Source organism: Mytilus californianus, unplaced genomic scaffold (assembly GCF_021869535.1).
Source record: "Mytilus californianus isolate M0D057914Y unplaced genomic scaffold, xbMytCali1.0.p SCAF_9, whole genome shotgun sequence".
In the NCBI taxonomy this organism is placed as follows: domain Eukaryota; kingdom Metazoa; phylum Mollusca; class Bivalvia; order Mytilida; family Mytilidae; genus Mytilus; species Mytilus californianus.
Genome location: NW_026262745.1, coordinates 35,417,353 through 35,537,848, shown reverse-complemented (window position 1 = coordinate 35,537,848; position 120,496 = coordinate 35,417,353). Strand labels below are relative to the sequence as shown.

The 120,496-nt window shown below is 32.8% G+C and overlaps 4 protein-coding genes and 1 long non-coding RNA gene across 16 annotated transcripts; 3 read left to right on the top strand and 2 right to left on the bottom strand.

Moving 5' to 3' along the window:
• Window positions 1-7,022: 7,022 nt before the first annotated feature.
• On the bottom strand, window positions 7,023-57,873 carry LOC127715626 (nuclear factor related to kappa-B-binding protein-like). Of its 3 annotated transcripts, none has more exons than XM_052221728.1 (25): window positions 57,759-57,873; window positions 38,812-38,971; window positions 37,017-37,094; window positions 34,880-34,935; window positions 34,411-34,478; window positions 33,126-33,253; window positions 30,696-30,817; window positions 30,206-30,273; window positions 29,686-29,811; window positions 27,730-27,860; window positions 26,961-27,051; window positions 25,797-26,004; window positions 25,159-25,261; window positions 22,686-22,812; window positions 17,983-18,169; window positions 17,347-17,407; window positions 15,949-16,123; window positions 15,197-15,303; window positions 14,474-14,597; window positions 14,007-14,089; window positions 12,719-13,160; window positions 10,529-11,005; window positions 9,732-9,920; window positions 8,825-9,088; window positions 7,023-7,528 (listed from the first exon to the last, which is right to left on the bottom strand). In XM_052221728.1, the coding sequence occupies exons 2-25, from the start codon at window positions 38,962-38,964 to the stop codon at window positions 7,086-7,088; spliced, it is 4,011 nt and encodes a 1,336-aa protein (XP_052077688.1). In that variant the 5' UTR covers window positions 38,965-38,971; window positions 57,759-57,873; the 3' UTR covers window positions 7,023-7,085. The 3 variants fall into 3 exon arrangements, with proteins under 3 accessions (XP_052077688.1, XP_052077689.1, XP_052077690.1); XM_052221729.1 differs by having other exon boundaries at window positions 57,763-57,873; XM_052221730.1 differs by lacking the exon at window positions 8,825-9,088.
• On the top strand, window positions 21,079-44,922 carry LOC127715695 (uncharacterized). The gene is made up of 3 exons (XR_007988550.1): window positions 21,079-21,150; window positions 31,154-31,249; window positions 43,859-44,922. It is a non-coding gene; the product is annotated as an uncharacterized LOC127715695 (long non-coding RNA).
• Window positions 57,874-58,058: 185 nt separating the features above from the next.
• On the top strand, window positions 58,059-81,269 carry LOC127715672 (eukaryotic translation initiation factor 3 subunit F-like). Its single transcript, XM_052221836.1, has 8 exons — window positions 58,059-58,173; window positions 67,870-67,940; window positions 68,574-68,653; window positions 68,955-69,092; window positions 74,628-74,719; window positions 77,894-78,030; window positions 80,079-80,192; window positions 81,088-81,269. Exons 1-8 carry the CDS (start codon window positions 58,065-58,067, stop codon window positions 81,163-81,165), a joined length of 819 nt encoding a protein of 272 aa, XP_052077796.1. The 5' UTR covers window positions 58,059-58,064; the 3' UTR covers window positions 81,166-81,269.
• Window positions 81,270-90,726: 9,457 nt separating this feature from the next.
• LOC127715673 (histone deacetylase complex subunit SAP30L-like) lies at window positions 90,727-101,942 on the bottom strand. 6 transcript variants are annotated; one of them, XM_052221837.1, is made up of 7 exons: window positions 101,798-101,942; window positions 100,453-100,622; window positions 98,029-98,096; window positions 96,802-96,985; window positions 95,335-95,457; window positions 94,764-94,862; window positions 90,727-91,600 (listed from the first exon to the last, which is right to left on the bottom strand). In XM_052221837.1, exons 2-7 carry the CDS (start codon window positions 100,594-100,596, stop codon window positions 91,478-91,480), a joined length of 741 nt encoding a protein of 246 aa, XP_052077797.1. In that variant the 5' UTR covers window positions 100,597-100,622; window positions 101,798-101,942; the 3' UTR covers window positions 90,727-91,477. The 6 variants fall into 6 exon arrangements, with proteins under 6 accessions (XP_052077797.1, XP_052077800.1, XP_052077798.1 ...); XM_052221840.1 differs by having other exon boundaries at window positions 96,802-96,955; XM_052221838.1 differs by having other exon boundaries at window positions 101,810-101,942.
• A 305-nt stretch (window positions 101,943-102,247) lies between these two features.
• Window positions 102,248-119,310, top strand: LOC127715678 (high mobility group protein B2-like). Of its 5 annotated transcripts, none has more exons than XM_052221849.1 (5): window positions 102,248-102,367; window positions 114,440-114,614; window positions 115,166-115,320; window positions 117,646-117,814; window positions 118,711-119,310. In XM_052221849.1, exons 2-5 carry the CDS (start codon window positions 114,468-114,470, stop codon window positions 118,852-118,854), a joined length of 615 nt encoding a protein of 204 aa, XP_052077809.1. In that variant the 5' UTR covers window positions 102,248-102,367; window positions 114,440-114,467; the 3' UTR covers window positions 118,855-119,310. The 5 variants fall into 5 exon arrangements, with proteins under 5 accessions (XP_052077809.1, XP_052077807.1, XP_052077811.1 ...); XM_052221847.1 differs by lacking the exons at window positions 114,440-114,614; window positions 115,166-115,320; window positions 117,646-117,814; window positions 118,711-119,310 and adding exons at window positions 106,241-106,415; window positions 106,661-106,815; window positions 107,351-107,519; window positions 108,361-108,936 and having other exon boundaries at window positions 102,278-102,367; XM_052221851.1 differs by lacking the exons at window positions 114,440-114,614; window positions 115,166-115,320 and adding exons at window positions 106,241-106,415; window positions 106,661-106,815 and having other exon boundaries at window positions 102,282-102,367.
• Window positions 119,311-120,496: the final 1,186 nt, after the last annotated feature.

Below are 120,496 nucleotides of genomic sequence, written 5' to 3'. Positions count from 1 at the left end.
CTGATACCAAATACAAAGAATGAAAGAAGATGTGGGATGTACATTAATGAGACATCATGAAGGCAATATACATTCTTCAACAAGAGACAGGTGTCTATACAATATGGCAAGCTGTAAATGGTCTGAATTCTATTAAAGTTTTGATTAAATTAAACATAAACAATCAAATATCTGCCATCAACAACCAATTATCAAAACAACAAAAACATTGATACACAACAACTACTGACAAAATTCCATACTCTGAACACGCATATATGTGGTGGGGTTAAACTAGCCTTTATAGGTCTCCACCCTCCACCTTTTTTTAAGTTTTAACAACCTTATAATGAACTTTATACTTACATGTACCTGAAAATACTAATTTTGGTTGGCTTTTGTTATAGGGTTTTTCTGTCTCATCAATGTTTACCTATATCTAATCTAATTATACTGGGGGCTATATTGCATTTACCGTGTAAGCCCATTCCTCCAACAAATATTTGTGTCACACTTTTCTCTGGAATTACAACTTCATATTTGTTCAGCGGCTCGACAGTAATGAGTTGTAAAGTGTATGCACTTTTTGGGATCTGTAAAATACCTACATCCAGTTCCAGATACTTTAAAAATTTCAATGTGTTAGATGAACTTGAAATTTTCTTCACACATTTTTTCCAGTACTAGTGAACTGAATGAGTTTATATTCGGTCATCAGCTTGACCATGATGAGTTATACAGTGTGAGGTCTTTTGCTTTTATCTGAGTGCAGCTGTCTGTGGGACCCCTCCTTCCTTACTTGTACATACAAAATTGCTAGAAAATATGTTTTACTGAAGATCATGTATTCCTTAGTGGCATTTGTAACAAATATCAGCATCTTTAATATATGACCCTACCTGATTAATGATGGAAGACTGAAATTCCCAACAAGTTCAACTGAAATAACTCTTTTCCAATATAAATTTAAAATCAACCAGGCCTCATCATTCAAATGATTGTCCCATATTAATGTTAATTCATCAAATGCCTATGTAAAATTCAATTGAGTTTGGTTTTAGATGACAATCATTTGATGTTAAAGGAAGACAGATGATACATTCTGTACATTTTACAAAAACTAAGATTTCAAAATTAATTTGTGTAAATTAACCTCTGATGCCTTTGGCTATTCTTTTAATGTAATGTAAAAAAAACTAGAGGCTCTAAAGAGCCTGTGTCGCTCACCTTGGTCTATGTGCATATTTAACAAAGGACACTCTCCAACATTGTAGATTAGAATAGAATTCATGTCAAAAATCTGTTTAGTTGATCTTAGATTGCTGATCGTTTAGTTTCTCTCCATCTTCTTTAGTTTTTGCTCAAAACCCAAAAGAGGGGAAAAAATCCTCATATGGACAATCACTCTTATAAAGAGTGACAGTCTAATAACTATATCAGCAAAATTTTACTTGTTAGTAGATCTTGCCTTGCTGATCATTTTTGTGATTTAAAGTGTCTATTTATCTATTATAATTTTTATCATATAAGGCGAAACGCAAAAAAATGATAACAATCGTCATTAAAGGGCAATAAGGAGTTGTCAAACGATTTCCTTCATATTGTCTAAATTGTACATCTTGTCTTGCTGATCATTTTTGCTTATTTAAGCTTCTATCTATCTATTATAATTTTTAAGATACAAGGCAAAATCGCAAAAAATTGGTAAAAATCTTTTTCAAAGGGCAATAACTCTGATAAGAAGTCGACTGACTATTTCGAACATGCAGAATTATTTGTAGAACTTGTTTTGCTGATCATTTTTGCAATTTAAAGTTTCTCCCTTTCTATTATAGTTTTCAAGATAATAGGCAATAAACAGCTGCGCCATGAGCCCATGATACGCCTGTCGCGTTTTCAAAGAATAAAGTTCAATAACTTCTCAATGTCATATCAGAAATTTATGAAAAACTAAAGGGAGTTTATCTTAATAGATATAAACCAGTCACCAAAGTTTCATGAAAACTGCTCAAAGCACTTCAAAGATATTGTATGAAAACTGGAAAATCAGTCCTTCTTAGCTCACCTGGCCCACATATACATGGCATGAATGTTCCTTATGAGATGCTGACCAAGTGTTGTTACTTTGCAGTCGGTCGATCATCAAAGATGGCCGCCAGCGGGGGACTTAGTTTAACATAGGCCTTATGGGAAATACATACAAATGTCTTCTTTTAGAGAACCACTGAATGGAATGAAACCAAACATGGCATGAATGTTCCTTATGAGATTCTGACCAAGTGTTGTTACTTTGTAGCCGGTCCATCATCCAAGATGGCCGCCAGCGGGGGACTTAGTTTAACATAGGACCCTATGGGAAATACATACAAATGTCTTCTTTTAGAGAACCACGGAATGGAATGAAACCAAACATGGCATGAATGTTCCTTATGAGGTGCTGACCAAGTGTTGTTACTTTGCAGTCGGTCCATCATCCAAGATGGCCGACAGCAGGGGACTTAGTTTAACAAACGACCTATGGGAAATACATACAAATGTCTTCTTTTAGAGAACCACTGAATGGAATGAAACCAAACATGGCATGAATCTTCCTTATGAGGTGCTGACCAAGTGTTGTTACTTTGTAGCCGATCCATCATCCAAGATGGCCGACAGCGGGGGACTTAGTTTAACATAGGACCCTATGGGAAATACATACAATTGTCTTCTTTTAGAGAACCACTGAATGGAATTGAACCAAACATGGCATGAATGTTCCTTATGAGTTGCTGACCAAGTGTTGTTACTTTGCAGTCGATCCATCATCCAAGATGGCTGCTAGGGGGGGGGGGGGGCTTAGTTTAACATAGGACCCTATGGGAAATACATACAAATGTCTTCTTTTAGAGTACCACTGAATGGAATGAAACCAAACATGGCATGAATGTTCCTTATGAAGTGCTGACCAAGTGTTGCTACTTTGTTGCCGATTTACTGTTCAAGATGGCCACCAGGATATTTTATTAAATAACGGGACCAAAATTTATCAAAATTTGGCCTCAATCATTATTTGGGTATCTGTTGATTTTTATCTATCTTTACATGATTTCTAAAACCAAAGTAGAGTCAGGTGAGCAACACAGGCTCTTGAGAGCCTCTAGTTTATGAATAAAATCCCATAACTCGCAAACGTAAAATATAAAATTTATAAAAATCGAAAGGGAGCTTACATCAATAGATATAAACAATTCACCAAAGTTTCATGGAAACTGCTGAAAGCATTTTTGAGTTATTGTCCGAAAACTGGAAAATCCCCCTTTTTTTAATGAATAAAACCCCCATAACTCCGAACAGTAAAATCGAAAATTTTATAAAAATTGAAATGGAGCTCATGTCAATAGATATAAACAATTCACCAAAGTCTCTTGCAAATTGGTGAAAGTGTTTTTGAGTTATTGTCCGAAAAATGGAAAATTTTCGAGTTATTGTCCGACATGATGACTACAGACAGACAGACAGACGGACAGGCAACGGTATACCATAATACGTCCCATAAATGAACATATAATAAATGAAAAAAATGGTAAAATTTGTCATTTAAGGGCAATAACTCCTATAACTAGAGGCTCTCAAGAGCCTGTGTCGCTCACCTGACTCTACTTTGGTTTTAGAAATCATGTAAAGATAGATAAAAATCATAACAGATACCCAAATAATGATTGAGGCCAAATTTGGTTTAATATTGGTCCCCTTTATTAAATAAAATATCCTGGTGGCCATCTTGAACAGTTAATGGGCAATAAAGAAGCATCTATTGGTCAGCACCTCATAAGGAACATTCATGCCATGTTTGGTTTCATTCCATTCAGTGGTACTCTAAAAGAAGACATTTGTATGTATTTCCCATAGGGTCCTATGTTAAACTAAGTCCCCCCTGGTGGCCATCTTGGATGATGTATCCGCTGCAATGTAACAACACTTGGTCAGCACCTCATATGGAACATTCATGCCATGTTTGGTTTCATTCCATTCAGTGGTTCTCTAAAAGAAGACATTTGTATGTAATTCCCATAAGGTCCTATGTTAAACTAAGTCCCCACCCCCCTGGCGGCCATCTTGGATGATGGACCCACTGTCAAGTAACACCATTTGGTCAGCACCTCATAAGGAACATTCATGCCATGTTTGGTTCCATTCCATTCACTGGCTCTCTAAAAGAAGATATTTGTATGTATTTCCCATAGGGTCCTATGTTAAACTAAGTCCCCCGCTGGCGGTCATCTTGGATGATGGATCAACTGCAAAATAACAACACTTGGTCAACACCTCATAAGGAACATTCATGCCATGTTTGGTTTCATTCCATTCAGTGGTTCTCTAAAAGAAGATATTTGTATGTAATTCCCTTAGGGTACTATGTTAAACTAAGTCCCCCCCTGGCGACCATCTTTGATGATGGACCGACTGCAAAGTAACAACACTTGGTCAGCACCTCATAAGGAACATTCATGCCATGTTTGGTTCCATTCCATTCAGTGGTTCTCTAAAAGAAGACATTTGTATGTATTTCCCATAGGGTCCTATGTTAAACTAAGTCCCCCGCTGGCGGCCATCTTGGATGATGGATCGGCTACAAAGTAACAACACTTGGTCAGTACCTCATAAGGAACATTCATGCCATGTTTGGTTTCATTCCATTCACTGGTTCTCTAAAAGAAGACATTTGTATGTATTTCCCATAGGGTCCTATGTTAAACTAAGTCACCCGCTGGCGGCCATCTTGGATAATGGATCGACTGCAAAGTAACAACACTTGGTCAGCATCTCATAAGGAACATTCATGCCATGTTTGGTTTCATTCCATTCACTGGTTCTCTAAAAGAAGACATTTGTATGTATTTCCCATAGGGCCCTATGTTAAACTAAGTCCCCTGCTGGCGGCCATCTTGGATGATGGATCGGCTACAAAGTAACAACACTTGGTCAGCACCTCATAAGGAACATTCATGCAATGTTTGGTTTCATTCCATTCAGTGGTTCTCTAGAAGAAGTTCAAAATGTAAAAAGTTAACGACGACGACGGACGACCATGCACTTCGGGCCAGGTGAGCTAAAAAGTCATCCAACAGTTTTGACGTATATAAACAATTGCTAGAGCTCAATATTCTGAACATTTTTGCCATGTCAGATTTTCTCTTTTTATAATGGTTTTTTTCAAAATAATAGACAAAACTTGAATTTTACCCCATGTTCTATTTTTGGCCATGTCGGTCATCTTGGTTGGCACGACGGGTCATCGGACACATTTTTTAAACTAGATACCTTACTGATGATTGTGGTCAAGTTTGGATAAATTTGGCCCAGTAGTTTCAGAGGAGAAGAAAAGTAAAAGTTAACGACGGACGATGGACGCCAAGTGATGAGAAAAGCTCATTTGGCCCTTTGGGCCAGGTGAGCTAAAAAGGAGAAGTGGTATGATTGCCAATGGGACAACTATCCACAAAAGTCTGAATAACATAGATGCAAGAATCTATTGGTAATTGAATGTCCTGCAACAATAAGCAAAATCCATACCATATATGTTGCACTTTGTAAATACAGCTGTTTCACAAACTATGCTTCTTTTGGGGAGAAATTTAATATTCATAGATATTTTGTTTTGTTTACCTGCTGGTTCCCAGATATGATCTCTATACTTCATCTCGTAGAGACACAACTTGGGAATGTAACCAGTATAAATACACATGGATAGCGGCCAAATTTAATTCTGAGGAAGACCCAAAGTGAAGGGAGGGGTAATACAGAATTTAATTATAAGTTTAAACTCTCAGAAGTTTGAGGCATATAAATGTTGAAAATATGCTGCACAGCCCTATGTTTTGACCTTTGAAAAAAATAGTAATGCATATAAACTTTCCATTCTAAGATATAATTTTTTATGAAACTTCATAGTAAAAAGTGGCAGTTTTAGTCGTAAAAGGAGTTCCTATGGAAAATTGCATTGTCTATATTTACAGAAGCGCAACCTATGGTTAGCAATAAAATGTGAAAAATTCAAACGAGAAAGCCAATTGCCCGATTGATGATAAATCAATTAAGGAAAAACAAATATGACAGACAGCAACCAAGGACAACCATATAAGTACAGGCTCCTGACTTGTGAAAGGTACATAAAGAATGTGGCAAGGTTTAACATGTACATTATAGTTAAAAGCACAAACATTTATCCACTGATGACAATCTCAAATTTTAACTCCTACTACTTTTAACTAAGTGTTCCTGATGAAGGAAGGCAATAGAAACCATACATTGATTCTTAACAGACAACCATAATTTGCTTATTTAAGTTTGAAGCAATCCTGAAATGATTCTTTTGTTTTTCTGTACAGTGTCTTTTGGGCATTGCACAAAATCCTTCCTTCCTGTACTGTTTATGAAATTGCTGTATGAAATCTTCTATAAGTAAAGCAACCAATAACAATTGTAGGATAGCATGATTTCTTATCAGTAAGTTAAGTACCAAGTACTTCGAGGTTGCTTTCAGTAACTCATTCTTTATAAGTACAGTATAATTTGCTATTTATTGCGTGTTTTTATTATCGATTATGAAGTTATGTTTTTAGTAAGGGTTCTTTTCTTCTACTGAATTTTCTTGTATGTTCTTTTATGTACTTGGTAAGTTTTATTAATCTACAGATTATGAATAAAAGATATCTAAAAAAAAAAGTTTATCTGCATTAAGTTTTCATTTCCTTCTCACCAGTCAAGAACCTCCTCAGTATTTGCTGTATGTCATGTCTAATCGAATTTTGTTATTTGGAGAATTTGGTGGTGATGATAGATCTTTTGATTGTTTCTGTTAAAATTATTCACAACTTATATTTACCCTAGACGATTTAGAACTTGCCATATTATACATCAGTCTATTGTTGTCCTCTACATGTCTTTTGGTGAATTTTGCCGTTTTTGTGTGTGTGTATGTTTCTGCCTCATGACATATAACCCACATCTACATTCAATTATATAATGTTTTGGTTGGGTGACATTAAGGAAATAAGTCCATCTATATATCTATTTCTTTTTTTTCCAAAAAACATAACAAATATTTTAATCAGTATCACAAAATATCATGAGTTTCCTTCTTTGTTATCACTGGTTGTTGACGCTATCACATGATCACCATCACCTGGATGTGTGGTTGCTATGGAGACATTTCCTGTTGAGATAAATTTATTGACAGTCTGAATCATGCCAACATTTTGATTTGATTGTCCAGCTGCAGCACCTACAGTTGCTAACCGCATACCGGCAGGTGGTGTTATAATTCTTGCATAAACAGGTGTAGTTTTATTTTTAGCACCAGCTTTCCCCTGAACAGAGGCAGTGTTATGAACAATTTGTCCAGTGGAAACTATATTTGCTCCAGATTGTTGAAGATTAGGCTGAGATATAAGTAATGTAGCTTGTCCTGGTTTTAATCCAGCTTGTTGTCCCAGCATTGTACGAACAACTTGAATATTTTGTCCTGGTTTAGCTCCTGCAGCTGTCATAAAAATTGGTGCTGCTCCACCTATAACAATAAAAATAATACTAAACTCAAGAATATGAAAATAACAGGAAATGGCTTGTACTTTTACTATTCAGATTCTTTTATCAAACCAGGTATCCCGATCTGAATTCCGAGGAGCAATTTATGAAAACAGTCAAAATCAATAAACCATGATTGAAGGTGAAGTGCCTAATAATCTATGTGAGAACTGTCAATGCTAATACAATTGGATACCAAATACAATTGACCTAAACAAAAGCTTTAACATAAAGTGAGGTCAAATAATCTATATGGAAATCAGATGTGCCCAACAGCATACCAAATACAATTGACTTATAATATTAAAGTGGTTCCCCTTAAACTGACTTTAACACAAATTTATAACATGTCAACAATGCAAAAGTTTCGAAGTCAATGAACCATGACTGAGGGGGTGGGGCCATGTAATCTCCATGGAAATGAGACAGGATTTTAGTAATAAAACTACTTACCAAATATCATTGACTCACCCTAAATGGTTTATCTTAAACTGACCTAACACCAAACCTTAGCATGAAAACTAACCAAAAGTTAGTCAATTATAAAGCATGAATGAGGGCTGGGTCAAATAATCTCCATGGAAATGACATGTGCAATATTAATTCTAATACAACTCAATATCAAATATCATTGACCTACCACCAGTGGTTCCCCTTAAACTGACTTAATCACGAACTAATACATTGTTGGCACCACTGCCACCTGAAACAGCAAGCCTTTGACTCACGTTCACAATTTGGGTCAGAATGGACAAAACTATAATTTTAAACATAATAATACAATTAAATCAGTAAGCAAATTCACATTCATCATGTGAACTGAATTGTGTTTATGAAGTCTATTACAAATTAATTTGATATTCAAAAAATATAAAAACGTGACATTTTCAGTTCCTTATTGTACATAGGATGTTTAACGGGCAACACTACTACAAGAGTGATAATACATATACCACTAAGGGAGCAACCATTTAACTTCAAGGGGGGGTTATGGTTTTTTGTCCGAGTCAGAAAATATTTTTCGCACAAAAGCACGAAAATTTGTTTTCAGTTTTTCGACGCAATCAATCAAATTACTTTTTTCAAAATTTAACACTATAAGGTATGGGGAAAATCTGGATTCAGAATATTTTTTTTTGTCATCTGCTTAACCACAATATTTTTTTTCCATCAACTTGGGGATCAGAATATTTTTTTAGGAAAAAACCATAACCCCCCCACCCCCTTGAAGTTAAATGGTCATTCCCTAATACTAAATTAAATGTACAGCCATAATTACCATGCTGACTTATTTGAGATTGAGATGCAGCTGTTCCTGAGGGTACCAGAAATTGTGTTGGCAGTAAACCAGACTGTCCAGCAGTAACTACCTTAGTCTGGGGTATAGTTCCCTGTCTGAGAGCCAGGTTACCAGGAGTTAATTGAGTTACCATAATTCCAGTCTGAGAAGGAGTCACAACCTTTGGTTGACTGACAGAAGAGGAAACAACTGTTGTTATAACAGTTGCCAGTGGACTACCTGTTCTGTTGGCTTCGGACTGCCCTGTAAATTGTTATAATTTTGTTTACCTTATTTCTTTTAACAATCTAGTGATCTTACAAAAAATGAATACTGATACACATTGGAATTAATGCTCATTTATAACCTACACTGTCTTGATAATCTGGGTCGTAATTAAATGAATTAAACAGGTTAGGACCCAATTGTTTAAATTTTAAGTCACTAAATCATTTTTTAGTCAACAAAATTAACCACTGAATAAAGATAATAATTTGACACTAGACTTAAGTGGTCGAATGGTCTAGGTAGATAGATGTTAAGCTCTATCAAGTGATTTACTGCCATTTGACACCTTTAATGATTAATAATGTGGTTAAAAAAAAAATTTAAATTATCAATTGGCCATTTCAGAATCTAAAGGACTATGGGTAATTTTATTGTTGGTACCCCAAAATGAAAATAACGTTACGTCATTGGTTAAATTTCCATTGTTAAGTACATTTTTAACCAATCACAGCATTTTGGTGTTCACTTTTGAAAATATTACCCAGAATGCATTAGATTCTGAAACAGCAAATTCTTGACCTTTATTTTTATTATAGTTTCAGATATAAAGGTATTAAACAGATAACCATGAAAAAATGCATTGAAGATAATTTGAACATTAAATAAAGGTGTTATTTACCTGATACAGGGGTTTTATTCTGTGCCAGGGTCATGACCCCTGTTCCTCCAGCCTGAGGTATTATGCTTATAGTGGGAAGAGCTCCCTGTATGAGCCCCATTTGTTGCTGACCTTTCCCTGCGATATGTACAATTTGACCTCTTGGTTTACCTGTCAAATGGATTGGTTTTCCAGCCATTACGTTACCACCTAATTAATTAAGAAAAAAAAACTTTCAATGTTGCTTGCTTTTTTTTTAATATATCTAATATAGTCGTTACTACACGACAGTTAATTGATAAACACAAATACCAGATTCTAATTAATAACTATTACGAAAATCTATTGTTTAATTTGTCTACAAAAAAAAAATCTTTCATCTGTATTTATTTTTCTCGATCAAATTTTTATAAGTGTTGTATACAAACTGGTAGGGCTATTTTAGAAATGACCAAACCAGTGGGGGTCATTAGGTACTTTACACAAATATCATTAGCATTTTTTTTGTTTGTTGTATTTTCTTTCAAAGAGGTATTATAACATATGGAACAATCTAACATTTTTAATAGAAAACAAAGGACATGAGGTATCCATCCATTATGCATGGTGGTGTCAAGGGAAGAATCTGCAAAGTGGGTCTTTCAACCAACCGGTGTTTTAATTTCTGAATAACTCCTCCTACTAGCACAAAATCCTAATAGTTCCAGAAATATTTTTTGTGTTAATTTCTTAATAAACTTTTTCATTACATCAGACATTAAATGATTGGACAGTGCAAAGCCTATATAAACTTTGGATAATATTCTGATACTACTAACCTTGTATTTTTAGTGTAGCATTGGTTAAAGATCCTTGATTAGGGTTCTGGGCTCTTTGAGCAGCTAAGAGATTACTGACATTGACCATCTGGTTCCCTCCTATTTGTTGTACTAGTCTGGCCACTAGAGGGGCACCTGCTCCCGATGACTGGATCAATGATGATAATGAAGTTGCTGTCACTACACCAGACTGTGGAGTGTGTAATCGTGTTGGGACAGGTGATCCCGGAGTAGGGGTACCAGCAGGAGATTGTTGAGGAACAGGAGAACCAGAGGAGGCTTGTCGCTGTATTAACTGTGGCCTTATAGCTGATGCTAAACTTTGTGTTATGGCTTGAGATACTGGAGATGAGGCATCAGCAACAGAAGCCTGCAAACTTTGGAGTATGCTGAGTGGCAATTGTTTGAGAAGATTCTCTCCTTTGAGTTGTGAAACACTTGTTGGCTGGGGACTTGTCATATCATTACCAGATTTTGCTGAAAAGAAGAATCAGGTTAGTACCACAAAGGAGAAGTAATGATAAAAGAGAAAGTATGATAAGATCACTATATAGCCCATTTGAATTCGAAAATCAAAAACAATTATAAATCTATCAAATCACATACTACACAAATGCTTCAGATGTTCACAAGACATTAGTTTGTCAAATATCAGTATTCCTAGCTTTGAACAGTGTCTTTCATATTTGCTGTAGAGCTTTAAACTTCTTGCATTTGATGAAAACTGCCAAAATAGTCCACTTTGAGATCTTTCCAACAATATTTATAGATGAGCTGAAACCTTTGCCAAAGAAGATATTTTGCTACAAGATGCCTTATATAAAGATGTTAATATGCATCTCAAAACTTCTTTTTCAGTACTGCCTATGTCAATTCAAAATGTTAGTGATGTCACAGTGACATCACAACTGAAATTTCTGTTCTAGTAACATAACAGCCAAAATTTCTGTTCTAAAAATGTAAAAATTTATATCATCCATTCCAAACTAAAAGACAAATTGAAAGAGTTGGTCCTGCTGTGTTTCATAAAAAAGAACGGCCTACGTTGAAACATGTTTCTTGTCTTGGGGAGGGATAAATCATACTTTGTAAAAAATCACTCTGATTCAAACAAAATATTCTCTGAAACTGACATTATCAAGATGCTTGATTTCTTGATTGACAACATATTTATTACATTTGGAGAACATGTTTTCAACAAACAATAGGCATTCCCATGGGGAACCATCTGTGCACCTCTTCTTGTCGACTTGTTCCTTTATTCATATGAGACTGACTTCGTACAGGAACTTTTTAGAAAGAAAGAAAAGAAGTTAGCAGTATCCTTTAATTTCAGTTTCCACTTTTTCGATGATGTTCTCTCACTAAATAATAAAAAATTTGGTGACTATGTTGAACACATCTATCCTATCGAACTTGAGATAAAAGGATACAACAGATACAGTTAAGTCTGCCTCATATCTTGAAAATGATGGTCGGTTGGAAACAAAACTCTACGACAAAAGAGATGATTTCAGCTTCCCAATTGTGAACTTTCCATTTCTATGTAGCAACATTCCAGCAGCTCCTGCATACAGAGAATATATCTCCCAGTTGATACCATATTCCAGGGCTTGTATTCCCTATCATGATTTCCTTGATAGAGGGTTGCTGCTCACAAGGAGGCTATCAAACCAAGAGTTCCAAGTGGTGAAGTTGAAATCGTCCCTGTGTAAATTTTACACACGCCATCATGAGTTGGTTAACCGTTATGGAATATCCGTTTCACAGATGACAACAGATATGTTCCAATTGTTGTAACTACAATCCCATCCCCTTTTCCCAAATGTGACCTACCTAATAAGAATTATCACCGGGTTTGTACTAACATGAGCAATACGAAGGGTGCCACATGTGGAGCAGGATCTGCTTACCCTTCCGGAGCACCTGAGAACAACCCCAGTTTTTGGTTGGGTTCGTGTTGCTCAGTCTTTGGTTTTCTGTTTTGTGTATTGTTGTTTATCGGTTTGTCTTTTTCTTTTTTAGCCATTGCGTTGTCAGTTTATTTTCGACTTATGAGTTTGAATGTCCCTTTGGTATCCTTTGCTTCTCTTTCATTTATTTGTACAACTAACCTTTCAAATTGATAAAATAATACTAAAAAATACAGATCAATGTTATACAGCTGAACATTATAATGAGATTACTCACCTAATTTGGCAGCGTTACTTGCTTGTTGAGCTGCAGCCACTTGTTGTAGCTTCTGTTGAAGTTGTTTCTGTTGTTGAAGTTGTTGTAACTGATACTGTTGAAGCTGGAACCGTATCGTAGCTCCAGTTGGAGAGGACATTATATTAGCACTTGTCACTTGATTAGCTCTAGTAGAAGCCACGGTTGTTATTGGTAAGGTTACATTCACTGAACTCTGGGTGGCATTGGCAGCAGTGGCATTCTTTAGGGCAGCTGCCACTGTTCTGGCTCCAACATTTGATGTCCTGGGACTCTGGTTAAGTAATGGGTTACTGATTTTTGGACTTTGAACAGCTGAAGACATGGGTTGTGGAGAACTTAGGGACTCTGGGTTATTATTTACACTAGTTTTTAGACTTGTTGCAGTCGATGCATTCTGTTGTGATGCAGTGTCTTTTAATTTCTGAAAAGAAATCATCATTAAACATTATCACTATTTTATCAAATTTTGCTTATTTTTGGTGATATTTTTTCATTTCACGTGAGGTGGGTTTTTTCTCAGTCGAGTAGAAAAGTGTATGAAATCATGAGCCTACGTCATTGACTTTGCCTAGGAAAACAGTGATGAACAGATTATCAACTGGTCTTTCAAACTTAATGATGTTTCTCGGCTACATCTCATCTCGGGGCTGTCAAGATTTTCTTTTCATTCATTTTAATAAATATTTCAATACTAACTAAAATATATGAAAAATAGTTGAAAAATATAAACTATGCAAGGGAATTATAATAATATTTTTTATAAATATGCAGTGTAACTGAATGTTTATGATGTGTGAAAACTATTTTTATACCGTCAGCTATCTTAGATTTGTGTTATGAAATTCTGCAACCAAAATTCACAGTATGTTGTGCTTGGTTATTGAAGTGTTTACAGAATTGTGAAGAGACTGTTCAAATTACATCTATTTAAGGCTAACATGCATACTTTTTCATAAGATTTATATTAGAGATGTAAGTTATGGCTTTTACAGGAAGAAATACCCAGGGGGTCAGAACTCCACTCAATTTTTTAAATGTTGGTGGAGGTCAATTTTATCATTTCATTATTTTTTTAGGTTAAAATAAAAAAATATTTTAAAAAAGTAGTAGTACCCACAATAAAAATGGAGTTCCAACCCATGTCCAGGTATTTTTTTACTTGGATAGCCCTTAGTATAATGTCCTGTATCTACATAATTGCTTTAAAGACTTTATTAACTGGTCAACCAAGGTTACAAATGTTATGCTAGTTATTTAAAAAACTTACAGCTTTGCTAGATTTGGGTTTACTGGTTTGTGCTAGAGATTTCTTTGCCTTTTGTGCAGCACCATGTGCCTGATGGATTCGTTCTGAAAATGGAAATGAAATTAAAACAGTGTTTGATGATTTATTGATGTTGTTAAGATAATCCTTAATTTTACATTCCTTTGCTATAAGCCAAAATAACCAAAGTATATATGCTAATAATAAATATTCATTGTTGTGTGAACTTTTCTATCATGAGAACTTTCAACATCTATCTACCTGCAGTATGGAAAAATGTTAATTTTTATGAGAACTTTTAACATCTATCGACCTGCAGTATGGAAAAATGTTAATGTTTATGCTCTGCATTCAAGATACACTGATATTTTTCACATGCATAACAATAAATAATTATACTAATAAAAAAAAAATTAAATTCAAAACTGGACGTAATTGATTAAAATAAAAAAAAAAAAATGAAAGCTTACCAAATTCATTTTCTGTTCTGTTTCTATGGAGATAGATCCACAATTTTCTATTGACATCATATTTAACACAAGGGTCTTTTTCTGAATGCAGTCTGTCAAGAGCACCACTAACTACCACATTTAACTGAAACATTCATCTTAAATTACATATACAATTACTATACATTAGTCTTAAAATATAAAATGTATGTGTACAAGGTTTAGAAAGACACAATGGGAGGCTTTGCTGAACATTTCTATCTTGTTTACAGCTGAGTACATTCTCTTTATACTGTAACTCTTACAACTGTTCCAAATAAAATAATTTGGGTAAGAACCATACATTTTGAATTTGAAGCGGACGACGTAGAAACATCAGAGAACCTGAATTCTTGACATCATAATTAAACGCTCCTGAAACACATTGTAAATGTCATAAACAAGGTGATATACCGTCAGTGCATATCAAAAAGGACTATACGGTCATTGCAATTTGACAGTCCAAAAAGCACAATTTCAGTATAAAAATATGAATTGATAGTTACAAAAGGAAATATATCTGTTTAATTTATTATTATAGTGATGTCTTAAACCATAATTTTATTTTTCTAGATTGGCTTTCCTTGTAACAAGTTTTGAATTCTACTTCACATGGATAATATCTTTTGTCTTTATTTCTTATGGTTTATTGATTTTAATTCTCTGTGCAACACTTTGTCTATTACTGATATGTAATATTAATACCTGTGCATCAGTTACACCTGGAGCTAAGTACTGAGAATCTTTTAATAATTCACAAATATCTCCTCGTGTACCTTCTCCATTGGGAAGTCTAGCAGAGGCATCTCTTACTGAAAAATAATAGAAAAATCTAATTTATATTTTCATTTGATTTTTTTTATTGTAAACATTGTTTGTTATATCTGATTGATACAAGTTCAAATGCTACAAATCAAAGTGAAAAATATTTTTTATGCATCACAGTTGTCAGGAAGACCCAGGCCAAAAATAAAATTAAAATTGTTAGATGTTGCCTACCTACCCACCTGAAAAGCAGCCTAACAGAAAAATTTTATAACACAAATCGTTTCAAACTTTTATTAAATAAAAGTTTGTTCATGCTCTAACGTTGTTTTCTTGTCTAAAACATGTAACTTATGTTGTTGGCCAAAATTTAAAAAAAATCCCTACCTACCTACCCAACCCTACAAGACATGTGTATGCAACATCAAATTAAGGGTGGCCCCAGTCACCAAGAGGGGGAATTTATGCAATATTTCAAAGTGTTTCATTAAAAACTTCTCTGAATGGAAGAATGTTACACATATCAATGATGATTGACTGTTGTACTTATAACCACCTCAGCCCAAAAGTCTATAGTGCAGCCAGCCTACACATATCTTAGAATTTATAGAAATTAATTTACACTGGACGAACATTTCACACATTTATTATAGACTTACAATTTTGTTAGAGCTACCAATCAATTCACTTACCTAGAGTTAAAATAGTAACAAATGCAGGCCTAGAGGACACCAATAATGCATGCTCCCTGGCTTTGTTTAAAGCACTTTCTTTAGTATAAACACCTTTAACTGGACCAACAACGGATTCATATCCATGCAATTTATATGTGAAAGACTTATGGGGATTTTCAAATCTCCGTCGCTCCTAGAATATAAATTTGAGTTTATCATATATATGCTATCAACAAATAGATCTATAATTAGCAATATGCTCAACTATCAAAGTTTTTAGTTCCTAAATCAGTCAAGTTTTCTTTCATCTGACGTAACTTATATACAAGAGCTATCTGGTTGTTTTTAGTACTTGCACAACATCATCTGAATGTTTGATTTTAACCAGGTCATGTATTGTTGAAATGTTTCATTTTTCAGTACTTGCTCAAAAATATCTGAATGTTTGATTTTAACCAGGTCATGAATTGTTAAAATGTTTCATTAAAGTTTACCCAAAATATTTTTTTCATCAATATATCCTTAAACAAGCAACTGTGAACATGCTAAAGATTGCTTTAAGTAAATGTAAGTATTTTTTCAAAATGTATTAACCATCATTGTTTTTTATGTGAATCTGTATAAGAAATATAAAGTACACATGAGAGCGCTAGCAATGCAATTTTCCATATAATTAGTATTTCCAAGGGGTATAACTCTCTTAAAAGTTGTTGATTGGCACTGATTTTCGAACTTGTCCTAAATAATGCTGATATAAACCTACGATATAAGTTTTATAAAAATCTGGCAAGAACTGTACACATAAGAGCGCTAACAAGAATGAACAGACAGACGGATGCTTGGTATTTCTAACTCACCCGCAACACGTCAAGTGGGGAACAATTAGTCACATGACTTTTCTAGATTGACTTTCATGATGCATATATAAATAAAAGAGATGACCTTGAGTACTTACCAATATTTGAACCACAACAAATGTATACATCTGTACAAAGTATGTAGTCTTATCTGTGGTCATTGCTAATCTCTTGTTGTAAACTGTTATTTTTATCTCATATGGTTATTACTTAGTTTATTTGCAATATGTCTAGTATAGGTCAATTGAGAACTTATATAACATGTGTTGTTTGGTTGCTTATCAAATGACATTTACCTCAAATCTTAAATCAAATTAAACCGGATACATTTTAGGCATGACAAGAAGGACAGATCCACACAACAGTATGAACTTAACCTAGTAGAAAACATTCAAGTTATATTATAACTTTACATTCGGTTCTGTACTTTAAACTAATTATTAATTTGTTGACCTTTCTTTTCTTCTTTAAAAAAGTGTCTTTTTCGGTGTGATACTATTTTCACTGAAAATACATGATTTTCAGAAACACAAAATCTATCTTTTTAATTGACTCATACTTGTTCCCTAAAAAATCCTTTTTCTTCTTCAGTAGTGGCCCGCACCACAAATGTTGTCTTTCTACAATAAAAAAAAGACATTCCTAATTAGAACTTTAAAGAATGCTAGAAGCAGGCATAAAACCTGATGTTCAGTGGTTGTCGTTTGTTGATGTGGTTCATAAGTGTTTCTTTTTCTTATATAGATCAGACCGTTGGTTTTCCTGTTTGAATGGTATTATACTAGTCATTTTTGGGGCCCTTTATAGCTTGCTGTTCGGTGTGAGCCAATGTTCCGTGTTGAAGGCCATACTTTGACCTATAATGGTTTACTTTTACAAATTGTGACTTGGATGGAGAGTTGTCTCATTAGCACTCATACCACATCTTCCTATATCTATAACTTTGTTCGTTTGTCTATGACTGGCATTGTACTTTACTGTTGATTAAAATCTAAAGGTTTTCTCAATTTTGATTCACGATACTAAATGCAGTGCATGCAACAAGTTTTTTTTTGTAAGGAGATCCATCTCCTAGATTGCAAAACTTAATCTCAATCTAGGACACCATGGCCGGCGATAAAATCCTTAAATCACTTAAATTACTAGGTTGATCTGGACAGGACAGATTCATTCCTAATACCAATACAATACTTACGATCTAGGAGGTGGGGGAGATCCATCTCTTCCATCTTCCTCTGTCCCGGTTAGTTTTTTATTGGTCATCCAATGTTTAAAAAATTGGGCCAATTTATCGTCAGAATCTCTACCTGCACCTATCCATGTCCATTGTTGGGCTCTTTCTTTATAATCCAAAAATGGCACAAAATTATCAGGAACTGCACCTACAATAATCGAAATTCAGAAATTGATATAACATTTGTAACCTCTTCAGTGGTTTGCCAACCATTTGTACACTTTACAGTCAATCAAATTTTCTAAAACAGCTGCCCCTTAAAATCTTGGTCAATTTCCTGCAGCAAAACAAACAACACCAAAATTTGCATGGTCAGGATTTTCAGTAAGATATTTACACATGCTTGTTTTACTTCATTTAGTTTAGTAATTTTTTGAAGATGTTTGAGAGAAAGCAGACAAAAACCTGACAAAAGACATGATAGATAAACAAATTATTCCACTACATTATACCAATTATCATCCAAAATTACTTGTTGGGAATCTGATTTCAGGCTGGTACGTAAAATGATATGTCATAACTTCTTTCATTGTAACAAATGAAAAACTGCATTTCATTTGAAACTAACATTTAAACTTGTTTCCTTTTTTATATGAATTCAAAGCATTTATTGCACATTCTATACTACATCAAACTGATGTTCTGACATTGGTATGCTCCCAATCCTAATGAAATGAAGTGGAGAACATACTAAACAGTTCAAGGTCAAAAGCTGTGTCTGATATTGGTATCAGTCTCACTCACATACACACTGTGTCAGACATCATTGAAATATCAATCCAATTTTTGCATGAACTGAACTTGATACAGCTGTGTTAATTAGAGCCTGGGGATATGCATAACGTTTACATCTAGTTATTTCAACCAGGTTAAATATGAATATCAATACTCAAAATATGTATGACATACGATTTCAACATATTTTATGATAATTCTAACTTTACCTGCAACTTTTCCAGCTACAACATGAGTGTTGCAGTCCTGCCAACTTTTAAAAATCCCCATGGGGGATTCAGTGCGCGACCAGATTTTTTAAGGGTTACAATTTTTGTGGCGTTTCTGTGTGCACTGTTTTTTACTCTTGAAATAGTCTCATATATTTTCTTTTTTTTCTTTTGGTATACTGATGATGAGCTAATAGCTTTGATTTCTTTTATTTGCCTTATTCTTGTACTTACTAATTGGCAAAATAATTTAATAGAGAAAAATCCTAAAAAAAATAAAGGATACAAAATGAAGACCCCCCCCCCCCCCCCCCACACTCCTTTTCCCCCTCCGAAGACCTTCTTATCTTTGCACCATGACTGAAAAGACCTTAACCTAAATGTCCTCAGGGAAGAAGGGTGAACACAGATCTTCAGTTAGTCTATCAGCAGAGCTCCAGATAAGAATTCACAAATTGGGGTGTTTACCCACCATTTTCTTAATTAATTGGGTGATAAAGTTTTTTAATTGCATTATCAATTTCAATTCACCCCTCAAGTTGATATCAAATTGGGTTTTTCACCACCAAGCTCATTATTGTATTGGGTTTTTTCATCAACACAATATTGAATATTTAAGCAATATCAACCTCAGATGTTTTTCATTCTTAAATACATGTGTATGTTCCTTTCTTTGTATATGTGCTATAGATGTTTCATTAGGTTTATTCACTGACGAGCGATTGTAGGTTTAATTTGTGTCCTGTTTCAAACGTCTGCCAGTTTTGTATTTTGTCACAACTTATATAAACTGTAAAAAACGGATATGTGTATTCACAGACACTCGTCTCAGATTCCCCCCCCCCCCCCCCCCTATATACCTTTATATAAAAAATTCTGAGACGAATGCATGTGTGTGTACTCACTCATTAAATGTAAAATGGAAGAAATATATGATATAAACTGTATACTTGAATGTTTTTGTTTAATTTAATTTATATAAATCTGGGTCAAGCTGTCCCTCATTAGAACTTTTGGTTTCCGATGTTTTCCAACTACAATATTGGCCTTTCACTTTTTCCAACTGATTTTGTTTTTGACGAAACCCCGTGTTAATTAGCAATGTTCTCGATAAGGTACACATAAACACCCGTGCGTTCTATGGAGGCTTCCTAATAACAATGGCTGAGTCTTGTTATCATCATAAATTTCACTTAGCTATTCAAAAGAAGCTGAAAACATGCTTCTATTTAATATTTCTACCGGACTTTCACTTTTGTTTTAATTCAATGTATGTTATGATAAATCCCGAGCAATTCAAAAAAAATATGATAACATGACACACACTAATTGGATAAACTCCGAGAAGATCGAAATGTTTTCAAAACCACGTGTACCTTTTGAGCAACGGAAAATTTAAACAGGGACCCATTTCAGCTTCTTGATGCAGAGATCTATTTTAAGAACGAAAGGAAATTTCCAATTATTATAAAAATAGATTTACACGACGACTGTAAACAGATAAGGGTAAATAACGCAAACGGTAGCCAAAAAAAGGGTTGAGAACTCATGGTTTTGGCATATAATTGGGTTTTCCTTTGAATCAATTGGGTTATTGAACCCTGCAATGGTCAATTGCATTGGGTTTTTTATAATTTGTATTGCGTGATCACGCAAATACGCAGCTTATCTGGAGCTCTGCTATCAGTAATGAGAAAATGGATAAAATTGGAGTTATCTTTCTTTGTATTCAGAGGTGCTCCTATCCGAGAAGGCTTATACACAGTAAAAGTGAATACAATATGGCGTTGATTTTAAATCAGAACTGGACAGAAACACGTCTGATTTCAACACTTTTAACAGATTTCAAGATAAACGATGTTCTCTAATGAGTTCATTTCAGTAAATTACGATTTTGTAATGAAACTACGGTACATGTTACAAATTGTGATCGTATGATAAATTGATTAAAATTGAAATGCCAACTATGACCGATTGTATTTACAAATTAATTAATTTTGAGGATCGTTATGACCCATCAGATAAGCAGGTTACCTGTAACAACAAATTTTGACACCTGTTGTGACTGTTGATTAGCTTGGGGTCTTAAACTTGTCATAAATATGTTGCCAGGTATAATTATAGATTTATAGAAATTGATTAGAATAAAATGCTCCGCTGGGCGCAGCTTGATACGACCGCAGAGGTCGAACCCTGAACAGTTGGGGCAGGTATGGACACAACATTCAAGCTTGATACAGCACTGAATTTGGATTGTGATTAAAAATTTGACACAGCATAGGTTTCTGACACAGAATGAATGTGGTCTAAGAACTTAATTTTTTTTAATTTACCTATTCAAACCATATCATTATTATTTGCTTTTATATATAAATCAGAAATAACCAATTTAAAATGGAAAATTTTAAAGAAAAAAAAGGAAAAAAAGGGGAAAAAAATCCCTCCCCCAAATTTTTTGAACCCCCTTATGATTCATCACACAAAAACTCAATACCAGCCTTCCCTTTGTGGTATGGTACCTTGCAGTACAATTTCAGAGAGATCCATACACTTGAACACAAGTTATTGTCTGGAAACTAGAAAAATGCTTGTTTTTAGGCCCCTTTTTGACCCCAAATTCCTAAACATTTAGGGCAATTACCCCCAAACTCAAACTCAGCTTTCCCTTTGAGATATGGAACCTTGTAGTACAATTTCATAAAGATCCATACACTTAAACACAAGTTATTGTCATGAAACTAGAAAAATGCTTGTTTTTTTTCCCTTTTTGGCCCCTAATTCCTAAAATTTTGAGGCAATTACCCCCAAAATCAATCCCAGCCTTCCCTTTGTGGTATGGTACCTTGCAGTACAATTTCAGAGAGATCCATACACTTGAACACAAGTTATTGTCTGGAAACTAGAAAAATGCTTATTTTTGGCCCCTTTTTCCTAAACATTTTGGGCAATTACCCCCAAACTCAATTCCAGCTTTCCCTTTGTGATATGTAACCTTGTAGTACAATTTCAGAAAGATCCATACACTTACACACAAGTTATAATCATGAAACTAGAAAAAAAAAACAAAAATGCTTGTTTTTTGCCCCTTTTTTGGCCTCTAATTCCTAAACGGTTTGAGGCAATTACCCCAAAAAACAATCCCAGCATTTCCTTTGTGATATGGAACTTTGTGGTATAATGTCAGAGAGATCCATACACTAACACACAAGTTATGTCTGGAAGTTACAAAAATGCTTATTTTTGGCCCCTAATTCCTTAACTGTTGGTACCATAACCCCCAAAATCAATCCCAACCTTCCTTTTGTGGTATTGAACCTTAAGGTAAAATTAAAGTTAGAGTGCGAAAACCAACGTGTCTTCAGACGATGACGACGATGACAACAACACCAACGTCATACCAATATACGAAAAACTTCAAAATCGGTAACCAATAATTTTTCTGGTAGATTTTGTGAAAATTAGGATTTTGACTTGTTTTAAGATCCCAAAATCGGGATTTGGGTTGAGACATGAAAATCGGGATGATACCGCCAAAATCGGGTTAGTTGGCAGGTCTGGTGTTGAAGTGAAGGATAAACTGCATTGATACACACTAAATCTTTTTTTTTTAAAGGGCTTAAAATGACAGCTAATTTGAACTTTTCCTACAAATTATCCTGCTAGGAACTTCAAGTTCAGGGCTAAGAACTTAAGGTTTAAGTGAGATAATTTTCAGTTTACCTATAAGTTCTCCAGCTAAGAACTTGAGTGCTGAAGTGACAGTATCGACCCAGTTTGTCTCCAATTTTGTCCAGGTCATTGAACTCCAACTGGGTGATTCTTGTAATTCTCGTACTTTTTCTTCTATCTGTTAAAAGAAAAGTCATTATATATATTCTGATTAGGAAATTACCACCTTCTGGTGAATATTTAAATAGAATTCCCTTATTTTTTCCGTTTCAAAAGTAATTTAGCATTTGCCTTTACAGCTTTTCTATAAAAGCATGCATAGCAAACCTTTGATCGACTTGTTTGCTATGTTTGCTTGGATGTTTGTAAACAAAAGGGTAGGCGGAGTTTCAGTCTGTTTAATATATATACTGGTATTTGATTGGACAAAAAAAATCGACATACAATGTGAAACTTAACATTTAAATGAAGTTAATGTTTATTGTCCAATCAAATTCCAGTATATAGTAAACAGACTGAAATAGACTACCTACCTGTTGTTAACAAACATCCAAACAAACATAGCCAGCAAGTTGATCAAAGGTTTGCTTTGCATGCTTTTATAGAAAAGCTGTAATGGGACTTTTTAGCTGACTGCAAAACAGATTTCTCAGGATGAAAATGCATTTCATCAGTATGGGACCTGATATAATAAGAATGAATCTAGTATATAGAACACCATACAGTTGCCGTACTAATTTAGTACAGGATACTTTATTAATCGAGAAGGGTAGGAAGGGACACATATGAAAATTGCTAAATTTGACACTAAAAGACCCATAACTCTGGAATAACATATCTTAATAAACTGCTTCGCTGAGTGCAGCTGGATACCCCCGCAGAGGTCCAACCCTGAACAGTTGGGGCAAAAATGGACACAATATTCAAGCTTGATACAGGTCTGAATTTGGATTGTAATTAAATATTTGACATATTATAGGTTTCTGAATAAATGTAGTCAAAGAACTTGAAATTGGTTATATGAATTGAATTTATATTCAATTAAAGATTTCTTGCTGTTGTGCAATACACTGTGCTGTTGTGCAATGCTTAGTAAATCTGTTGTCAGACTATAAACAAATAAAATCTAATAACTCGGAAACCTAAATTCGAAAATTTATAAAAATCAAAAGGGAGCTTACAAAAATAGATATAAACAATTTACCAAAGTTTCATAAAAAATGCTGAAAGCATTTTTGAGTTATTGTCCGAAAACTGGAAAATCCCTCTTTTTGTAATGAATAAAACCCCATAAATCAGAAATGTATAGTCTAAAATTTATAAAAATCAAAAGGGAGCTCATGTCGATAGGAATAAACAATTCATCAAAGTTTCTTGCAAATTGGTGAAATCGTTATTGAGTTATTGTCCGAAAACTGGAAAATCCCCCTTTTTTAATGAATAAAACCCCAAAACTCGGAAACAGAAAATACGAAATTTATAAAAAATAAAAGGGAGCTCAGGTCAATAGATATAAACAATTCACAAAAGTTTCATGCAAATTGGTGAAATTATTTTTGAGTTATTGCCTGAAAACTGGAAAATCCCCCCTTTTTTAATGAATAAAACCCCAATACTCGGAAACCATAAATCCGAAATTTATAAAAAACGCAAGGGAGCTCATGTCAATAGATATAAACAATTCACAAAAGTTTCATTCAAATTGGTGAAACAGTTTTTGAGTTATTGTCCGAAAACTGGAAAATCCCCCCTTTTTTAATGAATAAAACCCCAAAACTCGGAAACATTAAATCCGAAATTTATAAAAAATGAAAGGGAGCTCATGTCAATAAATATAGACAATTCACCAAAGTTTCATGCATATTGGTTAAAGTGTTTTTGAATTAATGTCTGACATGTTGACGACGGACGGACGGACGGTCAACGGTATACCATAATACGTCCCGTAAACAGGCGTATAAACATTAAAATTGAAATGAGCTTTCTTTCACAACTCCTAACAAAAATATAGTGTGAAGTAAATTGATCCAATTATACATGAGCTAGTGCACCACATGTGAAAAATTGCTTTAAATCTGATAGTTTAAGACGCATAACTATGGAATGACAAATTTTCAAAATCAAAATTTATAACCAGCTCAAATAAAGTGTAATTTTCAAGTCAATCTATCTGAGTGTACCCATTTTGGTGTGCAATCTGAAAAATCTGCTTATCTTACGGTTAAAGTTCTGTAACTCTTGAATGACTAACAGAAAATTAAACAGAAGCTTTCTTCCACCTATTCAAATATTCCATACAAGTGTCCTGAAAGTATTCTATGGCTTTTGTACGATGAGTGGACTGACAGACAGATGGACAGACATGACAACATATAATATACCATAATAAGTCCTATCTAGTATTAATGACAGGTATATAATTAAGAAACATTGTTTATCAATAAACAGAATGTACATATAAATGTGAAGAGATTGGGTATCATCAATAAGACAGCAACTAAAAAGTTTATGCCTATCTATTTACCTTGGCAGTGCTTCCTTTACCATCTGAGAAGTCTATCAACAAATCTCTGACCAAACTGAAGAAGTTATTCTGTTTTGCAATTATTGTGTTAGATCTATAGGATCTGAAAAAATATATAGTACCAATTTAATGAATATGTATGACAGCTATTACAATACATTTTATCAACAAAATATTTCTTAAACAAACAAAAAATCTTTCACACTTGAATATTTTCAATATCTGTAGGTTCACAATATTATTTTCCCTTAAACATAAGTCACAGAATTAGAATTGTCTCTTTATGTAAGATATTTATTAATTTAGCTGGTTTTTCAATGATAAATTTGAGAGTGATAGGATTTTATTTTTTTAATATATATTTATTCATGTACTAAAATGAATCCTTTAGAACACTGTTGGCTGTTCCATTAAAACATACATGAAACCCAGAGAAGAAATTAAACTATGGGTGGGTGTCTTATACATTTTTGTATTATGAAAATGTAAGTCAATTTCAATAATAGCCTCACTTGGTGTTTACCCTATTTTTAAAGAGCCTTCCCTGGTTACTATATGCTTTAATGCAACAGCACTGATCACATATAACTGTACATTGTGTATAACTTATAGCAATGAAAAATACTTTTAAAACTTACTCTGGAAGAGAATATTCTGACATGTTATCAATTTCTGTTTTGAAGAAGGTATCTCCTATTCCACTTCCCTCCTCGTCAGTGTAATTTGATCTACTTGGAGTGGATTGTTCTGATCTTATATCTTTTTCTTTTTTCAATTTCTTCTCTGCTCTTTCCTTCATTCTTAATTTCTTCCGTTTACTTAACGACATACTGGAATTTGTAGAAGCTACAAATATACAACAGCACATCAAACTATAGTACATCTTTCAGCAAAGTAAAAAACTGATTGTATTAGAATAACTTCTTTTGAGTGAGTCAATAATCAGTATCGTATACTTATCCAAAATTAGAACTTCAAGAGACATTTTACTTTCTCATAACCCTAACAACTCATGTAAAGAGGTCTTTTGTCACGGAGATTTGATTTCACAATTTCAAAAGCCAAACCAGTTTTGCAAAGTTTTATTAAGATTTTAATCTTGTTCCTGACTCTTATCTTCCTTGAAGATAAAATTTACAGGAGCAAGTATTTTTTGTTAATGTAGTTACAAAATTCAGGTATATTAAGGAGTACGTTCGGTAAGGGCGTATTTAGCCCCGATTTATAAGTTCAATGTTTCAAGATAAAAAATGTTTTATGTTGATGAAAATACATGTGAGAAAGTTTAATAGAACTATTTTTGTCAATGGTTTTTTTTAAAGAGTTGATTTTTACATCCCAAATAAGTCAGAAATAGAGATTTTTTGCGAAATTTGACAGAATTGTCCTGATTTCAACCAAATTGAGGCCTAGGAAACATAGAGCGCAGGCGTCAACAAACTAAATATTCAAGTCAGATATGAAAAATGCCATAACAAACATTATGTTAAAAGATCTTTTTTGTTGACACATGCGCTCTATTTTTCCTGTCCAAAAAATCAATGAAAATTAACCTGATTTCATTGAATTTTCGTGGAAAATCAAAATGAGTGCTATTTGCTACATCATGAATAGAATGCAAAAGTATGTAAATTTTTAACAAAAAGACCTATTTCCTATTTCTAGTCTTTATATTAGAAAAGATTCATTGTGATATTGGTCAATACATCTTACTTTAAAATTTTAACTAGAAATAGGGGCCATTTTAGGGCCTTATCGAACCTAGTCCTTTCAAACTTTACAGTATTTTCATCAGAACTTACCTGGTTGTATTTTAGGACTTTTCTTGTGAGCCTGACATCTGGACATGATTTCCTCTAGAGTAATGTTCTGTATGTCCAATTCAGGACATTCCTACAAGTTTGAAAAAATCATAATATGCGCTTTTCTCACTCACTTATCAAACATCTGTTACTGAGACTTTGACTGGGTTAAATATTCACTAAAGATTCCACATCTTACTATTTTTTATAATATGTTGTCTTGTACATCTATAACTTGAATAAATTCCACAAAGGACTAGAAACATTATAAAAGCTTTAAAGGTTACCACTGACAAGGATTAGGTTCCAACAATATACAGAAATAGCAGCATAAATCAATTTCACCCTTGCTTTCCCAGAAATTATTGTTAAAATCTTTTTTTGGATCACAAATAAAATTTAATCAAAAGCAATCATTTGAAAGATCAGCCTTGGAGAAAAACGGAATGTCCAATAAAAAATTGTAAGGTATAAATAAATGCCATTGATTATCCTTGTACTTTTACACTTATTTCTAAAACAGTCTTTATAAAAAACAGAAGTTTTACAATTTTAAATTGTATCGTCTAAAAACCTAAGCTTGATTACTTTAATTCAAATGGCATACAAAAGGCTTACTCCATCCATGTGTTATTACAGCACATTAATTTAAGTATCAATTCCAATCTAGGAATTTTCAAAAGTATCTTTTCAGCATGAATTTGATTCAAGATATAAATCATACTGCCCTCTAATCACAGTTCTCCATTTATAATACCCCAATGCTCACCATTATATCACATTCCTTGTGCTTTCTTCTGTGATTTTTAAGAAGTTGTGAGTAGTCTTCTTCAGTAACATCTATAGGACTGATAGGCCTTTGGTACTTTGCATTGGACGGACCTTTGTGTTCTTCATCACCTACAATTAAAGTTAAATTATATTTCACATATTATTATTCATTTCAAAGTGAATAAATTGCTTCGCCGAGCGCAGCTGTATACGACCGCAGAGGTCCAACCCTGAACAGTTGGGGCAAAAATGGACACAATATTTGTGCTTGATACAGGTCTGAATTTGGATTGAAATTAAATGTTTGACACATTATAGGTTTCTGACACAGAATAACTGTAGTCAAAGAACTTAGAATTAGTTATATGATTTGAATTTATATTCAATTTTTTGCTTTTGTGCAATTCACTATGCTGTTGCGAATTGCCCCCCCCCCCCCCCCCCCAAAAAAAAATGTACGCCCCTTTTTTTCTTTCTTTTGTGCAATACACTATGCTGTTGCAAATTGACCCCCCCCCCCCCAAAAAAAAAAAAGATTTCACCCCCTTTTTTTTTGGCAAAATTTTTTTTTTCACCCCACCCCTTTTTTTTTGCAAAAACAAAAATAATATTTGAAGAAATTTTCTTTTTAATTTCTGAAATCTGTAATGAGAAAAAAAAATTGTTCTCCCCCTCCCCAATTTTTTTTCACCTCCCCTTTTTCCAAAAAAAAAATCTTTCCCTCAAGACATGGTCATTATCTCAATTCAAATTTCCAATGGAGTTTGCAACCATAATTACCCATTTAAATACATCATCACAAAAGTCTTAAAATAGAAAATCACATATATAATCAGATCTAAAAATGATATATCTTTAATCAGCATTTTTATTAGTAACTTCTAAAAATAAATTGACAGCTAATCACCTCAAGACAATACAAAATTTCTTTATACATAATTTTAAAGCAGTGTAAGGGAGGTAATCCAAATTAAACATTGTACTTAAAAGTGATTGTCCATTAACAAGGAAACCCTTGTTTTTCCCCCTTTTTTGCCCCTAATTCCTAAACGGGTTGAACCATAACCCCCCAAAGCCAATCCTAACCATCCCTTTGTGGTATGGAAACTTGTTGTACAATTTCAGAGAGATCCATACACCGTTCCACAAGTTATTGTCTGAAAACTAGATAAATGCTTATTTGGGCCCCTTTTTTGGCCCCTAATTCCTATACTGTTAGGACCATAACCCCTAAAATCAATCCCAACCTTCCTTTTGTGAATATAAACCTTGTGTTTAAATTTCACAGATTTCTATTTACTAATACTAAAGTTATTGTCCGGAACCAAGTGTCTTCGGACGACGACGATGACGATTTTCAACTTGGATCTGTAGTGTCTTTTTTGTATATCTTAGATCTATAGTCTTTTTCTGTATGACAAAATTAATGAAGAAGAAACAAATTAAATTTGATATTAGTCATTTTACAGAGAATTATTCCATGAGTAATTGACAATACTACCCCATTATTATCCCTAAAATTTTAAGTTCAGTGTCAACTACCTAACCCATTTCATGTCTCTTCACAGTTTAATGAATTCCAATTCAGTTTAATACAAATCCATATCCAATAAAGGGTATGATCTCGCATATACATAACACTAGTCACAGTTGTTCTAGACCTCTTTTGCACCCATTTTTCCCTTCCAGAACACTTGTCAGATCTCCTTTTTGCAGTGCAGGATTGACATATAAGGTGGCCACAACTCAATCTAGTTTTTTTGGACACTTCTATCACACAAACACACAAGCACATTTCTTTTTCCCATACTCCCCTCCTAGCATAATACTTGTCATAACACTTTTCAGTAAAGACTTGCCATTCTATTTCACCACCACACTCCATATAATTGTTCTGGACACTCACATCTAACACACACACCCATATCTTTCTTTCTCCATTTACAACACTTACTTGTCAGATCACCATTCAGTGAGGGTTTGACATCATATGTGGCTACCACACTTGGTATGGTTGGTTCTGGAGAGGGAATTGGACACAAGGATTTAAACAACTGCTTCTTACTTTTCTGTGCAGGATCTGTAAATAAGTATACAAGTTTCATTTTTAAAGTTTGACTTTAGAAGTAGCCAACAGGTAATACCGTATAAAATGAATAATATCTGTAAATCATCACTTTACATTAATATCTAAAAATTAGCTCAATATCTGCAGCACTATCAAAAAAAATCTGGACATGTACAATTTTCGTAAAAAAAGGGCAGCAGTTTCTACAAAAAGTCATCATCATTCACTTATGTACTAAAAATCAGATCATTATCTGCTGGCAACTGTTTGATGAGAGAATGACTGTTTGACATACATGAGTTACACGATATATAAGTGATCAGGACAAAAAATCCTCCTTACAAAGACATTGTAAAATAACTATCATATATTTTGTTCGTAGAATAAAGACAAGAGAAATACAAACTTGTATATTCTTCTTCCTCTGATGACGTATCTTCTACACCACATTCCTGTCTCACTTCTTTTAGCAATCTAAAATTCAGTAAGAATTGTCAATTACAACATTTCTGTATATGCGGCAGACTTTTTTTAATAAGTAGAAGCAAGAAATCAGGGATTGAAAAATGCACTAGCCTTTCTCCCAGCCTGGTCAACCGAGATGAAGCCAAGGTTGACAATGTTTTTTGAGGGGTAACAATCTGCTCTATCACCCTTACAGTTATGTCTTATCTAATTATACTGAATGTTACGCTTGTCTTTTAAATTCTAAATTGCTAGTATTAAATGATGGTGTCATGTACATAACAATCATCCTTATTAAACAAAGAGCACAAATGATCTCTGTGAAGGATAATAGAATATAAGCAATGGTATAGAGTAGAATGTCTTCCTCGTATTAAAAAATCTCAATCTGGAATTCTTACGTGAAGTTTAATAATATATATTAAAATTACCTGTAGAATTTCTTTCTAGATCTGTGTTCTATAGTTTTCTCCTTAGGATCAGGCTGTGGTGGTTTGTGATCAAACTTTAATCGTTCATCTTGTGGCAGGTTTTTCATCTGACTCAAGACTTTCTATAGTGTAAAAGTAATATATATCAAATCTGAGTACATGAATTACAATCAAAGCTCCTCTTTTCTTTTTTGTGCCATACTGACAAAAATCTAATAGTAAAGATGAACTGGATCAATCTTCAAAAAGTTTTCACCTATAATTTTCAACAATATTTTATTGTAACTTTGCAAACAGGAACAAATTGACCAGACAGTATAAAACTGAAAAAAAAAAAATCTTTTAGGAATTTGTCTTTGCTCATAACTTTTTTATACATGGGTTATACATTGTGAAGACTTATAAAAACAAAACTTAATAAAATGCTCTGCAGGGCGCAGCCTGGTACGAACGCAGAGGTCGAACCCTGAACAGTTTGGGCAAGTATGGACACAACATTCAAGCTTGATACAGCTCTGAATTTGGATTGTGATTAAATATTTGACACAGCATAGGTTTCTCACACAGAATGAATGTGGTCTAAGAACCTAAAAATTTTAAATTGGATGTTCACCTATTATGGTCCAATATCCAAAATCTAAATACATGGTTAGATTCAGCATATCAAAGAACCCCAAGAATTCAATTTTTGATGAAATCAAACAAAGTTTAATTTTGGACCCTTTTGACCTCAATGTGGACAAAGTTGATAACAGGGCCCAAAAATCAAAAATCTAAATACATGGTTAAATTCAGCATATCAAAGAACCCCATATATTCAATTTTTGTTGAAATCAAACAAAGTTTAATTTTGGACCCCGATTTGGACCAACTTGAAAACTGGGCCCATAATCAAAAATCTAAATACATGTTTAGATTCAGCATATCAAAGAACCCTAAGAATTCAATTTTTTTTTAAATCAAACTAAGTTTAATTTTGGACCCTTTGGACCTTATTGTAGACCAATTTGAAAACGGAACCAAAAATTAAGAATCTAAATACACGATTAGATTCGGCATATCATAGAACCCCAATAATTCAATTTTTGATGAAATCAAACAAAGTTTAATTTTGGACCCTTTGGACCTCAATGTGGACCAATTTAAAAATGGGGCCAAAATCCAAAAACTTAATACACGGTTAGATTCAGCATATTAAAGAACCCCAAGAATTCAAGAATAAAACCCCATTGAAATTGGTCAAGAAATAAGCAAATTATACGAAGTATCTTCTTTCGCACAATACTGTGCAATTGAATATTTCTTGCTATTGCGCAATACTGTGCAATTGACAATTTCTTGCTATTGCGCAATATTGTGCTATTGGATATTTCTTGCTATTGCGCAATACTGTGCAATTGAAGATTTCTTGCTATTGTGCAATACTGTGCAATTGAAAATTTCTTGCTATTGCACAATACTTATTATATAATAATTTACACATTCTGTTTGGTGTGTATCTCCTACCATATCATTATTATTTGCTTTTAAATATAAATCAGAAATAACCAACTTAAAATGGAAAATTTTAAAAGAAAAAAAAAAGGAAAAAAAAAAATCCCCCCCCCAATTTTTTGAACCCCCTTATGATTCATCACCCCCAAACTCAATCCCAGCCTTCCCTTTGTGGTATGGTACCTTGCAGTACAATTTCAGAGAGATCCATACACTTGAACACAAGTTATTGTCTTGAAACTAGAAAAATGCTTATTTTTGGCCCCTTTTTGGCCCTCAATTCCTAAACGTTTCAGCAATTACCCCCAAACTCAATTCCAGCTTTCCCTTTGTGATATGAAACCTTGTAGTACAATTTCAAAAATATCCAAACACTTACACACAAGTAATTGTCATGAAACTAGAAAAATGCTTGTTTTTTGCCCCTTTTTTGGCTCCTAATTCCTAAAATTTTGAGGCAATTACCCCCAAAATTAATTCCAGCCTTCTCTTTGTGATATGGAACCTTGTGGTACAATGTCAGAGAGATCCATACACTTACACACAAGTTATTGTCTGGAAGTTACAAAAATGCTTATTTTTGGCCCCTTTTTCCTTAACTTCTGGGTTCCATAATCAATCCCAACCTTCCTTTTGTGGTATTGAACCTTATGGTAAAATTTCATAGAGATCCATTCACTTAAACTAAAGTTAGAGTGTGAAAACTAATGTGTCTTTGGACGACGACGACGCCGGACGACGACGCAAACGTCATACCAATATTTTGCGGTCGTATAAAAAATTGCTGCAGTAATTTAATGAAATTGACATGTTTCAGTGACTAGAATTTTTTTATATATTGTTTGCAACAAAATGGATAGATTAGTGAGGTTTAAGTACTTTTATTATAAAAGATGGACATGTGTTATGTATTTTTTCCAGTTGTTTTCCACCCACCTGTCTTGATAACAATATATCTCTCAACAAATCACCATAATATTTCTGTTGTCTGAACTCATATTCACGATATTTCACATTTTTTATCATTCCACTGTATCTCGCTATGTCTGGAGAAAAGAAGCCACCTGTCAAAAGAAAAGGTTCCAAGTAGATTTCTTTACTGCTGGAAATAAATAGTGTTTGACTTCTGTGTAAAACAGACTTGAAAATTTCATCTAAGATTATGAAAGATTTAAATTTCAACACCAAAATTAAATCTGACATTATATTTTAATTTCAAATTCCTTATAAATAACTAGGTATTTTCTGTTTAAAAGAAGTAAATTAAATGCCATTAGTCGTCATGACTGCAATGTAAAAACAACAAAAATATTAACCAAATTAAATTTATTTTAAATACCATTTAAAGTTTTTAATTTCAAGACCAAAATTAAATATGCCATTTTATTTTACTTTCAAATTCCTTATAAATAACAAGAGGCTCTCAAGAGCCTGAATCGCTCATCTGTATTTCAGAGGAGAAGATTTTTCAATGTTAGCAAACTTGATGAACAAATTGTGTAAAATTGTCTTTAAAGGGCAATAACTCCTTAAGGGGTCAATTGACAATTATGGTCATATAAACTTTTTTGTAGATCTTATTTTGCTGAACATTATTGCTGCTTACAGTTTATATATATCTATAATAATATTCAAAATAATAACAAAAAACTGCAAAATTTTGTTTAAACTACCAATTCGGTGGCAGCAACCCAACAACGGGTTGTTCGATTCGTCTGAAAATTTCAGGGCCAATAGATCCTGACCAATTAAAAAATTTTACCCCATATGTCACATTTGCTCTTAAAGATTTAGTTTTTGAGATATAAGCCAAAAACTGCATTTGACCCTTATGTTCTATTTTTAGCCATGGCGGCCATGTTTGTCGATGGATACAAACTTCGGATACAATTTATAAACAAGATACCCTAAGGAACAGTTAGTTAAAGTTTGAAGGTAATTGGCCCAGTAGTTTCAGAGGAGAAGATTTTTGAAATAGTTTACGACGACAGATGACGACGACCGACGCCAAGTGATGGCATAAGCTCACATGAGGCTCTTCGGGCCCGGTGAGCTAACTAGGTATTTTTTGTTTAAAAGAAGTAAAATAAATGCCATTAGTTGTCATGACTACAATGTAAAAACAACAAAAATATTAACCGAATCAAAATTATTTCAAATACCTTTAATGTATTAACAGTATAAAGTTTTGTCTGCAGAGAATCAGACACGTGTAGTTTACCTTTTAATTTTGTGTGGAATTGTTGTACAGGATTTCCAAACTTCATGTTCTCTCCACTGAATAGTTTTCTGAAATAATGATATCATATTAGACAACAATCATATTTTCAGTTACAAAAAATATTTCAGAGATCCTATTGCTAAGCTACACAATTTAAAAGTTGTGACTTCATTTAATACTTGCAAAAGATAGATGTTTTACCTCCTCTATCAATGAACAGACCTCCACAAAAGTGATCATAGGATAAAGTATGGATGTATTGCAAGTTTGTAACAGAAATTAAATGTAAAGAAAGTGCCATACAACCAAATCAAACAAACATGCTGGCCATACTGGTAACTACTTCACATCTACAACTAACCAGCAGACAACTGAATGAATAAATAAACACATTCTTATAAGTTTTATATCTAATAAATAGCTACTGCAGAGTTAACCTGAGTTCAAACTCTATAATTCAAACACTTACTTTACTGTTAATTCTTTTTCTTCTTTGTCTTTTTCAGGAAAGGATGGGAGAAATTTCTGAAATAACATATTCAAAAATTATATGTTAAGGAAATTAAAGTTAGACCAAGTTGGTGTGTAATTTACATACATACATGTATTTCAATATCTATAACCTGGTACTATTATTGTAATTTTGCGCTTTTCTCAGTTACATACATACGTGGTAATTTGCTCAAAAATTTCTTTTAATCAAATTTTGCTAGCTTATTCAAACAAAACAGACCACTGAACTTGTTTTGGGAGATGGTACTTTTAAATACTGAAATCTGTTGATGGGGCACTTATGGTTAAATAGTCTAAGAAGTTAGTCGACATATTCCTTGTAGTATCATTGCTATCATTACTTAAGCAGGACTTCCATCTCCAATAAAAAATTGCAAGGCGCTTTCAGTATTCTGGTATGAGATGTTTTTATCAGTTACTTTCAAAATGTTGGTTGTTTATCCTGGACAGATCCAGTAAAACTAACTAGCAATAATATTGTGTGAAGGCACAGAAAGAGTCTTTTATTCCAACAATTTTTTTTTTATTTACACTAGAGGAAAAGCTGTTCTGAGTCAGCAAGAGTGGTTAAATTATAGCTCTTATCTGTACTTGAGAAATTTCAAGAACTTTTCCCTGATTAAGAATAATGGATTTTCACTCATTTTTTTTAAAGGCAGTTACAAATATGTATTGTCAATGTTTAAAACAAAATACTCTCCGCCTGGAGCAGCTAGATACCACAGAGGTTGAACTTTTAACAGTTGGGGCAAGTAAGTATGGACACAATATCCAAGCTTGATACAGCTCTGAATTTGGATAGTGATTAAATATTTGATACATTATAGATTTCTGACAGAAATAAATGTGGTCAGATAACTTAAAAATTTGAAATGGGACATTTAATCTCCTAAATGGTCCAATATCCAAAATCTAATTCCATGGTTATATTCAGCATATAAAAAAAATCCATGAATTCAAACAAAGTTTAATTTTGGACCCTTTGGACCTTAATATGGACTAATTTGAAAACAGGGTCCAAAATTAAAAATTTGAATGCACAGTTAGATTCAGCATGTCATAGAACCACCAGAATTCAGTTTTTGATGAAATCAAACAAAGTCTAATTTTGGACCCTTTGGACCTCAATGTAGACCTATTTAAAAATGTCCAAATATCCAACATAGTAATGCATGGTAAAAACCTCAAACAATTCAAGACTTTAAATTAATCCTCATTGAAATTGGTTAAAAGATTTTTATTTATTTTCAATTGAAGATTTCTTGCTGTTGTGCAATACTTAGTACATCTGTTTACAATCTAAATATAATAATTTACACACCCTGTTTGGTGTGTATCTCCTGCCATATCAGTATTTGTTGTTTCTTTATATAGATCAGAAATAATTTATGTTAGAACCAGCTTAGCCAGTATTAGAAAAGTCTTGCTTTTGGCCCCTATTTGGCCTCTAGTTTCTTAACGATTAAAGCCACAACCCACAAAATCGACCCCAACCTTCAGTGTGTGGTACGGAACCAATGGTACAATTTCATAGAGATCCAATGACTAATACTTAAGTATTTGTCAGGAAACCAGAAAAACCTTGTCCCCCTAATTCCTAATTCCTGAACGGTTTGGGCCATATCCCCCAAATCAATCCATACCTTCCCATTGTGGTATGAAACTTGTGGTACAATTTCATAGAGATCCAAACACTTATACACAAGTTATTGTCCAAATTCCTAAACGGTTTGAGCCATAACCCCCCAAAGCAAATTCCAACCATCCCTTTGTGGTATGGAAACTTGTGGTATAATTTCAGAGAGATCCATACACCATTCCACAAGTTAATTGTCTGGAAACTAGAAAATGCTTATTTTTGGCCCTTTTTTGGCCCCTAATTCTTTAACTGTTGGCACCATAACCCCCAAAATCAATACCAACCTTCCTTTGGTGCTACTGAACCTTTGTGTTTAATTTAATAGAGATCCATTCATTTATACTAAAGTTATTGTCCGGAAACCAAATGTCTTCGGACGAGGACGACACGATTGCAATATACGAACGCAAATTTTTTTGCGGTCGTATAAAAAAACTCAGAATTAAATACTCACCATTAGATATTCTCTTTGTGCTGGATTCAGTGCATGCTTCCATGTATCAACACTCATTACCTCATCAAATATGCGCTTCTGAAATTTATAAGTCCACCATTGAAATATAATTCTTTCATGTATGAAACAAGTCTCTATTAAATGGTCATTTGGATTACATTTCTGTTACTGATCTTGAAAAGACCCAGAATTTTTTTCTCATAAATATGTAAACTAAGTTAGTAAGTTAAGCAATGTATACCAGTAGACCATAAAATTATTCAGAAAGTTAAAATTAGATCAGATCATCAAATGTCTGCAGATCTTCATTTAAATCTTATTTAGCCTGTAAGGATTAATAGTCTAATTGTAATAGGGAGAAAGCATTCAAATATGGATTAGGCTTCCCATAATTCATCAAAGAGCTGTCAGACATTTTGTCAGACAGATGGCAATGATTCATCTGGCTCAAGGGTCTAGAAACTGTCATATTTGCCAGTCATGACCTAAACTGAAAGGTTATTGACCGAAATGGGGATTTAGGTCAATTCTTTTTTAATACAGAAATAATTTCTGTCATTTAATTGAGATCTGGTTTCTTATTCACCATTTTGCACTTGTTTTTGTTTTGTAATCCTTTTCAATAAAACTGCCACTCCAGTATAGTATGATAATCCTGAAGGCCTCCTATTAACCATATTAATGTTTCCAGGAAATATTCTTCATTATTGAATTATATTTTCAGCAAAGACAATGGTCAATTCTGATTTAATAAAGAGCTGCGCCATGAGCGCATGATACACCCGTTGCTTTTTCAACGAATAAATTTCCATTACTCTTCAATGTCAGAAATTGATAAAAAAAAACTAAAGGGAGCTTATTTTATTAGATATAAACCAGTCACCAAAGTTTCATGTAAACTGCTCAAAGCATTTTTGAGTTATTGTCCAAAAACTGGAAAATCCCCCCTTTTTTATAAATAAAATCCCATAACTCAGAAACGTAAAATCTAAAATTTATAAAAATCCAAAGGGAGCTTATGCCAATAGATAGAAACAATTTTTCATGAAAATTGGTTAAATTGTTTTTGAGTTATTTGGCTGACATGTTGAAGACGGACGGACATGCGGACGGACAACGGTATACCATGATACATCCCGTAAACGAGCTTTTATATGCTGTATCCTATTATAAGCCCATGCTTGTTAGTAATAAACACATAATTGTTACCTTCTCAAAGAAAAGACTAGAACTTTATGAGTATAATATTTCAGATGTAATCACAATTATTGTGAGAGGAAAAATTATTTCTAAACATGTTTTAACATGATTTTGGCTGCAAAAGATCACACTTTTTTGTTAACTGGAAATTTTGACCAGTGAGTTGCCAATACATGTATTTGTCTACTCGACAGCATTGTCAGACTATTCTGTCGGTCCGCCACATTTAGGGAAGCCTGAAGGACTTCGGTCTGTATTGGTCCTGTTGATGTTTTAAGTGTTGGGATAGTTGTACACCATTGATGCCGATCACAAAGTACTTGATAGTAAATGTAAAATTTAGCCTTCTACCTAAAATTTAGAGGACTAATGAGAGTAATCATATTTTCTTACTAAATTGATGTGCAATAACCAATGTAAACTCAAAGTAAACTAATTTCTTAATGTTTTAAAGAATGGTGAATGCATTCAATACTAGAATCAAACTTTTTATATGAACTTAAATTTTATAAATTTTACAATTTGTAGTCAATTATAAGAGAATAAAATACATCATGTACATAAAAGTACAATAATATCAAAATTAAGTAAGCACCTGTTCAGTTAAAGCTTCAGGTAACATGATTTCTTGCTTTCCAACTAAACATTGTTCCAATTTCTTGCCACCAAGCTTTGGAGCAGCACATCCCCAGCGGCTGTCCTCCTCTTCCTCTCCAGAGGGATCCCACATGCCCTCATCTGAAGACATTGTTTATCTGAAAAACAAATATGATAAATAAACATCTACTAGTTTGATACAGTATCAGGGTTTCAAAAATCTTTGAGACTTTGGCAATCTCTATGGGTATACCTGTTGCTTGCAAAAACACACTATAACAATTAAAGTGACATAATTAATAATTAATTTAAAACAAGTCTAATAATCAAATGCCCATCATCATGCTCTTCCAATCAATTACTAATAAGATTCCTACACAGTAGCTAAATGTACAAGGCCAATATGTAAATGAGAAACTGAATTCATTAATTGTGAGTCACAATGAAACATTGTAGAATGATAGTTAAAATAAATATGGTAAAACATGTTAGCAAACAATCATGCCAAGTATTAGAGTTCTCTGTCCAACATTCTCAGAGGAATTGTGTTCACAAAGTGTTATTGTGGTACAATAGTAACAAAAAATATCAACGTCCCATAACTCCTGCCAAAATGGTCAAATGAAAATGACAATTTGATATGGTAATCAACAAATGATGGCAAACAAAACTACCAAGTATAAGAGCTTCCTTATATTCTTGTTGATGGTCGCAGAGGAGTTGTGATCAAAAGATCAATGATCAAAGTCCCATAACTCCTGTAAAAGCTATCAAATCAAAATGGCTGTATCATTTGGTCAGCTACATATGATGCACTGATGGCAAATAATAGAACCAAGTATGAGAGCTTTCTGCCAAATGGTCTCTGAGGAGATGCTTTCACAAGGTGTTATTGTCACAATACTAAAAATAAATGTGGATAGTGTCCACAAGTGTACACAGATGATGCCCCCGCTTGCATATCATATAGTTATAAATGGACATAACTGAAGAACGGTAAAAGTGACGCTACCCAAATTTGAACTTGATCTGAGTTTTGTGGTAATAAACATTGTGTGTAAGTCTCATAACATTTGGTTGAGGCTAACTTAAGTAGAGAACAGAAACTAATAAAATGCTCCGCTGGGGCACAGCTTGATACGACCGCAGAGGTCGAACCCTGAACAGTTGGGGCAAGTATGGACACAACATTCAAGCTTGATACAGCTCTGAATTTGGATTGTGATTAAATATTTGACACAGCATAGGTTTCTGACACAGAATGAATGTGGTCTAAGAACTTAAAAATTTTAAATTGGACATTCACCTATTATGGTCCAATATCCAAAATCTAAATACATGGTTAGATTCAGCATATCAAAGAACCCCAAGAATTCAATTTTTGATGAAATCAAACAAAGTTTAATTTTGGACCCTTTTGACCTCAATGTGGACAAAGTTGATAACAGGGCCCAAAAATCAAAAATCTAAATACATGGTTAGATTCAGCATATCAAAGAACCCCATATATTCAATTTTTGTTGAAATCAAACAAAGTTTAATTTTGGACCCAGATTTGGACCAACTTGAAAACTGGGCCCATAATCAAAAATCTAAATACATGTTTAGATTCAGCATATCAAAGAACCCTAAAAATTAAATTTTTGTTAAAATCAAACTAAGTTTAATTTTGGACCCTTTGGACCATAATGTAGACCAATTTGAAAACGGAACCAAAAATTAAGAATCTAAATACACGGTTAGATTCGGCATATCAAAGAACCCCAATAATTCAATTTTTGATGAAATCAAACAAAATTAAATTTTGGACCCTTTGGACCTCAATGTGGACCAATTTAAAAACGGGGCCCAAAATCCAAAAACTTAATACACGGTTAGATTCAGCATATTAAAGAACCCCAAGAATTCAAGAATAAAACCCCATTGAAATTGATCAAGAAATAAGCAATTTATACGAAGTATCTTCTTTTGCACATTACTGTGCAATTGAATATTTCTTGCTATTGCGCAATACTGTGCAATTGACAATTTCTTGCTATTGCGCAATATTGTGCTATTGGATATTTCTTGCTATTGCGCAATACTGTGCAATTGAAGATTTCTTGCTATTGCGCAATACTGTGCAATTGAAGATTTCTTGCTATTGTGCAATACTGTGCAATTGAAAATTTCTTGCTATTGCACAATACTTATTAGATAATAATTTACACATCCTGTTTGGTGTGTATCTCCTACCATATCATTATTATTTGCTTTTAAATATTAATCAGAAATAACCAACTTAAAATGGAAAATTTTAAAAGAAAAAAAAAAGGAAAAAAAGAAAAAAAAAGAAAAAAAAAAAATCCCCCCCCAAATTTTTTGAACCCCTTATGATTCATCACCCCCAAACTCAATCCCAGCCTTCCCTTTGTGGTATGGTACCTTGCAGTACAATTTCAGAGAGATCCATACACTTGAACACAAGTTATTGTCTGGAAACTAGAAAAATGCTTATTTTTGGCCCCTTTTTGGCCCCCAATTCCTAAATGTTTCGGGCAATTACCCCCAAACTCAATTCCAGCTTTCCCTTTGTGATATGGAACCTTGTAGTACAATTTCAGAAATATCCAAACACTTACACACAAGTTATTGTCATGAAACTAGAAAAATGCTTGTTTTTTGCCCCTTTTTTGGCCCCTAATTCCTAAAATTTTGAGGCAATTACCCCCAAAATCAATTACAGCCTTTCCTTTGTGATATGGAACCTTGTGGTACAATGTCAGAGAGATCCATACACTTACACACAAGTTATTGTCTGGAAGTTACAAAAATGCTCATTTTTGGCCCCTTTTTGGCCCCTAATTCCTTAACTGTTGGTACCATAACCCCCAAAATCAATCCCAACCTTCCTTTCGTGGTATTGAACCTTATGGTAAAATTTCATGGAGATCCATTCACTTAAACTAAAGTTAGAGTGCGAAAACCAATGTGTCTTCGGACGACGCCGGACGACGACGACGACGACGACGACGACGACGACGCCGGACGACGACGACGCCAACGTCATACCAATATACGACCAAAAAATTTTTAATTTTTGCGGTCGTATAAAAATTCAGCAATTTTTTTATTTGTAAACACGCATAACTCTAGAACGGTTGTGTATAAGTTTTATAACATTTGGTTGAGACAAACTAAAAAATTCAGCAATTTTTATGTTTACAAAGGGACATAACTCAAGAATGGTAAAAGTGTCGCCACCAAATTTCGTACTTAATCTGTATTATGTAGTACAGTCGACTCCACTTAATTGCATACCGCTTAATAGCATAATTCGGTTAATTGCATAGTTTTCTCCTGCACAAAACCATTCCCCATTCATCTAATGGTAAATTGTCCGGTTATATGCATAGCTCCACAAGTGGCCTTTCGGTTTATTGCATAGAAAATATTTGCCATCTAGATATGCTTAGTTAAAACTGACGAGATTTTTTACCGGAAACGGCAATTTGGTGAATATATTTTTCTTGAATGCATCATCATTTTCGTTATTATTTCATATTTACTTTTGTGTTATTTAAATAAAGTTTTAAAACAGTTTCTTTCGTGTTTTTATGATGGAATTTGATTTAAAAATAAACCTCGATGTCTACACAGGTAAAGTTTCCCATGTTCTATTTTAAGCCTCGAGGTCATAAAAATGTCAAACAGGTAATTGTTGTAAAAACACTGACCATTCGATCGCAAAAGGTGTTAATAATTGATTGGATTTCAAACATTGTCCATAGATTACATTTGGGTGAATTTTAAAAACAATAACGCCTGCTAATTATCGATCATTATCCAATGTGAACTCTCGTAATTGGGCTTGGGGTGAACTGCATTTATGTTAAATATTACAGGGCATTTATATATGGTTAAAGAATTTTATACATCAATCATTTATTTTTGATATTTTATGAAAAGAGCATTTACTTCTAATTATTATATTTTCTCACTTTCAACACTCGTGTCCAGCAAATAACCCGTACAGGGCCCCATTACTGCTTTGCATATACGAAACTAACGAGGTTAAATAAACAGTGTTACATCACTGTGCAAGCTGTAAATACTGCATATCAAAGGCAGTTCATTACACATCTGATTATAAACTGTGTAGTATTGTTAAACAATTTATTTTAATCAAGGCGTAATCCTGTACATTGTACATACGGGTCATAGAAATAAATCTATTTTTAGAACAATTTGTTTTATTTTCGTATCCCAGGTAAAGGAAACTTCGGTACGCAAATAAACTAAAACAAAATGTGTTTATAATCTTTATTGAAAGAATACAAAATAAAATAACATGTATGACACTAGACATATAACTTTTATTAGAATAAATCAACATTCAATATGTTGTAAGTAGATTATAGACGTTCATCTTTCTTCAGGGATTTCCTGACCTTTACTGATCTGTTCTATCGATGTTATATATGACTCCGTAATTTGGCATTTCGGATATAAGCATACTCCGCTTTATTGCATAATTTTGTCTGACAAATAGGCTATGCAAATAACCGGAATCGACTGTAATAAGCATTGTGTATAAGTTTCATAACATTTGGTTGAGGCAAACTAAAGTTAGAAAACGGAAACAAAAAATTTGTACTTGATCTTAGTTTTGTGGTAATGAATATTGTGTATAGGTTTCATAATGTTTGGTTGGGGCAAACTTAAGTTACAGAATGGAAACTAAAAACTTTGCAATCTTTCGATTTATAAAGGGGCATTACTCAATAATGGTTAAAATAACACTACCCAAATTCAACTTGATCTGTGTTTTATCAGCGGAAGTCAAAATTAAACATTGCATTGTATAAAGCATTGATTGTAGTTGATTCAACTATAATCATGGACAAAGGAAGATAACTCCCAATTTTAATAAAATGCTTCGCTGGGCGCAGCTTGATACGACCGCAGAGGTCGAACCCTGAACAGTTGGGGCAAGTATGGACACAACATTCAAGCTTGATACAGCTCTGAATTTGGATTGTGATTAAATATTTGACACAGCATAGGTTTCTGACACAGAAAGAATGTGGTCTAAGAACTTCAATTTTTTTAATTTACCTATTATGGTCCAATGTCCAAAATCAAAATACATGGTTAGATTCAGCATATCAAAGAACCCCATATATTCAATTTTTGTTGAAATCAAACAAAGTTTAATTTTGGACCCCAACTTGGACAAACTTGAAAACTGGTCCCATAATCAAAAATCTAAACACATGTTTAGATTCAGCATATCAAAGTACCCCAAGAATTAAATTTTTGTTAAAATCAAACTAAGTTTAATTTTGGACCCTTTTGACCTCAATATGAACCAATTTGATAGCGGGCCCACAAAATAAAAAATCTAAATACATGGTCAGATTCAGCATATCAAAGAACCCCATATATTCAATTTTTGTTGAAATCAAACAAAGTTTAATTTTGGACCCCAATTTGGACCAACCTGAAAACTGGGCCAAAAATCTAAAATCTAAATACATGTTTAGATTCAGCATATCAAAGAACCCCATATATTCAATTTTTGTTGAAATCAAACAAAGTTTAATTTTGGACCCCAACTTGGACAAACTTGAAAACTGGTCCCATAATCAAAAATCTAAACACATGTGTAGATTCAGCATATCAAAGAACCCCAAAAATTCAATTTTTGTTAAAATCAAACTAAGTTTAATTTTGGACCCTTTGGACCTTAATGTAGACCAATTTGAAAACGGAACCAAAAATTAAGAATCTAAATACACGGTTAGATTCGGCATATCAAAGAACCCCAATAATTCAATTTTTGATGAAATCAAACAAAGTTTAATTTTGGACCCTTTTGACCTCAATGTGGACAAAGTTGACAACGGGGCCCAAAAATCAAAAATCGAAATACATGGTTAGATTCAGTATATCAAAGAACCCCATATATTCAATTTTTGTTGAAATCAAACAAAGTTTAATTTTGGACCCCGATTTGGACCAACTTGAAAACTGGGCCCATAATCAAAAATCTAAATACATGTTTAGATTCAGCATATCAAAGAACCCTCAGAATTCAATTTTTGTTAAAATCAAACTAAGTTTAATTTTGGACCCTTTGGACCTTAATGTAGACCAATTTGAAAACGGAACCAAAATTTAAGAATCTAAATACACGGTTAGATTCGGCATATCAAAGAACCCCAATAATTCAATTTTTGATGAAATCAAACAAAGTTTAATTTTGGACCCTTTGGACCTCAATGTGGACCAATTTAAAAACGGGGCCCAAAATCCAAAAACTAAATACACGGTTAGATTCAGCATATTAAAGAACCCCATGAAATCAAGAATAAAACCCCATTGAAATTGGTCAAGAAATAAGCAATTTATAGGAAGTATCTTCTTTTGCACAATCCTGTGCTATTAAATATTTCTTGCTATTGCGCAATACTGTACAATTGACAATTTCTTGCTATTGCGCAATATTGTGCTATTGGATATTTCTTGCTATTGCGCAATACTGTGCAATTGAAGATTTCTTGCTATTGCGCAATACTGTGCAATTGAAGATTTCTTGCTATTGTGCAATACTGTGCAATTGAAAATTTCTTGCTATTGCACAATACTTATTATATAATAATTTACACATCCTGTTTGGTGTGTATCTCCTACCATATCATTATTATTTGATTTTAAATATAAATCAGAAATAACCAACTTAAAATGGAAAATTTTAAAAGAAACAAAAAAGGAAAAATAGAAAAAAAAGGAAAAAAAAATAAATCCCCCCCCCCCCAAATTTTTTGAACCCCCCCCCCATTATGATTCATCACCCCCAAACTCAATCCCAGCCTTCCCTTTGTGGTATGGTACCTTGCAGTACAATTTCAGAGAGATCCATACACTTTAACACAAGTTATTGTCTGGAAACAAGAAAAAAATGTGTTTTTTGGCCCCTTTTTGGCCCCAAATTCCTAAACGTTTAGGGCAATTACCCCCAAACTCAAACCCAGCTTTCCCTTTGTGATATGGAACCTTGTAGTACAATTTCAGAAAGATCCATACACTTACACACAAGTTATTGTCATGAAACTAGAAAAATGCTTGTTTTTTGCCCCTTTTTTGGCCCCTTATTCTTAAAATTTGGAGGCAATTACCCCCAAAATCAATCCCAGCATTCCTTTAGTGATATGGAACCTTGTGGTACAATGTCAGAGAGATCCATACACTAACACACAAGTTATGTCTGGAAGTTACAAAAATGCTTATTTTTGGCCCCTTTTTGGCCCCTAATTCCTTTACTGTTATTACCATAACCCCCAAAATCAATCCCAACCTTCCTTTTGTGGTATTGAACCTTGTGGTAAAATTTCATAGAGATCCATTCACTTAAACTAAAGTTAGAGTGCGAAAACCAATGTGTCTTCGGACGACGCCGGACGACGAAGACGACGACGACGACGACGACGACGACGCCAACGTCAAACCAAACTGTTGGACCAATTAAAAAAACAGGACCCAAAATTAAAAATCTAAATACACGGTTAGATTTGGCATATCAAAGAACCCCAATAATTCAATTTTTGATGAAATCAAACAAAGTTTAATTTTGGACCCTTTTGACCTCAATATGAACCAATTTGATAGCGGGTCCACAAATAAAAAATCTACATACATAATTAGATTCAGCATATCAAAGAACCCCAAGAATTCAATTTTTGATGAAATCAAACAAAGTTTAATTTTGGACCCTTTTGACCTCAATGTGGACAAAGTTGATAACGGGGCCCAAAAATCAAAAATCTAAATACATGGTTAGATTCAGCATATCAAAGAACCCCATATATTCAATTTTTGTTGAAATCAAACAAAGTTTAATTTTGGACCCCGATTTGGACCAACTTGAAAACTGGGCCCATAATCAATAATCTAAATACATGTTTAGATTCAGCATATCAAAGTACCCTAAAACTTCAATTTTTGTTAAAATCAAACTAAGTTTAATTTTGGACCCTTTTGACCTTAATGTAGACCAATTTGAAAACGGAACCAAATATTAAGAATCTAAATACACGGTTAGATTCGGCATATCAAAGAACCCCAATAATTCAATTTTTGATGAAATCAAACAAAGTTAAATTTTTGACCCTTTGGACCTCAATGTGGACCAATTTAAAAACGGGGCCCAAAATCCAAAAACTTAATACACGGTTAGATTCAGCATATTAAAGAACCCCAAGAATTCAAGAATAAAACCCCATTGAAATTGATCAAGAAATAAGCAATTTATACGAAGTATCTTCTTTTGCACAATACTGTGCAATTGAATATTTCTTGCTATTGTGCAATACTGTACAATTGACAATTTCTTGCTATTGCGCAATATTGTGCTATTGGATATTTCTTGCTATTGCGCAATACTGTGCAATTGAAGATTTCTTGCTATTGCGCAATACTGTGCAATTGAAGATTTCTTGCAATTGTGCAATACTGTGCAATTGAAAATTTCTTGCTATTGCACAATACTTATTATATAATAATTTACACATCCTGTTTGGTGTGTATCTCCTACCATATCATTATTATTTGCTTTTAAATATTAATCAGAAATAACCAGCTTAAGGTAGATAGGGTGTCTTCCTCCATCTTGGATTTTGTAATACCTGAAAACAATCGGTCTAGATCTTTAATAGAATGTGCAAATTTTGAGAGTAGTAGGTAATTCATGTGTAAGAATTTTCATTTCAATGTAGATAAAATGCTCCGCAGGGCGCAGCTTGATACGACCGCAGAGGTCGAACCCTAAACTGTTGGGGCAAGTATGGACACAACATTCAAGCTTGATACAGCTCTGAATTTGGATTGTGATTAAATATTTGACACAGCATAGGTTTCTGACACAAAATGAATGTGGTCTAAGAACTTAAAAATTTTAAATTGGACATTCACCTATTATGGTCCAATATCCAAAATCTAAATACATGGTTAGATTCAGCATATCAAAGAACCCCAAAAATTCAATTTTTGATGAAATCAAACAAAGTTTAATTTTGGACCCTTTTGATCTCAATGTGGACAAAAATGATAACGGGGCCCATAATAAAAAATCTAAATACATGGTTAGATTCACCATATCAAAGAACCCCATATATTCAATTTTTGTTGAAATCAAACAAAGTTTAATTTTGGACCCCTATTTGGACCAACTTGAAAACTGGGCCCATAATCAAAAATCTAAATACATGGTTAGATTCAGCATATCAAAGAACCCCATATATTCAATTTTTGTTGAAATCAAACTAAGTTTAATTTTGGACCCTTTGGACCTTTATGTAGACCAATTTGAAAACAGAACCAAAAATTAAGAATCTAAATACACAGTTAGATTCGGCATATCAAAGAACCCCAATAATTCAATTTTTGATGAAATCAAACAAAGTTAAATTTTGGACCCTTTGGACCTCAATGTGGACCAATTTAAAAACGGGGCCCAAAATCCAAAAACTTAATACACGGTTAGATTCAGCATATTAAAGAACCCCAAGAATTCAAGAATAAAACCCCATTGAAATTGATCAAGAAATAAGCAATTTATACGAAGTATCTTCTTTTGCACAATACTGTGCAATTGAATATTTCTTGCTATTGCGCAATACTGTACAATTGACAATTTCTTGCTATTGCGCAATATTGTGCTATTGGATATTTCTTGCTATTGCGCAATACTGTGCAATTGAAGATTTCTTGCTATTGCGCAATACTGTGCAATTGAAGATTTCTTGCTATTGTGCAATACTGTGCAATTGAAAATTTCTTGCTATTGCACAATACTTATTATATAATAATTTACACATCCTGTTTGGTGTGTATCTCCTACCATATCATTATTATTTGCTTTTAAATATAAATCAGAAATAACCAACTTAAAATGGAAAATTTTAAAAGAAAAAAAAAAGGAAAAAAAGAAAAATAAAAGAATAAACCCCCCCCCCCCCAAATTTTTTGAACCCCCTTATGATTCATTTCCCCCAAACTCAATCTCAGCCTTCCCTTTGTGGTATGGTACCTTGCAGTACAATTTCAGAGAGATCCATACACTTGAACACAAGTTATTGTCTGGAAACTAGAAAAATGCTTATTTTTGGCCCCTTTTTGGCCCCCAAATCCTAAATGTTTCAGGCAATTACCCCCAAACTCAATTCCAGCTTTCCCTTTGTGATATGGAACCTTGTAGTACAATTTCAGAAATATCCAATTACTTACACACAAGTTATTGTCATGAAAATAGAAAAATGCTTGTTTTTTGCCCCTTTTTTGGCCCCTAATTCCTAAAATTTTGAGGCAATTACCCCCAAAATCAATTACAGCCTTCCCTTTGTGATATGGAACCTTGTGGTACAATGTCAGAGAGATCCATACACTTACACACAAGTTATTGTCTGGAAGTTACAAAAATGCTTATTTTTGGCCCCTTTTTGGCCCCTAAATCCTTAACTGTTGGTACCATAACCCCCAAAATCAATCCCAACCTTCCTTTCGTGGTATTGAACCTTATGGTAAAATTTCATGGAGATCCATTCACTTAAACTAAAGTTAGAGTGCGAAAACCAATGTGTCTTCGGACGACGCTGGACGACGCCGGACGACGACGACGACGACGACGACGCCGCCGGACGACGACAACGCCAACGTCATACCAATATACGACCAAAAAATTTTTAATTTTTGCGGTCGTATAAAAATGACGTGTTTTATCATATTTATGGTTGTATTTTACAAAAAAACAGAAAACTTTTGTTTGATTCAATTTTGTCCAACTTTGCCACATAAGGGGAGGCAACTCAAATGTAAGGGCAGATAATTCAGATAAAGGTACTTTTACAATAGAATGTGTTAGGAATTTACCTATTTTATTATGTAGCAAGAAAACGGGTCCGGTGACCCCATTTTTTCTTCTTCTTATCTGAAAGCATACTATTAAAGCTATCTTCTCATATTTTATCTCAAAATTCTATGGTGTAGTTTTCGTTTTATGGCAGAAAATTGGATTTTCCATGCATAATCTATACAAAATCTGTTAATTTTGAACAACCTGTAGCGTGAAAATAAGCCCCGTGACCCATTCTTTTTATCATTTTTTTTTAAAAAGCTTGATATAAACTACATTTTGGCAAATTATTAAAAAATTCTATGGATTATAATTTAGACACCCCATCTACCTTAAAATGGAAAATTTTAAAAGAAAAAAAAAAGGAAAAAAAGAAAAAAAAAGAAAAAAAAAAATCCCCCCCCAAATTTTTTGAACCCCCTTATGATTCATCACCCCCAAACTCAATCCCAGCCTTCCCTTTGTGGTATGGTACCTTGCAGTACAATTTCAGAGAGATCCATACACTTGAACACAAGTTATTGTCTGGAAACTAGAAAAATGCTTATTTTTGGCCCCTTTTTGGCCCCCAATTCCTAAACGTTTCGGGCAATTACCCCCAAACTCAATTCCAGCTTTCCCTTTGTGATATGGAACCTTGTAGTACAATTTCAGAAATATCCAAACACTTACACACAAGTTATTGTCATGAAACTAGAAAAATGCTTGTTTTTTGCCCCTTTTTTGGCCCCTAATTCCTAAAATTTTGAGGCAATTACCCCCAAAATCAATTACAGCCTTCCCTTTGTGATATGGAACCTTGTGGTACAATGTCAGAGAGATCCATACACTTACACACAAGTTATTGTCTGGAAGTTACAAAAATGCTTATTTTTGGCCCCTTTTTGGCCCCTAATTCCTTAACTGTTGGTACCATAACCCCCAAAATCAATCCCCACCTTCCTTTCGTGGTATTGAACCTTATGGTAAAATTTCATGGAGATCCATTCACTTAAACTAAAGTTAGAGTGCGAAAACCAATGTGTCTTCGGACGACGCCGGACGACGCCAGACGACGACGACGACGACGACGACGACGACGACGCCAACGTCATACCAATATACGACCAAAAAATTTTCAATTTTTGCGGTCGTATAAAAACGAGTTTCGTCTCCATATGACACATCATGCAGTGGTGCATGAACAGTTGGAACAATAGATGGCCAAATCAATTATGTAGTTGAAAAGCACTGAAAACCAAAAGTTCTATTAAGGGACAACTAATGTCGTAATGACCAGATTTAACTTTAAGTAAATTATAAAATTAAACAAAAACAAGTATCATTTTTGTTTTCTAAGAGTGTTTTTTTTTCTTCATTTTAGTTAATGTATGAACATATTTATTCGTTTTGACGTACAAATGTAGCTTGCTACTGTCTTTGTTTTTGATCTTATTGTTCTTATGCCAATTATTGGCGTAAGAACAATTAGATTATCTTGTGTCAAAGTACTCCTGTGAGGAATAACTCTTGGGTCATCATGTATGTATAAATGTATTGAATAAACTACAATGTTTATGAATATGAATCACAGATTACAATAATATATAACAAAATAAAATGCTTCGCTGGGGCGCAGCTTGATACGACCGCAGAGGTCGAACCCTGAACAGTTGGGGCAAATATGGACACAACATTCAAGCTTGAAACAGCTCTGAATTTGGATTGTTATTAAATATTTGACACAGCATAGGTTTCTTACACAGAAAAAATGTAGTCTAAGAACTTGAATTTTTTTAATTTACCTATTATGGTCCAATGTCCAAAATCAAAATACATGGTTAGATTCAGCATATCAAACAACCCCATATATCCAATTTTTGTTAAAATCAAACAAAGTTTAATTTTGGACCCCAACTTGGACAAACTTGAAAACTGGGCCCATAATCAATAAAATGCTCCGCAGGGCGCAGCTTGATACGACCGCAGAGGTCGAACCCTGAACAGTTGGGGCAAGTATGGACACAACATTCAAGCTTGATACAGCTCTGAATTTGGATTGTGATTAAATATTTGACACAGCATAGGTTTCTGACACAGAATGAATGTGGTCTAAGAACTTAAAAATTTTAAATTGGACATTCACCTATTATGGTCCAATATCCAAAATCTAAATACATGGTTAGATTCAGCATATCAAAGAACCCAAAGAATTCAATTTTTGATGAAATCAAACAAAGTTTAATTTTGGACCCCGATTTGGACCAACTTGAAAACTGGGCCCATAATCAAAAATCTAAATACATGTTTAGATTCAGCATATCAAAGAACCCTAAAAATTCAATTTTTGTTAAAATCAAACTAAGTTTAATTTTGGACCCTTTGGACCTTAATGTAGACCAATTTGAAAACGGAACCAAAATTTAAGAATCTAAATACACGGTTAGATTCGGCATATCAAAGAACCCCAATAATTCAATTTTTGATGAAATCAAACAAAGTTAAATTTTGGACCCTTTTGACCTCAATGTGGACAAAGTTGATAACGGGGCCCAAAAATCAAAAATCTAAATACATGGTTAGATTCAGCATATCAAAGAACCCCATATATTCAATTTTTGTTGAAATCAAACAAAGTTTAATGGACCCCGATTTGGACCAACTTGAAAACTGGGCCCATAATCAAAAATCTAAATACATGTTTAGATTCAGCATATCAAAGAACGCTAAAAATTCAATTTTTGTTAAAATCAAACTAAGTTTAATTTTGGACCCTTTGGACCTTAATGTAGACCAATTTGAAAACGGAACCAAAAATTAAGAATCTAAATACAGGTTAGATTCAGCATATCAAAGAACCCCAATAATTCAATTTTTGATGAAATCAAACAAAGTTAAATTTTGGACCCTTTGGACCTCAATGTGGACCAATTTAAAAACGGGGCCCAAAATCCAAAAACTTAATACACGGTTAGATTCAGCATATTAAAGAACCCCAAGAATTCAAGAATAAAACCCCATTGAAATTGATCAAGAAATAAGCAATTTATACGAAGTATCTTCTTTTGCACAATACTGTGCAATTGAATATTTCTTGCTATTGCGCAATACTGTACAATTGACAATTTCTTGCTATTGCGCAATATTGTGCTATTGGATATTTCTTGCTATTGCGCAATACTGTGCAATTGAAGATTTCTTGCTATTGCGCAATACTGTGCAATTGAAGATTTCTTGCTATTGTGCAATACTGTGCAATTGAAAATTTCTTGCTATTGCACAATACTTATTAGATAATAATTTACACATCCTGTTTGGTGTGTATCTCCTATCATATCATTATTATTTGCTTTTAAATATTAATCAGAAATAACCAACTTAAAATGGAAAATTTTAAAAGAAAAAAAAAAGGAAAAAAAGAAAAAAAAAAATCCCCCCCCAAATTTTTTGAACCCCCTTATGATTCATCACCCCCAAAATCAATCCCAGCCTTCCCTTTGTGGTATGGTACCTTGCAGTACAATTTCAGAGAGATCCATACACTTGAACACAAGTTATTGTCTGGAAACTAGAAAAATGCTTATTTTTGGCCCCTTTTTGGCCCCCAATTCCTAAACGTTTCGGGCAATTACCCCCAAACTCAATTCCAGTTTTCCCTGTGTGATATGGAACCTTGTAGTACAATTTCAGAAATATCCAAACACTTACACACAAGTTATTGTCATGAAACTAGAAAAATGCTTGTTTTTTGTCCCTTTTTTGGCCCCTAATTCCTAAAATTTTGAGGCAATTACCCCCAAAATCAATTACAGCCTTTCCTTTGTGATATGGAACCTTGTGGTACAATGTCAGAGAGATCCATACACTTACACACAAGTTATTGTCTGGAAGTTACAAAAATGCTTATTTTTGGCCCCTTTTTGGCCCCTAATTCCTTAACTGTTGGTACCATAACCCCCAAAATCAATCCCAACCTTCCTTTCGTGGTATTGAACCTTATGGTAAAATTTCATGGAGATCCATTCACTTAAACTAAAGTTAGAGTGCGAAAACCAATGTGTCTTCGGACGACGCCAGACGACGACGACGAAGCCGGACGACGACCACGCCAACGTCATACCAATATATGACCAAAAAATTTTTAATTTTTGCGGCCGTATAAAAATCTAAACACATGTTTAGATTCAGCATATCAAAGAACCCCAAGAATTCAATTTTTGCTAAAATCAAACTAAGTTTAATTTTGGACCCTTTGGACCTTTATGTAGACCAATTTAAAAAACGGAACTTAAAATTAAAAATCTAAATACACGGTTAGATTTGGAATATCAAAGAACCCCAATAATTCAATTTTTGATGAAATCAAACAAAGTTTAATTTTGGACCCTTTTGACCTCAATATGAACCAATTTGATAGCGGGGCCCACAAATAAAAAATCTAAATTCATGGTTAGATTCAGCATATCAAAGAACCCCATATATTCAATTTTTGTTGAAATAAAAAAAAGTTTAATTTTGGACTCCAACTTGGACAAACTTGAAAACTGGGCCCATAATCAAAAATCTAAACACATGTTTAGATTCAGCATATCAAAGAACCCCAAGAATTCAATTTTTGTTAAAATCAAACTAAGTTTAATTTTTGACCCTTTGGACCTTAATGTAGACCAATTTAAATAAAAACAGGACCCAAAATTAAAAATCTAAATACACGGTTAGATTTGGAATATCAAAGAACCCTAATAATTCAATTTTAGATGAAATCAAACAAAGTTTAATTTTGGACCCTTTTGACCTCAATATGAACCAATTTGATAACGGGGTCCACAAATAAAAAATCTAAATACATGGTTAGATTCAGCACATCAAAGAACCCCATATATTCAATTTTTGTTGAAATCAAACAAAGTTTAATTTTGGACCCCAATTTGGACCAACTTGAAAACTGGGCCAAAAATCAAAAATATAAATACATGTTTAGATTCAGCATATCAAAGAACCTCATATATTGAATTTTTGCTAAAATCAAACAAAGTTTAATTTTGGACCCTTTGGACCTTAATGTAGACCAATTTGAAAACTGGACCCAAAATTAAAAATCTAAATACACTGTTAGATTCGGCATAACAAATAAATAAATGTGATCAAAGATTTTACAAATCTAATGCGCCATACTGTGCAATTAAAGATTACTTCTTGAAATTTGAAAAAAAATAATATTTGAAGAATAATTCTTTTTAATTTCTGAAATCTGAAATGAGAAAAAATTGACCCCCCACAATTTCTTTTTATCCCCCCCCCCCTTTTTTTCCCCAAAAAATTCTTTCCCTCAAGATATGGTCATAATCTCAATTCAAATTTCCAATGGAGTTTGCAACCATAATTACCCATTTAAATTTACCATAGTGCTAACTTAATCTATTTTATAATAGAATTAAAAATATAGTGTCAAATCTTTCATATGGATTTTTTTGTAAAAAAAAAAGATGCAACATTTGCAGATATTTTTACTGGTCTTCCTTTATAAATATGCATTTCTTTAAACATAATTTAAAAGCAGTGTAAGGGAAGTAACCAAAACGTTGTATTTGGATTACCTCCCTTACACTGTTTTAAATTATCTTTATTGTTCATTAACCTTTACTTAATACATAATTTAAAAGCAGTGTAAGGGAGATAATTTCAATGATGTATTTGATTTATCTCCCTTACACTGCTTTAAATTATGTTTTGTATTAAAGTATTTGTCCATTAACCAGGACAACCTTGTTTTTCCCCCTTTTTTGCCCCTAATTCCTAAACAGTTTGAGCCATAACCCCCCAAAGCAAATCCTAACCATCCCTTTGTGGTATGTAAACTTGTAGTATAATTTCAGACTCAGAGAGATCCATACACCGTTCCACAGTTATTGTCTGGAAACTAGAAAATGCTTATTTTTGGCCCCTTTTTGGCCCCTAATTCCTTAACTGTTGGTACCATAACCCCCAAAAAATCAATCCCAACCTTCCTTTTGTGGTATTTAACCTTATGGTCAAATTTCAAAAAAGATCCATTCACTTAAACTAAAGTTAGAGTGCGAAAACCAATGTGTCTTCGGACGACGACGCCAACGACGCCAACGTCATACCAATATACGACCACAAAATTTTTTTGCGGTCGTATAATAAAAATTAATTATTCAAAAGCGTCTCATTTTATTTTTGAGTGAAAATATAGGTCTGGCAAAAATTTGATGGGTCTGGCAAAACTTACTACCCTGAAGGCCCCAATGTCTGACAGAAAAAAAAAACTGTTTGCATCTCTGAGCATGATAGCTTCCTGTCAAACTGTCTGTAAGAATTAATGTGATTTGGGCTGAAAGGACTCAGTGCGAACAGGAATTAGGGCGAACGGACCCAGGGCGAACAGGTATTAGGGCGAACGCGAATCAGGGCGAATGGACCCAGATTCTGTAAATAGAAAGGATATAGACCAATTTCAAGTTCTTTTTTATGAATGAGTTACACAGATTGACTAAACATGCTCAGGCTCAAGGTTAATCTGCGTAAATGATGTCAATGAACAATTAATCCTTACTATGACATAATAACATATACATTGTGAAAATGTACATGAAAATATGTAAATGTTCTTTTGTTCCGACGTTGGAAAGTTCCGGGCGGAAAGAACTAACTAGCCGAAAAGTTCCGGAGCAACTTATTAACTAGTTACTTTGTTCTTCCTCTGGTTTAAAAGTTCCACCTGAACAAAGTGACTAGTTGAAAAGTTCCAACGGAACATATCAACTAGTTAGAAAGTTCCTTTTTGCAAAATTAGTCAAAACCGGAACTAACAAACTAGCCCAAAAGTTCCAACGGAACTTATCAACCAGGCAGAAAGTTCCATTTGGAGAATTGATGCAAAGTAAAAGCGCAACATATTATATTTGAACCTTTCAAAGGGAAACCAAGATACTGATTACAAAAGTCAAAAGGAACTTATCAACTAGCCACAAAGTTCCTCTTTGGCAAATAAGTCAAAACGGGAACTAACAAACTAGCCCAAAAGTTCTAACGGAACTTATCAACCCGTCAAAAACTTTCCATTTGGAGAATTGATGCAAAGTAAAAGCGCAACATATTATCTTTGAACCTTTTCTAAGGGGAACAAAGATACTAACCACAAAAGTCAAACGGAACCTATCAACTAGTCACAAAGTTCCTCTTTGTTAGGGTTAGGGTTTGGTTAGGGTTAGGCTACTTTTTTCCGGAACTTTTCGACTGCACTCGGAATAAAACAACTAGTTGGAAAGTTCCATCGGAACGAAATAACTAGTTGAAAAGTTCCGCCGGAACAAAGTAACTGACGGAACATAGTGGCTGTTACAAATACACACATTTTGAAGATGTCTATTACACACATTCTATTAGACACATACGCATATTTTTTTTGTTTTTGTTTTTTACCATGTTTACAGAAATAAAAATAAACTAATCTCAAGTTGTTTTTTTTTTTTAATGAGTTACACCAGTTAACCAGATTAATAGACATAAACAACATCATCGAACAATCAGTTATACTCTGAGCACGAACATAGCTCATGAGCATGTATTAAACATAAGAAATTTACGGAAAAGTGCACACATCGAATGTCGTCTATTCTTAAAGATATTTAAACTAGATTTGCATAATTTTACAGCTTGCATTAAGCTCATACAAGGTTATGCACTATCTTGTCACGTCTCTTTAAAAAAAAAAAGCAACTACATAGAAAATTCCTGATCCAAAATACCACTTTCATGTTATAATTTAGAGGCTTCCAGTGGGGTTTCCAATGACAATAATGCCGGTTCGAAGCTTTTAAATTTTTTTTAACAGTAATGAATTGGCGTAACGTCTACGGAAACTATAACACTATGTAAAAGTGTTGTGTTAGTTCTTTTAGAGGTGATGTCAAGGACCATGCATGCTTCCCAAGAAGGAAATAAAACGATTAAAACTTGGGTTTTCGACAAGCCTTCACTCAGTAGGTAAATGACAAAAATACTCAATATGCCATTGTTACAATTAAAAATTAACTTATTTGTTGTTTTACCTACAAAATTTTCAATATGTAACCGGTATGGACATGGAATTCTTCAAAAAATGTCAGGTGTTTCTTCATACAAAATTTAAACCGGAAGTTATCATTGGCCATCATGGTTTCTTGTTGGGTGCAAATTCTTTTCTCCCATTGGCTGACGGACGATAATTTAAAATTTTTGTTGTCAATACAGTAGAATTTGCTTATTTGGTAATTGATTTCTAAATATTCTAGTCTTGTTTTGAATAAAAATGTGAACCATCACAATATTTTTTTTATTTTATCGAATGATTGACAGTTTTTGCATTCTCTTCAAACATGGCAGCCAGCCTCGTGTGCCGGGTTCACCCGGTTGTTTTATTTAGTATTATCGATTCATACGAAAGGCGAAACGAAGACGCCAAAAGAGTAATTGGAACTTTATTGGGTACTTGTTTGCTGAATTAAAAAGTCACTATTCAAAATCATCATGAATAAGAAATGCTTTTAAACTTCATTGTTTACAAATTTACTGCTGTCATGATTCGTTAAAAAGCATATGCCAGGTTCTGCATGCCTGTCAACTTTTCTAAACAACGGTAGTTTGATGTTGACAATGACAAAATGTAATTAATGAACCGATAACAGAAAATTTTTCCATCATACTGACAACTTTGAACTGTTGTGAATGATATAATTACTCGAAACATACAATTTACATGTACACACAGATACAATATATCATGATCCTGATCATGAAAATGGGTCAGTTTTTTATTGTCTGTGGTTGATTTTCTACAGGTATGTATCGCCGTTCAATATTTTGGCGCACTCCGACATAGTGTGATGGCTAATGCACTTTATACACTCACTAAAAACTTGTATCAACTTACAAAAGAACATGCCACTAATCCACCAATTAATGCATATATAAATATAAAACGGTAAAAGAGTCCTGTTCAAATACTGTGATGTCATTCTCATGTTTATACATCGTGCATTACAGTGCAATCGGTTGAATAGGTTGGGAACAATGTAATGACTACCCCTTTAATGAGGGGTACATTTCAAGGAAGCAAGTTCACTCGTACCACGTCAATTCGTACCACTAAAAGTTAACTCCTACCACTGGGAAGTCGTACCATTCAGAACTCGTGCCACTGCAAACTCGTACCATTAAAAATATATTCAGTGTAAATACTGAATGTTTTATGATTTTTTTTTTTTTTAAATCATTATAAAAAAGTTGAATTTCTTCAATTTTATACCAGATTTTAATGAAAACTTAGACAAAAATACAAATGTAATTTATTAATTACCATGTTAATTAATATATTAAATTCCTTTGATTGTGTGATTATTGGGTGATTATTAACAAATCAAATCAAATCAAATCAAATATTTTATTGTCTTATAAACTTTACAGTTTGTGACCAACATGTATTAACACAATAAACATATATACATCAACATTAACAAATCAACTTGTTTAATCATATTATTAAATTTTGATTGTTGTTATATAATTTAACAGCTTGGAACTAAATGTAAGTGAAACTCAGTGTTTTCCCTAGGCTATTCAAGCATTGCGGTACCGCTACGCATAAATTTCAACCGCCATGCTTTCATCATCGAGAATGGACAAAACTTTTTTTTAAATAAAGTATCGCAGTTTTTTCATCAGCTATATTCATGTATATTTACATCGATGCATTATTTTTTTTTTGGTCACAACAATCAGTTATTTTTATACGACCGCAAAAAAATTTTGTGGTCGTATATTGGTATGACGTTGGCGTCGTCGTCGTCGTCGTCTGCGGCGTCGTCGTCCTGCGTCGTCGTCCGAAGACATATTGGTTTTCGCACTCTAACTTTAGTTTAAGTGAATGGATCTTTTTGAAATTTGACCATAAGGTTAAATACCACAAAAGGAAGGTTGGGATTGATTTTGGGGGTTATGGTACCAACAGTTAAGGAATTAGGGGCCAGAAAGGGGCAAAAAATGAGCATTTTCTAGTTTCCAGACAATAACTGTGGAACGGTGTATGGATCTCTCTGAAATTATACTACAAGTTTCCATACCACAAAGGGATGGTTAGGATTTGCTTTGGGGGTTATGGCTCAAACCGTTTAGGAATTAGGGGCAAAAAAGGGGGAAAAACAAGGTTGTCCTGGTTAATGGACAAATACTTTAGTACAAAACATAATTTAAAGCAGTGTAAGGGAGATAAATCAAATACATCATTGAAATTATCTCCCTTACACTGCTTTTAAATTATGTATAAAGTAATGGTTAATGAACAATAAAGATAATCTAAAACAGTGTAAGGGAGGTAATCCAAATACAACGTTTTGGTTACTTCCCTTACACTGCTTTTAAATTATGTTTAAAGAAATGCATATTTATAAAGGAAGACCAGTAAAAATATCTGCAAATGTTTTCATCTTTTTTTTTTACAAAAAAATCCATATGAAAGATTTGACACTATATTTTTATTAATTCTATTATAAAATAGATTAAGTTAGAACTATGGTAAATTTAAATGGGTAATTATGGTTGCCAACTCCATTGGAAATTTGAATTGAGATTATGACCATATCTTGAGGGAAAGAATTTTTTTGGGGGAAAAAGGGGGGGGGGGGGGATAAAAAGAAATTGTGGGGGGCCAATTTTTTCTCATTTCAGATTTCAGAAATTAAAAAGAATTATTCTTCAAATATTATTTTTTTTTCAAATTTCAAATATTGAAAAATTTCAAGAAGTAATCTTTAATTGCACAGTATGGCGCATTAGATTTGTAAAATCTTTGATCACATTTATTTATTTGTTATGCCGAATCTAACAGTGTATTTAGATTTTTAATTTTGGGTCCAGTTTTCAAATTGGTCTACATTAATGTCCAAAGGGTCCAAAATTAAACTTTGTTTGATTTTAGCAAAAATTGAATATATGAGGTTCTTTGATATGCTGAATCCAAACATGTATTTAGATTTTTGATTTTTGGCCCAGTTTTCAAGTTGGTCCAAATTGGGGTCCAAAATTAAACTTTGTTTGATTTCAAAAAAAATTGAATATATGGGGTTCTTTGATATGCTGAATCTAACCATGTATTTAGATTTTTTATTTGTGGACCCCGTTATCTAATTGGTTCATATTGAGGTCAAAAGGGTCCAAAATTAAACTTTGTTTGATTTCATCTAAAATTGAATTATTGGGGTTCTTTGATATTCCAAATCTAACCTTGTATTTAGGTTTTTAATTTTGGGTCCTGTTTTTTAAATTGGTCTACATTGAGGTCCAAAGGGTCCAAATTAAACTTAGTTTGATTTTAACAAAAATTGAATTCTTGGGGTTCTTTGATTTGCTGAATCTAAACATGTGTTTAGATTTTTGATTATGGGCCCAGTTTTCAAGTTGGTCCAAGATAGGTTCCAGTATTTAAACTTTGTTTGATTTCAACAAAAATTGAATATATGGGGTTCTTTGATATGCTGAATCTAAACATGTATTTAGATTTTTGATTATGGGCCCAGTTTTCAAGTTGGTCCAAATTGGGGTCCAAAATTAAACTTTGTTTGATTTCAACAAAAATTGAATATATGAGGTTCTTTGAAATGCTGAATCTAACCATGTATTTAGATTTTTTTATTTGTAGGCCCCGCTATCAAATTGGTTCATATTGAGGTCAAAAGGGTCCAAAATTAAACTTTGTTTGATTTCATCGAAAATTGAATTATTGGGGTTCTTTGATATGCCAAATCTAACCGTGTTTTTAGATTTTTAATTTGGGTCCCATTTTTTAAATTGGTCTTCATTGAGGTCCAAAGGGTCCAAAATTAAACTTAGTTTGATTTTAACAAAAATTGAATTCTTGGGGTTCTTTGATATGCTGAATCTAAACATGTGTTTAGATTTTTGATTATGGTCCCAGTTTTCAAGTTGGTCCAAGTTGGGGTCCAAAATTATATTTTTTTTTATTTCAACAAAAATTGAATATATGGGGTTTTTTGATATGCTGAATCTAACCATGAACTTAGATTTTTTATTTGTGGGCCCCGCTATCAAATTGGTTCATATTGAGGTCAAAAGGGTCCAAAATTAAACTTTGTTTGATTTCATCAAAAATTGAATTATTGGGGTTTTTTGATATTCCAAATCTAACCGTGTATTTAGATTTTTAATTTTAAGTCCCGTTTTTTAAATTGGTCTACATTAAGGTCCAAAGGGTCCAAAATTAAACTTAGTTTGATTTTAGCAAAAATTGAATTCTTGGGGTTCTTTGATATGCTGAATCTAAACATGTGTTTAGATTTTTGATTATGGGCCCAGTTTTCAAGTTTGTCCAAGTTGGGGTCCAAAATTAAACTTTGTTTGATTTTAACAAAAATTGAATATATGGGTTTCTTTGATATGCTGAATCTAACCATGTATTTTGATTTTGGACATTGGACCATAATAGGTAAATTAAAAAAATTCAAGTTCTTAGACCACATTCTTTCTGTGTCAGAAACCTATGCTGTGTCAAATATTTAATAACAATCCAAATTCAGAGCTGTATCAAGCTTGAATGTTGTGTCCATACTTGCCCCAACTGTTCAGGGTTCGACCTCTGCGGTCGTATCAAGCTGCGCCCCAGCGAAGCATTTTATTAGATTAGTCACGGTCGATTGATTATATAAAAAAAATACACATCATCGCAACCGGGCTGAGAAAAAGATGTGTCTTATGAAATATTTAAAACATTTGATGGAAAAACTTTCAAAACATACGTAGTTATTTACGTAATAATGTTTTTAATAAACTAGTGTTGTTCTATCTTTAATTCAACGGGTCACATAGCAATGCATAGCGGATTCATTTGCCGTTTTTTACACAAGTGGGGCTAAATTTCTTTCACTTCGGCAAGATAGGATTTTTACATTTAAGAAGCGTTACAAATAAATCGGACAGTGACTCACAAGAATGTGTTTAAAAAAAAATAGTTAATTGTAATGAAATAAAATGTCAGCTTAGCTTCCAAACAGGTAATTGCCAAATATGTCATCCGTATGTCAGGTATTCTTCATTGACGACTTCTGTACTAGTAATTAACGCAAATAAACTTTTTTTTTTGTTTCCTGTAAAATCTCTGTGAAGCAATGATGACATTCAAAGTTTTATTTAACAACTTGCTGTTGCTGCTGCTGAAACCATTCTATCAGCAAATTGAGGACACTGTTAGTGAAAGAATGTAAAGACATGACATTTAGACAGACAATGAACAAAGTTGCCAGTCTTGGAACTTTGTATCCTTGTCCGTCTAGTATGCAGCAATTGTTCTTGTTTTGCCAGTTTCAACAGCTGATTGTGAAAGGTGTATTTCATGTTTAAACAGAGTTAAAACACCTTTGAGAAGCAGACTATGCCAAAAAGTGCTGAATTGCTTAATGCTTCAATTGAAGGACCAAAGGAGAAAGATTTTGATTTTGAAAAATGTGTGGGGACCTTTGGAAAGTTGAAACCGAGGAAAATATCAACAAAATAATGTGTACATGACATTAATTTGTAAATAACTAGTGCAGACTGGATTATTTTTATTATTGTTTATAAGGTCTTTCTTTAATTCCTCTCATCTGTAATAAATACTTTAAAGTTCCATGACTTACCTATAATAAAACAGTTAGATTGGTATATGGCTATAAACATATAAGTTATGTAGTGTAACTAATCTGAAAAAGAATCATCACACGCCGCGTTGCAAATCCACCATGTACCCACCATGCATGAAATTTTTTCTAGGGAAGACACTGAAACTGAAATATATATTCATCATTGAACACCATATGAATTCATTTAAATAAGTTGGTACGAGTTTACAATGGTATGAATTTACCGTGGTACGAGTTTGCATTGGTACGAGTTTGTTTTAAGTGGTACAAGTTGACATTGGTACGAGTTTACAATGGTACGAGATAACTATAATTCCATTTCAAGTGATAAAACATATTTTTTAGTAAAAACCACTTTTTGTCGAGCCTTCGACTTTAGTCGAAAAAGCGAGACATAGCGATCCTACATTCCGTCGGCGTTGTCGTCGGCAGCGTCCACAAATATTCACTCTGTGGTTAAAGTTTTTGAAATTTTAATAACTTTCTTAAACTATCTTGGATTTCTACCAAACTTCGATAGAAGCTTGTTTATGATCATAAGATAGTATCCAGAAGTAAATTTGTAAAAATAAAATTCCGTTTTTTCCGTATTTTACTTATAAATGGACTTAGTTTTTCTGCCGGGAAATATTACATTCACTCTGTGGTTAAAGTTTTTAAAATATTAATAACTTTCTTAAACTATCCTGGGTTTCTACCAAACTTGGACAGACGCTTGTTTATGATCATAAGATAGTATCTAGAAGGAAATTTGTAAAATAATAAATCCATTTTATCCGTATTTTACTTTTAAATGGACTTAGATTTTCTGCCAGGAAACAACACATTCACTCTGTGGTTATAGTTTTTAAAATTTTAATAACTTTCTTATACTATTTTGGATTTGTACCAAACTTGGACAGAAGCTTGTTTATGATCAAAAGCCAGTATCTAGAAGGAAATTTTGTAAAATAATAAATCCATTTTTTCAGTATTTTACTTTTAAATGGACTTAGATTTTCTGTCAGGAAACAACACATTCACTCTGTGGTTAAAGTTTTTAAAATTTTTATAACTTTCTTATACTATTTTGGATTTGTACCAAACTTTAACAGAAGCTTGTTTATGATCAAATGCTAGTATCTAGAAGGAAATTTTGGTTTTCTTCCAGTTAACATTACATTCAGTCTGCAGTTAAAGTTTTTAAACATTTATTAGATTCATAAACTATCCTGGATTTTTACCAAACTTGGACAGAAGCTACTTACAATCAAAAGATAGTATCAAGAGGAATATTTTTATTGATTTACTTCCTCATTTTTGTTGAGCCTGCGATTAACAGAAAAAGTAGGCGAGACACTGGGTTCCGCGGAACCCTTACAAATTTTTAGTACAAATGAGCACATATTTATATTATTTGAAGAAACTTTTCCAAAAGAACTATACATCTATCTGGTATTATATCGTCAAAACATGTCCAACAATTTTGTAATATTCCTGGACTTATACATGTATCTTCTTTATTATTAAAAATAATTGGACCCCTCTTTTAGAAAAGTTGTTCCAAATATAATGAATTTTTCCCCTTTTAAGTTAAAAAATTCGTAAGGGTTCCGCGGAACCCAGTGTCTCGCCTACTTTTGCTGTTAATCGCAGGCTCAACAAAAATGAGGAAAAAAATTAATAAAAATATTCCTCTCTATACTATCTTTTGATTGTAAGTAGCTTCTGTCCAAGTTTAGTAAAAATCCAGGATGGTTTTTGAATCTAATAAATGTTTTTAAAACTTTAACTGCAGACTGTATGTAAAGTTAACTGGAAGAAAAACTAAGTCCATTTATAAGTAAAATACGGAAAAAATGAACAAAATTTCCTTCTAGATACTAGCTTTTGATCATAAACAAGCTTCTGTCCAAGTGTGGTACAAATCCAGGATAGTTTAAGAAAGTTGTTAAAATTTTAAAAACTTTAACCACAGAGTGAATGTAATGTTAACTGGCAGAAAAACTAAGTCCATTTATAAGTAAAATACGGAAAAAATGGAATTTTTTTTTTACAAAATTTACTTCTGGATACTATCTTATGATCATAAACAAGCTTCTTTCCAAGTTTGGTAGAAATCCAGGATAGTTTAAGAAAGTTATTAAAATTTCAAAAACTTTAACCACAGAGTGAATGTAATGTTTCCTGGCAGAAAAACTAAGTCCATTTATAAGTAAAATAAGGAAAAAATGGAATTTTTTTTTTACAAAATTTACTTTTGAATATAATCTTATGATCATAAACAAGCTTCTGTCCAAGTTTGGTAGAAATCCAGGATAGTTTAAGAAAGTTATTAAAATTTCAAAAACTTTAACCACAGAGTGAATATTTGTGGACGCCGCCGACGCCGACGGAATGTAGGATCGCTATGTCTCGCTTTTTCGACAAAATTCGAAGGCTCGACAAAAATGTAAGTTTTTCTTTTTTCTTTTCTACAACAGTAAAATGACCCCTTGCCTGAGGGAAGTCCCTCATTAAAGGGATATCCCTCATTTGGGGGGTTGTTCCCAACCTGTTAAAGACAGATGATAATTTATGCACGTAATGATCATCATTGCTCCATGCCTTAAATAGTTGTTGCTATTATATGCTAGGTGTGCGAATATATACATTAGTTTTATAGCAGTCTATAGTTAAGCACTGAAGGTTAATGTCTTAAATCAACTGTTAATACTGGATAGATGCGTTCATCTGCAATTTATGTAGAATATGTTCAACATTTATTTGCACATTTAAGCACTATGCGGCAAATTACGCAGGAAAAGAAAAAGTTAAAGCACTATGTAGTAAAATGTCCAAATAAATAATAGGTAGATAGGAGCATTAGCTGTCAAATTCATTCAATACACTAGTGTGAGAAAATTTTGTGGACCCAATAATGACCTTAATTTCCTGCTTTTCTGGTCAAATTATGTTACGTTTCTTGATTAGGTCTTTTTCTCCAAAACAGTACTATAAGCAGTAGGTCAAATATATCTGGTGTATGGTATGATTGTAAGGTGTACATGTATGTCTGACAAGGTTCATCTGACCTTGGCCCCATTTTCATGGTTCATTGGTGTATGTTATAAAGTTTAAACTATATTTCATGTTTGGATTAATATTCGGTGCACATAATAGAAAAACAAAGGATATAGGGTATCCATCCGTGACACAACATCAGTACATGTTCATCTGGAGGGTTCATCTGACCTCAGTCTTCACAATAAACATTTTAACCTACAAGCCAGGGGGACTTAATTTTTTTAGCCAATGATTAGTTTTCGTGATTAGGTCTGTTTCGCAGAGACTATAAGCAGTATTTCAACTATATTTGGTGTATGGAATAATTGTCAAGTATACATGTACGGTTTATATAATCAGGACCTTATTTTCGTGAATCTTTATACATTTGTTGTATATTGTTATTTATGTGATAACTGTAGTAAAACCTTGATCTTGCAGACTTTCAACAAAAATTCAATTATGATCAATAAAGCAGACGAGACATTGTGTGCACTCTTGTTTTTTATGCCCCTGCTGTAGCTGAGGGGTCATTAAGTTTTACCCTTGTCTGTCTGTATGTCTGTCCTTTGGTACGTCCCAAAGTTGGTTTCCGTTCTCTAACTTTATTTACCTCAACCAAATGTTATGAAACTTATACACAATGCTTATTACCACAAAACACAGATCAAGTTTGAATTTTGGTGGTGTCGCTTTAACCGTTCTAGAGTTATGCTCCTTTACAAATGGAAAAATTGCTGATTTTTTTGTTTCTGTTCTCTGACTTAAGTTGGCCTCAACCAAATATTATGAAACTTATACACACTACTTATTACATGTACTACAAAACTCAGATCAAGTACAAATTTGGGTAGCATCACTTTTACCATTCTTCAGTTATGTCCCTTTATAACTTTATATGCAGATATGCAAGCGGGGGCACTTTGTGTCCCATGGACACATTCCCCATTTATTTAACATTTAGTTTCCTCTCTCACTAATTGCATTTTCTAATGCTTCAATATCCCTTTTTTCTTAAACATAAGAGTTACCACATGACATTGATAGATTGAGAAATAGTTCAACGAATAAAATAGAATTGATTACAAAATCCATGCAAGTTAAGTACTTTCTGAATGATAAATAAAGCTGCACAGCTGCACATAACTGTGTGCCATGGTAAATTGTAGAACAAATTTGAAAAATCTTTTTAAAAGGAATACTGTAAATTCAGATATTATTGCGAGGTTTTTATTAATGTGAATAATGCGACTACTTCAGTATCGCAATAATAAAAACTCGCATTTCGATATCAAATACATATATCTGTATGCAGTTTTTCCAAAATTCGCAATAGTTGAACTCGCATTTTTGTTAATTTTTCAAAAATCGCAATAATAAATGCACGCAATAATTTCTGAATTAACAGTAGGTATTCTAATTGTGTATTTTTGAAAAATAGGATTAATTATTTGATTCTCTGCTGTTTCAGGAATATATGATAAAGGATCATTAGAGGTAACAAACTGTTTTGCAGTTCCACATAATGAATCTGAGGATGAGGTAAGTTGGTTAAACAATGAACAGTGGTGAAATTTTATTTTGTCCATGTTTAATAACTTGTGACTTTACTTGCATATCAGTTTTATCTGATTATCGTTCAGGCTAGGAACACCAAAATAAACTAAGTAACTGTTGAATTATTTCTTTTTGCAATATAAAAGTTGCCTTTAAAGTTCAGTTTAGTCAGTAAATGAAATTTTAATTTTTGGATTTAATATTTCATTTACATGGCAACAAGTCATACAGTCAGAAAAATTAACATGAGAGAACATAGATATAAAAGATGTTCATGTTTAGTTATTAATATTGGACATACAAATGTATGGTTGAGAGGGCTCTTTAGGAAACTGCAGTTTGAATTCATCTGTACAAACTGATCAACTGGTAAAACAGTTTAGCTGATAGCTAGTGAAAGGTTGTTTGTATGAAACAAATGCAGTACAAAGCCTTTAGGATAAGCACAGTAAACAAAATTATTTAATGTTCTTTGAAAGGCAAACCAAATTTTGATTTTCTTGTACCAAAGGTAAACTTTTCAGTGATTTTTTTTTCAGTTGCAATACTAGAATTTTTAATTAAGGACATAAAAACTTGAGTTTTAACCATGAGATTAAGGTTGTTGTCTTGTTGTAGGTTGCTGCTGATCTTGAATATGCTAGAAACATGTATGAACTCCACAGAAAAGTCAATGCTTCAGAGGTTATAGTTGGATGGTAAGTTTAGTTATGCATGTTTATTAGTCCCCTACTGAAGAAGTCAAAGGGGACTTTAGGTCTGCACTCTGTATGTGTGTCTGTCTGTCATGTCTGTCCATCCGTCAGTCCGGCAAATCAAACTCAGAATGCTTGTTGTTTTTGTTTTTGAACATTTGTATTTCTGTTGTATTTAAAGCAAGTATATAAGTATCCTGAAATATTTTATTGTCTTTTTTTTTTTTTAAATCTTCATGATATTGAATTCCTACAGTGAAATTAATTAAGTTCATATACTTAAAATGAAATAAATATTTTATAGGTATTCTACAGGGAATGAAGTATCTGAACACTCAGTACTTATCCATGAATATTATACTAGAGAATCTAAAAATCCAGTGCATTTAACTGTTGATACCAGTCTAAAAAGTTCTAAAATGGATATAAAGGCTTATGTTAGGTAAGTACCACTCCAATTAGCGGTAGATTTATTTAAAATTATTGACTTGTTTGTTTCTTTTGAGAACATTTTGAGCTGATACAAACAGTATATGTATATTTTGGGTTGGTTTACTTGTATATAAAATGAAGAGATACGGTGTAAATGAACTCGAGTCATTTCAATAAGAAAAAACATCATTTACCTGCCTTTCCAGAAAAAAAGAAATGACTTATCAAGAGTTTATATCTAAATTCATAAATGAACATTTGGATGATTTTGAAATGCCAACCATGGGGATAAATTCATTGAAATACCACTTACTTATATAAACTGCTAAACAGTAAGATAAGGATAGTATAAGTTATATTAGAGATGTTTTATGATGGGACAAGTTGATCCATCAGTGTTTTTTTCATGGTTAGCTGTGAATACTTCCAGACTTCAGTTACCATGTTCAATGAAAATGTATTTAATGTTCAAATAAACTCATCATAGATACCCAGTATTTCCCCATGGATCTCAAAGACCCCAACAATCCTTACAGCCATAAACATACGAATACGATAATCATACTCAGGCTCAAAAATCAACCAATCAAAATGCTGGATTTGGTTTTTATCAGCACAATTTTGTACACTGAGTACCGAGTAAAGTTTTATGAGTGAAAGGCCAGGTCTTGAAATAATTGATATTCCATATTCCATTTTTAGCAGCTTGCATGCCTTCCTGAATAAAACTAGAACCTTTTTGTCATCAGGTGCTAGAAATAATCATTCCATAAAAGGCCCTTATTCCTTGTGTAAACAGTGTATTAAATGTACTGTTAATTTTGTGACTGTTCTGAACTGATAGGAAAATAATGATTTGAAAACAGTACACAGGAGTATTAATACTCCAGTAATTAACAATGATTATGCTCATAACCTGATTAATATTGAATGGTCTATGAGAATCGCAAGATTTTCAAAGTGAAAAGTGCCAACAGTGTTCCAGCTAGGTCGTTTTCACAGGGCGGTCCGCCCGCCCTTTCCCGAGTGTCGCCCTGTGCCCTTTTTACAGTTTGCAGGGCGCCCTGCCTTTTTTGAAGATCGATTGGTATAATATTTTGTTCGTATTGATATGATCAGCCAATTACGAAAATTTACCTGGCGACAAGTATATGACTTTGTTTACGACCCCAAGCTAATCAACGGTTACAACAGGTGTCATAATCTGTTGTTATAGGTAATCTGTTTATCGGATGGGTCATTTAATGATCATCAACATTAATTCATTCAAATAGAATCGGTCAGTCGGCATTTGTCTTTGAACTTGAAGAAATGTTCATACAACTTGGGCACAATTAGCAATGTTTACCGTAGTTTCATGGAGAAAACTTAATTGACAGAAAGTCGAAAACCATAATCAACTCTTTAAAAACATTGCTCTTATTGTTTTCTGTGAATAAAAAGCAAATTAAGATGTATTTTTCATTGACTGCCTTCATTTTTTATACGAAAATTACAAAATCGGCTGCCATATTGTTGATCGTATTTACATCTTCTACGTACTGTTTATTATCCTCCAAAGAAGGAGCACACCCAAATAAAGAAAGATAACTCAATCTTATTTTTTCCTAGCATTGAGTAACCCCCTACTAAGATATTATAAAATATGTCTTCATACTTCTGGCTTTAGAATTTATATGTTAAGGTGTTTTGAGTTATGGGAAAAGTTAAAGAGGGTCTTAGTAGCAGGGTTGGTAGGGTGCCTTGGTCATCTTTTTCTGTATTTTTTATTTTCAATCCAAATTTTCACTGTTCACTATATCCATACATTGTGCATTTACAGCTGTTTTGTGCTGTATTGCCATTAAGCACAGAAAAGGTAGAAAGGTGAAACTTGTAAAGTGTGTCAGACCATAGAAACAGAATGAAGCAGGACATTTTTCAAAAAATACTGCATTTAAAGCTTAACTGTGCCAAGCAATGATTTAAAACTTGTGTGACAAGCTGCTTGATAAGTTTTCAGTCTAAAAAGTAGAAAGATATTTTTCTCTGGCACAATGATGTTGTTCTTGTATATATATAACCAGTGATTCAATGAACAAACAATGTTTGACTATAATCTTTATTAAAACATGCCCTTTTCATATTATCATATCACGCGTTAAATGCCCTTTTTATTGGTATGACGTTGGCATCGTCGTCGTCGTCTGGCATCGTCCGAAGACACATTTGTTTTCGCACTCTAACTTTAGTTTAAGTGAATGGATCTCTATGAAATTTTACCATAATGTTCAATACCTCAAAAGGAAGGTTGGGATTGATTTTGGGGGTTATGGTACTAACAGTTAAGGAATTAGGGGCCAAAAATAAGCATTTTTGTAACTTCCAGACATAACTTGTGTGTTAGTGTATGGATCTCTTTGACATTGTACCACAAGGTTCAATATCACACAGGGAATGCTGGTATTGATTTTGGGGGTAATTGCCTCAAAATATTAGGAATTAGGGGCCAAAAAAGGGGCAAAAAACAAGCATTTTTCTAGTTTCATGATAATAACTTGTGTGTAAGTGTATGGATCTTTCTGAAATTGTACTGCAAGGTTCCATATCACAAAGGAAAAGCTGGAATTGAGTTTGGGGGTAATTGCCCAAAACGTTTAGGAAAAAGGGGCCAAAAATAAGCATGTCTCTAGTTTCCAGACAATAACTTGTGTTCAAGTGTATGGATCTCTCTGAAATTGTACTGCAAGGTACCATACCACAAAGGGAAGGCTGGGATTGAGTTTGGGGGTGATGAATCATAAGGGGGTTCAAAAAATTTGGGGGGGGGGGATTTTTTTTTTTTTCCTTTTTTTTTTCTTTTAAAGTTTTCCATTTTAAGTTGGTTATTTCTGTTTTATATTTAAAAGCAAATAATAATGATCTGGTAGGAGATACACACCAAACAGGATGTGTAAATTATTATATAATAAGTATTGTGCAATAGCAAGAAAGTTTCAATTGCACAGTATTGCACAATAGCAAGAAATCTTCAATTGCACAGTATTGCGCAATAGCAAGAAATCTTCAATTGCACAGTATTGTGCAATAGCAAGAAATATCCAATAGCACAATATTGTGCAATAGCAAGAAATTGTCAATTGTACAGTATTGCGCAATAGCAAGAAATATTCAATTGCACAGTATTGTGCAAAAGAAGATACTTCGTATAAATTGCTTATTTCTTGACCAATTTCAATGGGGTTTTATTCTTGAATTCTTGGGGTTCTTTAATATGCTGATTCTAACCGTGTATTAAGTTTTTGGATTTTGGGCCCCGTTTTTAAATTGGTCCACATTAAGGTCCAAAGGGTCCAAAATTAAACTTTGTTTGATTTCATCAAAAATTGAATTATTGGGGTTCTTTGATATGCCGAATCTAACCGTGTATTTAGATTCTTAATTTTTGGTTCCGTTTTCAAATTGGTCTACATTAAGGTCCAAAGGGTCCAAAATTAAACTTAGTTTGATTTTAACAAAAATTGAATTCTTAGGGTTCTTTGATATGCTGAATCTAAACATGTATTTAGATTTTTGATTATGGGCCCAGTTTTCAAGTTGGGCCAAATCGGGGTCCAAAATTAAACTTTGTTTGATTTCAACAAAAATTGAATATATGGGGTTCTTTGATATGCTGAATCTAACCATGTATTTAGATTTTTGATTTTTGGGCCCCATTATCAACTTTGTCCACATTGAGGTCAAAAAGGTCCAAAATTAAACTTTGTTTGATTTCATCAAAAATTGAATTCTTGGGGTTCTTTGATATGCTGAATCTAACCATGTATTTAGATTTTGGATATTGGACCATAATAGGTGAATGTCCAATTTAAAATTTTTAAGTTCTAAGACCACATTCATTCTGTGTCAGAAACCTATGCTGTGTCAAATATTTAATCACAATCCAAATTCAGAGCTGTATCAAGCTTGAATGTTGTGTCCATACTTGCCCCAACTGTTCAGGGTTCGACCTCTGCGGTTGTATCAAGCTGCGCCCTGCGGAGCATTTTATTGTAACTTTCAGACATAACTTGTGTGTTAGTGTATGGATCTCTCTGACATTGTACCACAAGGTTCCATATCACATAGGGAATGCTGGGATTGATTTTGGGGGTAATTGCCTCCAAATTTTAGGAATTAGGGGCCAAAAAGGGGCAAAAAAGAAGCATTTTTCTAGTTTCATGACAATAACTTGTGTGAAAGTGTATGGATCTCTCTGACATTGTACCACAAGCTTCCATATCACAAAGGGAATCCTTGGATTGATTTTGGGGGTAATTGCCTCCAAATTTTAGGAATTAGGGGCAAAAAACAAGCATTTTTTTAGTTTCATGACAATAACTTGTGTGTTAGTGTATGGATCTTTATGAAATTGTACTACAAGGTTCCATATCACAAAGGGAAAGCTGGAATTGAGTTTGGGGGTAATTGCCCAAAACGTTTAGGAATAAGGGGCCAAAAATAAGCATTTTTCTAGTTTCCAGACAATAACTTGTGGTCAAGTGTATGGATCTCTCTGAAATTGTACTGCAAGGTACCATACCACAAAGGGAAGGCTGGGATTGATTTTAGGGATAATTGCCTCAAAATTTTAGAAATTAGGGGCCATAATGGGGCAAAAAAACAAGCATTTTTCTAGTTTCCAGACAATAACTTGTGTTCAAGTGTATAGATCTCTCTGAAATTGTACTGCAAGATACCATACCACAAAGGGATGGCAGGGATTGATTTTGGGGGTAATTGCCTCAAAATTTTAGAAATAAGGGGCCATAAAGGGGCAAAAAAACAAGCATTTTTCTAGTTTCAGGACAATAACTTGTGTGTAAGTGTATGGATCTCTCTGAAATTGTACTGCAAGGTACCATACCACAAAGGGAAGGCTGGGATTGAGTTTTGGGGTGATGAATCATAAGGGGGTTCAAAAAATTGGGGGGGGGGGTTTCTTTTTTTCTTTAAAATTTTCCATTTTAAATTGGTTATTTCTGATTTATATATAAAAGCAAATAATAATGATATGGTTTGAATAGGTAAATTAAAAATTTTTAAGTTCTTAGACCACATTCATTCTGTGTCAGAAACCTATGCTGTGTCAAATACTTAATTACAATCCAAATTCAGTGCTGTATCAAGCTTGAATGTTGTGTCCATACTTGCCCAAACTGTTCAAGGGTCGACCTCTGCGGTCGTATCAAGCTGCGCCCCAGCGGAGCATTTTATTCAGGATTGGCACCCTGCCCTTTTGAAATCCTAGCTGGAACACTGGCCAATAAATAACAACATGCAATTTGGATCGTAACCCTTGGCTAGCAAAGATGTTAGGAATGTTTTTTTATTTGAAAATTATGCTATCTGCATGGCAAAATTTACCAGCTGAATAGGGTTTCAAAATTTTGTTCAATTTTTTCAGAACAATGACATTTGCTTTGCATAGCACATGTCAAATTACGATTCAGATACTTTAACCCATAGTGTTGTCTAATTTCGCTTATTGTATTCTTACATTGTATTGTTGATAATTTATTATTAGTTCAACAATTGGAGTACCAGGAAAGACCATGGGAACTATGTTTACACCAGTTCAAGTGGAAATGATAGCTTATGAACCAGAAAGAGTTGGTGGTAAGTTTGAATTAAAAAAAAGTTGTCTACAAATGTGATGTGGTGCTCTTTTTATGATTAAGCTATTTTTATACGACCGCGGTCGTATATTGGTATGTCGTCGTCATCCGAAGACACATTGGTTTTCGCACTATAACTTTAGTTTAAGTGAATGGATCTCTATGAAATTTTACCATAAGGTTAAATACCACAAAAGGAAGGTTGGGATTGATTTTTGGGGGTTATGGTGCCAACAGTTAAAGAATTAGGGGGAGGTAATCCAATACAACGTTTTGATTACTTCCCTTACACTGCTTTTAAATTATGTTTAAAGAAATGCATATTTATAAAGGAAGACCAGTAAAAATATCTGCAAATGTTGCATCTTTTTTTTTTACAAAAAAATCCATATGAAAGATTTGACACCATATTTTAAATTCTATTATAAAATAGATTAAGTTAGCACTATGTTAAATTTAAATGGGTAATTATGGTTGCAAACTCCATTTGAAATTTGAATTGAGATTATGACCATATCTTGAGGGAAAGAATTTTTGGGGGAAAAAAAGGGCGGGGGGGGGGGGGGGTAAGAAGAAATTGTGGGGGGTCAATTTTTTCTCATTTCAGATTTCAGAATATTTAGATTTTTAATTTTGGGTCCAGTTTTCAAATTGGTCTACATTAAGGTCCAAAGGGTCCTAAATTAAACTTAGTTTGATTTAAAACAAAAATGAATATATGGGGTTCTTTGATATGCTGAATCTAAGCATGTATTAAGATTTTTGATTTTGGGCCCAGTTTTCAAGTTGGTCCAAATTGGGGTCCAAGATTAAACTTTGTTTGATTTCAACAAAAATTGAATATGTGGGGTTCTTTGATATGCTGAATCTAACCATGTATTTAGATTTTTTATTTGTGGGCCCTGCTATCAAATTGGTTCATATTGAGGTCAAAAGGGTCCAAAACTAAACTTTGTTTGATTTCATCAAAAATTGAATTATTAGGGTTCTTAGATATGCCAAATCTAACCGTGTATTTAGATTTTTAATTTTGGGTCCCGTTTTTTAAGTTGGTCTACATTAAGGTCCAAAGGGTTCAAAATTAAACTTAGTTTGATTTTAACAAAAATTGAATTCTTGGGGTTCTTTGATATGCTGAATCTAAACATGTGTTTAGATTTTTGATTGTGGGCCCAGTTTTCAAGTTGGTCCAAGTTGGGGTCCAAAATTAAACTTTGTTTGATTTCAACAAAAATTGAATATATGGGGTTCTTTGATATGCTGAATCTAACCATGTATTTTGATTTTTTGGCCCCATTATCAAATTGGTCCACATTGAGGTCAAAAGGGTCCTAAATTAAACTTAGTTTGATTTAAAACAAAAATGAATATATGGGGTTCATTGATATGCTGAATCTAAGCATGTATTTAGATTTTTGATTTTGTGCCCAGTTTTCAAATTGGTCCAAATTGGGGTCCAAAATTAAACTTTGTTTGATTTCAACAAAAATTGAATATATGGGGTTCTTTGATATGCTGAATCTAACCATGTATTTAGATTTTTATTTGTGGGCCCCGCTATCAAATTGGTTCATATTGAGGTCAAGAGGGTCCAAAATTAAACTTTGTTTGATTTCATCAAAAATTGAATTATTAGGGTTCTTTGATATGCCAAATCTAACCGTGTATTTAGATTTTTAATTATGGGTCCTGTTTTTTAAGTTGGTCTACATTAAGGTCCAATGGGTCCAAAATTAAACTTAGTTTGATTTTAACAAAAATTGAATTCTTGGGGTTCTTTGATATGCTGAATCTAAACATGTGTTTAGATTTTTGATTATGGGCCCAGTTTTCAAGTTGGTCCAAGTTGGGGTACAAAATTAAACTTTGTTTGATTTCAACAAAAATTGAATATATGGGGTTCTTTGATATGCTGAATCTAACCATGTATTTTGATTTTTTGGCCCCATTATCAGATTTGTCCACATTGAGGTCAAAAGGGTCCAAAATTAAACTTTGTTTGATTTCATCAAAAATTGAATTCTTAGGATTCTTTGATTTGCTGAATCTAACCATGTATTTAGATTTTGGATATTGGACCATAATAGGTAAATTAAATTTTTTTAAGTTCTTAGACCACATTCATTCTGTGTCAGAAACCTATGCTGTGTCAAATATTTAATCACAATCCAAATTCAGAGCTGTATCAAGCTTGAATGTTGTCTCCATACTTGCCCCAACTGTTCAGGGTTCGACCTCTGCGGTTGTATCAAGCTGCGCCCTGCGGAGCATTTTATTAAATTTTGTAGCTTTATCCTTTTCTTTCCTAGAAGTCAACACATACAGTTTATTGACATGTTTCTCTCTGTCATATAGTTACCAGGATAAGGCATTGACTTGCATTGTTTCTGTAAATACTAAATTTTACTCCTGCACTTATTAGTGTGAATCTTGAACAAATGAAAATGATGTGAGATACATTTTATGTAATTCTTGTATATGATTTTCTCTAATCTTTGCTAATTTATCTTTTTCCTTACCTGTTGATTATATCTATTTAATCAACATGTGATTTGTTGATTTAGTTCTTTTTTGGTAAACATTCAATTATGTTGTCAAATGTTCTTGCTTTCTTCTTAATTTCCTATTGTGATGTAATGAAAAAAGGCGACCATGCCTGATTACGTAACTTAAAAAGAACACATCTTTTTGCAGATGATTTGAAAAGAAGGAATGATGTAACTTAAAAAGAACACATCTTTTTGCAGATGATTTGAAAAGAAGGATTAACTTTGTCTACGTATCTTCTAATAATCGTCAGAGAAACAGATTCTACCATCTAATATCGTGCAATACGATATTTCTCCACTCTCGACAGTTAAATTTTAAAAATTTAAAGCGCTCAGCGAGTGTCATGTTTTGAATTAAAAAATTTACTTGTCTCAAGTGGAGAAATATTGTATGGCACTCGACGCAATGGAAGAATCTATATTTATATACATTTTGAATGTTACAATATATATCTTTTCCATTCTTTTTAACATTGTCTCATTATATTTTGGTTTGACTTATTTACTTTAATCTACTTTATATCCAATATAAAAACTTATATATCACCCTTTTTCCCTGGAATAGCCGCAAGCACAAACTTACATTTCTAATGTCTTAGTAAAAAATGCAAATTTTTTATTTATAGTTGATCTCATACAAAAGGGAAAACATAATCCCAAGAGAACAGTACAGATGGTATCTGACTTGACTCAAGTATCCAGAGCTTGTAGTTCATTAAAAGATAAATTAGCTATAACACAGGAATATATAGAGGATATTTTAGTAAGTATGAGGTGTATGGAAAGGTAAATTAGCTATAACACAGGAATATATAGAGGATATTTTAGTAAGTATGAGGTGTATGGAAAGGTAAATTAGCTATAACACAGGAATATATAGAGGATATTTTAGTAAGTATGAGGTTTATGGAAAGGTAAATTAGCTATAACACAGGAATATATAGAGGATATTTTAGTAAGTATGAGGTGTATGGAAAGGTAAATTAGCTATAACACAGGAATATATAGAGGATATTTTAGTAAGTATGAGGTGTATGGAAAGGTAAATTAGCTATAACACAGGAATATATAGAAGATATTTTAGTAAGTATGAGGTGTATGGAAAGATAAATTTGCTACAATGGAGAAATTTTAGACTGTGTTGTAAAGATATATTATGTACAATGCAGGAAATATCTAGATGATGTAGTAGGTAGGAGGTCCTTGGAAAATAAGATAATGGCAGATATTTATATAAGGATGTAAGATTTGTATATAGCTGTGGTGTTGATCTTATAATTTATGAAAGTTGTAAATTTGACTGATAATAACCCAGATTTTCCTGAGACAGTAGCGTTCCTTAATTTTAATGTAACATTCTGAAACATTTTTTTTAAAGTCTAGGTTATTCCAAAATTTAATTGGGGTGGTGGGGAGGACTTTTCCCCACTATGACCCCAATCCATCCACTCACACAGCTTTAATGAGAAATTTAATGTATTATTGAATGGAAAGTTGTTTCAAACCCCACTACCCCTATATAAATTTTAATGTTAAGGGCCTTCCACTCCTCTCCCCGTAAATAAATAATTCTTGAACATCCCTCCATAGTTATACCTTTTAGAACATGAATTACTCATGCACACAAAAAGTGTGGGAAACCAAATAATTTTTCAATAAGACTAATTGATTGCTTGGGCACTAGGTTCTATTAATTAATTTGAGTCACTTAAGGATGTATTCTTCTGACGTTTCAGTCTCGTTGAAATCTCGTTCTGGAATTATTTCTAAAATATGTGATACAAGAGGAAAATATCAATGAATTTTTAAAATGTTATAATCAAACTTAACTCTGTGAAAAAATTGTGTATTTACAATGAGTAGTTTTTGAGTAATCAATTTTTCAAATTTTATTACCAATCAAGTCAGTCTTTTTAGCCTAAATTTAGAGAAAATGTGTGAGGGTTACAAGAAATGATTTTACCAGAAACATGTACATCCCATATCACATTTTTCTTTTCAAATTTCTTAGATATGTATTTTTTCAATCATTTATAACAAAGAAGTTGAAATAATATATGCATTTTGTTCTTAAAACAGAGAAAAATCGCAAATTTACAAAATTTACAGCATGGTAAATTTGACACAAAAAAGCATCAAAATATGATAAAACTTTCTTATATTAACACCTACGTATAGTTTTTTTAAGTTAAATTTATTCAGATTGGTCCATTTTATCTTTATTGAAAGTATGAAAAAAAGTTTAATTGTGGAACTGTGATTTTTTTCACGATAATAGCCCAAAAATAGGTAAAAATTGATGAAAAAAGGGAAAATCATCAAAATTGGGTACTTTCAAAGGGCCGTTTCCAAAAAAAAGTGACCGCCATATGATTTTTTCCTTCACCAATTATTTTTTATAGTCATATAAACCCAAAAATCAGGTTAAGAACAAAAGTTTAATTCTAGAAATTGATGGCTCCTCAGAGGTATACATCCTTAAGTCATGAAATATGATAATCTTCAAAAGACAAGCCATCCATTAATTTGCACTGTGTCTGGTGTAAAAAAAAGTTCTTTATGCTAACAGCTTTTCCGTATGTAGTGCATTTAACCATGACACTTTTCATTAGAAATTCAGCTATCGTATGGCTCAAGAGTAAAGTGAAAAAATTGTGATGAAAGAAAAAGTAAACAAATGTGGAAGAAAAACAGTAATAATAGATTCTGAAAAAAAATGTAATATACCAAATCATTTAACAACTGTTATGACAAAGATTAATTAACCACATTATTGGGAGTAACTTTTAAGAAAGTACTTTTTAAATTTAGGCTAACAAGATTCCAGCTGACAGTAATGTAGGAAGATTTCTAATGGATTTAATGGACAGTGTACCACAGATAGACAAAGATGAATTTGATACAATGTTAAATGCTAGCATGAAGGTAAATACAAAATTGGTAGCAAAAAGTGCTGCTTGTTAGGATGTTAAAAAAATTCAATATAACAGACAGTGTTTTAAATATGATATGTTTTTCATTAGAAATATTGAAATACATCATAATTTGGGGAGGGGGGATAGTTCTACTGGTATGGTTAGATTCTTTCAGAGAGGTAATTTTTTTATGCAGACATAGAATGTTTCTTGATTTATCATAGTAAAGAGTTGAAATAAACTCTATAGAAAGTGTTACAGCTTGGTAGAAGTAACAAGAATTTGAACTTGCTTTGTTATGAGTGAATTTGAGTTTTACTTATTAAAAAGGTCTTTGCATAGAAAAATACATATTTTGTTTATTTGTCTTTTTAAAAAATCTGAGACTGATTGTACATATAAAAAGCATATCACAAAATATTTTGGTAATGAAGTTACTTTTCACAAAGTGACATGTCATATAAAGTATATTTTTCTAAATTATCATTTAATAGTAAAAATTGTTGTAAGAAGGTTATTTTGTGCTTGCACATGGTTTCTAGGAATTCCTAGTCTCCATTGGTGAAAGTATTATGAAGTTTTCAAAAAGGGCTGTTTCAGAAATAATGAATGGGGAGGGAAAGGCACTTTTAATTTCAATCCATCTTGCATTAAATTTTAATTGATATCCTATAATTTTTCAGGCTTTCTTGTTTAAATAGCCACCACCCTTCCGATTTAAAAAGAGGTGCCTTCTTACCCCATTGGAATAACTCTTTAATAAAATATTTCAGAAACCTTTTCTTGGCAATTTGTTTCTAATTCTAGACTAGAACAGTATAATTAAAATGACAACTTAAAAATATTGTATAATAATTTGACTGTAAATTTCTGTGACATTAAATGTTTGTCTTGTTTTTTTGTAGGATTTATTGATGGTAGTTTATCTAGCTAACCTAACCAAGGCACAATTAGCACTTAACGAGAAACTGCACAAACTGTAGACTATAAAAAAACACTCCTGTGAATGATAGGCTGGCTGGCTATTTATTTTGACATTATGGAACACAAACCATTAGTCTGTACTATAATAAATTATAAAGCTGTCTATTTTGTTATATACTTATAAACTAGATACTGGGATTGCAAAAGTAGACAAATTATGTGAATTTAAATTGTATCCATCAGCACTATTACTACCACCTTGTGGTCATAAAAAGTTCAAGCATAATCATGGTACTCAGATTCTACTAGATTTGGTGACCCGAGCACACATATTGTACTCAGCTTATTGAGTACAATTTTATGAACACCCTGAAATACTTAGTTTGTTACCCTAGTCTACTTTTAAGCATCAGTTATATTCACATCACAAAGTTAAGACAAGGTGGTCAATGAATCTAATAGATATAGCAACATAATAGAAACCAACAACTTATTCCTTATTAAAAACCATCACAAGATAGTAATAACCACTGAAAAGATTCCAGACTATACAGGCATAATAAAAACACTTAGTTGATAGTCATGTGAGCTATTGCAATCAGTTCGCTTTTTCCAGTACTTGACAGAATGAAATCTAACTTAGCATGGACTTTCCTTACAAGTTCCTTTCCAATTTTTCATACATTAGTTCGATTTCATCTACACTCATGGCTTTCATAACCATTTCTTATGCCTGAATGGCTGGACTAAGGGAATCTTCTTTTAAGAATGATGGCTGAACCAATTGAAACCAAACTTGACAGATATGTTCTTGTGAAGGTCCTTAACAAATTAAGATACTTGGGTGCGATTAGAAATTCCAAATGACTGCCAGCAGAGGTTAGAATTTATCTTAAAAGTAAAAACTCTATTGGAATTTACATTTTCCTTTTATTTTTAATGAATTTAGTGGTTTAAAAAATCAAATCTTTCAAATGTTTTTTAGAAGGTACTTTCTAAGAATTGTAACTTTGGCCTTGATGACAAGTCCAATATTACTTCAATGTGCCAAAGAGGATCCAATTCAAAAAAGTTATAGTTGTTTCTGAGGACAAAAACTTAGCGTATTGTCCAGGAACATCTGATATAACAAGAGTGGACATGCTGAAATGTTTCAACTGTTATTCTTATCTTGATTGAATTTATGTTGTAAGTCTGTAATATGAAGGTTATACTACAAGTAAGGCATAAACAAATCATTATCATTGATCCATGAAAATGAGATCAAGGTCAGATGAACCATGACAGACAGACACATTCACCTTACAATCATTTCATACACTAAATATAGTGGTCCTATTGCTTATAGTACTTTACAGACCAAATTACAAAATCTAAACATTGTCCAAACATGGAAGTATTATATTGACAAACTACAAAATCAAAACATTGTCCAAACATGGAAGTATTATATTGACAAACTACAACGATTTATTAGCACTTATTTATAACCATGGGAGCGCTGTATAAAAGGTATGGAAACCCCTAATTAGAACGCTATCATTTATTTCCTTTTGTGACTATCTGCGATTCTGCCTTCATAAATTGACCAGAGATGCTTTTAATCAATCACATGGTTTTTATAGAGACAGTATAATACTAATAATTGTTGGAAAACACTGTAGCTTATTTATACCACGTCGGTTGACCTTTAGTCATTAACAACTTATTAAAACAAATCCACTGATGCATAAAAAATGAAAAATAGTGAGTGACAAAAATATTTTATGTTTTCAGGGGTTAGGTTAAAACCGTCATAAGGGCCTGTTCAGTTTACTCCAGAGTCACAAAAATGTTCCTGATATAAATAGACACTGTGATGAATCAAGTAATATATATAGTTTAGTGTCAGGAAAGTAGGAATTTCCAGTTAAAATACTAAAATTAATCTAGCAAGTACAAAATAACAATATAGAAAAAGAGGTATCACTACATTATGTAGCTATTCATATATATGTGACAGGAAGACACACAAAATGTTAGGGAATGGTGAAACCATCTCTGTCCGATATAATATTCTATCATTTTCTGTCCAAATGATACTTGTTTATATGATTTTACAGCTTTACAGCATAATATGCTTAGAAACTTCCAACCATGCAGTGGCTCAGCGGAAACATTGTTCTACTACCGATCAATGATCCAACCCTGGATTTAGTGAAAAGCCTTTTAATTCTAAAATATTCCAAATTTCTTTGATTTTTAATTTAAATCAGAACAAGAGGCTGTTAGAATGACAGCAAACTGGATTGTCCTGCAGAGGTCGAACCCTGAACAGTTGAGCAAGTATGGACACTACATTTAAGCTTAAAACAGCTCTGAATTTGGATTGTGATTGAATATTTGACACAGCATAGGTTTGTGACACAAAATGAATGTGGTCAAAGAACTGAAATATTTGAAATTGGACATTTACCTATTATGGTCCAATATCCAAAATCATAGTACATTTTAGAATCAGCATATCAAAGAATGATTAAATGAGACAAAAGTTTAATTTAGGACCCTTTTGACCTCAATGTGGACCAATTTGATAAAGGAGCCCACAATCCAAAATCTCTCAATACGGTGAGTGAATACATGGTTAGATTCAGCCTTTCAAAGAACCCCATAAATTCAATTTTTGTTGAATCAAACAAAGTTTAATTTTGGACAAACTTGAAAACTGGGCCCAAAAATCTAATTTTTAAATACAGGTTTACATTCAGCATTTAAAAGAACCCTATATATATTTAATTTATGTTGAAATGAAACACGGGTTAATTTTATCCATAATATTTTCTGTGCAAAGGGAAATAACTCAAACTGGATAAATAGTTCTCTAAAATATGATATGATGCAATTTTTATACGACGATCGTATCTTGGTATCACGACGTAGTCGTCGTCAGCATCGTCCTAAGACATTTGGTTTCCGGACAATAACTTTAGTATTAGTAAATAGAAATGTATGAAATTTTAACACCGGGTTTATAACCAAAAAAGGAAGGTTGGGATTGATTTTGGGGGTTATAGTCCTAACAGTTTAGGAATTACGTGGCCAAAAAGGGGCCCAAATAAGCCTTTTTCTAGTTTCCAGACAATAACTTGTGTAACGGTGTATCGATCTCTCTGAAATTATACCACAAGTTTCCATACCACAAAGGGATGGTTAGGATTGGCTTTGGGGGGTTATGGCTCAAACCGTTTAGGAATTAGGGGAAAAACAAGGGTTTCCTGGTTAATGGACAATATAAAAAAGTACAATGTTATGTTTGGATTACCTCCCTTACACTGCTGTTAAATTATGTATAATGAAATGTTGTATTGTCTTGAGGTGATTAGCTGTCAATTTATTTTTAGAAGTTACTTTTTAAAAATGCTGATTAAGGAATATTAATTTTAGCCATGATTATGTATGTCATTTTTATACGACCGCAAAAATTAAAAATTTTTTGGTCGTATATTGGTATCACGTCGTCGTCGTCATAAGATGGATGATTTCCAGATAATAACTTTAGTATAAGTAAATAGAAATCAATAAAATTTGCAACAGCATAGTGTATTGCACAAAAGCAAAAAATTGAATATAAATTCAAAATCATATAACCAATTCTAAGTTCTTTGACTACAGTTATTCTGTGTCAGAAACCTATTATGTGTCAACTATATAATTACAATCCAAATTCAGACCTGTATCAAGCGCGAATATTGTGTCCATTTTTGCCCCAACTGTTCAGGGTTGGACCTCTGTGGCCGTATCCAGCTGCGCTCATCGGAGCAATTTATTCAAATTATAATCAATAAAATAATAACAACAACCAGTGATGACTAAGTTCTCTAAAATTAGATATGATTTAACACTCAAACATTGTTAGAATCAGCATATCAAAGAACCAAAGAATTCAATTTTTGATGAAATTAAACACAAGTTTAATTTAGGACCATTTGAACCTCAATGTGGTATTATCTTATTAATAATGAAAAGAAATACAGGTTTGGATTAAGCATTTCAAAGAACCCTATATATATTTAATTTATGTTGAAATCAAACACAGTTTAATTTTGGACCCCGATTTGGACCAACTTGAAAACTGGGCCCAAAATCAGAAATCTTAAATATATGTTTATTAATAGACAATATAAGCTTAGTTTTTAAAGGAGTTCACTTCATCAAAAAAAAAATATATAGCATTCAGAAAATTAGTTTTTACAGAATAACAAACAAACTTGCCACAAAATTCTTCAAACAATTTACCAAAGAAAAGAAGAAAAAAATCCAAAATTTTATTTATCATTAATACAATGTCTTTTCAAAATCTATAAAACTTATCAGTAACAAGAAATAATTGTAACAGGATGCTGTTATGAAGTCTCCCAAACAAAGCTCCCATAATTCGTCATTCCCATGGTCGCCTGACATTGGGCAAAGTCCAGTACAATTTGGTTTGTGGTATGCATAAGTGACGCCTATGGATTGACCCTGTATGTCATTCAAATCATCTTGAATTGATGTACAGGAATATATATGGTTTAGGGGTGGAGATCTCGACCGTTTACAAGTTCTCAAACAAGAGGGGGTGGGGTAACCCCATGGGACTGGCCTTTTAATTCATTTGATTTGTTTTATTGTCCCATACAAGAATATATTTGATTTAGGGGTGGGGATCTTGACTGTTTACAAGTTTTCAAAAAGAAGAGGGGTGTGGGTGAACCTGGGGACTCCCCCAATATTTCATTTAATTTATTTTTATTGTCCTATACAAGAATATAAATGGTTTAGGGGTGGGGATCTCAAACGTTTACAAGATAAAAGCACATTCTCAAATTGAAGGGGGATGGGGGTAAGAATATATATGGTTTAGGGAGACTTAATTATCTACAAAATGTCTAATAATGAACATTAAATTTCAAACTTCATTTATACAGTCCTACTAGCAAATTTCAAACTTTATATATACAGTCCTACAGATCTTATCAGGAAACAGAAAATTTTCAAATAAATCTGTCACTCAAACGATTATCATATGCTAAGATATTTCCCAGATCTAATTAATAATGAAAATCATACTTGCAAATCTGAAGGGTTATTTCCCTTTGAACAGAACTATGATTTAACATAGTACTCTAACATTACATATATAATAATTAATAATGTAATTAACTTCATAATGTCTAAAAATATAGCTTATAATCATCACCACTTAGGAAATAGAAAATTTCAAATAAATCTGTCACTCCAATTATAATTGTGAGATAAGACATTTAACATATGTTTATGATTACAAGAGAAAAATATTTAAAAATACCACATTTGGATATTAAAAATGGCGATAACTCAAAAAGGAGATATACTAAAATCATGAAAATTGAACTTGACCTTCATTTAGTCACAAGAAACAACATATCTTAATTTGAAAAAAAATCATCACAGCGTTTTCATGTTATCGAAGAGACACTGTTTGGCAGCCGCCTGTCCACCCTCTGTACATCCCCAAATCAATAACCAATATTTCCTTCGAAAATCCAGTTGAAAATTATTTTACTATCGTCTTGAATATGCATGAAATGTATTTCACTGGATGTTAAAAAACAGTAAATAAAGCAGTCACAACTTGCGATATATATACATAAAAACGTGAAATTTCTACTGAAAAATAAATCTATAAACGTGGTGTATTTATTTAACAAATATGTTACACATTTCCATTGTGCATGTGTTTTTTTCAAGAATTTTTAATGATGTCTTGCACACATCACTGTTTCCTTCTATTTGCACTCATAGACAGATGTAAGGTAGCGGAATCTGCAGAGGTTTGACAATTGCTGTTTACTTTGACTGTATAATACCCTTTGATTTCTTCGCTTGTTTTCGTAATCATGGAAAGAACTGAGGAAGACAATATTGTAGTGTGCCACATGCTGGTGTGTAAATAACGTGCCATGTTTCAATTTGATTTACATGTCATTAAATGGCACGCCACATAGCAGATGAATCGATTGAAGTGGTCTCGTAGTAGTTCCTGTCAATATTATACTTACATGGTCTAATATAATGAACCCTGCCAGGCAGACATATCATTCAATTTACCAAATAATTGACTTTTTGCTTATCGTATCTGATAAACTGACAAAACCATAAAAAGTTAACATTGACCAATGAACCATGAAATGAGGTCAAGGTCATGTGAAACCTGTCAGACATGTACACCTTACAATCATTCCATACACCAAATATAGTGGCCCTATTACTTATTGTATCTTTAGAAATAGACCAAATCACAATAACTAAATATTTTCCAATGAACCATGAAAATGATGTCAACGTCAGATGACCCCTGCCAGTTGGACATGTATACCTTACAATCACTCCATACACCAAATATAGTTGAACTATTGCTAACAGTATCTGAGATGCGGACTTGACCACCAAAACTTAATCTTATCACTGATCCATGAAATGAGGTAAAGTTCAGGTGAACACTGTGTGATGGATATGAAGACCTTTAAAGGAACCCATATACCATATATAGTTATCCTATTACTCATTACTGAGAAATTCAGATGAAAAAAAAAAGTCCCCGGATTGTAATCCCTATGTGTGGCATTAAGAGACTTCAGTCACAGTCACTTTTATCTTTAACTTAAAACAAGCACTTTTTTCAACTTGCATTTCAGTCTTAAACTTCTGTACTGAAACAAATTATATAAATATCACAATTTAATTTCAAAAGGTATCTAATACTAAAGGAATAAATTTGCCAGATTTTCAGGAAAATATGAGGCTCAAAATGAGAGATTTAGTTTAGATTGTGCAGGTTGTTCTCCCAGCATCTAAACTCTCGCAAGCATAAACTTTACATTTTGTATGCTCTTTTGAAAGTTAAATTCTCCCAACCATAGAAAATTCTAGAATATGATGTCAAATATCCAACTAGGTACATGTATTTAGATGCAAGACGTATCCAGCTGTGCTTTAGTTGTTTAATAGAATAAATGTGGATAGTGTCCACATGTGGACACAGATGATGCCCCCGCTTGCATATCATATAGTTATAAAGGTACATAACTGAAGAACGGTAAAAGTGACACTACCCAAATTTGAACTTGATCTGAGTTTTGTGGTAATAAGCATTGTGTGTAAGTCTCATAACATTTGGTTGAGGCTAACTTAAGTAGAGAACAGAAACTAAAAATTCAGCAATTTTTCTATTTGTAATGACGCATAACTCTAGAACGGTTGTGTATAAGTTTTACAACATTTGGTTGAGACAAACTAAAAAATTCAGCAATTTTTATGTTTATAATGGGACATAACTCTAGAATGGTAAAAGTGTTGCCACCTAATTTCGTACTTAATCTGTATTATGTAGTAATTAGCATTGTGTATAAGTTTCATAACATTTGGTTGAGGCAAACTCAAGTTAGAGAACTGAAACAAAAAAAATGTACTTGATCTTTACTGAGTTTTGTTGGAATGAATATTGAGTATAGGTTTCACAATGTTTGGCTGGGGAAAACTTCAGTTACAGAATGGAAACTAAAAAATTTTGCAATCTTTCTATTTATAAAGGGGCATAACTCAATAATGGTTAAAGTGACACTACCCAAATTCAACTTGATCTGTCTTTTATCAGTGGTAGTCAAAATTAAACATTGCATTGTATAAAGCATTGATTGTAGTTGATTCAACTATAATCATGGTCAAAGGAAGATAACTCCAATTTTAAAAATATATTATATAAACTTGATATTTAGAAGAAAATAAAAATTTTGCAATTTTTCCTTTTATAAAGGGGCATAACTCTAGATCGGTTAAAGTGACACCACCAAAATTCAAACTTGATCTGTGTTTTGTGGTAATAAGCATTGTGTATAAGTTTCATAACATTTGGTTGAGGCAAACTTAAGTTAGAGAACGGAAACTAAAAATTTTGCAATATTTCCTTTTATAAAGGGGCATAACTCTAGATCGGTTAAAGTGACGCCACCAAAATTCAAACTTGATCTGTGTTTTGTGGTAATAAGCATTGTGTATAAGTTTCATAACATTTGGTTGAGGCAAACTCAAGTTAGAGAACGGAAACCAATTTCAGGACGTACGGACGGACGTACAAGGGTAAAACTTAATGCCCCCTCCGGTACGGCGGGGGCATAAAAACAAGGGATATGGGTATCCATCCATGACACAAAGTCTTATTTCACTCATGCATCCAGATCTTTTTGTATTCCATTTGATCAATAATTACCCACAACAAACAATTTAGGATTTTGCCAATATATAATTTATTAATGTTGTCTCCCCAGATTTACAAATATTATACACTGGTGGGAATCTGCCATGCAGTCGCTTCATGTTTGCTGCTGGTTTGAAATTGTACAAGGAAAACTTTTGTCATTTTTCTTAGCTTCTATGAAAGTCTATGAAAGGGAAAGATGATATATTTGGTCTGCATGTGAGCTTCATAGTGTTGAGTTGTAGAGGGTAAGCAATATAATGATCTGCTGTGCTTTTTGAAATTTTACAACACTCATTTGATAAAAAAAATTGTCAAATTTTTCTTCCAACTTCTATGAAGGGGAAAGATGATTTATTTGGTCTGCAGCTTCATAATGTTAAGTTGTAGCGGGTAAGCAATTTTACATCTGCAGAGAGCCACTTCCTATTTGCCAATAGTTTGAATTAATACAACACTCCTTGTTCAAGGAAATATTTGTCAAAGTTGTCTTTGCTTCAATGAAAGGGAATGATCAGTTACTTCAGTATACATGTGACCTATATCAATTAAATGCAGTTACAAAGGTCCAGACCCAGTATTGGTCTTGTTAATTAATGTTCCGACTTACCATATAGTTTCAAATGAACTTTGGACTGCCTTTGTGGTCTTATGCCTGCCTCATGTTTAAGAAGTTAGTGGTTTGATCCCCAGCCGGGTTAATGCAAAGGCTTTAAAATTGGTATTTGCTGCTTCTGTGCTAAGCATGAAACATTAAGGAGTAAGAACAAAGACTGGTTGGCTTCCAAGTTAGAATAACGCAGCAGGTAGGGTGACATGTGTACCTGCATTCTAGTACCTTGTGAACTCTCATGTTGAAAATACTACTCAATCTATCAGTATAGTACAATGCAGGCTTTATTTTCATATCACATTTAAACATTTTTGTCCTGAATTATTACAATGTTCTCCCCAGGGCCTTTTAGCATCATGGTAATGTGATGCTATCTGAAATAGGCTTCTTATAGATAGTGTTATGAATGTGATGCTATATTTTCTAGAAACAAGAAGGTATTTCATAATTCCCTGTTTACCAGGATGAGATAAGAAATTTCTGAGGACAACACTGTGAATATGCATTTAATTTTTGCAAATGGACATTAAACAGTCATCCATCATCATCCTCATCATCATCAAAGAGCTTTGTACACTATTGTCAGATATGTGTTCCATATGTGTAAAAGTTAATATGATTGGTAAAGTAGACAATAAGATTCTTATGCATCACGATCATCACATAATTTTATTACTGTCTTCAAATTCATAATCTATTAAATTCAGCACTGTACTACTGTATTAAAAGTACTTATGTACCAATAAAGAATACTGAAATTTTCTTGTATTTAATGTATTTGGAAATAATATACATGCATCTCCCATAATCACAAATGTATTCCTAAAAGTAAACTTAAATGCATGTGGAAAGTTGGTATTATAATTATAAATGATCCAATGATAATATACTATAAGCAATTAGCAGCTCTGAACATGTTGAATGAGAAGATGTTTATAGTATGTTTTACGTGTAAATATATACAACAAGCATCCTAATTATAAAAGATTTTTATTCCTTATAATAGCTAAATGCAAACTGAAAAGGCATCAGAAGAGTTAAGTTTACAGGTGTTAATATATATTGGTATACACACTTCTCATATGTGTGGAATTTCAAATGATTATTAGTGACAAAAATGCTAAATATTCAACATATCCTCAGATTTAGTAGTGTTACAATATATTACTTAAATTATATTGTTGCACAAGTCCATCAGTATATTCATTTAAATCTTCTATAATATGCAGTTGAAATTGTACAATGAAAGATCAAAATAAGCTGGATTTGTTAATACCTAGTGCATTCATGTATACTCAAAGATTAACAAATGTACAAATAATGCATAATAATAACTCTGATAAAAGACTTAATTTCAAGTAGGATTGATGCCTTCTTAAATTAAAAAATAAGGATATAAAATTCCAAAATTTTAAATGTTAACAAAAATGATAAAATGATTTAGCTTTACTTCAGTCAAACTGATGATGACAAATACATTGAATGAAGGTCAGAAATACATTCATTAGTGAACAGTTTCTAAATGTTTCTGATCGAATCTGCTTTTGTAATTCTTTGCCATGTAAATGAAGTACGTCAGCGCTTCTTTTTCTATAACTGGAATACCTTTGAAATGCCTGGCTACAATCTGTGAGAAGGAAAAAGAAAACAAAAATAAATTTCAAAAAAATTGTAATATCACTTCAATAAGACAGATATTATAAACTGTTAATAGAGTATGTCTCACTTATTTAACCTGATCACAAAACTTTGATAAAATGTCTATGCCACTGACAACAGAACCAGTTCACCTAAGTCTAGCTTCTGTGACTATCATAGCAAACAAGACAATAATCAAACTAAAAATATCACAACAGATGCACAAGCTTGGAAAAAATCTTGTCTCACAACTTTTTCATGACTTGAATGAAAAGCATGAATTTGTAATTTTTATTTGCTTGTATCAATCATTAATTTGATGGTTGGTTATCTTTTATTGATACCTGAAAAGATCATAATACATCTGCAAAGACATTTATCAACTAAATAATACATGTAATAGAAACAAGATAGTGATGCGCCCATCATAGAGGGCTCTGCTTGATTAAATACATGAACTGTCAAGTAAATTAAGAGGCTTTTTAAGTAGTAATAAGGGTCATTTTAATTTTAACTTAGCTTTTACTCACCAAAACTTAACTGATACACTACTAATTTATCCTTAACCTTTATGGGGTTTTATAGAAAGAGAGCGAAAACAAATTTTGTTTTAAAGCATAAGGGGGACTAAGTTCAACTTAGTTTTTGACCTGACTTTCAATGTATTGTTTTCATCACCTTCCAAAAGTGGTGAATAGTCGTCTTAATTTCATCATACTTTAACTCCAAGGGGTTTTAAAGTAAGAGAGTAAATAACGATTTTTGTACATGTATTTGAACAGGGGTGAGTAAGGTGAAACTAGTTTTTCGGAATAACTTTCAATGTATGGTTAACTTCCTTGTACACAACACACCTTTTAGTAGTGGGGAATAATTTGACCAACTCCATGTTTTTAAAAGTTTAGAATTTAAATAATGAAATTAGCAGGCCCCTAATAAGAAGAATAATTTTATGACTATTGTTCCAGATAATGAACTTTAAGAAGTTTTATTTTGACCTGTTTAATAGAAAAAGAAGCAGTTTAGAAAATGAAGGTAAATATATTACAGAAACAAAAAAAATGAACACCATTGGTGGCCTTCGGCTGTTTTCCGCTCTTTGGGAGGGGTTATTGTCTCTTTGACACATTCCCCATTTCTATTCTAAATTTTATGTCAATTTCTTATAATCAATAGTGTTGCTAATTGGTGTAAAAGAAAAACAATTTCCACTAATATAAACTAATTGAAAAGGACAAGGTTCACTTATGGCACAATATGGCCTAAAATATCAACTTTATCATAAAACACCAAAAAGGTCACAATTTGGTTCGTAAATGGATCTATTTAGAAAGCCTTAATGCTAAATAAATCAGTTCTTTTCATAAAAGTACATTATACCAAAGTAAGCCCATTTGGTAATTTGTCAAAATATGATGATTTTGTGCAATTTTCAGACCTAAAAGCTATAGGAAAACCTTGGCCGCCACCTACGATCAAAATCTTTTTAAACCAAAAGATTCCAATTTTGATATAGAATTCATCAATATAAAAACTTTTTGAATCGTGGATGGAGACCAAGGCTTCCAAAACGGTCATACATTCCGGACATTTGTATAATGTCCGGTAAAAGTCCGGCTGGGCAAAGCATGAAACGGTCATCTACTTTTTAGTTTTCAAGGCTTTCTTAAGAGACGGTCATTTTAACATAATTCGCGATCTTTTTGACCCAAACCTTTTGCCTTTAACAGCCACACATTTCCGGTCATAAAAGTGACATGATCATTAAGTACTTTCAAAACAACCTCTACTTTAATACCTTCTCATTTTAATCAAGGCTAATTAGTTGTCGAACAGCTGAAATTTACCTGTTCAGGTGACAGGTAAACTATTTTGAACCGGACATTGATCGGTCTATTCAAAGTTATTTTCTTACATTTCAGCGGTTTGCATCTAATTAATTTAGTCAAAAAGATTTAAATTATCAGAAATACGTTTACAAATATGATTTGATGAAAAAATTAAAAAGGTGAAAATGAAAAATCGACATAACCACGTTGTTTGAACCAGAGACACGTCTCTGTTTGAACTAGTACACGTGTGCGCATGTGCGCAGGTGTGAAATTTAATTATGCATTCTAATTTCTTAAAAAAAATGCTTAAATTGTCATTGATACCTTTATCTCACATTTATATCGAATATTTTCTTGAAGAAATAACGTAGAAAGAGCTATTTGAACTCATTCGTGCTTTGCAAACGTACACGGAATTTACGTATCCGTCTCTGGTCCATGTTTTACCATTGTCAAGATAACATCCGGTTAGATTTAAGAACGAAAGTAAAGTTTTTGACAACGTTATTTTGCACAAATAAAGAGTCTAAGGCAGATATAAGTATGCTGATGTTGCACACTTTGAATGGTGCACTGCCAATTTAACAGTTTACGTCAGAACTTTGAATTTGAATCAAAGAAAGTTTAATATCGTTTTTTTTTTTTTAATGTCAATCATTGGGATGGCCAACTCGGCAACTGATTACCATAATTGCCTTTTGTTTACTTAGTCTTAAGGGATTAAAATCAGGATAATATATAAAATGTCCGGCTGGCTAAAAATAATTTTGGAAGCCCTGAATTGGAGACCAAGGTTAATTATGCCAAAAACAATTAAAATTAATGGAAAAATTTACCAAAATTGAAGTTAAAATACATATGTTTATTTAAGCTTCATAAATTTTAAAGGAAGGTGCCAAAAAAAATTATTTTTGTCTTAATAGTATTATCACAAGTATTTCTATGTGAAATGTGTAGTATTTTGGTCTGATTAAAAAAAACATCAAAAACTTAAGGCCAATTCTAGCCCTTCGTGAACATCCTCCTTTGTTTACATGCATACAAATTGGACAATTCTTTATAGATATAGGAAGACGTGGTATGAGTGCCAATGAGACAACTCTCCATCCAAGTTTCAATTTATAAAAGTAAACCATTATAGGTCAAGGTACGGCCTTCAACACGGAGCATTGGCTCACACCGAACAGCAAGCTATAAAGGGCCCCAAAAAATTACTAGTACATTGATGTTCTTATAATTTCGAAACTAAACTACTTAAACATGTTAAAGATTTAAATTAATTCTGATATCTGATTTAACCCTGACTATTAATAAACTTACATCTGATAACTGTGCCTTGTTCATACCAGGTCTAGTTGGCAGTTTAAAATGTCTTTTGTATCTCCTTAATGTGTTCACAGGCATTTGGAAAAAGTCAATCTACAATGTATCAGATCAGAGTTATCTCCCATACAGATAATGTACAAACAATATGAAATCACAACTTTAGTGACTATACAAATCAATAAAAAGTAAGATTTTTTTGTAAAGGTATAAATATTTTCCTAAATTATTAAATTCTTCTACATTATTGACAGACAATTAGTTTCAGAGATCTGGGTTGAAAACTAAAGGAGTTGATTATACAAATTAAGTACCCACTCTCCCCTCACATCCCCTTCTATAAGCTGGTTTTGGACTTAATCCAAACAAGCCAATAAAAATGCCACCCATATGGATTATAAATAAACCTATCAAAATTAGATTTTGATTATGAAGCAGATTTGTTCATTTGAAATTATTGAAACTAATTTTATTACCAAGAGGGTTATTCTGACAAGATGGTCAAAATGTGTAAGTATTACAGTAAACAATTTGTTTTCCCTTATTTCAATTAGTGTTGGTTACATACCTCTGGAATATCCTCATCCCCATCTGGAGAACCATTATCGTCTTCTGAATCTTTTCTCTTCCGTTTGGTTCTCACACTCTGTATAACGTTCTTATGGTAATCACAGATGTAGATATGGGAAACCTGTTAAGAGAAATCATACAGGGTTCTCACTAAGACTGAATTGTGTCTGGACTCATTATTTTCTGAACTGCAGAGTCCACAGATGCATCTGGATTGTACACTGTTGTATCAGCTGAGCACCAATGACATCATTGTGTACCAAAAATTATAATAAATTAATCTAAATTTGATTTATTTCCTTTCTCATTTTGTCATGGAGACTTCAGTAATAAATTAAAGGTATGCTGGACACACCATAGCCAAAAAAAAGAAGTCTGAACTAGTGGAAACCTACAAAATCTATCGCATTGATTTAAAAATGTCTCTGCATCATATTTTACAGAAGTGTTGGAGTGTACTTTTACCTTTACATTGCTGTATTTGTAATTATGTTAATAGCAAATAAATGAAGAATGTGTCCATGAGACACAGATGCCCCAGCTTGAAAATATATGGCAAGTTCTGCAATTTTTCAATTTACAAAGGGACACAACTCTGAAAACGGTGACAGTGACACCATCCATATTCAATCTTGATCTGTAATTGGTAGTAATAAGCATTGTGTATAAGTTTTATAAAGTTTTGTTGAGGCAAAGTAAAGTTAGAGAACGGAAACTTATTTTGGGACATATGGACAAGGGTAAAACTTAATGCCCCCTCCGTCACGGCGGGGGCATAAAAAGTTGCAGGTTTCAAAGAGTTGTCTATTGAATGTCTGTCTGTAAACTTTTTCCAACAGCTCAACTTCTGAACCAATTGGAATATTTTATCACCCAATTTTATACACAGTCTGAATTTGATTTTGATAAAAGAGATTTATCACATGACTATGTCCATTCAATTTAAATCTGACTTTTATTGTCCTGAATAAATGCTCCAAGGTAATAAGACTGACACTGAGGTCCATACAGTTTAACCTATGGTTATTGACCTAGTCCACTTTTAAATATGAGAGTTTTAGTGGAATAATAAGTTACTGCTAAGCCTAATTAGTTTATGACACCAAAACGCATTTTTCTAGATAAAACATGGAAATCTATTTGACATGCAGGCTACAACAAAGACACAGTGAAGAGAAAGTTCTTTCATTCTATCCAGAATTATTTTATGAAAATGTTCATCCTTCTAAACAAAGACAATGAAAGATTACTGATAAATGCTATAAAAAAAAACAAATGGACCCAATAAAATCTTTTATAAAAACAAATCTGTCATGTAAAAATGTTCTCATCAGATTCAGTTCAATACTAACTATTTTAACTTGTGATGACTTTTACTCCAACATTTATCTGAAAAGGTCAGCTGCTCTAAAAATTACCTACCATATTATTGTATATTGAAAACTACCTCCGAATAATGACTTACACTATCATCTCTAACAAGTTTCAGTTTTCTCTGTTGAACTATTTTCTGTATTCTCTTGCTGTAGCTTGCATTACCAGCATGGTTAGTACATCTATTTGTGTTGTCAATCAAACAACAGATCTGGTCATGGCCATTACGACTGTCTTCTTCAGTACTGAAACCATTCATAGATATACTGTCATCTCTGAAAGATTACTCAACTGTATACTACAGTTTAAGATAATCTTTTGAAAACATTTAATTACTGATGACAAAACAATTTTACATTTAAAAGTGTGTTAAAACCTTCCTAACATATGTCAAGACTTTTTATTAACAGAATTAACAGTTATGTTTGTTCCTCAATCTATGTCAAAATTACATTATTAATAAAGGGAATTTCAAAAAAAAATTTGTTCTCATTAAATGATGTTATATTTTGTAAAATGAAAATTGTACCTAAAATGTTGACACATATGAAATATAATACAGCGGACAAAAGAAAACTTTACACTTGTTCATCTCTAGTTCTCTACAATAAGAAAAATTCAAACAGTTGACTTCCAGTTATTCCATAGGACCCTTTCATTATTTGTTAATTTTGCAATACAAATGACTAAAGAATTAATTGAAAGGTTAAAATCAATTGAAATTAATAACTGATTATATCCTGTTAAATTTTTAAAAAATTTAAGGATTCAGCAATTTCTGTTTCATAGATATACTTTATGGTATACATTTTCTAAATAAAACGACCTATGATTTTCATTGCAATCTTGAATTCTTCCCCAATATAGCATATTTAACTCTTGAGTTTTAAATATACACACTTAGAAATGTTCCATAAATACATACATTGGACACAGGGAAGGCACTTTGAAATCTCATATATGATTGGATGTTTTTGTACAGTGAAAATGGAAGAGAAATTTTAAAACTGCCTCTATAGATGATCTATTTACATAGTGCCTTTCATATGCTGTAGGTACTGTGTATGTTTAAATGGAACAGGTTATTAAGTAAACTGGTTTGTAAGAAGTTTTGTCACCAGAAGTCATTTATTACACTGTCAGTTATCAAATCTCCATATAAATGAACTGGAATTGAAAGGTAGGTAGTGTTCCCTGTAACAGTTCTGAAAATACCAGTGCATTATTCTACTTTTTCAATTTAAATGTTACTACATGTACATAGTGTTTCCCCATAACTTTATTCATAGATGATCAATATTTTTGACTTAAAAACTACCTCTGCTTAGGTCTATGTAACCATAAATGTGTTTTTCTTCTTCTTTTCTTTCCTTCTTTTGCTGATCCCTGCAAAATAAATCAAGTCTTAGAGAATTGTCATTTATTGGTAGTGGATACCTAGTCTTCATGATAAACTTTGAACTTACAGGTCCCAAGCTGAATTTTAGGAAAATTTAAGTTAGAATCTATTGGCTGTAGAGATGATTTTTACAAGCCTGGGCTGGTGGGTCGGTGGTTGAGAACAAAGAAAGACTGGATACCGCATAAAATCAAATTTCCTTTTGTAAAACTTTCTGAAATATAACTTAAATTGTACAAAAGGAAATAAATGCTGGGTTGAGCACTCACAAACATGTTTAACCCTGCCACATTCTGTATGTGCATGTCCCAAGTCAAGAGCCTGTTGTTCAGTAGTTGTCGTCGGTTCATGTCTTTCATATTTGTTTTTCATAAATTGTTCTGTTATAAATTTGCCTAATTAGGCTGTTAGTTTTCTCAATTGAATTGTTTCATATTTTTCATGTCGGGGCCTTTTATAGCCGACTATACGGTATGGGTTTTTCTCATTGTTGAAGGCTGTACGGTTGCCTATAAATGCTAACATCCACTTCATTTGATTTTTGGTGGATAGTTGTCTCATTGGCAATCATACCCTCTCCTTATTTTTATATTTTAGTATATCATGTTAAAATTAAAATGCTGCATGGATGCACACTTAGCTCTTTAATGAACTATATTGCCTTTCTGTATTAACACCAAAGTCCCAGGTTAAGGGTGAGTTGAGTGCCAATTTAACCTAATTAACCCCATCAAAGCTAAATGTGTCTTTTTCAAGCCAGGAGCTTGTGGTCTGAATGAAATCAATATTCTCTCTTTGTTTTTTTTTTAATTGTTCTGTGTTATTGACTAAAATAAGCCTCTGGGTACATGTACATGTGTCTCTTTTAAATTGTTCACATCTAGTTCACTTCAGATCTTTTTAAGCTTTTCTGGTATTACTACATTGCTCTCTTGCTGTCTCATTGACATATATACTCCACTTCTCCTTTAATATGTATTCATGATATCAAAGAACTTTTTCTTCCAATGTCTTTTCTTAAATACAGCATTGTGACCTTTGGATGTATATTCACATTGTGACCTTTAGATGTGTATTCACATTGCAGGGCTCGACAATAACGCTTGTCCGATTGTCCGGTACCAGAGGAAACAAAGGTCGGACAAGTAAAAGCTATATCAAGCTTGTCCGACGGGACAAGTAAAATTATTCTGCAGAAAATAAATGTAATCCAACTTTGATGAACAAAGTAATTATAAACAAAAAACAAGAAAAGAACATAAAAACAAGTATTAATTTGACATGTTTACTTGCAATCGATAATTTAAAACTGGTTCTTTGTCAGGTACTTTTTAACAGGTTCTCGGAAACCAGTCTTACTGATCCAATATGCTGCGCTTTGTAGATAAGGTAACTTTACAAGACAGTTCATCACCAGCTCGGAAGCGATTCGGCTCCAAGTTTAATAGACAGTTTGGCACCGTAGGAGACATATTCAATAAACATAATTAATAGACAGTTTGGTAACGCAGGAGACATTTCAGGACCAAGACAAATCAGTACCTCGTTTTCCTACCTTATTCTGTTGCTTTATAATTACAAATACCATACCAGTAATTTTTTTAGCAAAAATATTTTTAAAATAAAAATGACCATAACATTCACAAAATCATATTTGATCATATGTCATGTATGTAGAAAAAAACAATACTTGCAATACGGTGACCTATAGTTGTTAATTTCTGTGTCATTGATCTCTTGCAGAGAGTTGTCTCATTGGCAATCATACCTCATCTCCTTTTTTTATTGATTGCATTAAATAAACTTTTTTCAAATTAAAAAACCAAGATACAAATCCAATGAGTGTACATTGGCAATCCTATCAGACGGTGCCTCATGTGCAGAGTCTGATGAGACTTTGGCATTGATGAAAACTAGAACCTAAGTCCTGTGACATGACTAGATTCAGTTGTTCTCGACTCATATTTTTGTAAAGTATTGCAAAAGATATGTTAAAATCAAATTCTGTTCTATTGTTTTAATTCAATCAACTTAAAATGCAAAAAAGGTTATTATTAAGATTTTTTTTGGACAAGTTACAATTTCATTCGGACAAGTAAGTTTTGGTATGTACTTGTCCTACTGGACAAGTTGAAAAAAAAGTTATTGTAGAGGCCTGCATTGTGACCTTTAAATGTTTATTCACAGTGTGACCTTTAGATGTTAGATGTTTATTCACATTCTCATCCTTACTGTTTTTTTTATTTGATAGTTGTCTTATTAGCAATCATACCACAATTTTTTTTATAACCTTCTGTCACTAAATAACAAACAAATGTATATTTTCATAAGCTTTACAAATACCTGACTATTTTCGTCAAACTGGAAATCGCCTGTCTTATTATTCAAGGAATCCTCTGCAGCTTTACACAGTGTTGGTAGAGCAGAGTAACTATGTATAGTGTTGCTATGATTACCAGAATACAATGATGAAACTTCAGAACTCATAATTTTACTGGGGATCCATTTATATTCTGAAATGAGAATCATAAATTTATAATAGAAAACAAAGGATATGGGTTATCCATCCATGACACAAAAACAGTACATGCACAGCAAAAAACACACAAAAAGCAAAGGAACAGCACTTGTATTGCTGTTCTTCATCCCAAAGTCACAGTGTGGCCTTCAACACGGAGCAATAAAAAAACAAAAAAAAACTCACCTCACTGCTAGTTAAGAACGGCCCCTTGCACAGGTTTGAACGGAATTCTTTGCAAATTGATTCGGATAGACATTGTAAGATGTATCATCACAAAATCGGGCGCCGGTCGTAAAAGAACTTTTATACTGGAAAGTAGTACATATTTGAGACAAAATAGTTCCTATGCATAGATGCATAGGTGTAAATATTTTTACTTCAAAAAGAGAGGCAAAAGATACCAAAGGGATATTCAAACTCACAAGTCGAAAAAAACAAACTGAAAATGCCATGGCAAAATAAAGACTGAGCAACACAAACCCAACCAAAAACCTGGGTGATCTCAGGTGCTTCAGAAGGGTAAGCAGATCATGCTCCACATATGGCCCTCATCGTATTGCTTAAGTAAGTACCAAACTGGTGATAAGTCTCAATCGGTAGGTGACATTCAAGGATTTTCAACTTATTATAAGGATTTTCAAATTATGAAATGCATCATGTTCATAACCAGTAGATGATAACATATCAAAATGACATGTCATATTATAATGAAACACAATTTTAGTCAGATACAAGAATGAAATTTTACATTAAAGTAAAAGAATGAACATTGAATGATGAGTGAAAGGAAATGAACCCTAATCATGATAATTTAAAAATTCAGTTATCTCAGACTCTTTAAGCAAAATACATGTACATGTTGCTTACACATGATAGTTGTAATTTAAATGTGCTATAGCATAATTGTGCTTATTGCAATAAACGTCTTTATCTTATCTTATATATGTATAGCTGTGGCTGTAATGTGCAACTAAAAAATAACTAATACATTATGAGTCAACTCTGAAATACTGGTAGAATTCATAAATTATATTGATAATATGATCAACTTTCTATGTGTGTGTACTGTCGAACAAAATATTATATTGTTGTATAAAATAGAGAGCTTTCTGCAATCGTTTTTGTTCGTTCCAAAACAAAACTCTCTTTAAGCTAAAGAATACTCACGATGACACTAACAAGAAAAAACCTGCCTGTTTGTACAAAATTCACTCAGTTTGGTTTTCTCTACACACTAAACCCCAAGCTGTCAACAAACACACAATCGTGTTTTAGTTTGAAATGGCGGCTGTTGTGTACATGCATTGCAAGTTCATAGGTTAACATGCCAAATATGGCAAAAAAGACTCCGCCCATATATTTATATTTTGTTTTCATGAATTTTTGTTTAGATTTGTGTAAGCATAATTTTTATAGATCTTAAAATGTTTTATCATTTATTTCTTGGAAAATGCATTCAGATGCATAAAATTAAATTCAGTCAAGTGTTGCAGTCGCAATGATCTCTATTTGTTTACAACCAATGTGATTTTCAAACGTAAGTCACATGTCAAACTCTCCTTTGACTTATCAATTTACATAAACGTCACGCACCTGCTAAATCATTGATTGGTCAATAAATCCATTCAATCGACAAATCATCCAATCAACGCTCACGATTCGCCCCATAGCTTTGTCTATGTAGCCTGTATACTGTAGCGTGGGTTATCATTGCGGCATTTTCCAGCTTGGGTATAGGTAAGTCTGATCAATTTTAAAATATTTCAAATGTAAAAAAAGTATTTTAATAATAATAATGCAAAAGTAAAAGGATTGATCTTTCATTTTCGTTAATTTGGTTTAACTTGCGTTATCGGTGGAGGATGCATTTGGCCTCTGAAAAGTGTTGATTTTGCAGGATTAACACTGTAAGCAACCGCCATTACTTTATGCTTGTGGATGCCATTGCTGTAGTATTTGGATTACTCGCTCTGATTTCTTTTTTCTGGTAAGGTAACATGTCAAAATAAGTAGAGATGTTTTATAATTATGAGATTTGCTACATTTCTGTAAAATTTGAACAACCAGCGTTACTGAAAAGTTGTTGAAATCGACGATACATTTTGTCGTTCCTTTGTGAAGAAAGCCGTACACAGCCATCAACGATAAACCAAGGCATTTGCATTGTACATAGAGTTACTATATAACCATAGGATTCTATGGGCAATGAAAACGGAAACCTTAAACTTTCTTGGAAAGGATTGTAATTGATATTTAGCGAAATAGAATCGAAGAAGGGTTAAATTTAAGTGGACTTTCATTCATGGTATTGGAATTTGACTTTGAGAAGGTGCTTTTTGAGGTCGTTGTTTGTCGGCGGCAGAAATATGCGCCATGTCTGATTTTTACATTGAACAACATAGGGAAAATATCTTGCATAGGATAGCATGGGGAAAAATTTATAATGTTTAAAAAAAAATATTTACTAAATGAATAATAACAGTGAAAGTTAAAAATCGATCTTTGTTTGTATTTCAATCTTTTCTTTGTTCAAAAACAGATGGAAACGGGTTTAAAAACATAAATTATGAATTTTAAAATTTTTTCATAGAGAATACATAGGAACATCTATGAGTGACTTGTTATACTATTTTTAAGCCGTTTACATGTTTAAATGGTAAAAATGGAATTTATTACTTATTATTCTCCCCAGATTTTATTTTTTGTATTGATTTTTTCAAATGAGACTTGCTGTTTGTGTGAATTTATATGAAAAGGACAACAAAAGCTGAGTTTCCATGCAAGATTACTGTGATGTATCTTGTTTTAAATAATTCAATGTCTTAAGTTGCATGGTTGCTTTTACTTAACTGAATCTCCAGACAGAAAGAGCAGTATATTAATCATCCATAGAGATATAATTTAACTGATTGTTATCATTGGACAGGGTATATTTTTCTTGAAAACATTTTATGATTCAAATGAAGCATACTTATGAAAAATACAGTAATTTTTCCAAAAGATAAATAGTATTGAACTAATTTACTGAGAAGTAACAACATTACTATTAATCCCCCAAAAAAGTTTCAATTTCTATAAATTTGTGACCTTTTAAGTGAAATGATTCAGCTAAAAAAAATCATTTGTAACCCTGTCAAATTATGACTATAGAGGGATTGCTACTCATTTAAGGAATAGTTCTCTGTTTGGCATGTTGTCTCTTACCATATAAGGGAGAGTGTTTCTGGTGCAGATCCTGACATATTTCATTGAAAGACATTCAATGTTTTAAATAGTGACGTCCCTCCATGGCCTCCTAGAAAATCCCTAAAGGCATTTCTTAGTTGAATAAGAAGTATAATATATATCACAACTTGAAAGACCTGTAAAGGCACATTATACTAATAAAAAACGGTTACCTTGAAGACATTTCTACATGAACAGCACATGGATTTGAAGTTGATGATCATGTATGACATTCCATCAAAACTCAACTGTCATTCCGTATTTCGAGAAAAATGATCGTGAATTTCGAAAGAATAAGTAACTGTGATCAAGTATAACGGTATGAATGTGAAGGAAATCTTATCAAGGAGACACATGCAAGGTCAGTATTTAATCTAATTTATTGAATTTTTAGGAATAAAAATTAGAAAACATTATGATAATTTCCTGAGAAAAATCAAAGTTCAAAAGCTCGCTGTTTGTAATAAACCAAAAATGGCAGATTGCTCATCAATTTTGAACCAAAAGAAATGTAAACATGATTTTTTTTGTTGAATATGAATTATCTGAACAATGTTATTCTACATTACTGTTTAAAATTCTCTTGAAACTATTTTATAGTAACTTAATCACAAAGTTTGCCAAAATTGGCATATTTATATGAATTTGATATTGGATTGTGAAAGCTTTCAAATCATTCTGTTATTATATGATGGAATGTCCTTGTTGATTATTTGTAAATATGGGGGGGTTATTTGTTGTATAACAAAAATAATTTTGTTTTAATTTTTAACTCACTCATGTTCAAATCATTTTTTCCGCAGAATTTAGACATTTTCACATAAGCTACATGTACCAGATCTTTCACAATTCAATTGCAATACTTGTGCACCATTATTTCACGATCATTTTTCTCGATATACCGAATGAAGGCTGTGAAACAGACATCTTGTAATAAACTATTGAACATAACTTTGTTTTTCACTTTGCCACTGGCTACCAATTTGAGTCATGTGCAATCCAGAAGCACATATTATGTAATGTATCAGACTTGTGTAAATGAGTGTTTATCACAAGTTCTTCTTTAGATAAATTCTGACTGACACGAAATAACTAATGAAAAAGATTCTTGGGATTGCAAGTGACATGGACTGGCTACATTTAACCCAATCCAAAATAAAATAACGAAACTAATTTTGTGGGGGTCTGGGAATTTTTTATTGTAGTTTTTCCACAAAGAACAGAATTTTTTCAGTTTGACATATACATCTTTGGAAAAGTTTTTTCATTAATAAATTCAAATTCAAGATTTTGCCTCTGATAAGTTAATCTTGTTATCAAGAATAAATGAAAATTATTTAATAATATTGAAATTATGTTGTATGTTGCAAGCTTTATTTGTTATGTGATGAAATATTAATTTAATGCTAAACTTTATACCAGCTGTTTACTTAATTTTGAGTATTACTTTTTCCTTTACACTCCAGTACCACATTTGAGTAGGAATTGTCTCCCCTTTACCATGCTTATATACTATGCTTTGTTCATTTGGTTGGGAATTAATTAATGTACTGTTCTAATCATGGCAACAGAATCGAACTGATAAAATATGTCTGTGCAATTTAAAGTATGAATCATGAAAAATTACTAGATAAATATTCTCCATTTAATGGGTTGTGCCCACCTTGTTTTATTTTCACTAAGCAGTCACAGCTTTTATAAAATTGTTATATGGTGCACATAAGATTCTGCATTGTCATGCACTGATGAATTTTTTTTTAAATAAACAACCTTATTTGAATTATATTCAAGGTTTCCAAAAGCAAATATGTATTTCTGTTAGTTCTCCATCAATGAGGTTACTCGACTTACTAATATAAACCACTGAATAGGTTAATCCAATTTTGACATTAATTTGTAGTTGTCAGATTTTGAATACTTAAAAAAATGACATTCAAGATTATTTCCAGTATCATAATTGTATTGTGCACCATACCATCTGTTTTACTTTTGATGCAAATGATTCTTTTTTTTTTTCCGCCCATTAGACTTTTTTTTCTAAAAGGGGAGATATATGTATAGTTGTACAGCATCTATGATGTATATCCTTATTCTTATATAAACTTTAGGAAATGATAACAAAACTTAATCAAACTGGATATAGTCTTTTGGTGTCAGATAATGTTCTCACAGTAATGGCTAATAAAGGGTGCTCTGTTTTTTAAACAAATTGTCCAGTAGAAATTGAGGGACATAAACAGTCTGATGCAAGTAAGATTGAAGTTCAATGGTTCAGACAAGTACAGGCTAAAGTCTTGTGCTAAGTTAACAGCCTAAAATGTTTATATTCAAATGTTTTACTTGTTAAGAGTTCTCTTGCATATAAATGAATTCATTTTATTTCAGAAATATTTCAATTTAATATTCAATCAAGATGGGGAGGAAAGATGGAAAGCCACGAGGACGTATGTCATCTTATGCCTTCTTTGTGCAAACTTGTAGGGAGGAACACAAGAAAAAACACCCAACAGAAAAAGTTGTGTTTGCTGAATTCACAAAAAAGTGTGCAGAAAAATGGAAGGTAATGCATCATTTAATCATCTTGGAAAAGGTGAAATACTTGGGAAACATTTTGGGCAATTATTTTGTTATCTTGTACAATTTATAACATGGCAATCAATTCCTTCAAAGACTGTCTGACTTTTCATTTTATAAAGATTGTCTTTTTTGTTACAGTACACAAATAATTACAAATAAATGTTTTGTATTATTATTTTTTTTTATGCAAGATTACTTAATTTTTGTTGTTTTTTTTTTTTATCGTAGGAAATGAGTGCTAAGGAAAAGAAAAGATTTGAAGATATGGCAGAGAAAGACAAAGTTAGATATGAGGGAGAAATGAAGAATTACGTACCAGGACCAGGGGAGAAGGTTGGGAGAAAGAAGAGAGAAAAAGATCCTAATGCACCAAAGAGATCCCTGTAAGCCTAATTTCTATCTTTATTATATCACCACTCTAGAAGTGGGGCTATATTGCAATAGTACCTGTCAGTACATAATACAGATATAAGAAGATGTGGTATGAGTGCCAATGAGACATGACTTCATTTTTGGTCAACATTATTACATTGATGACTTATGCTGTATGCTGATACTTTGAATTTTTCAATGTTGACCTGCTTCAGGTTAAAATTTTTGGTCAAGATAGTTTTTGATGAAGTTGAAGTCCAACTTGAAACTTAGTACACATGTTCCCTATGATATGATCTTCCTAATTTTAATGCCGAATTAGAGTTTTGACCCCAATTTCACGGTGCACTGAAGATAGAAAATGATAGTGCGAGTGGGGCATCTGTGTACTATGGACACATTCTTGTTTAATTCTGAAATGGGGAAGATTATAAATTTTCAGGGAACATTTGTTTTTAATGCAAAATCAGAGGTTCAATAGATCATTTAATAACAATGAAATTTCAATGCAATATAAATACTTACAATGAATTTATTTTCTTGCAGTTCTGCATTCTTTTTCTTCTGTAACGAAGAAAGACCAAAAGTGAGGAAAGATCATGGTGATTGGTCAGTAGCACAGGTTGCCAAGGAGATGGGAAAACGATGGGAGAAAGTAACAGATAGATCAAAATATGAACAACAGGCAGCTGCAGATAAAATCCGATATGAACAGGTAGGTTATGAGCCATATAGGTTGTTGACAGGCTGTCCGTCTTTATGATTTAATTTGATAGCCAGAGGCCCCTACGCTGATTTTTGGGGAAATTTTGTAAAGATTCTATTGGCATGTAGAAGAAATTTTTACAGCCCCTATGGTAATTGTACAAGTGTAAAGACTTCTGTTTATAAATTTTCCCATCTGTCCCATAAAATTTCTGTAGCATTTTTCTTGTGAACTACAAATAAGAGCTAACTGAAATTTGTAATCGGCCGTCATATTGACATTTTCACAATCACCACTAATTATATAATCAACCTGTTTACCAAATACTTAGTTATTCTTAGATATAAAGACAAATTATGAAATTTCCCTCACATTTATCTCCAGATCGACAAATCAGAGTACCCTGAAATTTTGTATAAACATTCATGTGAGCATGATATTCTGGGAGGCATTTTCACATCCTGGCTCATAAACTTCCTGTTAACCTAGTACTTAGCTATACTTGCAGATAATCCCAATGTATGAAAAACTACCAATCAGAGCTTCTTGAAATTTGTTTTCATGATTATGCTGGAAATGCTTAACTCTGTAATGGGTTTTCAGATTCATAGCTCATCCACTTCCTGCTTACTTGTATATTCTTTCACTTAATGACAATGTATGAAATTTTGGTCACATTTTTCTCAAGATCTTGAAATCAAAGCACCCTGAAATTTAGTATCAAAATTTATTTGAATATCCTTTATCGTGTGATGCATTTTTACATCCATTGATCAACAACTTCCTGTTTGCCAAATACTTAAGCAGTGGTATCATCAGTACTTGTTTTAACTGATTCTTCTCTCCACAGGCAATGGTAATATACAGAGGAGGTGGTGCATCTCCAGCAAAGAAACCTGCAGGACCCCCAGCAAAGAAACCCAAGCCAGAGAGTGAAGAAGAAGAGGATGACGATGAAGAAGAAGAGGAAGACGATGATGAAGATGATGATGAATAAACAGAGATTCTGTATCGAGAACAATTAGGGGGGGTATACTGGATCAAGAAATGTACAATTTCTGTTATGTATAGTTGATCATTTGTATATATTGTTCATCTTAGATGATTGTATATTTATCATTGTATATAAAATCATTATTTTATTCATCCCATCTAAGGAAAAAAGATCCTATCATCTTACTTCAGAACAAAATTTCAGTAGCTTTCATGATATTGTAAATTATTTATACATTTTAATGATGAATTTAAAATTTATCCATGTACAATTTTTTAAAGTTTCATTTGTCTCAGACTTGCAAGCTAACAGCTACAATACATTTTTCACTATGAAAGTGCTTTATTTTTCATCGTCATTTATATTTTAATCATGAAATGTCTATGAATGTCATGTTTAAATAGATTTTATAATAAAACATAAGAAATCTTACTTTAATTCGTCTTTGTAGCTCCTCTGGCCCTAAGGTCCATCATGATCTTTTGTCATCACTTGGTGTTCAGTATAAATTTATAGGATTTTTTATACGACCGCAAAAATTAAAAATTTTTTGGTCGTATATTGGTATGACGTTGGCGTCGTCGTTTTCGTCGTCCGAAGACACATTGGTTTTCGCACTCTAACTTTAGTTTAAGTGAATGGATCTCCATGAAATTTTACCATAAGGCTCAATACCACGAAAGGAAGGTTGGGATTGATTTTGGGGGTTATGGTACCAACAGTTAAGGAATTAGGGGCCAAAAATAAGCATTTTTGTAACTTCCAGACAATAACTTGTGTGTAAGTGTATGGATCTCTCTGACATTGTACCAGAAGGTTCCTTATCACAAAGGGAAGGCTGTAATTGATTTTGGGGGTAATTGCCTCAAAATTTTAGGAATTAGGGGCCAAAAAAGGGGCAAAAAACAAGCATTTTTCTAGTTTCATGACAATAACTTGTGTGTAAGTGTTTGGATATTTCTGAAATTGTACTACAAGGTTCCATATCACAAAGGGAAAGCTGGAATTGAGTTTGGGGGTAATTGCCCGAAACGTTTAGGAATTGGGGGCCAAAAATAAGCATTTTTCTAGTTTCCAGACAATAACTTGTGTTCAAGTGTATGGATCTCTCTGAAATTGTACTGCAAGGTACCATACCACAAAGGGAAGGCTGGGATTGAGTTTGGGGGTGATGAATCGTAAGGGGGTTCAAAAAATTTGGGGGGGGGGGATTCTTTTTTTTTCTTTTTTTTTCTTTTTTTCCTTTTTTTTTTTCTTTTAAAATTTTCCATTTTAAGTTGTTATTTCTGATTAATATTTAAAAGCAAATAATAATGATATGGTAGGAGATACACACCAAACAGGATGTGTAAATTATTATATAATAAGTATTGTGCAATAGCAAGAAATTTTCAATTGCACAGTATTGCACAATAGCAAGAAATCCTCAATTGCACAGTATTGCGCAATAACAAGAAATCTTCAATTGCACAGTATTGCGCAATAGCAAGAAATATCCAATAGCACAATATTGCGCAATAGCAAGAAATTGTCAATTGTACAGTATTGCACAATAGCAAGAAATATTCAATTGCACAGTATTGTGCAAAAGAAGATACTTCGTATAAATTGCTTATTTCTTGATCAATTTCAATGGGGTTTTATTCTTGAATTCTTGGGGTTCTTTAATATGCTGAATCTAATCGTGTATTAAGTTTTTGGATTTTGGGCCCCGTTTTTAAATTGGTCCACATTGAGGTCCAAAGGGTCCAAAATTTAACTTTGTTTGATTTCATCAAAAATTTAATTATTGGGGTTCTTTGATATGCCGAATCTAACCGTGTATTTAGATTCTTAATTTTTGGTTCCGTTTTCAAATTGGTCTACATTAAGGTCCAAAGGGTCCAAAATTAAACTTAGTTTGATTTTAACAAAAATTTAATTTTTAGGGTTCTTTGATATGCTGAATCTAAACATGTATTTAGATTTTTGATTATGGGCCCAGTTTTCAAGTTGGTCCAAATCGGGGTCCAAAATTAAACTTTGTTTGATTTCAACAAAAATTGAATATATGGGGTTCTTTGATATGCTGAATCTAACCATGCATTTAGATTTTTGGTCCCCGTTATCAACTTTGTCCACATTGAGGTCATAAGGGTCCAAAATTAAACTTTGTTTGATTTCATCAAAAATTGAATTCTTGGGGTTCTTTGATATACTGAATCTAACCATGTATTTAGATTTTGGATATTGGACCATAATAGGTGAATGTCCAATTTAAAATTTTTAAGTTCTTAGACCACATTCATTCTGTGTCAGAAACCTATGCTGTGTCAAATATTTAATCACAATCCAAATTCAGAGCTGTATCAAGCTTGAATATTGTGTCCATACTTGCCCCAACTGTTCAGGGATCGACCTCTGCGGTCGTATCAAGCTGCGCCCTGCGGAGCATTTTATTAATATTTGAACTTTATTTATTTGTAAAACCTATACTGGTAATTGTGACAAAAATGATCAGCAATACAAGATCTACAAAAATTTCTATGTTACTAGAGCCTTAAATAAGTTATTGCTATTTGATAACATACAAACTTTTTTTTTTGACAAATTTTATGATTTTTGCCTTTCAGTGTTTACTTTATAATACATAGACAGAAGCTCCTAACAACAATGTCAGATCAGCAAGACAAAGTGTGCCCAAAATGCCAATGTCTGAAATGCAAAATTAACCTTTTGTAGAAGTTGTTGTCGTGAAATGACAATTTTTACATTTTTGTCTATAATCTTTAAAACTAAGAGATACACAAAAATGCCAACAGCAATACAAGATCTAACAAGAAGGATGTTTTAATGTCTGAAACACTTTATTATCAAATTCTGACAAGAGTTGTAGCCCTTTAAATGACAGTTTAACAAATAGCATGTTTGCTTTTTAATTTGAAAACTTGTAGAATTACAGAAACTTTAAAACAGCGATATAAGATCTATAAAACTTAATGGAAAAATTGGTAAATAATTTGTTTGGTGCAGGTTATTGTGTTCATATCCATATGGCACATACAAGATTAAAGGTATAGGCTCCCTTGAGACAGTTTTCTGACTCCTGTTAAAAATACTGTACATTTCTGGCAGTTGATGTTCATGCATGGTAGTACAATAAAGTTGTATTTCAAAAGCCATTTATGAATCCCTAGTTTTCATAATTTTTTTAGTGTCCGACCATGCAGGGTTCAGGTAATTTCTGTCCATCTTTTCATTTAAGCTATTTGGATCAAGACATTTTGTCTGTGTTTGTTGTTTACTGTAAATTCTGAAATTTTTGCAAGGTTTTTATTATTGCAAGTCTTGCAACTGAATAGGTTTCTCAAAAATAAAAACTTGCATTTTAAATTTTCATAGCATTATTTTAGCATTTTATGAAATCTCGTTTATTAATTTCACAATTTTATCCATTGTTAAACAATCCCAACAATCAATGCACACACACATTTCTGAATTTACAATTGTTTTACACACTGCATTTTAAACAGTTAAATCCCGGAGAAGTTCTTTCAAATTAGATCTCTGGCCTGTGAGAGTTGCAATCATTTGGCGTCCATGTCATCGTAATCCTTTTCAAAAAATCTTTCCTAAAGCCACTGCACCAAATTCTACTTGGACAATGCCCTTGAATAACAATTTTTTTCTTGTTATACCTATTATTATTGTGAAAACTAAAGTAGATTGATTGATTGATGTTTTAACGTCACTTTCATCACTTATGACTATACTGTGTTGGTAAGTTTTTAATGGTAGAGGAAGCCTGAGTACCCAAACAAAACCACTGACCTTATGTAGGAAAACTTACAATCCTAGTCAATATGTTTCAAGTCAGATGCACCTGCCCAGTGCAGGATTGAACTCAAAACCTCAGTGTCGACAGGCTAGTGATACAGTAGATGGAGAGAAACTGTTGACAGCAAACCTAAACCTACAAATAGGTCAACTTGACCGAAATTGTTAGTTGACTCCTCATAGGAATTATTGCACTTAATGACAATTTTGACCTCTATATTGCATTTTTGACAATAATGGATGGTGAGAAGCTAAAAGCAGAAAAAATATCAACAGGATAAGTTCTACAAAATGAATGGTTAATTGACCCTTGTATGAAGAATAGAACTTAATAAAGATATTTACCTATTTATTAGGTTTTTGACAATTTACTTGAAACGGTTCTAGACCATGCAGATAGAAAGAAGCTTCTGATAAACATGATTAGATCTTTAGATAAGTAAACACAACTGAAACTGTCAATGACTCATTATTGAAATTATTGCCTTTCAATGATGATTTTTACCCTGTTTGCATTTTTATTTTTTAAATATAATGAGAGAGAAACAATCAACAGCAAAAATTATCAACAATTACAATACATATACAAATTAATCGACTCGTTGCAAGACGATTTCTTAAACAGTGGAAATTGTACAATACGAGATCTACAAACAAAGGAACATGAAAGAAATTATTTATTGACCAACTTCCTTATAGGACCTGATATAACATTTTTTACATTTGTGAAACTTTAATTGATTGAAGGAAAATAATGATCAAATCTACTAATAGGTAAACATATCAGATTTCAATGAAAGTGAAAAAAATATCAAAAGGCATGGTTTCATTTATTTAGAAATCGCTATCACTTAAAACTCGATCAAATTTATAATTAATGGACAAATTATGATTCCTTATCATGGATTAAATTCAGCGATCGATCGCAAGTTACATAAATTTGATATAAGGAATTCCATTGATTTTTGTAGTTCAAGATCATGGATAAAATTTGTCATCACAGATTTTTATAATCGAGATAGCAGATTAAATTCATCACCACGCGTTTGAGAAATTGTGATCATAAAATTTTTGAATTTATAACCACAGGTTTAATTTGTATTATAGATTATTAATTATTTTTTCTAATGAAATTTACGATTATTTCAACTTATCATAATTGCATTGTGCACCTTCTATTTTAATTTTCATGCAAATGATTCTTCTTGTTACCCAAAAGATATAAACAATTTTGTTTTAAAAGGATATGTCACCATGCTAATATGGACCTATTTTTATTTTATCATTTTATTTATAATTTGGATTGTTTTACCAATTAAGAAATTTACATTTCAAGACAAATTATGCTTTATTATCTTAATTTGTTAAGTTACTGTAATTAATATGAGAGACTACTCCTTAATTCATTCTGAAAGTGTGAATAATAATGTTAAGAGAAAATGTAAGATTGAAATTATATGAGTAATAATAATTATCTTTTATATTAATTAATGCGAAAGCTGTCACTTATAGCTAAAGGTTATGAAATGTCATTTTGATTAGAGTATTGCTTCAAAGTTGTCATGTTAATTAAGTATTGCCTATGTCTAGTATAAATATTGGTTGTAAACTTTGTTGAAAATAGAACCCACATACAGAGTAGGATAGTAACACAAGTAGAATTGAACTATTACAGTAAGAGTCCTATACTATTGTATCAACATTAACCATTGTATGAATATTTGGCTTGGAATTAAATGACAAATGGGAATGCCTTGGATAATCTTTAACTGCAAGAAATAGTTCTTGTCATTGGTGTCTTTTAGACTGAAATGTGTTTATGATTTTACAAATAAAATCATGAACCCGTAACATTAAGGGAGCCAACCTAGTACCACAGCCCTTTGTTACAGATATTTTAGATTTTGGTAATACAGCATCTATGATTTGTCAGATGTCTAGGTGTCAGATAATGTGCTGTCAAGTAAATAGTGCTCTTTTCCTAAACAAAATATCTAGAAGAAATTGAAGATGAATGATTCAAACCAGTCCGAGTAAAGGTTGCAGTAGGAGTGCTTAAAAATATTTGAATATTCAGAGTTGCCATTTCTTACATATAAACAAATCTTTTTATTTTCAGAAATATTTCAAATCAATATTAAATCAAGATGGGAAGGAAAGACGGAAAGCCACGTGGACGTATGTCATCTTATGCCTTCTTTGTGCAGAGTTTTAGAGAGGAACACAAGAAAAAAAATCCAACAGAAAAAGTTGTGTTTGCCGAATTCACCAAAAAGTGTGCAGAAAAATGGAGGGTAATATTTTTAATTGCATAACTTTGTGAAATTATCTAAAAACTTAACCTGTCCTTCTTATTATATTGCCGCTTGGACCAATGGAGATATATTTTAGTAGTGTTTCTTTTTCTGGATTTTGTTATACAATTAACAACCTTGTCCAGGCTGCCCATACATTTTTAATCTCTTGACACTGGCTTATGATATTTGGCATGAATGATGTTACCATAAATCTAGAAGGTGTGAAATAATTCATTCTTTTTTTTTTTTTTTTTTTTTTTTAAATTTTCTTGTCATTTGACTTATTTTATACTTTGAGTCTGACATAGGCCTTTGAAATTTGGCACATGGTTGCAGAACTTCAAGACGATGTGTTGCATACTATGAAAGATCACCAATGACTTTGACCTTCGAGGTCAAATAATTATACCCCTGAGTAAAGTTGGAGAATACTAGTCTGTCTGTTCGTCCCATTAAATTTGTGTCCAACTACAAATAAAAGCTTCAAGAAATTTCCTATTATTATTTTTTTTTATGTAAGAATACTTTATTCTGGTTTTGTTTTGTAGGAAATAAGTGCCAAGGAAAAGAGGAAATATGAAGAAATGGCAGAGAAAGACAAAGCTAGATATGAGGGAGAAATGCAAAATTACGAACCAGGGCCAGGAGAGAAGGTTGGAAGAAAGAAGAGAGATAAAGATCCTAATGCACCAAAGAGAGCTCTGTAAGATGAACACATATTTCCACATTTATTGAATCCATTGTTACCTCCCTTTTTTATTGCAAATATTTTGGTTTTTTTTTTATGGGCATTAAGTGTTACCCTTGAGTGTCCTTCCATCCAGCCCATTTTTTTTTCCTCATGCAAATTTTATGAAACTCATACATGATGCTTAGAACCAAAACTAGCAGACAGAGTTCGCATTTGGGCAGTTAGTCACTTACGGTTTTACAGTTATGCCTCTTTTTAACTTCGAAAATTGCAAAGCTTGAGTGGGGGGCATTCGTGTCCTGGGACACATTCTTCTTTTATTTCATTATGAAATGGTAATGTTTATAACATGGAAAATAGTCCAATCCATCTGCATTAATAGTATATGTAGGATTAGAAAAAAATTATTTATTTCATAAAAAAAGGACAGAATTAACAGTATCAGTTGGATGTTTACAAAGATAAGGAAATATGAAATACTGAATTACTTGCTGAACAAAACACATCGTTGCAGTTGTATGCATTACTCACCCCTTTGCCATTATTTTTATTGTCGAGTAGTTATCTTTTTACATAACTTTTATAAGTATACTTATAATTTAATGATTCTTTTTTCTGAAATGGATGTTTTTCGGTTGGGGTCGATTAATTCTTTCATAAATATCTAGAGTAAAATGTGTTCCACAAACATAATATGATTTCAACTATTGAATCAGTATTTCAAACCTTTTTATACGACCGCAAAAATTAAAAAATTTTTGGTCATATATTGGTATCACATTGTGTTGTTGTCGTCGTCGTCCGAAGACAGATGGTTTCCGGATAATAACTTTAGTATAAGTATATAGAAATCAATAAAATTTAAACACAAGGTTAACAACCACTAAAGGAAGGTTGGGATTGATTTTGGGGGTTATGGTCCCAACTGTTTAGGAATTAGGGGCCCAAATAAGCATTTTTGTAGTTTCCAGACAATAACTTGTGTTAAAGTGTATGAATCTCTCTGAAATTAAACCACAAGTTTCCATACTACAAAGGGATGGTTAGGATTGACTTTGGGGGGTTATGGCTCATACCATTTAGGAATTAGGGGCTAAAAAAGGGGGAAAACAAGGGTTTTTCTGGTTAAAAGGACAATTGAGACAATTTAAAAGCAGTATAAGGGAGGTAATCCAAATCAATTTAAATAACAAAATTTGATTACCTTCCTTACACTGCTTGTAAATTAAGTATTAAGAAATGTCTGAGATACTGACCATAACTTGATGGAAAGAATTATTATTTGGAATAAAGGAAAGGGGGTAGGTGAAAAAAATTGGAGGGGGACAATTTTTCTCATTTCAGATTTCAGAAATTAAAAGAAAATTTCTACAAATATTTTTTTTTGGGGGGGTTAATATTCAAAAGCATAGTGTATTGCACAAACGCAAAAAAAAACAGGGTAAAATTTTTTCTGGGGGGGGGGGGGGGGGGGGTCAATTCGCATAGTGTATTGCACAAAAGCAAAAAATTGAATATAAATTCAAATCATATAACCAATTTGAAGTTCTTTGACTACAGTTATTCTGTGTCAGAAACCTATTATGTGTCAAAAATTTAATTACAATCCAAATTCAGACCTGTATCAAGTGTGAATATTGTGTCCATTTTGGCCCCAACTTTTCAGGGTTGGACATCTGCGGTCGTATCCAGCTGTGCTCAGTGAAGCAATTTCTTTTATATTTTGAAGATTTTTTCCTTTAGAAATTTGTTGTTCTTAAAGCTCTTACACACAAGGGTTGATTTATGTGCATTTTATTAGAAGTGATGTTGAAATATACTTCAATTAATAAAGATTTCGAAACAACCGAGTTTGACTTGTCATAGTTGGAAATGCATTGAACAAACAGGAGTTTTACCAGATCTGACAAAATATCCCAGTTGACACAATGAGTTGTCACAGTATCTCCTTTGTCTGTGTAATACTTTCATGGAAGATAAATATCAGAAATAATGGCCATGCTGTTTAGCTTGACTGTTTTATAACCATCTTCCTTTTCTAAATATTAAAGCTACTTATCCAGGTAAAAAACAAGATAAAACTGGGACTTGAAGGATTATTATATTAAATTTAAATCTACTTTAAGATTTAGTTCAAATTTTGTCATGTTTTAAATTTTTAATCATTAAAAGTACATGAATGTTTCTTGAAGTAGAACATCCTCCCAATTCATTTTAGGAATTCCAATATGATATGAATTTCATGACATGCTTTGATATTCAAATTATTTTGGTAGTAAATGAATATCATCATTAACATATAATTTCTTTTAACCATTGGCATTTATTTTCTTACAGTTCTGCATTCTTTTTCTTCTGTAACGAAGAAAGACCAAAAGTAAGGAAAGATCATGGTGATTGGTCAGTAGCACTGGTAGCCAAGGAGATGGGAAAACGATGGGAGAAAGTAACAAACAGATCAAAATATGAACAACAGGCAGCTGCAGATAAAGTCAGATATGAGCAGGTATGTTCAAATGTTGCAATTTTTATTTTACATTTATTTCTTTCATGTTTTATGCCTCAAATAGCAAAAAGGGGGATGAATTTACACTGTAAAAAAATTTGGGTCATGAATTTTAAAGTAAATTAGTGATTTGGTCCAGCTGAAAAAGATTAATAATTAGTATGTCTGAAGCAGTCAAAAGAATTCAAGACCCCTTAACATAAAATTGCCCATATTTTGAGTTAGAGCTAATGATGTTTTCTATAATTTTGATATAATTTGTCCCAAAAGTAGTACACCACACTATACAAATATTATTGAGAAAGCACAGGTGGGATTTTTTTTTATGCCCCCACCGTAGCCGAGGGGGCATTAAGTTTTACCCTTGTCCGTCTGTACGTCCGTCCGTCCCAAAGTTGGTTTCCGTTCTCTAACTTTAGATTGCCTCAACCAAATGTTATGAAACTTATACACAATGCTTATTACCACAAAATGCAGATTAAGATTGAATTTTGGTGGTGTCACTTTAACCGTTCTAGAGTTATGCCCCTTTACAAATGGCAAAAAATTGCTAAATTTTTGGTATCCGTTCTCTAATTAAAGTTTGCCTCAACCAAATGTTATGAAACTTATACACAATTGTTATTACCACAAAACTCAGATCAAGTACAAATTTGGGTAGTGTCACTATTACCATTTTTCAGTTATGTCCCTTTATTACTTAATATGATAGACAAGCGGGGGCATCATCTGTGTCCCATGGACACATTCCCCATTTATTTAAATTTCAAAGAAAAACACTGTTCTGGAGCCATCTTATGAAGGACAACATTCAGTTGGACAAATTCTTGTGAATTTTTGTTAATCATCATCTTTCCATGTGGATTCTTTATTTTATGTGAATCTTCTCTCCACAGGCAATGGCAAAATACAGGGGAGGTGGTGCATCTCCAGCAAAGAAACCTGCAGGACCCCCAGCAAAGAAACCCAAGCCAGAGAGTGAAGAAGAGGAAGATGATGACGATGAAGAAGAGGAGGATGATGAAGATGATGATGAATAAACACTGGAGATTCTGTATCATGAACAATTGGGGGGTATCCTGGATCAAGAAATGTACAATTTCCGTTATGTATAGTTGATCATTTGTATATATTGTTCATCTTAGATGATTGTATATTTATCATTGTACATAAAATCATTATTTTATTCATCCCATCTAAGGGGAAACAATGCTGTCATCTTACTTCAGAACAAAATTTAAATAGTTTTCATGGTATTGTAAATTATTTATACATTTTCATGATGAATTTAATATTTACCTGTGTACAATTTTTTAAGTTTCATCTGCTTCACAGACTTGCAAGCTAACAGCTACAACATTTTCTTTTCACTATGAAGCAATGTAAAAGAAATGACTGAAAGTGCTGTATTTTTCATCACCATTTTTGTTTTAATCATGAAATGTCAATGAATGTCATGTTTAAATAGATTTTATAATAAAACATATTTTAACTTGCTTAATACTTTTTTAACCTGATCTGGCCCTTAGGCAATATTACTGAAAACTTTTATCAAGTCTATATAGGAGTAATTGCCATTAAATGACTGTTTCAACACATTATTGCCTATTGTTTTAAAACCTAGGTAGTTCTTTGGGTTTGATCCCAGACTTGATCAAACCAAAGCCTTACAAATTTGTATTTGCTGCTTTTCTGCTGATCACTCTCCAGGATATCAAAGGATGAATAAAGTGTCCTCTGTTACCACAGGAACTATCTTGTTGAAATCCAGCTCAACGTTTTAGTCTATTAGAAAGCAGGGCTCATATTCAAATTGCATTATAAAAATAAAGAGGTGTAGTATGATTGCCAATGAGACAACTATCCACCAAAGTTCAAATGAAGTGGATGTAAGCAATAATAGGCAACCATACAGCTTCAACAATGAGAATTACCCATACTGTATAGTTGGCTATAAAAGGCCTGACATGAAAAATATGAAACAATTCAATTGAGAAAACTAAACTACAGGCTCCTGTTATGGGACAGTCGTGTTTCTGTCCTTGCTATGGATTTCACTTGCATGTAGACTTAAAACAGCCATTCTTATATTAAATTTAAGTGGCAATAGACATCTCGCACCTTATCGGAGGTCCTAAATCTATATCAGAACTTTAACATCCAGTAATGCACTCCTAATCATGGAAAACTAATTCATGTAAGAGTTATTATTTTTGCCCTTGAATACAGATTTTTTGCATTTTTGCCAATAATCTTTAAAACCATGATGGACAGCAATAATGATAAACATTACTAAAATCATTTATCACCTCTTTGGAGTAGTTGCCCTGAAATGACTGATTTATGTATATAGTATTTTTGCCTTTCATCTTGAAAACTAAATTAGATAGACAGACACTGTAAGCAGTAAAAATGATCAGCAATCAAAGATAATTGGACAAAAAAGCTAAATTAACAACTTATAGGAGTTATTCCCCCTAAGTGAAAATTCAACTTTTCTGTCAATTGATTTTGATACAGTCAATTGTAAACAGCATGAATTATTAGTATTACAAAATGTCGATGTCACACAGTCACCATTGATGCATTATGAATTATTGCCATTTAATGACCAATTTTAAGATTTTTGCCTTTCATCTTTAACACTTTTATAAACCAGGATCAGCTGTACAGGATGTAGGG

Bases quoted from the DNA above. Each gene is read 5' to 3' on its own strand.
- LOC127715626 (XM_052221728.1), bottom strand. From the start codon at position 38,964: ATGTCTTCAGATGAGGGCATGTGGGATCCCTCTGGAGAGGAAGAGGAG. The intron at 34,479-34,879 runs GTAAGTGTTTGA...TCATTATTTCAG, and splicing joins GAAAAAGAATTAACAGTAAA to AAAACTATTCAGTGGAGAGA. The intron at 27,861-29,685 runs GTAAGTGTTGTA...CTTTAATTGTAG, and splicing joins ACTGAATGGTGATCTGACAA to GTGATGAAGAACACAAAGGT.
- LOC127715672 (XM_052221836.1), top strand. From the start codon at position 58,065: ATGGCAGCCAGCCTCGTGTGCCGGGTTCACCCGGTTGTTTTATTTAGT. The intron at 69,093-74,627 runs GTAAGTACCACT...ATTTATTATTAG, and splicing joins GATATAAAGGCTTATGTTAG to TTCAACAATTGGAGTACCAG. The intron at 80,193-81,087 runs GTAAATACAAAA...GTTTTTTTGTAG, and splicing joins TGTTAAATGCTAGCATGAAG to GATTTATTGATGGTAGTTTA.
- LOC127715673 (XM_052221837.1), bottom strand. From the start codon at position 100,596: ATGAGTTCTGAAGTTTCATCATTGTATTCTGGTAATCATAGCAACACT. The intron at 95,458-96,801 runs GTAAGTCATTAT...TTCTCTTAACAG, and splicing joins AACTTGTTAGAGATGATAGT to GTTTCCCATATCTACATCTG. The intron at 91,601-94,763 runs GTAAGTTTATTA...TCCTTCTCACAG, and splicing joins ACAAGGCACAGTTATCAGAT to ATTGTAGCCAGGCATTTCAA.
- LOC127715678 (XM_052221847.1), top strand. From the start codon at position 106,269: ATGGGGAGGAAAGATGGAAAGCCACGAGGACGTATGTCATCTTATGCC. The intron at 106,416-106,660 runs GTAATGCATCAT...TTTTTATCGTAG, and splicing joins AGTGTGCAGAAAAATGGAAG to GAAATGAGTGCTAAGGAAAA. The intron at 106,816-107,350 runs GTAAGCCTAATT...ATTTTCTTGCAG, and splicing joins AATGCACCAAAGAGATCCCT to TTCTGCATTCTTTTTCTTCT.